Source organism: Dicentrarchus labrax, unplaced genomic scaffold, assembly GCF_905237075.1.
Source record: "Dicentrarchus labrax unplaced genomic scaffold, dlabrax2021, whole genome shotgun sequence".
Taxonomy (NCBI): domain Eukaryota; kingdom Metazoa; phylum Chordata; class Actinopteri; family Moronidae; genus Dicentrarchus; species Dicentrarchus labrax.
Genome location: NW_026136715.1, coordinates 23,589,261 through 23,711,886, shown reverse-complemented (window position 1 = coordinate 23,711,886; position 122,626 = coordinate 23,589,261). Strand labels below are relative to the sequence as shown.

At 39.2% G+C, this 122,626-nt stretch overlaps 2 protein-coding genes across 3 annotated transcripts; both read left to right on the top strand.

The window, feature by feature from the left end:
- Positions 1–1,519: 1,519 nt before the first annotated feature.
- On the top strand, positions 1,520–12,921 carry LOC127378036 (protein-glutamine gamma-glutamyltransferase 5-like). Of its 2 annotated transcripts, none has more exons than XM_051426523.1 (15): positions 1,520–1,621; positions 2,477–2,671; positions 3,560–3,796; positions 3,895–4,013; positions 4,098–4,226; positions 4,430–4,607; positions 5,180–5,315; positions 5,574–5,677; positions 5,900–6,052; positions 6,320–6,349; positions 7,016–7,072; positions 8,283–8,495; positions 8,738–8,898; positions 9,589–9,728; positions 11,745–12,921. In XM_051426523.1, exons 1-15 carry the CDS (start codon positions 1,585–1,587, stop codon positions 11,899–11,901), a joined length of 2,046 nt encoding a protein of 681 aa, XP_051282483.1. In that variant the 5' UTR covers positions 1,520–1,584; the 3' UTR covers positions 11,902–12,921. The 2 variants fall into 2 exon arrangements, with proteins under 2 accessions (XP_051282483.1, XP_051282482.1); XM_051426522.1 differs by having other exon boundaries at positions 5,900–6,166.
- A 52,347-nt stretch (positions 12,922–65,268) lies between these two features.
- Positions 65,269–122,148, top strand: ctnnbl1 (catenin, beta like 1). The gene is made up of 17 exons (XM_051426546.1): positions 65,269–65,441; positions 66,502–66,744; positions 69,380–69,486; positions 69,857–69,993; positions 70,651–70,751; positions 73,155–73,248; positions 78,157–78,248; positions 79,048–79,120; positions 80,558–80,616; positions 81,198–81,346; positions 84,768–84,770; positions 87,672–87,850; positions 96,984–97,081; positions 97,968–98,048; positions 112,892–113,029; positions 113,456–113,528; positions 121,336–122,148. Exons 1-17 carry the CDS (start codon positions 65,412–65,414, stop codon positions 121,422–121,424), a joined length of 1,746 nt encoding a protein of 581 aa, XP_051282506.1. The 5' UTR covers positions 65,269–65,411; the 3' UTR covers positions 121,425–122,148.
- The last annotated feature ends 478 nt before the right edge of the window (positions 122,149–122,626 follow it).

Sequence of the window (122,626 nt, the reverse complement as noted above, 5' to 3'; positions counted from 1 at the left end):
GGTTTGCAGTGTAAATGTGTAAACATTTTTCAGTTCATGTTCAAGTTATTTGCATACAAACCACCAGGAATCTATACAATTAAAATCTTAAAATGTCAACTTGAAACACTACAAATCCATAATGAATTAACAGAATAAGCATTATGCATACTGTGCAGTGGTGAAGGATTCAGATTTTTTACTTAAGTAAAAGTCCTGCATCGAAAATGTAACTTAAGTGAAAGAATGTAAGTATAATCAGGAAAACATTCTTAAAGTATATTAAATTATTATTACTCATACATTTGTTGTTGATTGAGGTGGAGCTTCTTTCTTGCTTTGTATGGGACTGCAGCTAATGATTATTTTCATTATGGAATATCTAATATAATAATATTTAATTTGTAACAAAACAAATATTTTACAAGATGTTTTGTCACTGGTCACACCTTCACTAATCACAGTTCTAGAGAAAGGTGCACACACCTTTGTTGTGATGCATCACTCAAAGCAACACAATATCACAATATGTATGAGTGCCATGAATTCTGTGTCACTGTGAGAAAATGAGTGACATTATGAAACTCGTTGTCATAAGTCTTGTGTAATGGTGCTAAACATGTACTGCATTAAAGCATTTAGGCTTTAACACATAATGTAGAATTGTATAAATGTTGTTATTTGAGTTTGTACAGTAAACAATTGCTTAGGTAAAAAGTACTCTCCAGAGAAAGGTGTGTGCCCATTTCATCACATCATTTCACTGTTACCTCATAGACAGTAAATGTGAAAACTTGGATTAATCAGAACCAGATCAGATGGATGGCAACACAGCAAATGAAGATTGTAAACATTATGCCTGCTTAAAGGTACAGTGTGTAACATTTTAGAGGATCTACATTCATAGGTAGGTTTTCATTAGTGTACAATCACCTGATAATAAAAATGTTTTTGTTACCTTAAAATGAGCCGTTTTTACCTACATAGGGAGCAGGTCCTCTTCCATGCAGGCCACTTTGTTGAACTGCCGTGTTTCTACAGTAGCCCAGAATGGACAAACCAAATACTGGCTCTAAACAGGGCCTTTCATCTACCATAGTTTCTCTTTCACGCTTTGACTCAATGGGTTTCAGTTGGTTGCAATCTGCAGTCTCACTGCTAGAATTTCAATTATATTCTCAGGTTGGCTTTGTAAAACATAACACAAAAAAATACAATACATAACAGTGTGTGCCAAAATAAAATAAAATAAATAATTAAGATAAAATAAATCACAAAGATACATGGAAAATATTGTTGTATTGTGTAAATTCACAGAAAAGCCTGAGTGTTTTAGAAGGAATTTAAAAGTTGAAACAGATTTATCTTGCCTACAGATGAATAATTGTCTCCTGGCTAACATTTATCACTGTGCACTCTCCTTGCTAGATAAACCAATAAATAAATAAAGGTTACAATTGGTGAGTTTGCCACTATTGACCACTGGGAGCAGAAAGTAGAATAAAAAGGGGGAAACAAAGAGGTAGAGTGAGATGTTTATCAGTGGGAAGGTGGAGCCTGCTTGTCATTCCTTAAGTCGCTTGTAACTCATCTGTCTGTCAGACCATGGACTGCTTTCAACAGACAATACACTTCAACTGTGGTGAGTTCACTCTGCGAGTCATGCTTAACTTAAAGCTTTCTCTTCTCCAGAGAAAGGTGTGTGCATGCTTTTGTGTTTACTTTTAGTATTGATGATTTCTTGATATTTTACATGTTCAGTCACTAATTTCTGGCTTGACGAGAAATTCTAACAAACTTTTAACCTATTCCAGATCAGATGAATCAGATGCAAGTATTATTTCAACATAAATTAAGTAGATAGCGTTAAAATGATTGCCTCTCTATCTGGATATTCTACTGAAGAATATATATATATTTCTTTTACTGTTTTGTTGAAACAGGTGTGTGTGTGTGTGTGTGTGTGTGTGTGTGTGTGTGTGTGTGTGTGTGTGTGTGTGTGTGTGTGTGTGTGTGTGTGAAGTAGTTCTATCACTGAGGTGCTAACATATTCACAAAGACAGACTGTACAGCTATGAATTTAAATGACATGGTTGCAAAGCAGGCAATGTAACAGAATGTGTCTGTGTGTGTGTGTGTGTGTGTGTGTGTGTGTGTGTGTGGATAGTAAAGGTATGTGACAGTGAGGCAGTACACTTTTTCAACTTGTGAACAACAATGTGAAAAGAAACAATTCAGCATAGTTAATAACTGTTACTTAGTTAGGTATGTTTCCTGGACTAAATATTCTATGGTATTTTGGTCTTTTGCAGTGAGAAATTCTATGATTCAACCAACACACACAGTGTCAAAATGGCCTTCATCTCCAAAACTCCCCTCTCCCCTGTTTCTCCTTACCCCTGCCTCTCTCCTTCCTTCACCATGGCCTTGTGTTATTTCCCCTCCAGTCTTGAGATCAATGTGGTTTTCACAGTACATACATCATCTGTTTTCCTAGGTGGTGAAAACGGCCTCTGCCAACTGAAGTTGGTCAACTTTGAGGCCGAAGAAAACCACACTTCCCATGAGACACTGGGGCTCAGCAAAAAGCACCTGGTGGTGCGACGAGGGAAACCATTCAGTGTCACTCTGCTGTTTTACAACAACTGGTGGAATGGTTACACTGAGAACCTGGTCCTGGAGGTTTCGCTAGGTATGGAAGATAGGATTCAGTCTGCTCACAGTTAATGCAAGACAGTGTAATTTATGAAAGAAAAAATAACAAAACTACATAAGCAATAAAAATCGAAAGCCTTACTTGGTCTGGTAGTAGCTTAGTTGCAAATCTTATTATGTATGGATATTACTGTATTACTGATATTAGAGTCTATTTGCTGACTATGACTCTTCTTTTACGTGCTTTTACTAGTTCAACATGGTAAAACTGGTAAATTTGCTTTTAAATAAGATGAGAAAATCAAGATCCATATCACGTTTGTCCATTGAAGATCCAGTGTGTATTTAATAGGATTGCTATTATTATTATTATTATTAACAATATTTGCAGAAATGGAAAATATAATATGCATAACTATGTTTTCATTAGTGTATAATCACCTGAAAATACTAGGGAGTTGCAATCTACAACCACACCACTAGATGCCACTAAATCATACACACCTGGACCTTTAAGTATGGAGCTGGAGCCATGATGTGGTTTACCCAGCTTCCCTGGCTCTTTCTAAAGTGAAAAGAAACACCTACCGATATTGTGTCAGATAGCTGTTTTTCCCTGCTTCCAATCTTTTATGCTGTTAGGCTAACTGTCCCCTGATGCCAGCTCTCTCTCAGCACACATACAGAAGAGTGGTATCAATCTATTTATCTCACATAAAAGAAGAGGGAAAGTAAAGGACAATACAGATACAGACAGGAGGGATTAAGAAATAAAGACTGAACTGACATATTAAGACAACATGGAAGAGAAAAGACAAGCAGGGCAGAAGAGGACTGGATAAAGGACAGGGAAGAAAAGACAGGATAGAATTAAAGAACATTTCCAGAAAACTTCTTTAAACTGCTGTTTTCTTCCCCCATACAGGCAATATGTCAGAGAAGATGCCAGTTCAGTTCTGTGACAAGCCATCCGACCCCCATTGCTGGTCAGCCAAAGTGTATCCACGCGACATGCATACCCAGTCAGTCACCATCAACATCTGCTCCCCTGTTCTATCTTCGGTGGGAGTGTATTGCCTCTGGGTCCACATACAGACTGCACAGAACAGACGGACGTACGCACTGGGAGATTTTGTGCTGCTCTGCAACCCTTGGCACAAAGGTGGGTCCATGTAGTAATGCTCCTTCCTGCTACTGGCTACTGCTTTTGCTGTTATCTTGTTATAGAAGTCATTCTACACCGCTGCCATTGCTTTTCAGATGATCCAGTGTACATACCGCTGGACGCCCATATAGAAGAGTACATCAAGAGTGACTATGGGTTGGTGTACATGGGCACCCCTCTAAACATTAGCGGGAAGCCCTGGTCGTTTGGTCAGGTATGTGACACTCAACAACATGCAACTGTCGTGAAACGATCATGTGTAATCACAGCCTTATTTGAAAATTTTTTTTGTGTTCAGTATGAGCCTGGGGTCCTAGAGGCATGTCTGAAGCTCCTGCAGGTCAGCCCAGAGCACCTCAGTGACAAACAGAATGACTACATTCAACGGGCAAACCCTGTCTACCTCAGCAGAGTGATCTGTGCTATGGTGAGAGACAACACTCACGAATACCGTATGGACGTGCGATAAATATGCAGAAACATACACATGCATTCCCCCTCATGACAAATCTGTTACTAATATATAGTATTATTATTAATAACATGGTGGGAATTTATCGAACAATTTCCTCTGCAACTTCACAGCAAAAGGTCAGTAACGTTTCTCTGTTTTCTCTCCTCCTGTCCAAGGTGAACTCTAATGATGACCTGGGTATTTTGGAGGGGAAGTGGCATGGGAACTACAAAGGTGGTATCAAACCTACAGACTGGAGTGGCAGCGCTGACATCCTTCACCGCTGGGTCTCGTCCAACTGCAAGCCGGTGCGCTATGGGCAGTGCTGGGTCTATGCATCTGTCCTCTGCACAGGTACTTCGAATGACTGGAACACAAGAATGTATTTATGCCAAAGTCAAGGGTGACATTTTTGAAGGACCAGTGAGTAGGATTTAGTGACATCTAGTGGTGTAGTTGTAGATTGCAAGTCCCTCTCTTCACACTGCCCTTCCAAGCACAATGGAGAAACTACGGTGGCTGCAAAACACGAAATGCGATGGTTAAATGTTGAATGTGAATATTTTATTCCCCACCTCCCTGTGTAATATTAATCTCATCCGTTTATGTTTGCTGACTTTGTTTGAATAATCTTGCTGACGGATTTATACCGTGTGTCACTACTAGCATATATTTTCTTTGTGAACAGTCATACAGACTGTTTTTGTGGCAAAAACTAATAAACCAAAACTAACTGCGCCAAATACCATTAGTTTGGTTTAGGATTTTTTTGTATTTTTGGTAAACTGACCTTTAAAATATCATCTTCATCACTATACTTAATTTGAGTTTTTTATGTTTTTATGAAGCATGCTTCTCAGGCCTAAACTTGTCATTACAGATTATTTCAAAAGTGTCATTGTGACTGACTATTCTTTTTTTTCCAGTGATGAGAGTGCTGGGGATTCCCTCTAGGGTGGTGACAGTTTTCAACGCAGCACATGACGGTGATGGCTCCGTGAAAATCGAAGAAATTTACTCGAGCACAGGGGAAAAGCTCAACCTTTCAAAGGACAGCATTTGGTTGGTGTCTCTTGCTCTTGTTTGGCTATCAGGATGATTTGACAGAATTTTTCTGTCTGCTTTACCATTAAGATAATTGTTGTTTTACATGAACTTATGAGTCCGGAGAGATTTCTGTGGGGTTGATGTCAACATATTTTTACCTGTGTGTGTCTGTCTTGCAAGTGCATTTGCCTGTGATCACGTACTGTATATGCATAGTAATTTTTTGAGACTGTGTATATGTGTGTGCATCAATACCTGTGTGTTCTCCTGCAGGAACTTCCATGTGTGGGTGGAGTGCTGGATGAGGAGGCCAGACCTGGGTCCAGGGTTTGATGGCTGGCAGGTAGTGGACCCGACCCCTCAAGAGAAGAGTGCAGGTGAGTCTCTGCCCCAAGTGGGTTTCAAAATGCTGCAGTAATTTATGCAAATTTCAATTTTCCAAACTTCATAAATGTAATTGTTTCAAATTTGGACAGAAAAACTGAATGTCACATGAGAGCCTCCTTCTTCAGCAAATGTAACAGAAAGAAAATAATGGATAATGTCACTCATTTGTGAAGGATAACTGTATGTAATAACAAACACATCATTCTCTGCAGGGAAATTCTGCTGTGGCCCTTGTCCAGTAGTTGCCATCCAGCAACGTTGCCTCCATGTCCCTTATGACTCCTCGTTTGTCTATGCCTCGGTGGATGCTGACATTATACGGCTGATTGTGCACGATGGACTGGTGGTGCAGAGGGTGGTAGACACTGAGTCGGTGGGACAGCTGATCTACACCAAGGGCATTGGCTCAGACAGACCAAATAATCTGACCCAGACGTATAAGAGCAAGACAAGTCAGACAGGGTCCTGTTTGTGGACAGGTCAGATACAATATTGTTTAAAAACCAGCACATTTGTGTAATGACCAGAGTCAGCTTTATGCAAATGCAATATGTATAGAAGTAGGCTGTTTTCTGTCTTTGTTTTCTACTTTAGTGATCAAGTTTTTGTCCCCATCTTCTGTCTTTTTTCAGAGGAGAAACAAGCAGTCTCAGCAAGTAAAGGTCAGTGGTTGTGTGACATAAAAACATACAGAACATAATCCACATGCAAATACTTTAAATTATTTTGAAACCCTGTGGGTCGCCAGAACTTCTGTGGAAACGTTTTTGTATGAGTTGGTCCCCATCACTCAGACATCAACTTGAACCACTCCTATATTTGACTGGACATGCACCTGTCCCGGTCTATTGCTTCCTCCTTAATTATCCACAGACCAGTTACTGAATAATTAATAGAGCATTTACATTAATAAAACAGCATGTCTTACTCCATTTTATGTGTATGAAACCTGATTTTTGGAATGAGCTCACAACATGTAGTCTGTCTAAGCCCAATGTTTGTTTTGTACCAAATTGGACATTTTATGTAACACTTTATTTGGATAGTCCGCTTACAGTTTATAGAGTATTTGTAACAATTGCTTTGTCTGTAGATGTTTAACAGATTATTACATATACCATACCCTAACCAATATGATTTTTGTTCCTACACCTAACCAAGCCTTTATTTGTGAAACAGCTCAATTGTTGAGTCTCAAATAATAGGCTGTTGAAATGTCAATTGTAAGCGGAACCAAATTATGCACTTTTCTTCTTCATTAAGTGTTGAACAATTTACTGTTTGATCCTGTTGCTTCTTTCATGACAAATTCTCTCCCACGTTTGCAGCATTGCTTACTTCCACACCTTTTGCTCTGCAGTCCAGTCCTCTGACACATAGAGCAGGTAAGCTTTTATTCTACTCATACTGTTACAAAATATTTCAAGTCACTGTATTTTCACAGTGCCACATGGTATATGTAGGTGTTTTCCACTGAAAAGTACTATCACTGTCACAGTTAAAGGCTCAGCTCCCGCTGCCGCCATATCTAATAAAAAAGGTATATGCTAATATATCAGGAACTTTGATTAAAGCATTCTACACTACAGTATACAACGATCCGCCATAGCATTGACACCATTGGCTGATGAAGTGAATAACTGGTTATCATGGCACCTGTCAGTGGGTGGGATATATTAGGCAGCAAGTGAACACTCACATCACAACGTCCACAAAGAAGCAGGAAAAATGGGCAGCATGAGGATTTATCCACAGTTCCCCATATAATAAACTCTGAACACTTTATTTTATATATTGACATTTCTGTCATTTCTGAATCATTATTATTTTGCATCAGCACTGACAGGTAGACTTCTATCAGAGCTTTAGCGAAGTTTATCATTTTTAGAATTCAGGTCTTTTCAGTTAAAGTTGAATTTTATTAGTCCAACCAAAGCAAGTTGTTTCAAGCCACAACTTTCCAATGTGTGGAAGTCCGGATGCATGATTGTACTGATTGTTAGGACCAGGAAAAATATAGCTTTATTGTAATAATTTAGTTGCAATTACTTTCTCTTTTTGTTTATTGTGTTTAGTTTTACCAACCAAAAATACTGAGCATCTTAATGTTCTCTAGCTTTAAATATGGTATTTTTATATGGTATATTTAATACTGAGATACAATGCAAGATTTGTTCCCTCACTGAAAAGTGAAAAGTACATTTTGACATTTTGATTTGATTCTTTTGCTTTTGCTTTTGCTTTACAATACTGTCCTTCATTTATTCTTCTATATCTGGTACTCTTGGAGGTGTAACAGGTGTGGCCTGCTGCTTCACAGCTTCACAGCTGTGGCTCTTAGCTGTTTGCACTTCACATTAACAACGCTTTCCAATTAAATTTCAAACTGGAATGGTTGTCTACAAACTTTTGGCCATGTTTGATTAAATACAAGAACTAACATGTTCAAGGACTTAAACTGCCATGTAAACATACACAGTTCACACCAACAGCTGAAGTTTATCTTTCGCCTGTAACAAATGCAACGTTTTCTTCATCACTTTATCCAGTAGTTATTGTCAACAATGTGTACAGTCCTCTCCTTTTCATCTCCAGAAAAAATGTTACCCGGTTTGGAGGTGTCCCTACACACAGAGAAGATACCATCAGTGGGTGACAACATCATCATGTGTGTGACGGTCACAAACTGTTCAAACACTGACAGGATCCTGATGGAGCACGTCAACGCTCAGCTGAAGGAGTACAACTGCAGCCCCCAGGAGAGCTTCTGGAGAACAAAGAAAGAAGTTCACATACAGCAGGGTAAAGGTGAGGAGTATGATTCACAGTGACTATTAATATGTACAGTTTCTCTTGCACTATTGGTGCAATACCTTATTTAGTAGTATTTAATTTTTTATTGCAATGTACTGTATTGGCCTGGTCACAATGTATATTAGTGTTTGTTCTGTAGAGGTTTCATTTATCAAACACTAAGGATTATTTGCAACTTCTATTTGAATATCTATATTTGAATATTAATTTTTCCACATCCTTTACATTCTGTGCAGTTTTGACACTCCACCACACCATCTCTCCCTCTGAGTATGAGTCGTACCTGGGAGCTGATGACATTGTGAACGTGGCAGTGGTGATAGAGGACTTGAGGACCAAAGAAAGATTCCTTGCTGCACAGGAGTTCAGCATAAGCTCACCACCGATATCCATAGAGGTATAGCCGCATCCAGCATCTTAACTCTTCAACTCATCAATAAATTATGTAGCATTGTCTTCTTTTCTTTTTCTTCTTCATCTTTGTTCACTTTCTGGTCTCTTTCATGGTGATTTTTTTTTTTGCTGCTGAGCTGATATGCCCATTTTGAGCAGACCATAGAAGTCCAGACTTCAGATGCTTGATAAGCAAAGATTGTCACATTATGTCACACCATATGTTGATATCTACTGCCCAGCCTACTAATGTTGGTGAAGCTAACAGACTTGAGGTATCTGCATACATAAATACATGTGCATTTTTATGGTAAATCATTTATATAGTACACTTAAATAAAAGCGGATCCAAGCAACTCTCTTGTGGAACACCACAATATATTTTTTTGCTGTCAGAAAAGGTTCCATTGAAAAATACTTGGTGTGTTCTGCCAAATAGGTAACTCTTCATCCAAACAGCAGCTATAGGTGAAAAAACTGATAATTTAATTAGAATACTATAGTCATTAACATCAAGTGCTGCATTAAAACCCAACAGCCCTATGTAGTCTTCTGTCATCCAAAACAATAGGTTTTCTATGAGCTTGGAGAATGAACGCTTCTACCTTCTCTTCCGTCAACAGTAATCTCTGAAAAAGTAATCTGTGCTGATTTGAAACAATTACTCACAATACCTCCATACATTTTTCCACAGATTGAAGGAGGGGACAGCATCCAGATGAAGGAGGAGCACACAGTGCACGTGTCCTTCATCAACACATTTAGCACAGCTCTGAATGGAGCTATGCTGACTGTAGAGGGGTTTGGCTTGTTACAAGACAAACAGAATGTCAGGTGAGTCTGTTTACAGTTGGAATTCAAAACATACAATAAATCATCATTCTCAAGTGATATTTCTGTTTGATGCCTGGATGTCACTACAAAAATTATCAGTCCCTCGGCCACATTCCATGTACATCTTCCTCTATGTTTGAGCCAGAGAGAAAAAATAGTGTGTGTGTGTGTGTGTGTGTGAGGAATGTGGTCTGGGAATGCTGTCAGGTATGTTTTTACAGCAGCATGAAACATAATGTTGTTACATTCAAATGTGGTCAAGTTACCACAGGTTTGTTACATATTCATGCAATGATCCCTCTTCTTTTTCTCTAATTTCCCCCAAACTAATAGCAAACTTTAATGATAGAAAAACAAAAAGCCTAAAATAAATAAATAAAACCCTATAATATAATAAAAGAGATTAAATTTAAATTTAAATGGCAACACAGTTCTGATTCATCTTTTGTTTTGCTGCCCTAGGCTGTGACATGCTTTTATTTGTTTTAATATTCAGTCTTAACCAATCAATGGGTAAACAGGTTCAATCTCCTTTACAGTATATATGTGTATACATATACATACTCCTTACTAAACCTAAGGAGAGTTGAAAGAGACATGCATTTTCTGTCTGTATCAGACGAGAATTATCTCATGGTCAAAATGATCAGCACTCATTCTAAGTTTAATTTAAGGAAGGATATCTTAAGTTTAGCTGTGTAATGTAATTTAAAGAAAATTAAAGAAATTAAATTAACCTTCCAACAAACTTTGAAGGCTGAGTTTTAATTATTTGGTTGCAATCTGCACTAAATCCTACCAACTGGTCGTTTAAATATTCCTGTTAAATTTAAAACAAAGCTAATCTAATAGACTCGACAAGAATGTCTTCTAATCTAATTGTGTTCATTGTCAAAGTTAGAAAATGTCATTTTTTCCCAACAAGTAAATATTGATTTGTTTTGGTCTGAGAGTGTGTTAGGTTCCTGATACTGTAGTCTTATTTTGGTAAAAAACTTGGTTCCTCCGTCTTTAAAAAGGCTGCAGTATAGAAGGAAGTGTTGGCTCAACCTCTTAAAACTAGACATTCTAGTTTTTCTGGGTTCTGATTCATCTGTGTTGACCAGTCTCAATGTGCAGACTCAGGCTCATTTATGTGTTTTGTGTCTGCTAATCTGTATCTCAGTATTGTCTGTTCAGCGCTAAATGGCATTAAAGCTTTATTTAAATGAGCCAAAAAACAACTCCTAACTAAACCTAAGGAGAGTTGAGAGAGCACTTTCTGTTTGTATCAGACAAGAACCACCTCATGGTCAAAGAATGATAAGCACTCGTTTTGCAGTGTAGTATCACTACAGTTTTCAGTATATGTCAACTATGTTCCATATTTGCATTATGTTGTTGGTTCCCTGTTGTTAAGAATTAATCCTCCACTCTTCCTCTGCTTCTTTTATGGCTTTAACTGAACAACCTTGGTCCATAAAAGTTTGAAAATGTTTAAATTTGTCTTTTTGCGGTTTGGTCCTATTTTACTCTTATTTCAGTCTCCTGGAGCCATGGTGGGTTTTTATTGGCACAGACAATGAAGCAAAAGTTCACCTCAGAGAGGAATAAGCTATGTAATTAGAGATAGAGATTTAGCAGAAACATCTAGTTAAGAGGTAATGCATCACCATGCTAAATACTGGAACAATTAAACTGCTTTGGCGTTGGCTTTTTTGGCAGTGGAGAAAGGGCAGAATGTGAGTTCTGGGAGCCAGAAAAATCTCTGTACCTGGCGATGATTTGTCGAATAATTGGTGGTATTAATCAACACTCACAACATACTCACACACACACATAGATATATAATGATGAGTTTGTGCTGTAGAACATCAAATATCTTCCTAATTGCCCCTTTTAGTCATCATCCAATAATATTACAAGCTATTACAGGCAATGGATCTCCAGACTGTTTCAGACTGCTCTGGAGTTATTCTGTGTGTCTTTGTGAGAGCTAAAATTTGAAAGAATTCAGTTCTTTCCTCTCTTTCCCAGACTGGATTTCCTGCAGCCAGGCGACAAAATAGAGAAGAAGGTGTCCATCATGGCCACTTCACCTGGCACTAAACTGCTGAAGGCCACTTTCTCGCACAGCAACAGCCCCAGCATTGTTTCCAGGAGCTTCCACAAAGTCTCTGTCATCACCAAATGACACTGAAGAGTCCGTCCTCCCAAAATCAACAGAAACAACTTTAACCCTTTAAGTGGTGTTAGCATGCATTCATTTTTTTTTGCACTTAGACATACAAAACAGAAATTATTTTCTTCTTTTATTCTCACAATATTGTATTTTGAGTATATACATTATGCACACAGAATCTTGAATTCTCTAAAATTCTAATAATTGAGAATGAAAACTGTCAGAAATCCACTTTGTTTGTGCGACCTCATGTGATCTATGATCAAAATGTTATCATAATGATCAGTCTTATCTTCTTATTCTTGCCAGTCAAGATTCTCACCATCCATTGGCCCATATTGTTTCATAGAATGCTTAGTCAGAAGCATCTGCCTGTCCTGTCAACACCCTCCGACGTGCCCGGTTGCTTTTGACTTCCAGCCAAAGATCAGTGGTCTGACATCTGTGATCTTGCTTTACAAGTCAAAGTTTCAGGAGTCAAGCCAGAGAAGTGTGTGTGCTGCACAATATACAAGAACTCCAGATTCATTCCTGATTAACTTTGAGAGAAAGATTTTAAAAAGAATGTTCAAAACTGAAGCAATAAAGGCAGACTTATTCTGACCTGGTAAGAATTGATTCAAAAACCCTGGATCCTATATTTCCCATAATGTAGCGCCATGGCATCTTTTGTTGCACCCTGTAGTAAATGACTGGTCTTTCAAACTCTGTGCCCCCAGTTTGCAACATAGACTTTCTGCTCAAATATTTTAGCATTTGAGGAACTGTCTTTATAAAGCTTCTCCTAAGTCACAGACAATATTATACAACTGTTTCACAGGCACCACGTGATTTGTAAATCGATTTTATCATGTAAAATTGGTGGATTTCCTCTTTACAGCTCAAGCTGGACTGTGTTGCATTGCTGTAATGCAGCAACACCACTAGGTGGCAGCATTGGAGTATCCACCTGTATGTCTGTGTGTGACGTCTTCTCTGAAAATCACTTTAATTACTGAGACCAAGAAAATAAAAACACATTTTTATACTTCAGTATTTCTTCTGTGGTTCTTTTCATCACTTTTCATTTGGCACTGCCTGTGTCATGTGACCATAATGTGGAAACTAGAGGTTTAGTCTCAGCCCCTATAAAAGAGTTAAGCTTTTCCTCCCATGCAGTGGCAAATTAAGTGTACATGTATTCCTTCTGACCTGTTTTTAACTGCATCTGCTGTCAGAGAAACTAGGATACTGAGGGGATAAAGTGAAATAATAAATAAAAAATAGCATATAAATTTAGTTTATTTACTCAAGAATTGTGCACAGTACCACATTCTCTTATACTAAGAATCAGTGGCTTTATGCATTATTTATGTCAAGATACAGATCTCCTGTGATTTGTCAAATGAGCACAATGTCTTGAATGAATTAAGCGTAAATACAAAGGTTTTATTAATTTCTAGTGTCAGGACTTATTAACATGAGTTCTTCTGACTTGAAATGATGAGTTGAATAAATGTACTGATGAAAGTTTAGTAAACTCATCATATTAAGAAGATTGCATGATCAACGTATTAGCACAAGGCCCGGCATGTGTCATTGAGACCTGTTTTGTATATATATTATATTTTTATGTGGCGTAAACTTTGTGTGTCTGTAACACGTGTTGAGATAAGTCATGTTATTACTTCTGATAATATTGAAAACAATAAAGCTTAGTAACAGATTCAGTCCCTATCCTGCACCAGTATAACTTTCCGAAGTCACTGAGAGCAGCCTCTCCAGTTGTATTTGTAACCCTTTGTGTCATATGAAGGACTGACTCTTCAAATAGATAAAAACATTTTCAAATCTGACACCAATAGTTGCCATTGCCTTCCAAAACTGCTACAAATCACAGTCAATAAATGTGTTTTATGATGTGATGATGCAGTGGTTAAGGTTCAGTTAGGTTTAGATTTAAAAATGACTTGGTTATGATTATGGAAACAACATAGTTTGGATTGAAATTATTACTTCGTCAATATTAAGCAGCTTCACCTTCATGGTTGCAATAATAAACATGTGGTTAAGGTTCAGGGATGATTGTGGTCATGAATAATAGAAACCAACCTCGACTGTCGGTACTGTCGATAGGAAAAAGAAAACAGCGGTCTCCTGTGTTAAAGTTCAACATTTTGGGCTAGTTACTCTTTTTTACCTATTACTCATAAATTGGTAATTGTACCCCTTCTCTCTCAGACCTATGACGATTAAAATCAGTTTTGTTTGTTAAAATCAAAGTAATGGGAATATGTCCAGCCGCTGAGTGTAAATGTTTCCATCATCCAAGCTAGTTTCCTCCACGATTACGAAAATTAATCCAAGTATGTGATTGGATCATTGGATTTCAAATCAGTGGGGGGGGGTCATCGACATCCATTACTGGAATTGTTATCTCAAGTTCAGCTAACTTAAATCTCTTGGTTTCACATTTTCAACAACTCATGAGATGACTGAACAAATTAAGTTCAGTTAACTCACATTGTTGACCAGTTGTTGTTTTAAGTTGAAACCAGCTTAAAATGTTTCATAGTGATGGAGCATGTTTTCTAATATGAGGGAACTTTCATTTCTATTGTAACATTTTCCATACTCCACAATTCTCCAGCGCAGAGGACAAACCAACAGAGGCTGAAAAGACATTTTGGAGACACACTGAAAGAGAAGCCACTTTACTGTAAGAGGCCAAGTCATTCCTTCCCCTGTTCAGAAACAGGCCCATCAGATACCTTGTAAAAGTATACTGAGTGAGCTCGGACAAGGCCACTTAACTGCACCTCCTGCACTTTTCCCCGTCAATATAATGGGCTTATAAATGGAATAATATAGAAGATCTGAAGTCTGTGTTTGGGCATTTAATTTCAGGTTGCTCTGAGAGGTTCAGAGATACTTTACGCTGAGATACTTTGAGTCTGTATGTATGTAACTTATAGACAAGGATTGTTTTCACCTAAAGGATTCCAGGCTGACGTGTGTACCAAACAGCTTGTGATCTCACCTCTGTGTCAGGGAGATTGAGGCTGAGGCGTTGGCAGACGGAGACGATAATCAGACTCCACGCTCGCTGATTTTCAGACAAATTAAACGTCAGGGGAAAGCAGGGAGCGGGACCACTGGGCTGCTTTGAAAAGCTGAGGCTATCATAAATTATTAATGGCTCCCCGTCACGGCCTCCCTCTCTTCATCCCTCGCTCTTTTCAACCATCCTGTTCTTCATCCATCTCTCCCTTTTGGCTCTTCAAATGTTGATCACACTTCATACTTTCTTCTCCTCCCTCACTCTCCCTTTGTTCCTTTTTTTATATTTCTCCTTCCTACCTCCTCTGTGCCAGTCACCTCCTCTTTTCATCCCTCTTTCCTTCCTCTTTTGTCTTCAGTTCATATCTGTCTTTCCTCCCTCTGTTCTCCCCCTCCTCCCTGCCTCCTTTTTGACTTCACTGAGTTTCATTCCTCCCATCCAGCTGCTCTTGATTACCTCTTCCCTCCTTAATCTTGATCACCTTTTCCTCTTCTGCATATCCCTCCTTCCTTTGCTTTCCTTCCCTCTCTTCATTTGTTCCTCCTTCTCTTTAACCCTTATTTCCTCCTCTTTCCTCTTTGTTTTCCCCCATGACCTTCTCTCCCTTCTTCTCTCTTCAAGCCCCCATCTCTTGTCCTCTTCTGGTTTTATTTATCATGGCTGACTTATTCTCTTCCCTCTTCTATTTGTCTTCTCTTTTACTCACATTTGGAACATAAAGACTGGCCACCACACACTTGTGTCACCAAAGAATTGCTGCAATGGTTAAATTAGCTGGCAAACCTGCTCATATGTTGTGCTCAGTGGTGGAAGGTCTAAAAGTAGCAATACTACAGTGTAGAAAGACAAATAAAAGTCCTGCTATATAGAGAGCTATATATAGAATATATATATATATATATATATATATATATATATGACACACTAATCTCTCTTTGTGATACAGGCCCCAGATGACAGTGAGGTAGTGATTCTGCTGTTTTAAACTTAGCTAATCAGTTGGTTATTTTAACTTAATGATTTTATATTTATATTATACTTCTCTCTGTAGGCAGGGAGCTCTGCAGGAGCTGCCATTTTGTTTCCCTTTAATTTCTGCTGTTTCCTTTGTGTTAGAAATGGAAAGTTAGGTTTAGCATAGTAGCTTTCTAGTTTATGAGTTGCCCAGTTTATTGGGGTTTTATTTCTAGTCAGTGCTTGTTAGTTTGTTATGTTCGCCTGAGCTTCTATATACTATATATCTGGCAATAAAAGACTGAGAAATCAGACAAACTTTTCTTGACAATAGGGTGCTAACCTAAGAAAAAAACACAGGCTGCTCTTATGTCATTTCATCAAAAGAAAATCCCATAATGATTCCTAATGGTGTACAAGTACTAAAAGCTTAGTGCTAATGTTGTATTCATTTTCAGGTGAGTGACTTGAAATTAATATTAAACCATACAGTAATGAATCATGCAGGAAAAAAAAAAAAAATAAATAAATAAAAATCAGTCCTCTGTGCCACCCCAGTGTGAAAACTGGTCTGGCTGCCGCTGTGTGGATTGTTTGGCTCCACCTCTGTTTTTGCATCAATCACTTTTTGTCTTTGTCCTCTCCCTGCCCTTCAGTGCATTTGTCCCACCCCTTTTCCGATCTTTTCCCCCCTACATCTCCATTAATTTCCCTTAACATTTGAAATGCCAACAAAATGACATTTTCTTGTGTCATCGCCTCTGAACGTCAGACTGAAGATGTAGCTGTCCAAAAACTATCCATCACGTAATTTATTCTCATCAGTTATTTGATAACAAGAGAAATACCTTTAAGGTTTAACATTTGGATTCAGTGCTTTTTAGTTCCTTGATTCACCACAGTAGTTAAAACTGATCCCGATGCGGGTACAGGTATAACAAACCCAAAGCTTTACAATGAGCAGAACAGCACAGTGTCATTCATCAAGTCACATCATTACTGAGGAAATAAGCATTATAATAAAATGTTGATGCTCTCAACGCTGCTAATCCACTCGTCTCTCTGTTTCGAAACCTGAGAAGCAGAAGTTTGTAAACTTCCCGCTGCCAGTCGACAAGAGAGGGAGCAGTGAGGGAGCAGATTGATAGATAGGCATTTGATGGATTCCACTGAACAGATGGAACAGCTGCAAGGCCCTGAAGTGGCCGTCCATCCTCAAACTCGTGTGAGCAAGCTGAGACAGGATTTGTAATGGGCCTATTCACCAGATTTAGAGCTAGAGCTTCAACCCATGATGTTAAAAAAACAAACAGAAATACCCCAAACAGATTCATTCAATCTCTACAAGGAAAAAATGGACTCATCAAAATGTTGCTTTTAAGTACAGGCCTCCATATTACAGCAGATAAAAGATGAGAAACCTAGTGAAAATGCTATTGCATAGGCAAGGAGATCATTTATCACAGTATTGTGATGGTCTATAACTGCTTGTAACGCTCTTTGTCTTGTGCTTTCATTCACACACACACACACACACACACACGCAAACACACAAGCATGCACCTCGACCAGCAACCCCGGCGAGCTGCAATAAAGGCGGCACTGATAATTATGATAATGAATCTAGCTTCTGTCTGCCATCTATTGTCACCTGGTAATGAGTTTGTCCCGAAGGTCACTGCTGTAATAGCTCATTAGCAACGCTGGCTAATGCTGCTCTGTGATGTAGCCCACAATTGCTGGAGGTGCATTGGTCAGCCAGGCTATTTGTTTGCTGTAGTGGCTGAATTGCTGCTTGACTTGCCTGTCTTTCACTATTGATCAGTGTGGGTTTCATTACCGCTGAGGGACAATGTGGCTGTGCGTGTTTGTGTGTATGAGTGCCTTTGTGTTCTTCCATTTATTGTACCTGTGCATCAATCTATTCATGTGTGTTTGGCAGTATATTCAGGTGTCTGAATATCTTATTGGCCCCTTTTCTACATCCTGTGTGTATGTTCATGTGTGCATAAGCAAGAATGTGTGAGTGTGTGTGTGTGTACGCAAAATTACACAAAACAAAATGTGTCAGAAAACACACATTTCAGTAAATAACCCATTTTAGAACACTGCATTTCACAAAACAACACACATTACTGGGCAAAATGTTTCAGAAAACAGTGTTTTTAAGAAAACACAGCATTTCAGAAAACCAAGGTTTAGAAAATACTTACAATATTTAACTACTTTTTTTTTTAGGTCACAACATTTAAGAAAACAACATTTCAGAAAACATGTTTCAGAAGACACTACATTTTCAACAATAATACAGAAACATTTAATATCTGTAATGCTGTTGTGTTTTACACTTCAGGGCCACCGTAAATTTGGCCTAATTCCTCTGTCCTCTAAGTGTGTATGTTCATGAGTGCATGAGCAGGGAAGTGTGTGAGTGTTCTAATATGACCAATACCCACCAATACCAGCACTGCCTCATTAGCTCAGTGCAGATGGATGTCCCCAGTCACTGTATTTTCCCGTAGACAAACTCTTGCTCTTGCTGCCGATGGGGCAGCCTAATATAAATGAATTGGCCCCAGCAGGTTCTTGCACAGGCACTTGGCAGCCCACCAGTAACACATTTTCTCTCTAATGCGGGCCTTATTTTTCAGCCTGGGACCCATATGACAAATTCTTCCTCATTTTGGGACCAAGGCTCATGAAAAAATATTGATAATTTTACCATAGAAACATAGGTCATTTTGAGTCTGCTCATATTTTATATACAGTGAACGGAAAATGGGGAGTTCAACGAAATCTTTTAAAATGTAATAAAATGTTGACAATATATTTATCAATATAATCCTGTCAGGTATGGTTATAGTTCTAGCCCTGAAATGAATCACAGACTTACTGTTGCTGGATGTCTGCAGGAAAAATACAATTCTAATTTAGTGACTGAGTGTTTAGAGTTAGAGAGTACAGTGTGTATTATTAAGCACTGTGTAACTTATCATTTAGGGAGGATTATTCTATATTACCTGACATAACAAAACTGTTCATGTGTCAGTCATTCAAAATTAGTTTATTCATTAATACATTAATCGAAGAGAGAAAGAAGACAAAGAGTCTAGCAGCTTTGTAAGGCTGTACTTAGGCACAGTGGTGCTTTGAGCTAAATGCTAACATCAGCAAGACAGTTATGTTGACCGTGTTTATCATGCTAGAATTCTAACATTTACTAATTAGCGCTAAGCACAAAGAACTGTACAGCTGGTGGGGAATATCATTTGTTTTGCAAGTATTTAATCATGAACCAATACTTGCAAAAATATAGTGAACACAAATTTTGACGACATTTTTTCTTCAGTTTTCAATGAAAAAATTCCACAGCAGCAAATTTGTCATTCCCTACTGTGTTCTGGTGCATGTGTCGGTCATCAGATGTCTGCTCAAACCTCTTGAGACTTATAGATCTAATGGCTCCTTTTCTCACAGAGATACAGCTGACCAATGAATGCACGTCCTCACATTGCTTTTAAAGGTCCAGTATGAATATAATATTCATATGTATATTTTCATTAGTGTATATTCACCTGAAAGTAAGAATTATTTTCGTAGAATGAGTTTGTGTTATCTACAGAGGGAGCGGGTCCTCTTATATAGAGGTTGTGGCAAGGGGGTTGTAATCTACAACTACACCACTAGATGCCATTAAATTCTACACATTGGTCTTTTAAGTGCTCAACATAAAATCTGAAGTAAAAAAACTTCATAGTGCCCATAAAAGTCAAGGAAATTGGATTGCAGTCAGCCATTTTGCAACCAGAATATGTGTGATAGTTTAATGATTCAGTCAGCCATTTTGGCTGCTGGAGACATGACTTAATCAGTCAATTAGAGCGGTGGTTGATTAATATGACCGGACTGGGAGCAACCTCAGCCAAGAGAGAAATGGGCCGGTGAATGAATAATCACCACCGGAGTGCTGGAGCGAAGCTGCGTGAGTCATAATCATCAAAGATTAAAGGGGAAATAAACTCAAATTTTAAATATGGCCCTGGCTCTCAGCTTCTGAGGATGATGATCCATGGGCAATTTTTCTGAATGAGTGGAGAAGGAAAAAAGTTCAAAGACAGTTATTTGCCAATTGAACAATAACGACACCTCTGGGGGCTATAAGGAACAGGAAGTAATGAATAAAAACGTACTGGCTGTAATTCTTCACACTCTTGCACAGTACTTCACTTTCAAAAGGCTGAGTAGCCCATAGATGCAAGAAAACTGAATCGTATGTTTGAATAATCAATATTTTATGAGGTACAGAGTAATTTTCATTTTCTTTCAGCTCCTCTTTGGTCATCTTTGAACCAGGATATATCATCATTGAGCTGCTGCTTTGGAAGGTGCTATTAGACTATCAAAACTGATCGATTACTATGGCTGCCTCCGAGGCAGCAATGCTGAAAATTCAATACCTAAAATGTAATACCGGAACTTTAGTCCCAACTTTTATACCTTTCAAACAGTAAGTTATTGCATATAGCGCTGAAATTGCATCCATTGCTCCTGTGTGTGAGCTGGTGTCATATAAGGACGAGTGCTAAAAGAATTATTTCAGACTACCGTCTCTGCTCTAATAATGTTAACCAGTAGGACTGAGCATCAAACCATGCTGTTTATATTACGCAGTCATACTGATGCTATTTGTTTAGCCATACAGCATGTAATACACTGTGTCCAACAACAGAAAATATGCTTTCTGACAGGTTAAAAGGGTAAACACACCTACTTACACCTTACTCAATGTGTAAGGTTTTTCGGTTCCAGTTGAATTAAAACAACTACAGGGGCACCACATAAGAACTGGTCTTGATGATAAAATCGGGTGTTTTTAAGATAAATATTTTTAAAGAGTCATTCATAATAATAAGCTGATCAGTGTTATGATACTGTTGCTGAGTGAAATTGCTTAAACGAGGCCACACCAGCCGTCTGACAGATAACTCCCAACCACTTTGTCTGTTAGAAGTTGGCGAAGTAGTCGTGTCTCAGAGTGGGCTTCTCGCAATGCGAGGTCACTGAAATAATGCTTCAATTGTGTCTCGAAATGTCCTGGAGGTATTAGATTATAAAGTTTGAGCTATGTGTATTTTAACCTTGAAAAAGAAGTGAAAAATTGACAACTTTATGAAGTTGTCATTTTACAAAAACGGATATTTAAGTGGACAAATGGCCTTGTCCCACACATAATAAATATGTATATAAATATAATTTATAAAGTGAAAAATATAGTGACAAAAGAGCTGTGCAGCCCAAGCAGAACAGCTGTTTGCTATACACACAGTCTGCTATGTGTGTTCTGTTGTATTTTATCATAAATCTGTTTAATCCGATTGTTTGTTTAGTTGTTGTAACCTAAATTTAAAACCTTAACCAAAGATGGTGGCTGCAAATTAGCTTCAGCCTGACACCCTGTACATCTATGCATTACATCTTCTTGGTTTATAGTTTAACACATTCATTCATTCAGTTCGTGATGTTTATCTTTAGCTGTGTGCTTGTAAAGAATGCTTGTTTTTACATCTCCCTTACTCTGTTGTTGTACCTGTTTAGGTGGCACAATTTATATCTTCAATCTGAGCAGAGGACACAGAAAACACCTGTGTGGTTGAGCAGTATTGTATATTTTTATGATTTTGTAGAAAAGTCATCTTGGCTTGGAAGTCTAGTTCCTGTGAATGGCTGCACAGAGCACCTTTTTCACCTAATCGCTCATTTTTTGCTATATTATATATATTAAGATTAAGGATAGTTCCTGCAGAATGGTTCCTGTTTTGGTGTAATAAAAGTCACTCTGGTACCTTTTATTCTCATATGCTTTATTTGTCTCTCTAATTTATCTACTATGAATTATACCAGGACCCATTAATGCCCACGTAAAGGCCACAGTAAGTAAATCACATGATCAAATGAAATACTATTCCCTTCCAGGGGAGGATTGGTGAGAATTTCCAAGAAAAACGAGGATCCTCCAAGACACTGAGTGCTCACAAGAACAGAAAAAATTAATAAATAGTCAGAGAAAACAGCGAGCTTTTTTCGGCACGGCAGCCACATTCCCAGAGGAAAAAGTCATGTATGCCGAACAATAATAAGCAGCGGATAATTCCACCATGAAGGAAAATAAGTGTAAAAAGTGTTTTCATCACAGAGCCTTGGAACAACTCCAACCTCATCAGAGGGGCAAATTTATTTCAGAGTCAGAAATGCATTGGCTTTAATTTCACGCTGCACGCATTTCGATACCAGCAAGAGGGTGGAAAAAGAGAGGCAAACGGAGAGAGACAAAGAGGAAGAGAGAGAAAATATGAAGTTTAATTTTCTGCCAAAAGTCACCATACCAAAGAGAATTAAAGTCGATACACTTACAAACAAAGGAGGAAGAGAGGTAAAAATAAGATAAAGGGAGGTTATATTGAAGTTATGTAAATTCAGGGGCGGTAATTGGAATTTTGTTTTGGAAATAATTGAATTCATTCAGTGTTTGATGTTTGTCTTTGTGCAACTGATCGTCAAGAGTGCTGCAAATTCCTTCATTTTATTTCTGGGAGCAGAGTGAAAGAAAGGTTGTGTTCATGCTGTTGTTGTAGTGAAGTCTCCTTGTGTGATGGATGTTGGCAGTGAATGAGGGGAGAGACATAACAACATATCTGTGGTTGCAAATGTAGACCCACCTAGAGCCGAAGGATCTGTCCTAGGTTTCTGCCTTTTAACAGGCAGTTTTTCCTTGCCCCGTCGCCAAGTGCTTGCTCATGGTGGTACTGTTGGGTCTCTGTAATTAATGTTATAAAGAGTTCGGTCTAGATCTGCTCTGTTTGAAAAGTGTCTTGAGATAACTTCTGTTATGAATTGGCGCTATACAAATAAAATTGAATCGAATTGAATTGAATTGAATGATTATTGCTGGTTATTATTCATCATTCATTGTCGTCATCATCTAATTACTATTATTATTAGTGTCTTTCACTCTTTAATCCTAATATTCTCGTAACAGCGGTTGATTCAAACGTGCATTAACTCACATTTTCTTACTTGTGTTCAGCTCAGCTACTGACTGATGTTAGAGCTCACAATTTCCCTCCAGTCTCTCCAGTTCCTCCCATCACGTATGTGTATGAAGCAGAGATGAGATAAGAGACATTTTTGCTAAGTTTTTGAACATTTTTAACTCATGGGCATTGTTGCAATTGTGCCACCTCTAAAATTTCCCTCTGAACACTGCACAGCTGGTATTCCTTTACTTCCCCTTACATTTACATGTATAAAGTGCGCCGTGTTAATAGAGGCAGATATCTTTTTCACTTCAGTGGTGAAAATTGACTGTTTCTGAATGTATAAGTTTCTCTTTTGACAGCAGCTTTGTGTTCTAGCATCAGCTCGTTTATCATGTGGGTTGAGCTGTTGATACATAATGTCATCATTTACCAGCTCAGCTCACCCACTGTTGACAAACATAGAGGTATGAGAAGTATTAGGATGGATGAGGCAGAAGATGCCATATACTGTATGCCTGTGTGTGTGTGTGTGTGTGTGTGTGTGTGTGTGTGTGTGTGTGTGTGTGTGTGTGTGTGTGTGTGTGTGTGTGTGTGTGTGTGTGTGTGAATGGGATAAATTGGAACAAAGCTGTTGGGTGACTGTTGGCTGGTTTTACATAATTTATTCCAGGTTTTTATTTGAGCTTTTGGAAAGACACCTTATATATTCCTATTCATTTATGTCATTCATAGTTATATATATATATATATATATATATATATACACATATATATATAATTAGATAAATCAAACAACAGCTGTCTCTTTTGCACTTGTTCTTTCATTCATTTTGTCTTTGTCAAGCTGAATCAACACAAGAAACACTCGGGAAAACAATAATTTGGTCAATATTTCCCCAAATAAAAGTGACTAAATATATCATCAGTGGTTCAGCATCTGTCTAACTATTCTTTCTCTATTCCCTAACATTCATAGTTTGCCATTGGAAAGCCCTTGGTACACCAGAACTCTCTTCAGATCTATCATTCTCTCTGCCTCAGTCTGCATTCAGCAGCCTCCTGCCTGCTTTACTGTACCTGCCAAGAGCTGCTTCTATTTATGGAGTTGAGAAACTGCTACAGGGACCTTATGACACAACATGCATGATAGTACAACACAAACTACCACACAATAGCACTGTATTCATGTCTTTATGTGAATCCTGCACTTATGAGAAACACAAACGGGTCCTAATTAGGCACCATAAGATATTCCACCAAAATTCATGACGGTATGTTTTTGAAAGATCTTTTGAGACCAAATATTCATGTAATCCTCTGATCAGCCCTTGACCTCATCTGTTTTTATCTGAGTCTAGAGAGAGCCAATAAGCTTTTAAGTGCTCTAAAGATGATGACTGTACAGGTAGCTTGTTCCGCGGTAATGGCTGAGTCACCACTCTGCTGCTCTGTGTGGGAGATACATGTACAAGGCAGACGTAAGCAGGCTGCAGAGGGCATGGCTCTACACAAACACACACACAGCAACAACACAATGAGCAAGGCCAAATGTAGCAGTTGTCTGTTGATTTCCTTGAGCCACTAAGGAAGCTTGACCCTGACAGGACGTTCATGGTCAAGGTGTGGCAGCCTTTTCAAAGCACTTTGAGTGGTCGGAAGACTAGAAAGTGCCATCCATTTAAAATGCTGTTTTATTTTTGTTAGCAAACTTCGGCATGGCTCTAGTGATGGTAATGTTGGTAGGTCCGCCACTTTGAAACAGACTCTCAACAAATACTGAATTAATTGCCATGAATTTGGTACAGATATTCATGAATTGTGAGGAACATACAGGAGGGTATCATACTGTACCATGCATAAATATTTGTTTAAAGTTTGTTTTGCTGTACGTAAATGCCTTTGTTACAGTTTAAAGAGGTTTAAAATGATGCCATTATGGTTTTATTCACATTACGTGTACTCACATTCACTGACTTCCTTCCTCACTCTTTCCCGTGTTTCCTCTGGAAGTTATAGCAACTAGATGTATTGCAAATGCTGGAATTTGTTGGATCCCAACATTTGGGATAATGTAAGTACACAACTCAGCAGAATATAGGTCTAGTGTTTTTTTCTATTATTTTAATGTGGAAATGTTACATATATGTTTAAAAGAAGCTAAATCTGCTGTTTTTTCTTATGTACACACAGTGTGATTGGTAAACCATTGCTCATCCACCTTGTGACAATTTTGTAGAAGAGCTAAGCTAAATACAAGCTAAATAAAAGAGAGCCTTTGGTTACACATTGTACGCAGCTTTAACATGCTGTATCCTTTAAATAAATCTGAAGACACTGATGCCAGTGCTGCAGAATAAAGTTTAATCGTCTGAAGGGGGAACTTCATGATTAACTCAAATGCTCTGATGACATTTGATTTGATTTTTCAGTACTTTAAAGAACTTTCTAACTTGCTGTTCATCAAAAATGATGCAATGATCTGTAAGGCAATATCAAAGCAGCAAAAATACATGATTGGCCTGTTAACTTTGCAGCTACATTTCCATCTGGGCCTTCAGCACTGTCCACAGTCAGCCAGAACAAAGTGAGCACATCCGTTTGAATGCAGCTTATAGTACAGGCGCACACACACAAACACACACACACACACACACACACACACACACACACACACACACACACACACACACACATACATGCTTGGGTATCCAACCTGACACATAAAGGAGGAAATTGTAGACATAACATAATGTGCATCTATCTTCACCACATGCTCATTTTGAAAATTTAATATGTGATACAAACTGTGTGATGACACGAGGACAATGATGGATGACTTTATAAACCAAGTCCAGCATGAAGAAACATGTTCTACATGCGCAAGTGAGAAAGCAATTACAGCAGAGATAATTCTCATATATACACAAATGTCAACTCACTCCTCTCTGTCTTCTTCATCCAACATCCTCTGTCTGTCTCCGTTCTCCTCGCCACCAGTCACTTTTTTTTCAGCTAGTGGAGCTGCACTGTATGTACGTATGTATTTGACATAATCAGTCAGCAGGCTGGAAATTAGATACATCTTTTTACGACAAGGAAACTCAGGCATTGACTTTATATTAAAGGGTTAGTTCAGACTTTTTGAAGTGGGGTTGTATGAGGTACTTATCCATAATCAGTATATTACCTAAATGGCAGTTTATATACATACTCTTTAACTGATCTTTCAGGCGTGCTTTTTTTAAGTGGTTAAATTCTGTTTTGCTGCCTGGCCCATCCACAGCCGTGTGTTGTTAGTTTCAGTGCTGGTCCTCCTGTCTGCTTCTCCAAACTGGGGGCATGCTGACTGCCATCTACTGTGGGTAATACACTGGCTATGGACAAGTATCTCATACACCACACTTCAAAAAACCCAAACTGACCCTGCAAGTGTTCAAAATCAACAAACAAAGCACTTAATCATTGCAAGCCACCACAAATTTGAGCATTTTAACTATCAATGGATCTTGTAGCTGGAGGAGGTCGTACCACTGGCAGACAAGCAGTGTTTTGTATTCACTGTGTTATAGATTTTCTCTGAATATTACCTAGAGTAGACAGAAGGGTGTTTTTCAATCAAAGAAAGTGGTTGGTCGAAACCCATCTGTTAATATTCTTAACCACCTTTCTTCAGTGCACAGTTTGATTTTGAAGAGGCAGGCATTTTTCTTTGGTTTGCGGTAGCTGTTTTTCATTCTGATTGCACAATAGGGTGGAAGACATCATCAGTTACTTTGATGATAATAATCTAGCACCTTGCTCTTGTTAGAGATTTGTCTGAAGTTAGTAATTTTACTTCAGCTTAGAGCCAAGCTTTTTTGATGGTGTCTTCTTATGGGCAAAAAGCAATGAAGGCCTTTTCAGTGTCTTTCAGAATTTGAAGACTAAAATCTTGCATTCTTCCAAATTAAAGATCCCCACTGAACATATATTGCGACACATACAAATAGTCTGCTTGGCACAATAATGTGTATCTGATGTGATTTTTCAAGAAAATGTTCATGTCAAAATCCTTAAAAATGGCATCTACTCCTTCTACCTGGGGGGGACACAAGATGTCTCCTACTTCACTGTAAAGTCCATCCTCAGTGTATGTGCACTGGTGGCTTCAAGTTTCTAAATCACACTTGTTTAAGTTGCATACTGGACCAAGATTGGCTCCCAGATGCCACAAATCATGCTTGTAGGCCCCGCCCCTTAAAATCTGATTTTCAATGAGCACAGAGAAACTTTCCACTTTCAGCAGATGAATGTGAAAACATCCTTCTAGTGTCAAACTCTGCACAGACAGCATTCTGCACAGTAAGGATCAAACATCCAACTGGAGGGATCTTGAACAGGAATCAGGGGAAGAATGTCCAGAAATGTACTGCTGTACCTTATAGGTAGATGTGTCAGTTTGAAGTCTACCCACACAGATGTTTTCAGGTGTGTCCCTCAGTCTCCTATCAGTTTTGTTGCACCCATTATGTTGGTGACATGATGTAACTCAGTATAGGTACACCCAACTTCAACCTGAGCAAAGGTCTAAATGGCCAGAGTAATTGAAAACACCTTTGTGGGTGTGCAGGGCCTTCAAATACTTTTTTGCATTGACTACGGTATTTTATTTATTTGTCAGAGTGCAGTGAGTTCTGGACTTTTTGAATGGTAAATGAAGAAATAAATACATGGTCCTCTAAAAAGGAACAATATTGAAGGATGCAAGCACATCTCAATGATATATGCCTTTCTTTCTTGTACTCTTCACTTCTTACTACTTTTGTCCCTCCTCTCCTTTTTTCTTCCTCACGGTGCAGGATTCAGTACAGCAGCAGTATGTACACACCCCAAATGTCATGTTTACAAACACACACACACACACACAACGCATGGATACTGCAACCATGTACACCTACGTAGACAAAAAGGCACATATCATGCGTGCACACCTCACACTACTACAGAAACAACAAGAAGCACTTGTACACACTCTGCAGAAGACTGGGTTGCTATAGTAACATCAGTAGAGAGATACATAGAGCATCTTGTTTGGTCACTGCCCTTTTGAAATGATCATCCCCTGAGGCCCTTTTCTGAGGAGATGAGTGTGCAGACTAAAGATATGGACTATAAGGGGTCCTCCATCCTGCTTCTATAACAAAGATTTACAGATATTTCTGTCCCTGGATCTGAGTGTGCTTTTAAATGGCACTATTGTTAGCAATCAGATGTTGATTTATCTTACCCCTCATACATTTATTTCAAAAATAAATATTTTATACATTAAAATTTTTGATTCATATTTAAAGATTGATGGATTAAGATGGACAATTTGCAGTATGTATTTGTAAGTGATTATCAGTGATGGTTTTACATTATCTTAAACAATAATTTGCATCATCTGCTATTGGGGCAACAGTAGCTCAGTGTGTAGGGACTTGGCTTGGGAACCGGAGGGTTGCTGGTTCATGTCCCACAGACCACAAAAATATGGAGTGTGGACTGGACTAGCTGGAGAGGCGCCAGTTTCACCTCCTGTACACTGCCGAGGTGTCCATGAGCAAGGCAACCCAAGCCGGCTCATGGGGGCGCTGGTAACGTGGCAGCCCCATCACTCCACCATCTCTCTCCTTGTTTGCATGTCCAAAAGTGCATGAAAGTGTGTATTTCAGCCTGTGTATGTGTGTGTATAAAAAGAGTGAAAAGAACAATTTCCCCTAGGGGATTAATAAAGTATATCATCTTCTTCTTCTTCTTCTTCTAGCAACAGCAGATGAATGACAAAAAAAGCTGAGAGTAAAAGCTTTTTATTTTGAAAAAGTCAACTGCTTTCATACATTTCAAGATTAAGTCTAGGCAACTGTATATAACAATAACAATAATTATTGTTTTTATTATTTTTAATTATAATAATTATTATTATAATCATAATTATTATTTATTAATGATGTGCAAGAATTTATTTTTTGAATTGATAAGGCTGTCATAGGTCTCCTCTGTCCTCTGTCTCTATAATAATGGTGGTGAGTACAGCATTTTGCAAAACACAGTACTAGAGCCTGCACCACAGCAGAAATCACAAGGTTGCAACTGAAGTCTGGCATGACAACAAAGCAGCCCAATATCCCTTTAAACTACATCCATACTCAACAATTTCTCACTTCTCAATTTATGTTGTGGAGGAATGAATAAAGGCAGAAAGTGTGGAGGTCTTGATGGTGATGGATGCGGGCGTAGACAGGAGAGAGAAGACAGGAGTTTGTGTCCAGTCACAGACTTGCATTTAATGTTTGCTGTTATATTAATCATACCTGCATCTTTCCCTCACCCATCATATCTTAACCAGGGTTTATTTGCCTTAGCCATGATTGCTCCCTAGCCCTAGCCTGTGCTAATATATAAGAAGAAAGAATCTTAAAAACATTGGAATTGGCCATAAAATAACCCCCCGTTGTTACTGAATGTACAGGAACAAGGGGTTTTGCTGAACTGTGCAATGCTGTTCTTCTTGTTTGGCGATAGGGGTCGCATCAATGACAGAAACACTGTCCCTGATCCAGATCGAGACTCTCCCATGTCCTTGCTCCTGGAGAACATTTTATACTCATCTACAATAGCATCACCATGAACACACATAAAAAGTTTTTTGATGGGCTTCCTGGAGAAAATGACAAAGACACACATACAGAGAGCACAATCACCACCTTCTATTAAGAAATGAAGTCCAGCTGCACCTCGGCCTGTATTACTCCGAAGGTCAGCTGTTTGGGTCACAAAGTTGCAAGATCAGACTGAAACAGACTTACTGTTTCTAAAATTTCAAAGATGGTGCGTGCTAGTGTTTTTCTGGGCTGTGCCCCTCTAACTGTGACCGAAACAGCAGCTCTGTGGCGTAATACAGGGAGTGCAGCACAGTTGGGCTTATGCGTAGTAATATGGAAGTTGTACGGTTTGTGCCAAAGAAAAAGGCGGTCTGACAGCAAGGTAAAGCGTTGAATATATTCTTAAAATAGAGTACGCTTAAATTGTGGCCTTTTTCTGCAACCCTCATCCACAGTAGTACATAGCTGTACTACCATTTACAGGAGGTAATACGCTGACTATGGATAAGTACCTCTTACAACCCCACTTCAAAATACCCAAACCCCAAACTGGAACACGAGCAATTCCAAATTCATTACACCTGGAGAAAGAAAGTGTGCATATACAACTCTGTGAAGTAAAAAGAAGTTGGTCTGCAAAATCTTTCTGACATATGAACAGATTAAGTGATAATTTTGTTATGCATATACACAATATACAGTCCCTGTTTGTTGGACAACAGCGATGTAGCTTTTAGGAATTACACAAAACATTACTTAGGTTGTAAAAGGATGGATATTTTCTTTTAATGCACCCTTCTGACAGAGGAGAAGACAAATGTGAAGACAAATGAGATTTCGAAGCACTGAAAACATGAATTGTGCATAAGGCGGTACAACTCAATATTAAGAAGGTGTTGCTGTGACACTGTGCACTCGCTGTATAGCTAGAAGGTCTATATGAATGGAGGCTGTGTGGGTGGTGATGCATTGTGGTCGATAGGATTCACACCGGGCCTTCAATATCACAGCATCACACAGTCTCCTCAGCTCAAAGCTCCATCTTAACAGAGGTAATCATTTATCCTCTGTGGATCCACTGAAACGCCCCACACACACACACACACACACACACACACACACACACACACACACACACACACACACACACACACACACACACACACACATATTAGTCAATTCTCGCTCCCTCTGCTGACACCATCACAGATAGAGTGATGAAATGATTTTCTCCTCCAGTGCTTTTCAATTCACATTAGGGGGAATATTGTGCTCCCCTTTTAAAACGACCGCAGGTAAATCAAACTATATTGGGTCTACTGAAACCCAACCCTTGTCTCTTTATCAGTGTGATCTAGAGAGGGCTATATATGTGATTGCATATCTAGCTTTTTTAAAGTAGAAAGTAATTTTTATTATATAGTGTAAGTGCAATGGGATTTTTATGTGAATCCTAAATTATAATCATTTTGCAAGCTTTACCTCTCTTTCTTTTGGTCTTTATGGAACAATAAGAGAAACGCTTTAGAATATGACTGTGAATGTGGCTGAGAGTCAAACTAATATAAAGTCTTACTGGATGCCGGATATAAAGAAAGAAATCTGCAGCCAGCCATGCTGATTTTCTTTCTATGCTCAGGCCTGGAACTAGTAGACTTCGTTAGGAACAACTTACATAAACCCCCAACAAGAAACACATAAACACACTCTAAGAAAACAGAGATTTCTGTTAAAACTGGCTGCAGAGACGCTGATGAACAAACAGTTCTCTGAACAAGAACAAAGCACCACAAAGCAAATCAAGACTCGATGCCAGCGTAATGACATCTGGGAATTAAATCACTGTAGAGAGCTGCAGTCAGGTATTACCATTCCAACTCCAAGAAAAAAACACCAACAAACTCTGCAATTCAAATTGACGGCACAGAGTCAAAACATTCCTTCTTTTTCTCTTTCTCTTCCTACCTGGCAGAGGACTGATGTCCTGACAGCTGTTTTTGGTTCTAACACTAGCCAGCAATTTGTTTTACTGGCTCAGTATTCTAAATGCAGTTGACATACATACATCTTTCTTTACCTCCTGCAGAAGGCAGCCTTAAGTAACCTGCTAAAGCAGACAGCAAATAGTGTTTACCTACTGTTTAAATGATGACAAATATTACTCAAGCAGTGTCTTGGAGGAAGTGGCAACATTTGTTGGTATGATATGATTGCAAGCCAGTCTTCGCTCAGTAGAGACTGAGGACTTTCTCTCAGCTTTCATTGGTGAAACTGGATGGAAACATTTGGTTGCAGAAGTCATGCGTTTGTAAACACTGTCGTACCATATAATGTTGCTCGAGATATCCATTTTCAATGTTTTAAAAGGCTCTCTCCCTGTTAAAAAGTGATTTGCTGATTGCACCCTAACAGAAAGTGCTCATTTCATGCTGCCAGTTACACACATCTCGACTCGAATGAATCAACAGTACTCAGTAATATAGACCTAATATTATATGAATAAGCATCACAAAGACATAACTATAAGGAGTCAGATCTTGTGCAACCACCACCAAATGCATACACTCTGGCTAACAGGAAGCAGACGTAAGGTCGATGTAGTCATCAGGTTTTGACATGGAAGAATGTGTGGAATGAAAAAGACGATATCTCTGGTTCTGCATCCATTTGATGCATTTTTAAACTGTTGATTGTGAAATTGACAGTGTTATACCAGCGACATGGTTGATCAGTGGAGTACTCCTTTAAATGAAATGAACTATTTTTGCATTTGAACACACTTTTGTATTCTATGTTCAAAAGCAGTAATTGATTTGTCATTAAAAAAGTGTCAAACAAATATTGATGTATCAGTCCTCTAATTCTCCCATGACACTGTATGAATATTAATGAACCCCAAATTTGAGAGACCCTCTATTAGCTGCAAAATTGATGCATTAAATGTATGTGTTCAAGCCATTTATATATGAATTCTCAGAGGCAACGTGTCACTGCAGAGCTTTGTCAACACTGTGTCAAACCGACCTGTCCAAAGGCCAACCACAGTGGTCCTATAACTTCCCCATGATGTCAGCTCAGGAATCGTTGACTTTATTTCTCCTTTATTTCAAACTTTTGCTAGTTCATTCACCTTGGTTGGAAGGTGAGGTAGTGACAGAGTTCTTGTTTAACATTACAGCACCTGAAGAAGAACAGGATGTAGTAGCTGCTGCATCACAGCTACACACCAGATACAGAACATACATGACAGTCAGTGATTATCGCTGGAAGAGAGCCGCGCTTCAAAACCAAGAACCTGATTATGGAAATCTGTTTAATAATAGGCCTATATCAACAACTGTGGAGAGTTTCACCCCAAACTTCAACATGTTTGCCTTTTTTTATCTAGGCTACATCGCTTGAGCAGCTTATAAAAGAGAAGAATTTTCAGCTAATACGATCAAATCATACTGAGGTGATTATTTGGATTGATTTATCTGTCATAACAGAAGACAGCTTCCCTCTCCCTCAGCCTCCCTTTCACCACACAAACAGGGACTGATAGGAATGATGGGAGTAGCGGGCCCAGTGTAATTACCCATAGTTCTCTGTGGGACATCTGTTCGTCTGATAAGACTTGGGTTCATCTATCTCTCTTAAAAATCAGTTGGCTTTGAGAAATTGTCGTGGACCCCTGGCATGAAAGGACCTGGTCTGGTCTGTGGGGTGAGGTTTGTGTACGAATGTGTGTGTGTATGTGTGTGTCTGTGTGTCTCTGTGTGTGTGTGTGGGGGGGGGACAGGCTTTGCAGTTTCAGTTCCCAGAAACGGAGAACCCTCAATCATACAACTACAGCTCTTTCTCTGTCATACACTCTATCATTCACTTGTGTGTGTCATGTAACAGTGTACAAATCCCGCCATAGGAATGTTTGACCAAAAATCAGTCAGGAGTGCTGTTATAAAGCCTTCTAACAGCCAGGATATAAATATTTTTACTTTCATGTGTCTAAAACACTGGTTCATTTGTAACTGGCCATAGAAGCGTTTCAGTCGGGTTAAAATGTTTCATTAAGGTTAGCAGACCTTCATTGTTACAGTAATAGCCATGTGGTTAAGGTTAGGGAACAAACATGGTCATGGTTAGAAGAAACCAACATCAACTGTCCAACGTTTTGTTTGAGTTTCGAAGCTCAAATAAACCCTGTGATTTCCCCCCCCAGGATGGCGAAGTCATGACCCACCATACTCTACCTTTGATTGGCTTACCATGACATTCTTACCCTAACCAATCTTACTCCTCATGCATAAACCTAAACTACAAAACCAATTAAGGCAACGAGTACTAGCCAATCAGAGTCAGGGGTAATATATCAACGTTGTGCTCACAGCTTGTTTTGCTATATGTCTAAAAAGAAAATCAATGAAATCTGCTTAAATAAAACTGAAAATACACAGTAAATAAAAAAATAATAATCTTAATATCTAAATAAATGTATTCTATACTACATCTGCGAGCTGAGATTTGAGTTACAGTAATAGCCACTGAAGGAGGCCTGAATGAAGCTCTGTATCTCTGTTTGTTTTAAATATAGGCACCAAGCTCCTCATCAAAAGGCTTGTTCAGGGCAAATCCAGCGCTGCAGTTGCCTGTCTGAGGGCCTGCTGTGTGAGGGGATCAACGTGCTTTGGATTCTTAATTTTCCTCAAAGTTATGCAAACAACCTGAGTCTGTATGAACGTACAGACAACAAAGAGCTCTGAGACTTCAGAGAAATGACACACAATCACATTTCCGCTTCTCATATCAGCACCACCGAAAAGTTAAACAAAGCCATTTGGATAATTTGCTTATGTACTTATTGCATTGAAATTAGTCTGAAATTAGGCTTTCCTCTGATGTAAAATGTATAGAGTATGTATCCATAGCAGCATGAAGAGGAAATAACTAAATATGCTGCAGCATTACGAGCAGCAGCTCTTATTGTGGTGGTTGTCAGAGTTCATGTAGGAAAGATACATTTAGAGAGATGCATCTGCCATGTAATGACTCTGTTAAGCATTTTCAAAACAAACTAATTCATAGCAATGCATCTGTTTTACATCCAGGCCAGAGAGCTGTGAGGCATTAAGGCAGGGAGCCAGAGAATAAAGAAAAACAGCGTACAGAAAAGACAGGCAAGTTAAGAGAAAGAGAGATTGCCACCTTCAATTCTCTGCCCAGGGATAAAGAGATCGCTACCCTCCATTTCACAAGTCTGTCCCTGATGAGCTGGTTTAGTCGGTTCTGCTTAGAGGTGGGCCAGCCACAATTACTGGCAATCCACTTAACTTGTGACAGCTTCCCTAAACGTGATAAATTACACTTGCGGGGTAGAAATAACATTCTAAACTTTTGTTTGATGAATTTGGTCTCTGTTTTGTTCCAAAACTTTGCAAGGTAATGAGCGAAGTCCCACAACTCCCGAGGTTTTAATTGGTGTGTTTCATCATGATTGCTTTTTCTGAGGGGCGTAAGAAAGTCTTATTGACACTGAATAATTTCTATCTATCTATCTATCTATCTATCTATCTATCTATCTATCTATCTATCTATCTATCTATCTATCTATCTATCTATCTATCTATCTATCTATCTATCTATCGAGACTAAATATCCGAAAAAGTGACATACAGTATTAACTATTGTTGTTAAATTGTGTTTCAAGTATTTTTATGTTACCTATTATAATCAAATCCAAGAATGCTAAGTTAATATCTGTGCCATTGTGGGAGCATAATCAAGTTGTGTTTGACAATTTTCTGGGGTCAGAAAATGCATGTCTACAGTTTGAGTTGGGTGCCTGCCTGCTGGATGTCACAGTGACAATTAACCCATAAGAACCCATGGTGACACGTGTGACACAAACACTTTAAATATCCTTGAATCTTCCATATACAGTTTTATACTTGACCTTAACTCATTAAGTCCCTAAGTGACGTATACAAAACATCCTGGTGTGGTCGTCATATGACAGTCATGTGACTGTGACAGGAAGTGTCCTCTCCAAAATGTGGGTGTGAATGGTAAACAGAAATGAAGGTAGCTAAATTCAACAAGCTTGTTTTTTGTTACTAAGGTAAGTTTAAACCCATTTAACAATTCTAATACCTTATTAGTGTGTCCTGTATTGCATTTAACCTGTTCCAACCATATTTCCTGAACAAAATAATATAAAACAAGTTACGAAAATATCGCTGTGATGTATACGTCAAATCAGGCTTTTAACCATAAAGTCGTCATGGAAAACCTGATGTGACGCCTGTGTCACAATAACAAAAAAGGTAATAGGCCACTCAATTAATTTCACTGTATGTTATATCCTCAATTTGTGACAAAAATCATCCTCCCAGTTCTGTATTATTTAGTTTTGGAATCATGTTTTTGCCATTATGTTGGAAGAAAATCTTGAGTTCGCCCACTAGGGTACAATGGGGGTGTGAAGTGACTGTGACAAAACACTTGTGTTGTTTCCTTTCTTTATTTCTTATTTTGGTCTCCAAACATTCAATGACTTCTTGACTTCTTTACAATTCCAAATAAAATGCATAAATCATGCCCAAAACACACAACATGAAATTCCACTCAGTAATTTCTCAGAGGTTCAAATTCTTCTGAAGCCAGCCAGTGGAAGGTCAACAGCAGGACCATCACTCCCACAACTCCCTTGACTGGCTTTGAATGCCAATGCCATCGCCACAGTGAAACACTGGGAAACATCAGAAAAAAGGCTTGTCTTTACGACTTATTTATGCAGCAGCAGTGGATTTCTCTCTCCTCTCTTTTCCTTAAGACTTCATCAATACAAGTGTACATTCATAACCAGCAATGGATTTGAAATGTGGATTTGAAATCTAGATTAGGGTGACGAGATGTCACTTGTGCAAAATGGTTCATGCATCTTGTAAACACAGCCAGGACTCATGACCATACCCTCCCCCAACTCCCCTGTCCCAAGCCTAGATAAAGGCATTATACGCAATGCTGTAATATAGCAAGTCACTATCTTTCATTCTCTGTCTGTCTCTCCACTTTTCTGGGACAATAGATTGGTTTTATTTGTGTTTTCATTCATCCATCCATCTGGCACTGGCACACACAAACACTGCTGATCAGATTTTGATGTCACTGGGGAAATGATGCGTATCACCACTGCTCTCCAATATTTCAAAACTGGGTTATACAAATACAGTAGTTCAACTTTTTGAGCAATGCGCTTACTTGCTTTTTCTTTTCTTTTTCCAAAAGTGAGAGAAGAAGATTCATAGTGATCTCATGTCTGTGCGCTGCATATGGAGCTGAATTGGGAATGTTTAGCCTAGCCTAGCATAAAGACTAGGGAAAAACATCATGGTTATGTCCATGTCCATGTTTAACTCTAATGGCAAATTAATACATTGTATCTCGACTGTGCATGAACAGAAAGGTAGAAATGTGTACATTTGTGACTATAAGGGGAGTATTCTTGACAAAGCTTTAGGTTTCTGTTCACAGTCACTCCACCTGGCTGTTCCCAACCATGTGACTCCGTCTAAAACCATAAATTGTTGTTTGTGTGTTTCCCCATTTCCAGTCTTTATGCTAAGCTAAGCTAAGGATGTCCTGACTTCAGCTCCTTACTTGCAAACGAAGTCTTGAAAACAACACTCAGGGAGACAACACTTGTCACAAATCAGTCTTCTCATCTCACTCTCATAGAAAAACCAAAAACCAAAAACCAAAAAAAATTGTGTTCATTTCTGAGGTACAACATGCTTGCCTTTCCTTTGTTTCTTTGTACGTTTATTTCTGCTTCTGTCTCTCAGACATGCTCTGCTTCTGACTCACACATTCACACACACACACAATTGCTTTCATTCTTCGCCGTCCTTTCTGTTCCTTGCACCCTCCACTGTGTCTCTTGTGCATATCTCCTTTCTGACACACACAGAATCCACTGACATTTTCACCCTTCTTTCTCCCTCCTTCTCACTCTCTCTTTCTCTCTCTCTCCACTTTCACCCAGCCTCTCTCTACCCTCCTCTCCCCCATCTCATTCTAATGCATGGCTGTATATTTGGCCTTTGTAGAGACAGCCGTGCTCCTGGAGGATTCTCCTGGAATCAATTTACCCCGCCTGTGCCAAGCCACTGATCAACAATTTACAGGCCATCAACTGCTGGGGCTGCTGGGAGGCTGTTTAACCGGTATATTAGGTGTCTGACATGACAGAGCATTTACAGCAGGTATAGACCCTTTTGAACACAAAGAGTGCAACATATCAGGAATACCTTTGATATTGGCTTGCACTCTGTTTGCACAATTGCATATCATCTACACCAGTTTTATTTAACCTGCAGACCCTCCCCTGTTTGCCTATACGCTGCCTTTTGGGAGCTGAGTGGATTTAATCGATGAAGGTTTAGAGTGTAACATAAATGTGCTGCAGCAAAGTGTGTTCAGAGTTCTAAGACTGAATCTTGTAATCCAAATATTTTGAGATGTGGCTGATCAGCCACAAGGTTTTTGGTTGCAAGTCTGAATTCTATTAGCAATTTTGAATAGAATTAGTTAAGAATGCATGATGGAGAGGCAGAAAGATCAAGGCAGAATGACACTGTCATTTTGAATAAGAATTTAAAACATACAGCACCTACACCAGCAGCACAATGAACGAAGCGCTAACACATTCATTTGCAGGGAATTGTATTACAGTGTGATCGCAGTGGTGGAGTTGAAGCCTGCATGGATATATTTGCACCAGATCTGCATGTAAGACTAATTCAGCCATGTAAACCCTATTACAGAGCCCTCACATGTCATTGCTTCCTTTTGTTGCGCTGTGCAAAATAACAGTATACAATTTAAAAACCCAGCTCTGAAGTGCTGTATCCATGGAAATTAATTAGATTCATTGGAGGTCTCTCGTTGTCTCCCTGGACCCTCTAAGCGTGCAGACAAAGAAAAAGAGAGTGAGAGGGAGAAAGAGCAAGAAAAAACAAGAGAGGAAGTGCGAGAGACAGTCAGGCAGTTCAAACGACAGACAGGCAGATAGCAACGTAATGGTTGCCATGCGACGGTCATAGAGTGGTGATGGCCGTGGTAATACTACCTGGCGTTCTGTTCAGTGATTTAATCAGCTCGCCCAGCCAGCCATAAATCATCATCAGGCTGAGTTACAAAAGCTTAAAGGAGAAACACCGACAAACACCAGAACTCACGTCACTGATGCTGAAGGAAAAGCTTGTTGCTCTGACTTCTGTGTTTAAGTTTAAATCTTTTTCCGAATGGAACAATTACATGGTCCAGTGTGTGGTGAGTGGTAGTCAGCAAGACTGTGTCTTACTAAAAAACTTGCATGCACAAGTTTTAAGTCCAGCATAGAGACTTAAAATCATCCTTAAGGAAATGTACATTCACTCGGCAAATACTTTCTAATATCACTTCACATCTAAAGGCCACACAGGCAGTTAACCAGCTGGGGTTCGCAACGTTGTTAGCTTTTGCTTTGTCCCACCTGTGATTTTAGCAGAAGCTACATTACTCCATGACACTGTATGTTACTCCATGTCATTGCTGTGAGATTTGAGTTGATTTACTATCCCATGAAAGAGAGATGGCTAATGCTAGATAGACACCCGCCTTTATATCATGCAGGACAAACACTGTGACTAAAGCTCAGTAACCATTGAAATAACATGCAAAAGATAACGTTCTGTGAAAATCAGTGCTAACATTAACCAGGAAGGCTAATTACCTTTAGCTTTTCGAGTAAAATCTAGTTAGCCTAGCTCGCTAGCTTCCACTTTCTAAGTGGGATGCAAACTAAACCGTACATGTGTCCTCCATAGCCCTGTTGGGGACTGGGGACTGCAGTGGATGTCTCCCATCCACATGCATTTAATAGTGAGTGGCAAACTATTCCACAGTTTAGGGCCAACAACAGAAATTACCTGATCACTCTTTTTTTTTAACTGGGAGTGTGGAATGAAGTCATTGGTCAGCAGATCTGAGGGGTCTACTTCCACAGTCCACACCATCAGTCTCCTGCTGTCTGTGGACCAGCTCCTGGCATCTAGTGTCAGGAATTACAGGCTTTGTTCATTTTTGTTAGTTTATGAAAGACTCACTAACACGATGATAGGAACAACACAGGCAATTTGAGCTGTGATCTGTAATTAAAAACCCAACCTAACGGCCATTTTGGCGGATAGCTCACTGGGCAAGAAGATGAGATACATTCCTTTAATGCATCTCTGGGCACTGTTAGCCTGTGCCTGACTCTGCTGTGTGCTTTACTACATCTAACTCCACTTGCCAGAAAATAAGATGTTATAGTAACTAGTAGTAATAGACACTGTCAGGATTTAACATGTTTTTTGTCATTATGATCAGCATCATCCGGTCTTTTGGTGGTGAGTTTTAGAGGGCCACGGTGGACGTGATGCTCTGTCCAGGCTTTTCCACTCTGACAAGTACGGCTGTAGTAGGGATTTTAAAAATACTATTAGTCATGAGTTATGATAAGCCATGAATTTCACAAGCACAAGCCTACCTCTCCTGAGAAATGTTGGTCACATTTTATTGTTTATACTTTTTAGCATTTATAAGCAGTATATAACACTTAATTGAGCAACTTCCACTTATAACCCATATCAACTTCAGCCTTCAATTACAACTTTGAGTTATCCCCACCCATTTAATTATGTTATGTTATAATTATTGATAAATAAACATTTAGAAGAGTCATTATAACTGCTTATATTATAGTGTGTTATACGCTATATAAGTTATACATTATATAATAAGTGTTTGTTTGTTTACTGCTTAAAAAGCTAAATAGGGGAGGTTTAATTAAAAAGTCACAGTTTTTGACAAGCTACCAAAATATTATTATTATTATATATTTTTTTACTATTTTATTTTCCACACATTTTTATTTAACCATTTAAGAATGTGTTCTTCTAAGAGTATATTCAGTTTAGTTTTGTTATGTTGATAATACGTATCTTTTGGATTAGCTTTTCTTTCTTCAATGAAAGTGTACACTGCATTCTCATGTCCTACATCCTGTAATCCTCAATAATATATACCTGACAAAAAAGAATATGTTGTTATTTTCAAACGCTGTTTCAAAGCCTTCTCCACACTTCAGATCACGCCTCTCAATGTAAAGGGGTCCTGTTCAGCCTGGTAGACCTTTTCCTGAACAACCCTGCAATGCCAGAGATCCCGTCAGCCCTGCAGAGAGACTTGAAACCCCTTGACAACTCGCTCAACAGGCAAACAGCATGCAAGCCACCCCTGCCTGTGACACTCATCCACCAGGCCCTCATATTTGGCACTTTACCTCTTGTTGGCCTCTTCAATGCTCATGGGGAAGTGTCTGCTACTGTGTGCTCAAATGCTTTCATATTTAGAAAATTCTACAACAGAAAATCCTGCCTTGTGCATGAGTACAGTCAAGACAAATTGGATTTTAAAGCACATTTCAAGGGCCATTAAAGAATCTATGGCCTTTACTGTATATTGGAAGGAGCTGCACCAACATGCACAAAAGTTTTCTCTGACTGTAACAGCAATTATTGGTTTCTGTGCTGTTTGATTTGGTAATATTGGTGGATTTAGCACCAAGCACAAAGAAATCCTCAACTCTGTCTATAAAGTAGCGCCCTCCAACTCCCCTTTAAGTACAGGGCAGATGGCTCCTGTGTCAAGTAAGCTGTTTCAATAAGACAGCAGCACAGACAAACACACGCATGCACACAAACACACCTGCAGGAAGACTTGAACCGCAGGTCTTATCAGGTTGCCCCAGCTGTGTTGCCAGACGCTGGCCTCCACTCTCCGTCTGTCTGCTGGAGTTAAACTGGGGGTGTTTAAAATTAGATTTAACATCGATCATTTCCCCGCCCTGAATGGGGCCCAATGTCAGGGGCTGGCAGGGGCAATCCCTCACCCACTGTCCGTCTGCCTCACCTTAACACACCATCAGTCAGGCCTGGGAGAGACGGAGAGAGGGACGGAGAGAGAGGCATAACAAGTGAGGGAAGGGGATTGAAGAAGTGGAGAAGGGAGAGAGGTAGGAAGTAAGGGGGGAAAGGAAAGAGGGAGGATGTAAGGGAAAGAGGTGATAGAGATGAAGAGGGTAAGAGGAATTGATAAATGAGGTAGAAAGAAAAGGAAGGAATGATGGAGTGATGGAAGACTAGAGAGGAAGGAAGGAGAGACTAGGAAAGGGAGTTAAATGAAGATGATATTTACAAATAAAGTCTTCAGGGTCTCATTCTACCCACCAGGGGTTCCAAATTTAGCACTCCTTTCCTAAAAAATACCTTCATGCTTAAATAAAAGCATTAAAAAAGCAAGCGTAGAGCACATGTAGGTTCAGACAGAGTTAAAACAGTTACTTTAATATATTACATCATCCCTGCCCCCGAATGTATAGCAGAGATTGGACAGCAGTGATAGTAGACGGCAGGTTCCTACAGTGGTGTCATTTACATGACTTATTTGCATGGTAATTGTATTTTCATGCTACATTTCCCTTTATGCATTGTTACCAGCGAGTAAGAAGAGGAAGGTGATCTGCATATTAACAAGTTACATGGTTTGTAATGGTGGCGCAATGCTGGATAATGGAATAAGTGTGTAATCTAACTGTTCCTGGATTATTGTCCCTGTGGTGTAGCTGTGTTTGAAGAGGACTTTAGTTGAGCAGGAGGGGGAAAAGTGGCTAAAGATGTGTTGAAGTTAATGTTGCCATGACAATTTGAATTCTTTCAGGTACTGATACTTTCTTTCTCTATCTGACAATAATGGAATGTGGCACATGTTCAAGTCTAAACAGCATTCGCTACAGTGTAATGTGAATTCCTTGAACCAAACAAAGATGGCAACCTTAAGTGATAACTGCTTACTTGATGGTTGCCATGTTTTGTTTGGGTCATAGAATAGACACATCTGGAGAAATGAGATAAAATTTTGCTTTACCGTAGTCTAAATGAGAGGGATTTTGAATTAGGGATGTTCTCTTCAAGAATAAAGAAAGGTGTTGGTGTTCAACAGCCTGGCAAATTTACTTCTATTTAAGAAAAAAATAAATGAAGACCATGTACCAAATGTAATCCTCAACCCAACAAGTGTCAGATGTAAAAACAGTCACAAGCTATGGCTATTGGATCACAAGCTAAAACACAACTAATGCTAACTTTACATTTTTACTGGTGTTCAAAACCTCTTACGAGACACATTACTGGTTAGCTAATTATTAGCTGACATGAATCTTACATAGACACATGAAAGGATTTCTTCCTATTCAGAAACAGCAGGTAAACTAATGGCTCCAAAAGCCAAAATGTAAAATGAAACAGAATGATCTCTTGTTACTATAAGTCTGTTGCTCACAAATATGATCAGCAGAGAGTTTACATGGTGTTCAATCATCTGAAAGTTCTTTGATAAGGATAATACACCTAAATTGTACAGCTGTATGTCTTTCGGCCTATTGTTTTGGTTTTACAGACACCAACTTTACTGTTTTGGTTCACTCTCTCATCGCCAACATCATTCACCTTCACCTGATAAACCCACACACTACCTGCGATACCAACTAGCTGGTAGAACTTTTAGCTGTTAGAGTGCCAGCTATTTCCCTTAAGAGTTGGTGGAGAAAAAAAGGGTGAATATTGAATTCACAATCAGCAGGTGGCCAGCAGAGAACCGTTTTATAACATTTGTCAGTCGCCATAAAAACTTTATAAGGTGTTAAATATGTCAGTGTTGTGTTTAGCTTGTTCCCCTGCCCCTGTGCCGCCAAAATTTGATTTGTTATAACAATCAAATCAAGGCTATAGGGTGTTAATAATTGTGTAGAATAATTAAGAACCATCATGAAGTCACAAACAGAGGAGTAAAACAATGTTTTTTGTGCATATAAAATTATTTGGATGTGTACTTTGTACACCTGCCATATACAGCAGCTCAATGATGATTACCTTGAAAGTGGTGACCTCCATTAAGGAAAGCAGAATACACATAAGACATAAAAGCAGACATTGTAGAACAGATAATTAGTCAAAAAGAAAGGGTTTGTATGGAGCCATTTCACACATCTCCACTATATCTACCTCTCTGACCCTTTGCCAGTCATGCACTACATCCTTTTGGGAAACACACAGTAGTCTTTCCAAGCATGACATTCTCTCTGTATTGCCATCCATCCAACACACCCCAGTTATCGCCTTGCAGCTATAATGCCCACTCATTGGACTGTCGCTACTACCATCAGCATCCTTGTTATGTTTGTGAGGCATGGCCTTACCAAGTGTGAGGACCATTGATTTTTATATCCCTGCTCCCGGCAAGGGCTGTAGCATCTTCAGCCTTGCTATCTTGCCAGGACAATATTTTTTGGCAAATAATTAATCCGTTAAGGTCTTATGATAAGCATTATGATAAACAGTTTCCCCTTCATAGAATAAATACCCAACTCTGTTTCTGTTCTGTTCTGTGAATTCCTTAAAGTGGCTTTCTTATTACTGTCTTAATGGTTGTTCAATTAGAGTTTCCATCACCTTGAATTGAAAGTGAATTAGCCCAATGCTGTAGTCTATGAACTGCAGTCAAGTCTTTGTACAAAGGGGCCATTTGGGATGTGAAAATGGGTTTTACCTCAGGGATGAAATCACAGGGCTGTTACAATAATAATAAGAGACTGGACAGCTTTATCCACACAGACTGAACGTTGAGAGACTAATGTATATGTGGACTGCTCTACCAGCCAAGGATTTAGTATCAAGTATAATCCTGGGACCCAGCCCACTGACTTGTGTCCTCTGTAGTGGACATTTGGTTCACATTAATACTCTTTTGAGCTACTCTATCAATCCCAGTGGTACCTTAAAAAGGGACATGCTGGGCTTTATCCTGGTATATCATTTGATAGGCTGAGATGCTGGGAACTTCTTTTTTTTTCAAAATGGACGACATAGGAGCAAGCAAATGTTATGGAAAGAGTTTATCCGCTGCTTTTTTACTATGATAATCATATATGTTCTTGTCTATTAACATGTCGGGAATGATATATTTAGTTCTGAATTATTTTTGTTTTGAAATAATAGCCCTTTTATGAACTGTAGTGGACACCAGGACCATCTTTATGGACTTAAAGACTCCACATTATTGGAGGAGACAGAACTGAGGCGGACAAGATTATTCAGATTTGGACTTGTCAGATGATGACAGAGATGAGGATGAGTTTGAACCTGTGGAAGAAGAAGAAGAAGAAGAAGAAGAAGAAGAAGAAGAAGAAGAAGAAGAAGAAGAAGAAGAAGACTCAGATGAGATGACAGACACAGAGAGGGACAAGCAGGAAAGACATTGTCCTCTGTGGACCAGGAGTAGCACATATGTTTATTCAGTTTCAGTGATTAGACACTGTTGATGTTTATGGCAAAAGAAATACTGCAAATTCTATTTTTTTCAGTAAATGGGTAATTCCATGGAATGTAACACCCACAATGCAGACACACTGGTATCCAATACTGGATTTCCCAAGTGGTGTAATGAAATATATGCAAACTGCCTCAGCAATACAAAGTTTGTGCTTATGAGTATGGTAGGAGAACGTATGAGATGGCTTTGTATTATGGTTTAACCCTCCATGGTACTGTGTTGCCCTCAGACAATGCACCCATTTTTGGCCTGTCAAATCTCCACAATGCATCTTTTTGAATGATACTATACTTTAAAAAAGAGGGAAGACCATTGGGAACCAATAACAATGTTTTTAATTTGTCACATGACTTTCAGGAAGCCATATTGAAACCCTTTTTTGAAGACTTTTTCAAAAGGAAACAGCTTTGCCATTTTGCGCCACAAAAAGGTTCTGAAAACGTAATTTCCTTCTTTTCCATCTGGAAAAAATATATATTCACACTAATAGGTGACTAACCCTTAATTTCTGATAGTTTAATGCAATTTATGTCACGGCTGGTGTTAGGACCGGACCCAGGAGCAGACACCCAGACAGTATGGAAGGTTTAAGGGTCTTTATTCCACACGCACACACACTGGGGGGGATGAGGGGCGGCCACGGCAGGAACAGGCAGGTGAAGGGGCAAGAGAGACCGGAGACACAGAGGCACTGGAGAGCCAACTCTGGGAGCTGAACTGCACGAGAGGCTGGGGAATTGGCAGAGACACTGGAGACACGGAGGCACTGGGGAGCTGAATCTGGAAACAGAAGTGCACGAGAGGATCCCTGGAGCTCAGGAGAGAAAGTGGTCAGACTGGAGAACAGGCACAGGAAAATCACGAGTTAACTTGAAGTAGCAAGCTACACACTGGAAGGAGCCATGAAAGTACCACCAAGTTGGCTGAAACAATCTGGGGATGACTGGGAGGAAGGTTCTTGAAGACTGAGGCATGATGAATGATTGAGAGTAGGTGAGACAGCAGACAGCAGGTGAGGAGAATGGAGGCCGCACCCTCATCAGACACACAGGGAAGGAGGAGGAGCAAAGGGAGCAGGAGGGGAGCAGAGCCATGATCATTATTTGCTAATTAAATAATAGAAACTAGAAATGCAACTGTTTCCCTGAGGCAACAACGTACCATTATGGACTATTGCATATTTTGCCTTGAGGCAACAGTGAACCATTATGGAATCACCATGGCAGCATGAGATTTTGGTAGTGTGTGTTTAGGTATATATAATGTTCAAAAGCATATATATATAATGTTCAAAAGCATCTAATCTTTACAATTTAATTTAGTTTGTTGCAGTAAAGTTCAGAATATTACTATACTCTGTAGGCCACAGTGAACTTTGCCTTATTTAGCCTTATAACTTCGTCTTCTTTGCTTATAATTTCCACACATTTTCCTCCATTTACAGAATTAATTCAGCTTCATTCTTTACCCCTTTAAGGAGGTAGAGGGTAGAAATCGCACTTCAAGTTGAGCATAGTGAAGTTGAATAAGAATGAATTAGTGATGAAGATGCCATCATCACCTGTGCGTCAGGACAACACTGACCATTGACCTATTTGGGTGGAGAAAAAGGGCACGTGCAAATACCCTGGATGTCAGGGTATAGTGGAAGTGCAGTGCACAAAATGTGTCACCTAGCTTTGCTTCACTCCTGAAAAACGGCTTCATGGAGTTCCATAAGCACTGAGCAGCAACACCACAAATGATGGCAACGCATGTCAGGAAAGACACAGGGGACTGATTGGAAACATGCATTGAAATGAAGTAAGGATGATCAAACACTAGAATTTGACACCAGTTTCTTGTTTTGCAAATGATTATGATCTTTGTTTTGATAAGTAGTTGTTTAGTCTATTTTAAGACATAAAGAAATTTTTTCCTAACTGGCATCATGATGCATGCCATAGAGGGTTAATACCAGATTCTGATTAGTCAATCTATGCATTCTATGGTGATTTCTGAAGAACAGGCTGTTGCTATGGATGGATAAAATATTTTTTAAATCAATATTTTGTGTTAAATTACAGCAAGTTTGTCATTGTGGGAAAATAAACCCCTTCAGGGTGATTAAAGACCTGCATCACCCTGTCGTGGTGGACCGATGGTCATTGGTACAAAACCACTGTCACCGTTAAGTTTTTCACACTAAAATGGGCCTGTGGTCCACTACAGTGGACATGCTATACAATTTTAAATACAAACAAGTCTGAAAAAGTCTAAATCGTAAGATGTTTTTTAACCCTAAAATGGTAAGAAATCACAAAAAAGGATAAATTTGATGACACTTATTTTTTTTGTTTCCAGTTAGGATACGTTACAGGAGAGGGAAAAACAATTATGTGAACCTTGGATGAGTATTCAAACTCTTTAGGTTTAATGTGAAAGATGATCTAACATAATCTAATCATAAAATACTTTATTATGATTTGGCAACAATTGTCAATAACTAAAGGAGTGTTTCTATATGTGTCAGCTGTTTCTTCAAAAGTCTATTATGATAATTAGAGACTATACAGGGGAAATGAATCTGCATTTTTATGTACTGGCTACTGTTTTCGTTTAGTGGCGTACAGTTTTCTTTTATTTATATCTATATGTTTATTTCTATAATAATAAATGTGTTGTCCTTGTTTTATGTGTACTACTTTGTAGTCTGAATCTAAGAGTGTCAGTGTATCTTCACCTTAATGGCACAAACACAAAGTACTGCACACAACACACTGTGGTTGGACGTGATACAACTGATGATGTGATTGTGTTTGCAATTATAGTTGTGATTTCTTACAGGAGAAAACGTGTGTGATGATGCCAGCAGGATTCTGAAATACAGAACGGGACAGAAATTAACTGCTTCTCTCCTCTCCCTAAATGTTGTATGTTCCATTTCTGGGCCACTATTGTTGTTTGGTGTATATTTTATTCCCATTAGTTGTGGTGAGAAAATCAGTTTGATTTGATAGGACACACAGAAAGGTAGGATTGCTAGAGAACTTGAGATTGCACGAGATGGAGTTTTCAAGGAAGTTCAAGTATTCATTTCATAGAATATTTACTGCAAGTTTGTGTTCATCCCCCAGAATCAAAGAACAAAGGCTTCTTTCTTGAGTCACTACTTTAAACTGACATTTAACAATCATCATAGAGGAGGTACACGGGCCAATTTTACTGTGGCATCAATGAGCCTGAATGCACCAGTTTCATCGAAATTATTTATTTTTCCACTGTTCAAAAGAATCAAAGGGTTTCTTTAAAATGAATCCAATTTGTGAATATGGCGGCAGCACAGAGAAAACAGTGCAACCTGAAATTCAAACTGTTAGTTGTCAAACTTGCCAAACAAAACTCAGAAGAAGAAGCACAATTAGACAGTATTTCCTATCTCTGCTGAGCAAGATTTTTGTGCTCAAGGAATTAAACCCCTGTCCCAGATAGACGCCTGTCCTCAATAGAGGCAGGGGGAGTTCAGTGATTTAAGTGATTTAACACCTGGGCTATAATTAAAACTTTGACAGTAATATTCGTAGGTATGTTTTCATGAAACAGAAGGTGAAGAGAGTGAGTTGCAATCTGCAAAGAACACTGCAAGACGCCACTTAATTCTCCACACTGGTCCTTTAACATCAGCATGGTAGCCTTGTCATTAAGCCTGTTGATGTTAACACTTAACACTGTGCCTAATCGCAGCCTCGCAGAGCCACTAGCATCAGTCTTGTTACCTAGTCCAAGTCTTGTCTGGAAAAGGTTAAAATGAAAGCTCAATTCTAAAAGAATAAATCAAATGACAAGAATCATGGTACATCATGCACAGCACTGTACGCCAGGAGTACTCTCCTGTTTAGTTATTAGTAAGGAGTATGAGCTGTCTCTTACCATATCTCGCCTTTACTTCCATCCAAACTAAGTTAATGTTCCTGTTTTTTTCCATCACTGTCTTCTTCCCTCTCGACCCCTTTGCGATATCCATCAATCCTTAACTGTTGAGGGACACACTCATTTCACAGGTCAATTAATTTTAATCAGAGTGTGTCAATTTAATCTGAGTTCAAACCGCTAGACGGACACTTTGTGAAAATCTCATTAACCTTCCCATTTCCAATCTGCTCACTTCATCAGCAGGGCAGAGCAGTGACTCAGTCATTTTCAAACCCACGCTTTTTCTGTTAGTAAACAAACTCCTGAATTTGGATAATGTCACGGGAAAAGAGACGCGGGGAAGGGAAAACACACAACATCCTCTCACAGGCAAACTGACACTGACATTGACTTAGTCTCCTCACGTAGGTGTTTTAATAGCAATAACACCGGCAGGAAAATCAATGTGATCCCAAGATAAGGTTAAGGTTAAATGATTGCCATGAAGATAAGGGACGACTGCAGCGGGGAGACAGTAGAATATGTTAAGCACAACAGAAAGGGCATGTAATGTAAGATAATGCAAAAGATGGTGCTGAAGATTAAACTGCAAGAATAAAACAGGAGTGTCTTTGTCAGAGCAACTATGAGTGAAAGCTCTATAGGCTACTGCTCTATATGTCCACACTACAGATAAAAATGTCCTTATTGAGGCGGGGTTTTTTTCTGCTGTTGTTTTCTGATTTCAGCTATATCATCCTGCATCAGACAGATAACTGTTATTAAACCTGAGTCCCTTTGGCAAGAAAAAAAGTTGTGTAGATGCTAACATTCAAACTAAATTATAAGGGATTCTTCTGAGTGTTTGAAACAGAAAAAACAGCAGCTAAGAAGAACAAGAAGAGCCACAGCTGATTCTTTGCCTCAGTGATGAGAAATGCAGTTCCCCTCAGTTCTATGAAACGGTTTCAGCTCTTCGGTAGGGGTTGTCAGAGCAGATCATATCTTTCCATCTTCCTTATTTGCCGCATATTCAGTGGTGCAGTGCAGGATATACATGGGTGTACCTACAAATTTTTCAGTCAGCATTGAGTAAACCCACTTCTAAATTCCCTCTGATTTGTTCTCCAAGCCATTTCTCTCCCCCATGGGATGGCGAAGGTGTCTAATTTTCACGATTTTGTTGTTTGATTATGATTGATTCATAAAAATAAAAAAATAAATAAGTAAAATGCTCATTTATATGATGAATTGTTGAGAAAGAATTTACCAGTCTCACAGCCAGAGGGAAGAAGTCTTGTGGTATGGCAGCAGAAGCTTCTGTATCTCTTCCCAGATGGCAGCAGGGTGAACAGGCTGTGGCAGGGGTGGGTACTGTGTTTTAGTATCCTATATATATGTATATATATATGTATAAATATTCTATTTTATAATGATCCTTACTCCTTGAAGTCAAGCAGCAGAAGTGACAATATGCACCCATTCATTTAAGAGTATTCTTACATGTCACAGTTTATAACACAGGACATTTATCATTTGTTTTAATAGAAATATAAAAAAAATAAGAGTATACCCACTTCTACAGGCACCACTAACCACTACGCTTCATGATGCAACCCACAATGCAAATGAGCTTCTGATTATACTGAATACCAGTCTCTCTTAGTAACTAAATAACGCAAACCAAACTGCAAATGTTGTGCTGACAGCTGTATTTTTAAAATCTAATTATAACCATTTTTTAATATTTAAAACACACAAATTCTCTTTTTTTCTCTATATTTGAGGAAAAAAAAAGCTATATGTAATAACATGGCAATTATAGCAGAGCAGATGTGCATGCATGAATAATTAGCTCTTCATCATTATCAGATTTACAGATGGAACAACACAGACATGTATACAGTTGGTCCAATGTTAGTTATTCACATAATCATATTACAGCTTTCACTTAGTGGTCCATTAAATTTACACCAGACTAGAAAATGAAGCTCTGTGACACTTCTGTTGGTATATGCTGAATCTGCATGCACAGAGATTACATCTCTTCAGTCGAGGTTGCACACACTTCATTAGGCCTGACTCACATTGTCAATATACGGCTTAGTGATTTTTATTCTAGAGGTTTCAATGTGCCTGACAGACCAAATCAAGCGCGCCCGACCACTATGGCCAAGTATTCGTTATTTGGATTCGGGTGTCGTGGAGAGCTGATAAGATGCGAGCTCATTTGCATGAGGGGCCAAGGCACCCTTCAGAAACCACAGAGCCATGCAGGCCAGGCGCTATGGTCATCACTGGCCTTTCATTTCTACGGCTATCCCCTATACTCTCCTATTCTCTTTCCTTCACACACTCTTCACACCGGCTGCAAAAGAATAATGGGCCCGCACTGCAAAAAATGACAAGGTTGGCAAAGAGATTTTATGTGCTATCAAAGCTTATCGGCCTCATTTTAAGATAGTTTCCATCAACTTGCTCTACTGCAGACTGCAGGCATAATGTAAATTGTTTCAGGACATTTGCTTCAAAGAAGAGAAACTGTCTCAGAGTTTCTTGTTTGGAGACTTTATGATTATTCCCCGAGAGAGGTCATTTGAAGTAGAACTAGTGGAATTCAAGCAAATGAGCGGCAGTAAAGCTGCACAAAAATACCCTGAAGTAAGGGTGATAATTCTTGCTGCAAAATATAAGCCCTTGCCGAGCTTGTAATTTTTACAGTGCAGGAATATGAGGACACGGATGCTCACAAACACACACAGGAAGGTCTCTCTCTCCTGCTCTTGCTCTTCCATATAAAGGCACTCTCTGGCCTCTTTAGTATTCCGATGTGGTTCGTGATTCTCTGTCAACATTTGACTTCACAGGCGGTGGGGATCAGACTCATACAGAGAGAGGCCAACTGCCTGTGGCTCGCCACTGCAGAGGACTGTAGGCAGGATTACACGGACACAGGGAGACGGACTGACAGAATGAAACACAGACAGACACCGAATGTCCTTACACCTGGAGTTAAGGGGCATTAAGTAATCTTTGACCTTAAATGATCCGTATTGTCAGCCACTAAAGTAGAAAACTGCAAGAAGTGATGACTTGAACTATAGCGCAAGTTTCTGACCCCGTCTCCTGTTGCCTTGAGCTACGGTGGCCTGTCACAAAACCATAAAGTCAGATTCTCACAAAAAAGACAAATAAGCCCTCTAATTACAGAAAGGCCTTTATCAAAGCCCTGCAGATATATTATGGTCATTCTGTGCTAGGAGGCAGTAACATTTTTACTTAAAGCCCTTTTAACATTCATCTCACACCCAGTTTGCTTCTGGATATGATTCAGCTGGAGTACATTTACGCCTGACATTAAAATGTGACTGCGGTATACACAGTGAAATTGGATTTCTCTTCCCCCCACCTAAATGAAGATTGTGTCCTTTACGTCCTTCAAAAGTGACAGTAAACATCTCATCTTGCTTGTCGTTCACCCACGAGTATTCAATTTTTGATGCATTTTACAATCTGAGCTGGCTGTTGGCAGTTTGATTTGTTTTCTGTCTTTAGTTGGCTTTATGTGGACTGCCGTTGCTTTTCATTAACTGTTTAGCCCACCTCAGGGTGTCTGGGAAGGGGAGGTAACATCCTGCACACACTCACCTTGCTCAGAGAAATACATTTACACATGCTGGTGCAGTGGTGTTCCGATAGCAGTAACACTGATAACCAAATCCTGAATATCTTTACATGCCTACATGCCACTTGTTTATTAATAGTTCAACCCTTTAGCAGAGGGCGAGGGGGACCGAATGGCTATTCGGCTCAGCCACTGAAGTGTCCTGGAGTAAGGCACTTCAGGGTGCCTGGTGCAAATTGTAGTCCCTGTTATGATTATGCCTTCAAGGTGGATTAGAAATAACCAAACATTGTGTTTTTCTAGTGCAAACTCACTTCCCAGCTGTTAGCTCAGTGCTCATGCTGACCTCTCACATCTGTTTACATTCTCCCAACCCACGCTTCTATTAACACATAATACATAGAGAGTAAAGGGCAAAGAACACAGAATTTTGTTGGTCTGTGCCCCCATGGACAAGGTTAACCACTTTTTTTGAGGTTTAGATAGGTTGAGGTAAGGGTTGGGTTTACGCTTAATGTGTTTGATTGGAGTTGTTGTATTCACCACCATTGCCGTCACTGCAGTCAGCTTCTCCTGGTTAGGATTCCTTCAGTGTTCATAGTTTAGGAGGTTTCTATCAGGAGCCAAATGATCTGCAGAGGTCTCCTCCTCTCCCCCCCCAAAAAAACTGTATTTCTCCCACGCTGTTCGTCAGACAAAGGACGTCCCGGAGGGCCTGACAGCTAAGCTTCTGTTTCTCTGATAACGTAAGATCCAGATGTCCCATGACTAAAATCCTTCATCAAATTAAAATATATATTTAAACACAACCAGGATCTAAAAGGCATATCATTAAAAATCAAGTCAGTTTATGACAGCTTCTGGCAGACAGCCACAGCGCTGACGCATAGGCAAAGGGGATATGACGCCATTGATTGGTGACTGGTGAAATGCACTGTTACCTGAATAAAATGACTGACTGACTGAATTCTCTGGGTTTGAATTGGAAACATTTTGGATAATGCAAGTGAACAATTTGAGAAAAGTGTTGGTAAGCAGAGCCAGCCTAGCTGTTTCCCGCTTCCAGTCTTAATGCAAGCTATCCGCCTCTTGTCTCCAGCTTTACATCTAGTGTACAGACATGAGGGTGGTATCAATCTTCTCATCTAACTCTCGACAAGAAAGAGAATAAGCCTATTTTTCAAATCGTCTAACTGTTCCCGTACCCAACTGGGTAAACCACCAAGGATTTATGTCCTCCTAATTGATGAAACCAATTCACGCAACAATTTACAACTGAGCATATTGATGCTCTTGTAGTCCTGCAGGCATCAACTATCAAGCCTCTGTGGATCTCTTTTAGCATTTTTAGGTGGTGTGTTGTGTTGTTTCTCACTCTAAGTTGCTGACTGTGGTACTTGACTGAGCTCTGATACTTCTGAACCTGTCTCATCTTGTATCTAACCTGTACTGGCAGTGGGGAATTCCCAACCAATTTAAACACATTTACAGAAGGACTGGTGTAAATTGTCCTTGGACTCAGTCGGACAGAAAAGTTTCTCTTCACACCCCCTCAAAGTCTGGTTCTGCAGAGATTAATCTTTGTACCTGCAGCGTAGATCTAATGTTGTAGGGCACTAATGTGTATTGCAAAATTTTCTGAACTGCTAATCCTCCTATCAGGTCTCTGTATTGTGGGAATTTGATTATGTATTTGGAACTACAATACAATGTGAGTAAGGGCAAGATAAACGGAATATGAATGGGAAGAAGTGGTGTGCACAACTTTTTGTGTGCACCCTTACAATTGTATATGTATGTGGATTTTCAAGTGTTTGTGTGTTTGCAAATGTCATTAAAGACAAGCAAAGCTTCAGGAACTTGATCCTGTGTGTGAGCGCTAAGAAGGAGCGATGAAGGGATTAATCCAAAGGGATTTCTTCAGTCTTGTGAATAATTCATTAAAAATGTGAGATAAAGACACATTAGATTTTCAAGCATCACTTGTGACGAGCTTAGCTATTAAAGGTTCCCAGTGGAGTTTTTGACCTCTAGTAGTACTTTGGAGATGTTTTTTTTATAAGCGGGCCCCTTTTGTCTGTCTGGTGCACGTGCACATGCAACACACATTCCTTCCAAAGGTGAAACACTATTCCACTGATCAACAGGTGGCGGTAACAGCCAAGCTGCAATGTGCCAGCAAAAGGCAGACTTCAAGCTAGTAAAGATGGATTTGCAAATGTTTTTTGAGAAAGGAAATGCACTTGACCCGTTTTGTAGTGAGTAAGACAGAATGTAAATATAACTTGTTTGTTTACAAGTAAACTCCACAAGTTACCTTTAAGAGCAGCTGCATAAGGACTGCAGGGATTCTGATGAAGTGTGTGTGTGTGTGTGTGTGTGTGTGTGTGTGTGTGTGTGTGTGTGTGTGTGTGTGTGTGTGTGTGTGTGACAAAGAATAAGTTAAATTGTGAGAGTATAGGAGTTTCTATTTTTGATCCATTATCTCTACTTTCTGATCCTGTGCAGGGTCATGGCCAGCTGGATCCCATCTAACACATGGCACACTAGCAGTTGACAACTGTCTCTGTCTGCAGTTTGGTGCTGAGCAGTCGGTTTGTAGAGCTTTTTTGCGGGCCGAGCAGATAAACAGTGAGCTGAAACCGCGTTCACATTGCCATTTGATACATTATTATAATAAAAAAAAGGTTAGCTGCTTTTACGTATTTTAAACTTTATTTTATAACTAGCCTACATACCTCCAAATCTAATGAAATGATCCTGAGCTGTACTTTGTGGTTGTTGGTCATTTGTAAATGTTAGCATGCTAACATGCTAAACTAAGATGGAGAACATGCTAAACCTTATAGCTGCCAAACATCAACATGTTTTTAGAGAAATAGTCCAATATAGTGAATTTTTGTGCTGGAATGAAAATAGAGATTTTCCTTGTGGATTATGGACCGATTTTGAACAGATTTAACTATTCAAAGGTACTCAACAAATTACTTTTGAATGAATATTGTATTGTATAAGTTAAATATTTAACATGTTGAATAATTGAACATACATTGTCAATCAATTCTTGTTGACACTGCTGAGAGCTGCTTCTCTTTACTTGCTCTGTGTCTGCTTGCCACAGTATTGTAAATTGCAGTGCACTCTGCTTTACAGGTGCACAGCATACAATACCCTCGACAGATCCTTAAATCTGATCTTGATTCAGATCAGAGGGGAAAACATAATGACTCCAACCTCCATTTTTGTTTTTTTCTACATGAAGGAATTATATCATTGTCTCAGTCTGCTGTTCACAGTATTCAATTGTGAATTCCTCTTCGTCTTCAAGACTGCATAAAAAATCTTAAGATGCAATTGAAAGAGAAGCTCCCTGAGTTCAGTGGCTCTGTGGCTTCAAATTAGGTTTCCACTTATTATACACAGGGGCGAGCAGATTCATTAATTTAATTAATTTCAATGCCTTCAAGGAGCTGCTAATCCACCTAAAACACTTTCATCAGTATCAGTTTCATTGGAGAGTTTTTTGTATCACATCTTGTTCTAAATTCTGTTTCAGAGACTTTTCCACCCCACCAAGAACAGTGTGTGTGTGTGTGTGTGTGTGTGTGTGTGTGTGTGTGTGTGTGTGTGATGTGTGTGCCTTTTTGGTGTGTGTGCAGGCTGCTCCTATTAGCTACCCCTGGTCCACTATCACCCAAAGGCATGGGCCACCACCACAGCACACTACAGCCATCATATTCATAATGGAGATAAAATTAATTTGCTTTCGCCTCCTCTCTCTATCTCTGCCTGCCACTCTCCACCTCCTCCATCTCTTATTCTTCCTCCCTCCTTCTCTCCCCTCCTACACTGTTCCTACATACATTTATCTCATAAGTCTAGTGTGCATCCTGCCTCTTGCCATTTTCTCTCTCTTTTTTTTTTTCTTTATCTCTCTACTATGTAATAGCAGGCCAGGCAGCTGCCTCCATCCTCCATCTGTGTCAGGTTTATGTACCAGACAATTGAAAGGAACACCGTTTTATTAGACACTTGCTGGTTTGCTTAAAAGCATTTATAGAAAATAGGCTAGAGCTTGTTCTTCTTCTTTTTCCTATCAGGATGCACCATGTTACCATGGAACCATATATTCATTTGGTATAGTTTATTGTTAGTTGCATTGTGTTAGCACTATGCACACAAGTGAATTTTCCTTATGCAACAAATGCAAATGAATTCTTGTTATTGAGCTGCGGTTAACATATTTCATATTCCTCCTATATGAACCTGAGTAAACCCAACTTCTCTGGCTTTCCCACAGCAGGAGGGTCACTGTTAAACTAGGACCTTTCAAAGCTGCGGTAGTGGTAATGTACATCAGTTAAGTGCGTATGCTCTAATCTGCTTTTGCCACACTTAACAGTCAATGAATGGGTTCAGGTTTCACAGCAAACCAAATATTGCAAAATAACAACCACTGTCCACCACCGTCAAAGCATGACATAAATACCTATACGCCTATAGCCTCTAAACTTAGACCTGGTTCACACAACAACACCTGACAGTTGAGTGTAACTGACAATCCACAGACCACAGGTGGTTAATTAAGCCTTTGTTACTACAGTGCATGAGTAGAGCCAAATAAAAGTGATAAATAATAAAATAATAGAAAAGCAGAGGATGAACAAACTAATACTGAAATTGATCAGAAAGCTTAGTAAACAAAATTATAAATGCTAATATTAATTCAATCATTGCATTATTTAAATGTTGATTCAATTAATCACCTGATAAAAGACTAAATGTATGTATTAATCAATTGATCACTGAACTTGTCATATGACTTGGCACGGCAGAGACTCAGAGATGTATATCAGCAGACTTCATTCATTCTTGTATTTTCAAGCTCTGCATAAGGTTGACTAAGGTTTGGACCTCTTACATACCTCTCCGTAGAGCTGTTCCGCTGTCAAATGAGGAAGTAACTCATTTAACAGTAACAGGACCTGCTGCACGAATATCAGTCCCATCCCAGAGACAATGGGAGATGTTAATGCAGCAGTAAACAGCAAACAAATAGTGTGTCAACCCCCCTCCTCTGTTCAGGGAGGGTTGATTCAGTTTGACATAAACAGCCTCTGTAATATGTACATTTTGGTCATCAAAACTGTGTGTTCTGGCTGGTAAATGTGTTTAGCCTTGTCCTCTGATGTGTGTTTTTGAAAGAGCTGCTTGTTTTCCTCAATGTACACATCTGTACACTCCTGGTTGTAATGGATGGCATTCATAATATTACTCCTCTTCTGTTGTAGTATACGGTCCATTGGGTAAACAAAGCACCGTCTCTGAGGGTTATTCAGTTTGAAAAATTCTAGGATACTGTGTTTGGCACAATTCCATCTCAAATCCTAAAAACACATGGGAGGACTATGGCTTCTTTTTGAGTGAAATGAAAAATGTTTGTCCAATTTAGCATTTTGGCTGACTTGTATTCAAATTTAACAAAAGTCTTGAAAAAAAAGCTTTGGGTTTCCTAGACTCAATTTGAGTTTGTTTGAGGTGCTCTCTGGATAAGGATTCATATGGACACAAAAATCTCCCTAGAGGCACTCTCTTTTAAACAATTAAAATGCCTTTATTGTCACAGCATGGTCAAGTTAGACCCAAAAACAAATTCTGACGTGTTTTGGCATCAAGCCTTCGTCAGGGAGTCAAAACTCCCATTTTAATTGTAAAGAATGCCCTGGAGTTTTCTTGTGATTTTTGTGTAAACAAAAGCCTGATTGGGATAACCTCAAGATTTTCCACACAATTCATGTGCCAACCCTTGGATCTGGTGTATAGGATAAAATTTCTGCAAGCTCAGATTACCCATAAATTGTTATGACTGTTCTGGTCTTGGTCTTGGTGGTGATTGGGCATGCAACATATTCAACTTTTGTATTTGTGACTGAAGTTTGCCTCCCATCAAAGAATTGCAGTTAATGTTAACTTTTAAAAAAAAAGACAACAATGGATCATTCTGTGTCATGTGACCTAAATTTTACCATATGGTTTTATTTGCCATAGCCACAATCTTCCCCTAACCTTTAACATAGTGTAGTTGCACAGATATTGTAGAAGGAATTACATTTTAAAATATCGGCTCCAAACGCTAAAAAGTGTCCTAATTGAACCTAATCCAAGATTTTACAGAATCGTCCAATATCCAAGTAATTTTCTGATGATAGCATTGAAGTGGATGATGTGACTCCTAACAGAAGTGACTGTGTTTTATGGCTTTTATGTGCATCTCAGTGAGTTTTTCCTCCCTGAGTGAGGGACACTGCACAGTGAAGAAAAAATAATTTGTTGTAACTTGTCTCCTCCATGGTGAAACTAATGTTAGCATCCACTGGCTTTGTGTGTTTAGTGAAAGCTCCAATTACAGCTGGCTCTGATCTTTACCCATGTGTTGTCAACATACCTCAGCTGGTGGCTTGTGGTTTCCCTCTGGTGAGAATCTACTGCCTATCTTACTTCCTTCATGTATAGATTTAATTGCAATAGGGGATTGTTATGAACCCTCGCAGACAGACAGATGGGCATTCAATAGGTTAGTTCTATTTAAACAAGGCATAAAGAACTATTTGATCACCAAACTATTTGACCACCGCCATTATTATCTTTCCATCCAGTTTCTATACTGGCAGTAAAAAAACTCACTGGAAAGAAGGGAATCTTAGTGACCCATAAGAAAGGTCTCCATCAAAATCAGTACACACCATGTTGGCCCAGGAGAGCTTCCACGCTCCTCAACAGAAGTCAAGTGCCATGTCTGATTTTGATTGTCCTTTCCCTGTCAGAATAAATCATGTTTTTTCACTTTTTCCAACTCAATTGTTTGTCCAATGAGGAGGATGATACAGAGTAGATATCAAGGCTTCTTGCTTGTCCATCCATAGAATACCATTATACTTAATGACCCAAACAACCTGTTACATCTCAAACTGTTGTGGAAATCTAGATAAGTACTTTATCTTGATCTATGCCTTGGTGGGGGGGTGTGGCTTTTTGAGGGGCTCCGCTGATGTGATGCATAACTAAAATCATATCTAAGCTGAGTGAAAATCATTTGATTGCACCACTTGACTTGGCAAGGAGAAATGATAAGGGCAATCGGTCCTCATCATCTCTCTGTCTCTCACACACTTTTAATAATAGCACTGCCACTCTGAATTTTGAGCGCACTTATGTTGGCCTCCGCAGCATGATACAGTCACACTGACCTCATGTGATTTAATGTAATCAGCCCTCACAGCTTGTGTGAAATTGTATTGTTCTGTTTCAGAGGAAATGGGGTATGATTTTGTGGAAATGATCCTACAGCGACGCCCCGGAATAATTCTGCAGGGAAATGATGAGGCGATGTCATTAAGCAGACAGTTGTGTATGAAAAGCTTTCGGCTCCTTCAGGGATTGTGGAATGTGTTAATCATTGTGTAGAACAAAAAGGATTTGTAATAATGGAGGCTTCTAGGCAGCTGCAGCAGGGGAGGCAATTCCGAGTTCGTTGATTTCTAGGTTGCTGGCTTACTGTATTTGACATGTTTATATGAAAATGTAATATAATCTTTTTTTCTGTGTGTATGTGGTCATTCGGTTACCAATTCTTTGATGTGAGTCTGCCACATAAAGTATCTCTTGTAGATCAATTTCTGAATTTGGTATCAATAAAGGAATAGTTCAATATTTTGAAAAATTGACTATCACTTTCCTGCAGCGAGTTTGAAAAGAAGACAGTAGCAGCTTAGCTTAGTTTGGCTTAGCACGAGATATTTAAACTAGATAAATATAGTATATACTTTAATTTATAGTTTTATATATTCTAATATTAATAATATTAGTAATATTTTTATTGTGATATTCTTTGTTCTCTGTTTTTGCACTACTTTGCCCTATTGCTGCTGTTTCAACCTGAATTTCTCCTAAGGGGGATAAATAAAGGACTAGCTTATCTTATCTTAAAGGTAACAAAATCCACAAAAAAACTATAGCATTTAGTGTCTGTTTTGGTTGCTCTTATAAACTGAAATTACTGATCATGAGTAGTAGTTTTTTTATTCCACTACCTAAGAGTGTGTTAAAGAAATGAAAGTGACCTGCAATAAGAAGAAACATGGAATAACATTACAGTTAATTTAAGATATCCTTTATTGATCCCCGTAGGGAGATTCATTCTCTTTGACCCATCATAAGTGAGCAATGGGCAGCCAACGTGTGGTGCCTGAGGACCGACTCTACTCCCACTTCACACAGAAAGGCCCTGCCCAAGCTGGGATTTGAACTTCAAGTTTTAATCCTTAAATTTGGGGGTATTTATATCTGTATTTACACTGAATGTGTATATTAACATTAGTTATTGTCTTTATTTAAATTGCATTATATTTTAGTTATTCTATTTCATTGTACTGTGTTTTGTTAATTATTTTGTTGTTTTTGTAAATTTTATGTTTTAATACACTTTTAAAGGTCCAGTGTGTAACATTTAGGAGGATCTATTGGCACAAATGGAATATAATATTCATAACTATGTTTTCAGTACCGTTATGTTGTTGTTACCTTAGAATGAGCTGTTTTCATCTACAGACACCATGGGGCACCTTCCATTTCTACAATAGCCCAGAAGGGACAAACCAAACCCTGGATGTAGGCAGGGGTGTTCACGTCCTTGGTGCTTGGAAGGGGAGGGTGAGGCAACAGCGTTGCAATCTGCAACTACACAGCTAGAAGCCACGACACACAGGACCTTTAAGCCTTGTGTAAAGCACTCTGAAATGCCTTTGTCTTTGAAAAATGTTACACTGTAAACTTACCTTGTTGCGCTTGGCCTGTTTTACTTGGGTTTTGGTTGACATCACTGATCATTCTAACTTTACAGGCCTTTTTCACAGCACACATGTTGACTTGTAGGAAAAGCATAGATGCTACTGATAATAATAAAGAGTGCTCAGCTCTATTTAAGTGAGGCAGTAAGCTACACCTGTGCTTTTCCTCCTGTGACTGTTTTCGACTGATATACAACTTTTCTTAATTAAACAAAGACATTTCTGCTTTATTTGGATTGCATTTAACCCAACAATTGCTTCAGGAAAAAAAATATTACTTGATGTTTAACTACAGTTGTTGCCTTTCACTATCCAGACATCCACATCACATGGACATGTGGCTCATCGTCATTTTCTTCATGCAGCATACGGTAGCTGGCCGTCCATCTGCTAAACAATTAATTATAAACCTGGTGGTACAAAAAGATCTGTGATTAATACACATCATGTTGTGATAACTCACCATCAAGACTAATGAGTAGCATCGGCACATCATTTTGGAAAAATTGGTCTGATCTGATTTAATTTACCTTATTAAATATATATATGAGTTTCATAAAATGAAGGGTGTTTATACTTTTAACTCGAATTCAGTTGTCAACCTCATAAAAAAAAGAGTTCTCTCCAATCAAGGCTCTGAAGCTGCCTCCCTGTCTCTAGCCTTGGGATTTCCATATAAATTTCTCTTTTCAGCCCTCTTGCTCCCTTTTATTCTCTTTCACCCTGTTTCTCTCTCTTTCCTTTGATCAAGTGCTTTTTCCCTTGTGTTTGCTGGGACGTCAAGCTTGACTGCTTGGCAGTGGCCTTCCTTTTAAATGTTGTTTCTATTGCTCTACTGTCACAGATCACTGACCAGAGACTGGAGTGGCAATGGAGGCTTCTACACCATGCACCACTCATACATTTCCCAATGATGCTCATTGAAAAGGTGATTTTCTGCCTGTCTGGACCAATACAACAGCCTGGCATAAAGCTCTCCTCTTATGAATGCAGCAAAATTGAGCCCTTAAGACCAGGATTTCATGTCTGATGAGGAAAGAGTCATGTCTAATTTCACTTGCATCATTAAGTGGGTTTATTTCAGGATTGGAGAATAAGCTGAAAGGATTCTATTGCAGGAAAAACATATTCTTGTCAGGCCATGTTACTTTGAGAACAAGCTGCTGTATGACAATAGAATTTATTTAAACTGCAGATACATAAACATGAATGAAAATAGATATAAACATGCCTGCATAAAATGTCCATAGGGCCAGTGTGACAGGGGATTTTCTGAAACATGGAATTATAGAGCTGTAAGTATTGACCAGCACAGGGAGTGGACACAATAACATTAAACACCTGAACTAGCTGAACATCCCGACAAACAATGGCCTCAAAAATAACCAAAGCATTCAATCAGCACCTCTCTGACACAATGTCAACAAAAATGGGACATTTTAAACCTCAAACAATAGATCAATTAAGCAATAGCTGGTAACTGTTTTGATTATTGATCAACCTGTTTCATTTATTTATTTATTTTTATGTCCAAATTCTCTGATTTTAGCACCTCAAATGTTAATATGTTCTGGTTTCTGACAGTAAACTGAATGTTTTGGGGTTGTATGGACAAAACAGAGCCCTCTGGAAAACACTAATCAACATTTTTCACCTTTTTCTGACATTTTATGGATCAAACAACTAATCAATTAACTGAGAAAATGCTTGACAGTCAAAATTATTACACAGCTATAATTATATTATATTGTACATTTATTCATTTCCAATGCACAAACCCTTAGGCTTACATGTGTATAAACGTCTCTTCTGACAATATGCTTATAAATTAGGCTAAATGAACATGCATCACATATAGTAGGAATCCCTTTAACAGTCTGAGGACCCCTCTGCCCTGCCTGCTAGTGTCCTGCTCTTTGCGTTTGCTGATCAACCCAGAGGAAGAAGATATACTTTATTAATTAAAGAAGTACCTTTTACAGTGGCCCACTGAGCAAGACAATGTGTAAAGTGCATTCTGGGGTGCCCTTCCAATGGAGAAAACGTGATGCAGTGCCATATAAACTGCCCTACATGCTAGAACTAAGCACCCTACATGGTAACAATTGTGTGTTTCTGATTACAGATGTATAGTAGTTATACTTCTGAGTCACATAATAAAACTGTTTAAATCTTAACCAGAGTTTGGAACTGTTTTACAATATATGCATCATGACTTTAGTGCTAGTGCCCCACCACATGCAGCTGATGTGCCCTTTTTACACTGCCCTTCCAAAAAAAAAGTCACCACCTAGATTTAACTAAACAAATTGGTAGAAGCCTTCCATTGGATAATTACTGCAGTGATCAATATGTTTCAGCTGGCAACAAGTTATTTAACCCTAGCTGAGTAGTGGCTTCTCATTTCGTCGGAAGACATATCCTGTGACCGTGGAAAGGATGTTAATCAGTTTCAGAAGGGTCAAATTATTGACCTGAATCAAGCAAAGAAAACAAATAGGGAGATTGCTGAAACTACTTAAATTGCATTAAGAACTATCCAACACATTATTAAAACCGGGAAGGATAGTTGTGAACCATCCTCTTCGAGGAATAAATGTGGTCGGAAAAAACTCTTAAATGATTGTGATCGGAGACTTGCTACCCCCGTGACCCGATCCCGGAAAAGCGGATGAAGATGAGATGAGATCGGAGATTGCTTAAATGTTTGGTGAAATCATATCGTAAGAAATCAACAGTAGAACTCACAGCTATGTTTAATAGTGAAAGTAAGAGCATTTCCACACACACACAGTGCGAAGGGAACTCAAGGGATTGGGACTAAACAGCCGTGTAGCCATAAGAAAACCACTGATCAGTGAGGCTAATCGGAAAAAAAGGCTTCAATTTGCTCGGGAGCAAAAACATTGGACTTTGGAGCAATGGAAGAAGGTCATGTGGTCTGATGAATCCAGATTTATCCTGTTCCAGAGTGATGGGTGCATCAGGGTAAGAAGAGAGGCGAATGAAGGGATGCACCCATCATGCCGAGTGCCTACCGTACAGGCAGGCACTAGGCAGGCTACCGTACAGTGTTATGCTCTGGGGTTGCTGCAGTTGGTCAGGTCTAGGTTCAGCAACGTTATGTCCCCAAAGCATGAGGTCAGCTGACTACCTGAATATACTGAAAGACCAGGTCTTTCCATCTATGGAGTTTTTCTTCCCTGGTGGCACGAGCGTATTCCAAGATGACAATGACAGGATTCATCGGTCTCACATTGTGAATGAGTGGTTCAGGAAACATGAGACATCCTTTTCACACATGGATTGGCCACCACAGAGTCCAGACCTCCGCCCCATTGAGAATCTTTGGGATGTGCTGGAGAAGACTTTGCGCAGCAGTGCGACTCTCCCATCATCAATACAAGATCTTGGTGGAAAATGAATGCAACTCTGGACGGAAATAAATGTTGTGACATTGTAGAAGCTTATCAAAACGATGATCCAGCGAATGCGTGCTGTACTCAAAGCTAAAGGCGGTCCAACGAAATATTAGTGTGTGACTTTTTTTTTTGCACAGGCAGTGTATTTATTTTTATATTGAATTAACAACATTTTTAATTGTTCATGAAAAACAACAAAACAGAGAAAAAAAACCCAGAACATGTAAAAAAAAAAAAATGTAACACAGGCTTTCATACAACAACATTAAACCTCATGTTCCTCCACTGAGCAGAAACTATTCTATACTGCACATGAATATCAGTTGTCATGGTGATCATCTCTTAATTTAATGGTTTGTTTGTTTCTTTTAAGCTTTACAGAAACAACGTAAGTTACTGGTAGCAGCATTCAAGAGTTGCAGTGTATCACGGGTAACAGTCATACTGTCAATGGTTACAGTCGACGTTTACGACAGCGTCTTACTACGCAGTGAACAAAAACGTTTTACGGCAAGCATGTGTATGTGGAAAGCTTGTTTAGCCGGCGGATAAATAAATGCAAGTGTACGCTTACACTTATTCCCTAAACTTGAACAGAACATTTTTACGTGTACGTTTTTAACCCGGACAAATGGATGTCGGAGAGCTCCTGAGCTATCAGGTAGACATTTTATTCTGCTCATATTAGTGAAGTCTAACCGAGCTAACCTTATCTTATTCATTGGACTGCATGCAGTAGCATCGCTAGCAGTCACTGATGTCCGTTAGCCAGCAAAGCTTGTTTTGGTCTTGTTAGTTACGTTGTTGTGTCTGTCTACGTTTGATAGTTAGCCACCAATGAATTGCATTCAGTTACCATTGTGTAGTGCTGCATGACAGGAGACCAAGCTAACTCTAGTCCTTGTTTATCATTAAATAACGTTAGCAGTTAGCGTGCTAGCTGAGCAGGTCGCTAGCTATGTGGCTGCAGTGAAAGAAGAGGGAACCTAACGTTACTGACACCAACCTACACTAACTACAGCTAGACAGAAGCATTTAGACTAACACTTATGTATTTGAGCATTGGCTCGGCTAACATTGTTTTGTCAAAGACAGCCAAGTCGATTACGTCTCATGTCATGTACTGTATACCAGGGGTCAATGTGAATTCTCGTAATTTAAGCAGTTTTGTTTCTTGTACTAGACGTGCACACTTGAAACCATATGAAGAAATGCAGTTTACCAATCATTAGGATTCATATGCAAATTCGGCACTCAAGTAAACCCCTAAATGACACGTTGTTTCAGTAAAATCTCACCTCTTTACAGTAGTTCAAACTGCGTGTTGCAGCTTGTTGTAAAAGTTGAAATTTCCTCAGAGCAGCTGGTGACATTGGAACAACTGCTGCTGTGGGGAAGATGTAACATTACTTGTGTGAAACAAACATGCAGAACAACAACAAAACTACAAATAAAACAAAATGATTCATGAGGGTCCTGATTCAGTGTTCCCTTACTGAGATTCTGTGGTATTGTTTGCCACATTTTGTCTACTCAGGTACATGGCGATTCATAATTATATTTCACATTGTTATGTGGGATATAATGATGCATTTGCTTATCTCCAATCAGTTCTTTTGCATGAAATGTTAGGCAGAATACCTTTCTACTTTTAGGTTTCACTCTATTTTATGTGAGCTCCAACTTTTAACATCATTTCAACATTTCCTTTCATCTCGCAGCCTGATAGAGGAGCAAAGCGTCCCAGGGAAGAGGATGGAGGAGCAGCGGGAGGAGACGAGGACTCCAGAGGAGGGAAGCAGAAAGGGCTGGCTGCCAGAGAGTTGGCCAGATACCGGGAAGCGGCAGCGGCAGCAGGAGTAGGAATTGAAGTTGGGGGTGACATGAGGGAAACTGAGGAGCTGACTGCAGACAAGAAGAAGATCCTGGAGAAACTGATGGACCAGGATGAAGAGGAACCTGAGGTAGGGGAAATTATTTATATATTTATTACAGAATTGCTACATTTGTTTTTCTGCAAAGTTGTTTATTCAAAAATAATTTTATCTAAAGTCTATAAAAAAAGTCAACATGTGCACACATACTGATTAGTTATCACCCAGATGTCTCAGCAAGATACTTACTGCTGTCTCCCATAATGAAAACAGTTATGCTATTATAACAGGTTTTATTGCAGGCGTTTATTGTTGGCAGGGCTACTTTTCCACACGGTCTTTCAGAACCCTAATCGTAAACGCAAAGCAAATTTTTCACATGGCATAATGACACACAAAGTCAATGCAAATAGACATGAATTTGCATCCACATGAGTTGAAAATGTTTCAGACCGAGCGAAAAACTTTTGTGATGCGAAAGCCTATCAGCGTTGAGACAATCCTTAAGTGACTGAGAATCAGAAATAGGACACAAACTTATTGTTACTGTCTATGGGCACCCAGAGCTCTATGATCTAATGTCTTTACTGCACAGAGAGAGACAGAACAAAAAAGGAGGGGACTTAGAGAAAAGTGAGCAAAACCAAAGGAAAACAAGCTCTGAAAATATATGTCTGTAACGTGACTCCTGCTCCAGTGGCTGTACCATTGGTCTGAACCGTTGACTATATGTGTAGGTCTGAACACACCGTAAGTGTCTATAGCTCAGTGAAAATACAGGATGTGCAGCAACAGTGCCGTCATGTTTCTTTTTTACCAGCTTGGTCGATTATTGGATTTGATAATCAAAGCTTTTCTGATTATCTGTATCGTTATTTCAATGTCCCGCCCACAGCACTATTTGACTGGTTACACCTTCATGAGTAATAGTAAAGTAATAATTTAATATTAAAGATAATGTTAAAAAGTTCTCTTTTTCAGCATGTATTTTAACATATGCTTTAAGTTCTCAGATTTTTCACTTAAATAAAGGTAAACAATCCCACAGTACAAGACTGCTACGTCTACTAGTGAAAGTCCTGTATTCAAAGTAAAAGTACAAAAGTACTAAAAATAAAAGTGCAGATTGGCCCATTTCGAATTGATATATATTATGATTATAATTATTTATGCATTAATGTGTTCATCAATTTAATTGCTTTATACTGCTGCATAGCTTAATCTGTACTTATAAACCATCATTTATTTGATGATTTATATTTTGTATTAATGATGAGAATCTGCAGAGTAACTAGTAAGTAACCAATATATGCAGTGAAGTACAAACTACAATATTTGCCTCTGAAATGTGGTGGAGTAGAAGTATAGAAAATACTCAAGTACAAATATCTAAAAATGTATTGATGCACAGTACTAACTAGGTCAGGGAATATACACTCCACCACTGGTTATTATAATTTTTACTATTCAGATTTTCATTCTTACTACAAATGTATATTGGTGGCTCCAAATATTGGTTATCAGTTTCCTTGATTACTAATAATCGGTATCTGCTTCCACCCAGAAAAAAACAATGTTTGTAGATCCCTAATGTTACTCTTGTTAATCCGCAACACTTTGTTGTACTCTGTATGCCGTAAGCCTCTACAAAGGTGGTTGATACCAGAAGCTTAACTCAGCCTGGCTCACATTTAGATATGAATTCCTTGAGAAAAGAAAACCTTGTTGTGCATACCAGTGTTACGTAGTGCATCTGTTCTTTTTATCTGACGGTGCAGCCTTTTCAAGTATTCACCATGTCAAGAGCCACTCTGAGCAAAGTGCTGCATTGTTCTATAATGTCAGACAATTGTAATTTCCTAACCTGTCATTATCTGTCCAACACTTAAAAGGCTTTTAAGCCAGCAGGAGGTCAGACACTTCGTCTTTCCAGTGAAATGCACATTCCAACTGACTGTACTTCTCTGTAGTGCTGGGCAGTATGATGGTGGTAGTTGTCTAGTATATCACATGTTTTTTTGGTTTCTTTGTTTTTTTTTTCATTATTCTACTGTCAGGAATACATAGAATATAAAAAACATTTTAATGTCATCATGTATATACTGAAGACATTAATTACTATTACTAGCGCCACAAAATGATACAATATATCAGCATGTAAACAGTTTTTATTGTACAAACTGCATGTAGATAAAACTTATGTTGAGCAGAAATGCAAACAACTTTAACATTTTTCAAAGCAAAACATTTTAAAACAGTTGTATTAACAATCTAAACTGACATAAAAAACTCAAAGTATTTAAGTATCCAAAGAGATATTTCTGCTCTGATGTTCTATTGTTTTATGTTTTATCCTGTTAGAGAATTAGTTGTGGCGTATTAATCGTTGTGTTAGCTGTTAGTAAGAAGGGTATGCAGTTAATGGGGCTCCCCTCTCAGTACGAAGAGTTACACTGGTATGGAGGTATTTGAACATTATTTTTATATATATATATATATATATATATATATATATATATATATATATATATATATATATATATATATATATATATATATTTATATTTATTTTCCCAGTGCTACATCTCTGCTCTACTCACATAATTAGGGCGACCCTAGTGCTTCTTTGTTATTACAGCAGTTGTCTCAATAAAAGACTTCTGTTTCTTTCTCTTCCTCTTTCTTTTTACATTTTTCCTCCCTCCCTTATGTATTAATCAAACAGGCAGAACCGGTGGATGAGAGTTCAGTGAAGAAAATGATCCTGACCTTTGAGAAAAGGTCGTACAAAAATCAAGAACTGAGGATTAAGTTTCCGGACAACCCAGAGAAGTAAGCCCATTACTAACTGTTCATGATGTTTTGCTCACTTTCACACTATGTGACTTAAGACAAATTTCATGTGGACTTAACAGAGCATAATACAGTGTTTGTCAAATGCATAAACACATTATACTGTGAGGAATTTAGGGCTACACGATATGGTGAAAGCATCATATTGCCATTATTTGGACATATATTGTGATATCATTCGATGTGTGGTAACGATCATTCTTAAATCTGGAGAACAAGATTTGTATGCCGGGGTATCTTTGCGTACATATAGACAGCAGTCTATAACTAATAACCAAATCCTTCTACTGTACTTTGAAATTAATAGTAACATAGAGTGCTAACAAAAATGTCTTGCTCCTTAAACCAGGTTCATGGAGTCGGAGCTGGATCTGAACGACATTATCCAGGAAATGCATGTGATCGCCACAATGCCAGACCTCTACCACCTGCTGGTGGAGCTTAATGCCGTCCACTCACTGCTGGGCCTCCTCAGTCATGAAAACACTGATATCCTTTCACTTACAGATTGTTTCAGACTGATAGAAAAGATCCATCCATCCTGTATGTAGAGCTTGGTATTTCACATTGGTCTTTGTCAAAAAAACAAAAACAAAATCAAACTACAATAAATAAAAATGTAATATATACAGTTATATATAATTCAAGATAACAGTGTTGGTGAGGTCGGAAGACTACAAGTTTGAAAATGAAAGAAATCTGGAGATGTGGAGTTAGAAAGAAGTGAGCTCATCTTAGCCTGAGTCTAGTGGCTCCTGGCTACATTAGCTGCTACTAGCATAACACACCCGAAACTCTGACAGAAGTGTCAGTGGGCGAGTTGCATTGTGGGTACAGTGGACACCAGGTTTAGAGGCACAGTGTAAAAATAAATATAACAGCACAGGACCAAAATTGAAAGGAAATATAAGCTAGATAGGATTTATACACAACCAGATAATTGCACAGTAAAAGTATAATATAATAATCTTAAAGTGTGTTATGGATAAAATAAGCTATAAAATCAGTTTTGACAAGGAAGATGAAAACCACATCGATTTTGATCCTTTTTTTGTCCTCTGTGGGTCTGACAGTGTTACAGGAGTGCAATGCTAAATCGATGGAGTACTCTTTCAACACATGCTTATTCTCCTTAACCTGAACCACATGTTGCCATAGCAGTGGTAGACCTGCTGCAGGAGCTGACAGATATCGACACACTCCACGAGAGTGAGGAGGGTGCTGAAGTACTCATAGATGCTCTGGTGAGTTCAGGATCTGATTATATTGAAGACGCAGCATTTTGTGGAGTTGATACTTATATTTCTGGGCACTGGCATCCAAAACAGGCCAAGGAGATTGATCAATGGTATTAACAGATCAAAAGCAAGGCTTTGATTGGCTCTCGCTGACATGCAAATAGAGTTATTGTCTATTTGGACTACAAGCTGTTGCCATGGTGATGCTTCAGTCCAGTCTCTGTCTACATTTGATATATTGATTGATGTTGATAGGATATGATTGACAGTAAGATTATATAAAAATAAGAAAAATCTAACATCATGCAAATTGTTTTTTATTGGTGACGTTATTTAACCACACTGTCTTTTAACTTTTTACATATTCTGTAATTTAATTGGGGCACAAATGTCCAACTATGGTTTAATTATTATAAATTTCAGTTGTTTGCTTTATTCTTAGCTATATGCCAGTGTGAGTTGTAAGATTAAATTCACAAATTGACAAGAAGTGGAAAAAAATAATTTCAAAGTGTGATGTCAGCCATATAATTATAGCGTCTCCCCTCACACCCTTTTCCGTTATCTAAAGCTTTTCTTTGTCACCCTCCAGCTGCATCGGTTGGCATCAGTTCTGTGTTTAACATCTTCTCTTTCTGTCTCTCCTTCTCCCCCTCTTTTTTTTGACGTTGCTGTTCATGAACCAGGGCAGATTTTTGATTCCCCATTATGTGTGCTGACATTTAGAGCGACACAGACAAAGGTCAAACTACAATAATGTGCTGATACACCTATAATGGAGGAAAGAACTGCGTGCCCCTGCTCCTTCACGGCCGTCACTATGACACTTCGTCAAAGAATCTGTTGGCTTGCGTGTGTTTTATGCCAGGCTACATCCCAGTGCCATTCATCAGGGATATTGGTGGTTGTTTCTCACTACAATGGATGAGATGTGTTGTCTGATGTCTCAGTCTGACTACACATTTTACTCTTCGATTCAGTGGTTCAGTGGAAGAGGCACACAGTGATAAATATATATATAAAACTGAAACATTATGACTTCTGTGTTATGGGGCTCATTAAACAAATAACCAATTATTGGCTTCTTTCCAGGCCGGGCACAGCATTTTCAGAGTGAGAAAATGTCAACCTTTTAGTGAAGCACTCATGACTGACCAACAGAAAAAAGCAGGCATGGTGTAATCCTGTGTAGTCGTTTAGCTCCAAACCACAGCAGCCTTTCTCATGGTAAAAAAGAACAACTTGGAAGCCCTCACCAGTGCCACACACGCATCCATTGTAATAAGTAATAATTTAATGTATGTAATATATGTAATATAGTAATAATTTAGATGTGGTGATAAAGGCTTTGAGGGTCTGGAATGTTTTGGTTCAGGTACCTTGAAAGTGTTTGATTTTACTCTTTAAAAGTTGTGCGAACCCTTAAATTAATGTCTTACAGGCATATCTCTCTGAGGCATTTTGAGGCACGTCATGAGGTTTTTCTTTCTGTCGCCTAGCTGGCTGCTTATTATCTGACAGAGACAATTGGACAAAGGTCAAAGAACCTTGACAGAAAATGTACAATGTGTGTGTGAATGGGCTTGTGATGTGAGACAGTAGCTCAGGTGGCTTTAAACTCTCTCAGGATAAAGGTATTGTATAAATGCAGTCCATTTACCCTGCAATGGAGCACCCATAAACTACACTCTTCTTTACAGCTACTTCCAAGGGAAACAGTTTGAGAGAAGCAAGGGTTGGTTGAATCCATTTGTCTCTCCTCTTTGCTGTAATGCTTCCAGCTCCTCTGTCCTTGCTGCCAGAAGGCCAGGTGGTATCCTTGATAAGATGAATCAAAATGATCCACGACGGTCTCTGGTGGCTCATAAATCTGTTTCCCCGAGTGTCCATCTTCTTTCATCTGTAATAGTACTTTTATCCAACCAGGCGGCACCCAGCGAGGTCTATTTGGTTATGAGTCTCCGCGATAACACTTGGACATGTTCAGAGAAGCTCAGACAGGAACCAAGTTTCTTTTGCAAAGATTGAAGCTTAAAAGTGAACATTCACGTTGTCATCTCTGCTGCTACTTTTTTCGTCTTCGAGAAGTCAGTTTTCTCCTGAAACATCACATCATGTTGATAAGGATTCAGTTGACAGACTAACAGTGCAGTAGAAAAACTTGAAAGTTGTGAGGTTTTAAAAGTTCTCTGTTCAAAAAGATCATGATGAATTTTTTTTTCAGAGTCATGTTCAGCCCCCTACAGTCATACTTCATATCACACAGTAGTCACGATGAGAAAGTGCAGAAAGGTGCAGTTCATGTCGGAAGCTTAGAGTTATGAATGAAGTGTTTCATCCGTGATGACTTGGATTTGGTAATAATGTGTCAATAACTCTGACTTGACCTTCATCTGTCTGTGTTTGTAGTTGGAGGGTCAGGTGGTGGCCTTGCTGGTGCAGAATATGGAGCGGCTGGATGAGCAGGTGAAGGAAGAGGCTGATGGCAACTATAACACACTTGGTAAGGAGACATTAACCCAACAAACGCCTTAACAGTGATGCTTCAGTCTATGATTACCCAGAAGCAAACTGCCATCAACATAAGCAAAAATTGTGTTTAGTACGGCTGCATAGTAGTTGTTAGTTCAAGCCATCCGTCGACTAGTTATTGCAGGTTTATGATTTTAATTTAACTTTTTCAATATACATACAGCCTCCTGTTAAATACTGGAAACGGAAAAAGCGGTAATGATTCTGAATGTGTTGGAACAACCAGCAAAGAGTTTAGTTACTTTATTTTAACACAGTATAACACTACACAAGTCTTGTTTTTCAAAACACAGAATAAATAACACAAAATCCAGAAAATAAATCTGAATGAAGCAGCTGAAAACTGTTCAAACTTAAACATACTATATTCAAACATTCATCATTGGACTGAATTCTTCACCAGTTAAAACTTCCCACCAAAGCCGGTAAAGCTGGCAACCCAAATGACATCACAAGAAGTATCTCAGTGTTTCTACATACAGCATCATGTTACATTCTAGATGTTCCTCTATTTCTCTTTCATTGCATGGTTGAATTTGAAGTTAGAGTTTATGCAGTTAAATTTTTCGTTGGTGATGTTTTTGGGAACATATACCACATATACCAGACTATAAAAGGAAGATCTTAGGTGCAAAATCACCATCATTGTTAAATCCCTTACAACTAACTCAACTTACGTACTTTATGTTGCAGCAGTAGCTTTTTGTTTCCATGTTGAAGAATTCCACTGATGTTTAACTTTTGGGTTTGATCATGCATGTTGCTAACATCACTGGCATGCTTTACAAACTCACTAAAGCACTAAATTAGCTGATTTAGCTTTGTTGGCCAGGATGCCGATTGATAAACATTAATTGAAAATGAAAGACTTTTCACCAGACTATGTGATATATAACATATATTATGATGTATAATATAATTCTAAATAATTAGTTTATCACACAATAATTGACCCGTGTCACGGAAAACTGGACAGATGTTGTTTATGTCCAATTTACTGAACCTCGTACAGATGCATGAGATGGTGTGAAAATGAGTCTTTAAACAAGTGTGTAAAAAGTGTGTGATTTAATGATGAAACTTTCAACCGCTGTTATAATATCATAGTGTTATATAAATACATATTAGAGAGAACTAATACTATCTATATAAACTGTCACCATGATTAAAATAACCAGTTGATCCCAGCACTCTGAGAGAGAACTGATTAATTAACACCTCCTATGTAAATAGTAGTTGCTGTTTGTCAGACTGCTGCGGAAAATGTGTCACATTTCCTTCCAGCTCTGGTACTTTGTAAAGCTGTATGAGATATTGAAAAATTGGTCAGAAATCAGCTAAAATGCAGGCACAAGTTGATCACAAGACGCAACATGACACATTTCTTACTTTCTGGGGTAGGAGTAGCAGTCGAAGCAAGGTCAATTAACTAATCTGCCCATACATGCATCTCAGCAGAAAACCAAGCTGTTCTTATGAGCACTACAACATCTAGACTGGAAGGTGCTTTCAGTGGCTGCACAGCTTTGTGTGTTCATTTATATTCAAAACATGTGGGACAAATATCTGGGACGGATTTCACCGCACACTCTAGGTGCTGCACAGTATGCTCTACGCTTCTATACTGCACATGATGGAAAAAGACAGCAGCTCAATAATATTTGAATATTCAGAGGAAGAATAATTGATCGCCCTCGTCTTGCTTTGGTACTGAAACATGACAGGCTCTTCCAGAGGGAGGTATGCCTTTAAGGTGTGTATGAGCCAGGGTTAGAGCTTTGAGCAGTGCAGTGACAGGCTGTCCTCCAGGACTTGGGTTTGACGTTACACAGAGGGCACAGACTAACTGTATTTGTATTCTTTAAGCTTTAACAGTACGTCCCCCTGCTGCCAAGTGTCCTCCACTTTTTCAGTGACAGCGAAAAGGAATGCGTCAACCTCTCATTTAAATGTTTCGACAAAGAGGAAACACGTACCAACGTACCACCAGAGTTTTTCTTTTTCTGAGGCGTGAAGTCAGGTTTGAAGTCAGGCTCAAAGTCAGCCATACATGTTATAGAGTGCTTATGGAAAAGACTCGAGAGCATTAAATGTAGACGTGAGGTTTAGGAGAGGGCCATGGGCCAGCAGATAGTTTGAGAAGTCATGGTCTCTGTATTTAGCCTCACATGAATCAGACTTTTCTGCCTCTCAGCTCTTTTTGTGTTGAATGAGCCCACTGAGATGATTTTTTTCTTTGTTGCCAGATTGAGGCCGAGTGTCAGGAGGGCTGTTTAGGTGTGTGTATTTGGCTCCGTGTGCGAGTGTGGGTTATATCAAGGGAGCAGTGCTTGTGCGTCTTCTATTCAAGTTTGTGTGTGTCTGTGTGTGTGTGTGTGTGTGTGTATCAAGGGAGCGCTCCAAGCTTGAATAAGCCTTTTGTCTTCCTTGGCTGCTCTCTGCTCTGAGCCTGCTGTCCTCCAGGATGCTGTCTGTCTGCTCTGTTTGAATCACTGATAAAGGCCGTTCCCCCTCTCTCTCTCTCTCTCTCTCTCTCTCTCAGAACCCTTCCTCTCCATCTCCTCCTCTGCTTCTTTCTCTCAAATTTTTCTATCATCTGCAGCTCCACTCCCCAGATGTTGCTCTTTTGTATTTTATTTGTCTTATTTCTTTTTTTATTCACTCCCAACTCTGTTTTTATGCTCTTGTTAAATTTTCCTCGTTCCCTCAGCTTTCCCATCCCTTGTCTTTGACTTGTCTTCCAACCTCTTTGCCTCCCATCTGCTTTCCCACTCTGCTTATTTGCCTCCCCTCAATCCCCTTAGTTTTTCTTTTTTTCACCCAACAATCTTCTTTCTCTCTCTCTTTCTGTCCCCTTCTGCCACAGTCTGCTGTTATAGAGATATCATGTGGCAGAGGCAGCTTTGATAATATTAGAAGTAGCTGATACAGAGCCCAGACGAACCCTCTATAAAAAGATGACACAGTTCTTCTTCTCCAAAGTGTTTTTGATTAAAGACTATAGTAAGGTGCTAGTATTTACTGAAGCAGACACACCACCAACCTGTCATCTTACTTTCCCCTCTGGATCAATCAGTGCGTCAGTCACGCTGAAAATTCCACAACACAAATCTCCCCAGATTCTACTCTTCCGTCCAACCACCTGTGTTTGAGAGGCGTTTCAGTTGAGCATATCTTGTGTGACAGCCTTAGACATAGTCTCAGTCTGACACATAACCAGTAGTGTGTGATACTTATTTGTATGGATGCACAAATCCAGCTTTTTCTGTCCAATACCTCAACTGAGGGTGTATGCTGATACTGAGCAAGGATCCAATATAAAACAGTGCTCACTCATTCCCAGATACTAGAAACACTGAATTGTCACTTAATAAGATCAGTATCGGTACCAATAATGAACCATTTCTGATGGGTGTGTTTGTTGGGAAATTCTAGGTGTCAGCCATGGCCCACGTGTAAACCTAACATGATGTGGGCCATAGTTTTGTGGACAACCATTTTGAACCCACGAGTTTGGCATTATGGCCAACAGCGTCTTGTTTTTTGGAGCCAATAGTGACCATATTTGGACAACTGGACTAGTGAGTGACATAGTGCAAGGTGCACGGTGCTTGGATTTTGTCTCAGTTTTCAAGCATGAAATAATGGCAGCCTGCCTGATCACAAACTTTCTTGTTTTTTGTACACAAAAATATGTTTCAGAAAACATTTTAGGCAAGAATTAGGCAATGACTTACCAGAATCTTGGTTCATATTGAATCAGCATGAGCTGGACGGACTCTCTGAGAATGACTTGTCAATCATAAGGTAGCCACGCCCTAAAGCATACCCTGCTTTATTGTTTATTTTACTCTAAATGGGACCATATGCTGTATGGAAGAAGACTTGAAACTAGTGATTGAGATCATAAACTTTTTAAAAGTAAACTTTCCATTCAGAATATCATTGGCATCCATTTTGGCGTCTCGCCATCCACTCAAAACGTAACGTCTAGTACTCTTAAACAAGTGTGTGTGGCGTGCCTGTTGTTTTGTTTCCAGTCTAGCTAGATCCGTTGTGGTGTTGTAGTTTTTCTAACATTTCTAGTTGTTGCAACCCTAAATATACATAATAAAGGCTAGATATCTCGTCCGTGCTGCTGGCCAATGGAAGTCGACGTCCGCACCTGGCGGCCATCTTGCCACAGTCAGCTTGCTCACTCCTAACATTGTTTTAATGGTGCATTTACTTTTTAAATAACCATAACTTGCTCAATTTTCTACCGATTTTCAAACGGTTTGGTTTGTTATAAATGTCAGAGATATAGTTATGACACTGCATACTTATGAATAAAAGAGAAATTCAACATGTTCAAGCATCCAGAATTATAGCCACGTTAAAGTTTGTAAGAAACCAAACCATTTGTAAATCCTTCAAGATTTCAGCGAGATAAGAGTATTTGTGTTTGTGCAGATCACTCACCTTACATCAGGTACCACAGAGCCCGCCAGAAAGCTTGCCTGTGACAAAATGGCTGCCGGTGATGACGTTAGAGACTCCGCCGTAAGACATCTAGCCTTTATTATGTATATCTATGGTTGCAACAGCATGTGAAAAAAACTACAAAGTGTGCTAGGCCAAAAAGAACGTTAATCTCGCGATACAAAAATTGACGCCGTTAAAATGGGTTTGCGTTAACACTGTTAATAACGCGTTCAACTGACAGCACTAGTACTTACACATTGGCTTCACTTTTCAGACCCTGAAGCTCTGTCCACAAATTATATACTGACAATAGTGTCAGCAAGTTTTTAGTGACTTGCTCAAGGATACTTTACCAGGGCCAGACACTGAGCTTGAAGGTTGAAATAATATTTTTTTATATTATATCCTTTCTCAGCTATCATAGAAAATATGGCAGAGTTCAGACCGGGCCTGTGCACCGAGGCAGCTCAGCAGGGACTCATGCAGTGGCTGCTCAAGAGAATCAAGGTAAGAATGTGGCAGAGCATAGGTTAATCTTCATTTTAGAGCTGCATCAATTAGTCAATCGGCAATAAATTAATTTAATATTTTGTTTAAATTCGGTTTTAAACTGAAGTTTTGGACTGTTAGACATTTCAAAACATCACATTGAACTGTAGGAAATTGTGATGGGCATATATAGCAAATGATAACAATCCCCAGATAAAATAAATCTAGATTAATCGATTAAGAAAATTGCTAGGTGCAGCGCTAGGTATTTTCTTGATCTTTTTTTGCAAACCTTCTATTCCACAACTAATTATGATTAGTATTAAATCAGGGTGCTCTAAAACAAGTAAATAACAATGTGATGTGCTGAGGTAATTTCACCAGTGCTCAGTTCACCATGACGTGTTTCATTTTATCTTGTGGGCCGTCAGTTTTTTTAATTTATTTTAAGCCTCATTATGACAGTTGCATAGGCTTTTATGGTTCACATTATTGTATTATAACTCCATTTACTGACTTCACAGTTGGGTGATTATTTAAATAATGAAATGTAACTAAAGTGTGTGGAAAATGTCCATATGCTAACAGTTTCTTCTGTTTACAGCTGTAGTAAAGTAGTTTCTTTTATGCTTGTATGCATGCAAATAAATGTATGTTCAGATAAACCGTCATGTATACCATACATAACCATATAATTTACTGGGCAGAATCTCTGCTTTTGCATATTTTGTTGTCGAATACATGGTGATGTTCTAATACTCTGGAGATCAAGATGAGTGGCTAATTTGAATTTGGTCTCTTTCCCTTTTCCTCTCAGGCGAAGATGCCGTTTGATGCTAACAAGCTGTACTGCAGTGAAATCCTGGCTATCTTGCTGCAAAACAACGACAGTAAGAGTATCTCAGTGAATGCTTTCAAATGATGTTAATTCATCTTCCCCATTTCTTTCACCTCGCAGCTTTCTCAAACAGACAAAAACATGCTCTGTCCCCCCTTTTCTTTCCTTCCCTACTTTTTCTTTATCCCTTCTATTCACTTTTCTCCCTCATTTCTTTGTCTTTTCATCCTCTTTTTTTCTACCCATCTTTGGGTTTTCTTGTTCCTTTTTCAGCCTTGCCATTTCCTTCTCTCTCTTAATTTTTGTGTCTTTCCATCTCTCTCTCTGTGTTACCACTCCTGGCATTTATTACTTATGCCCTTATTTTCCATCGTTAACTCTTTTACTTCATGTTACCTTTTATGTTTACATTTGTCTCTTCTCCATCTTTCAATTCCTCTTTCTCCCACTCCCCTCTCCGTCTTCCAGTCTCACTTCTTTTCTCTCTCACCTGTCTATTTGCTGTCTTCTCTCCCCTTTCCCTCTCTCACTAAAACCCTGTAAAGCCTCAGATAGCCACAGGACTATCAAGTCCTTGGACAGCTTCTCATTAATGGTACAAGCCATATTGATATTCAGTGGAAGTCGTGTTTCATTTTACACTCATTCTCCTCTTCTTCACCAGTGCTGACTCCATTAATCCTCTCCTTCCTGCACTTCAAATCCCCCAAAAAATGTAACCGAAAATGTTATTTTTCACATGAATAATGTTGCCTATTAAAATACTGTCAGTGTCTTGAAGTAAGAATAAGGCAAATCATACCACCACTATTAGGAAAATGACAATTTGGGGTAAATCCTTGATGTGTTAATTTGAATGTAATTATCGCTTCCTGCTGTCACATTTGACTTAAAAAGCTACTCTGAAGGGTTTCTATGTAAAAATACTTGCTGCTACGAATGAGAAGAGCATCTCATCCTTACTAATTAAAACCCTGTAGATTTCACATATTTTTCAAATGAAATTCTTCTGTTAGTTATGAACACTTTACTGCCCAGAGAGAGTAACATATGCAAAGCACAACATATTGTTGGTAAACAGGGTTTGTGTTGTGCCACTTCCTGATGTCCATTTACAGGATTTCTGTGTGTTGGGATCCTTAAATTTAAGACGGCCATTTGGGGCCACTGTGAAGCAGAGCTGTATTGTTTGAATATGATATATATTTTTCAGTGCCCTCATTTTCCTCCTCTTAAGGTCCCTCATGGCCAATGTGTTCATCAGTGTTAATGCTAATCAAATGCTTTTGTTGCACCCCCTCCCTCTCTTTGCCTTTTACTCTTTTTGCTTTTCTTCACCTATTCACCTTTTTCTCACACTGCTTTCTGTCCTCCCTCCCATTACCTAAACGTCTGTTTTTTGCAACCATCTCAATTTAATCTCCCTTTTGTCCTGTTACTTCATTTTTATCTCTTAGTCTTCCTCTCTCTTTATTTCTCTCTCCCACAGATACCAGAGAACTATTGGGAGAGATGGATGGCATTGACGTGCTGCTGCAGCAACTATCTGTAAGATTTTTGCTTTTACTCTGTTCTTAGTTTGCTCTACCACCACCCTTGTACTTTACCCATCATCCATTTGAGCCTTGCAGGGGTAAAGCTCAGTAATTTCTCAAACTTGAGCATCTGTGTATACTCTGTGGTGGGTACACACCAAACTCTGTCTAACCCAAGGCCAGTTTTAACCCTATTTTCATCCAACTGATACACTCATCCCTGAATTTTCAGAACGCTCTGAGCATATTCTGCCTTTTTGTCGGCACCAACCAGAGTAGGACTACCAAAATATGTCTTATAACCCACCGAATTAGCTATTAAAGTGTGTCATTGACCAGCATTGTGGTAGTGGCTGTTAGCATCCGGCCACCCTGCCTCTTTCTATTCTCTTAATTATAGTATGAGTCATGTTAGGCTTATTCCATCTCATCTTTAAAGTAGCTCATATTGCCCACATTCCCGAACTCCTCTAAATGATTTCGGAAACTGTGTTTCAATGAATTTCCCTTTAATACAAAAGCGACGTGCTCGTCTGGGTTTCCTTTCTAAATGCTCCCTTCCTCAGTGTTCTCTCCTCCTGCCTCCCCACTCAGGTGTTCAAACGTCACAACCCGTCCACAGCCGAGGAGCAGGAGATGATGGAGAACCTTTTCGATGCTCTGTGTTCCTGCCTCATGCTGCCAGCCAATCGAGACCGCTTCCTCAGAGGGGAAGGGCTTCAGCTAATGAACCTCATGCTCAGGTGAGGCAAACTATAAAAACTACCGGTGGTAAGACTCACTCTTAGGCTATTTAAATGGGCAAGTGAAAACAATTAGTCTTTCTAATTTGTACATAGTCTTCCCCATAGTTTTCTTGTAAACCAAAAAACAATTGTGCATTGTTTACATCTGTGTTTGCTAGCTTGCTGTCTTCTTGCTTGCCTTTTGCTTTGCTTTGTATGTTGGCACCACCAACTGTTGATCAGTGGAATAGGGTGAAACTGGTTTTGTATGTGTCCATGCTCCAAACAGAAAGGGAACCCACTTTTAAGAACACTGCTCCATAGCGCTACTAGTGGTCAAAATCTCCACAGGGCACATTTAAGGTTTTATATAGGTGGTGCACTTTTTCTGTCCAGCTATGCTAACTATTGAAGCTCATGCTGTCAACCCAGTTTGTGTTTTTATTTAATGAAATGCTTTCGTCACTTATACCACCACATACAAAATGTAGTTCAAATGCAAAATGGAAATCAGTTGATGGATTGAGATTAAATACCTTTTCCTTCACCACTCTAAAATAACCAACAAGCACTCAATTATGAACATGACAGAACTTCCTTGTTTGCATTGTTTCAAATATATTTTATGCACTAACATGGTTTTGACAAGCACACAATATGTCTCCTTCTTTGTTTATAACCTTAAAGGCCCAAACACACTGAAACTTGAAAGTATACTTTTTGTTTTAAATGGCTGAAAGCACACCAGAAGCGTTTTGAGGCGCGCTACACTGCCTTGACGTCCCTACTCCGACCTTGTTTCTATTTTGGAGCGTCAAATGAGAACCCAGCGACTGAAACTGTGCCTGCTTGGATAGAACTAAAACTAATAAAAAGCTTGCATGGAGGCTGCAGCACCCCCTAAAACCAGGCATTATAAAAACCATCAATTGATTAAAAAAAAGTTATATTTTTGTCAGACTCGCAACAGAAAGAGAGCGAAAGAGAGCTCAGGTGGACGAGTGAGAGAGAGAGAGGGAGCTTGCGAATATGGTCAGAAGTGTCGACATGATATAAAACCTTTTTTGTGGTCATGAAGCTTAATGTTACTCTAAAATTCTGAGGTTTATCAGTGAAGTGTATGAACTACACTGCAGACTGGAGTCTCTAATAGTGACAAAACAATAGATCCACATTATATACGTTTGTCTCCTCATTGAAATGTCAGTAACCTCAGTGCGCTGCATCATCCTAAACTATGATGAACTAGTCGTGGGTCACATCCAGGCGCTGTCTCTACCTCTTCATCTCGCAGTCTTAATGCATTAGTTCTGTGTCGTCGGCTGCTGTGACTGCTTTGACATAAAGTATGTTGGTGTTAAAATTTTCTGTCTGCTGTAGTGTAAAATGTTCTCTTGTAGATTGTTGTTAATAACTATTACATATAACTTATCCTGGCTGTTCAAATGAATACAAAAAACATATTGCACACCATTTAGTATGACTTTATTGTATAGACTGGCCTCTCCGTAACACAACTGACTAACCTCCAATGTTCCTGTGAGAATATAAGGATTTTTCATCCCCAGAGGACAATATTTTTTTGCAATAAACCTATATAATGATGATAATAATTAATTATTAGATAAATAAACATATATAAATAGCAATCTTTTCCCCGAAATGCTGCTGGTTCTGTGCTTTTGGCATTTCAATTGTGCGTTTGGGCCTTAACAGTTTTTGCTTAACCACTATTTTTGGTGGACAAATTATAGCAGGCTTTGGTTAAGTAAACACTAATAACAATGCTTGAAGGGTCAGACAATTGCAGACTGTTTTGTAAAGCTATCTTTTTTTTTTTTTTTTTGTTCTAAAAGAGAGAATGAACTTTAGCTTAAAAATCTTTAGGAAGCAGGAAACTGTGGGAGAGAATGTCCGTCATACATTTGTTTTGAAAAGTTAAAAAATTTGTGAGCTTGAGGGAAGCTTTGACAACAGAAACTTAGAAGTCAGCTGCCAAAGAGCAACCTTTGTGCTGCAAGCGAAGTTAAACTAAATAACCAAACTGTGTACACCTTGTAGTGGATTATGTAACTGCAGTGGTTGCATCAGTCAAATTCAGTTGAAGCAGGGCAGTTGATTTTAAATTAGACTGTCTCCTCAATGCAGACAGCTGTTTGCTGGTGCGTAAGTATTGATCAAGCTTTGTAATAAGCTAAAAATAGTGATGTTACTGCTCATTAACTCTATAAAGTTTGTCAGAGTCAGATGCAAGAAAATATTTGTTGCAGTTAATAATCAGTGTCACTTAATAGGTTTGTTTTTGCCAAACCCTCACACAATTACCAGAAAAGCAAATGCATTATGTATGAAGTGTGTTCCCAATGTAATATTGGTGTCCTACAACATGAAGTGCTACAGTAAAGCGGAATTTACAACAAATGGGGGAAAAAAATTCTGCAGTGCAATATAAGATATTCTTCAAAGTTGAGTCCATCACAGAACATCTCCTGATATACAATCTGTTCAGAGCCTTTTTCTTCCACTGCTTTCTGAACTGCGAAAATTTGAACACTCATAGCATTACATGGTGTAGTGCTGCACAGAACAGCACGTCTGTCTGCTGTATTGACTGGTGAGACTTCAAGTCCAATCAATCAACAGTTGGTGGAGTGCAGCGAAGGCAGGGATTTGACCTTAAAGAGTCATAAAGACACATTACACGCATTTATGGAACCTTTACAGCTTCTGCACCCCTGCGCTGATAATCACATCACTGGAGATGTAGATTTAAGGTTCAGATCAATATCTCATTAGTGGAATGCAAAAACTCTTTTCTGTTAAGTGAACCACCAGGGACACAGCAAGAAAAAATACAGAAAAGGCGGAGGAGAAAGAGCAGCGCAAGATATGACTTTTAGAAATTAATTGTAAGAATGAAAGATAATTACACTTCTGATACCTTTCATTCTGCCTAATACTCACAGTGCACCGAGAACAGAACATGAACATTGGCGAGCACAAGAGGATTTATACTTGTGTGTTAAACAGCGGCCCTGCTGCAGATCTCTTGAACATAATTCATTTATAGTTCAGTGTTGGATTTCACCTGTTGATACCACTGCCGTGACACTAGGTGGATGTGTCCTACATTATCAGGCCATTTTCATGTATTAGCCTCTAAGATACCACTTTTACATTCTTTCATGCACTTGATACAGAGCGATGATGGGAAAAAGTTTCCCTTTTCTACTAATTCCTGAAAATGAACCTATTACTGTGCTAACAAAGTAGCATAATATAACATGAACATAGTTAGATATTGATGTTCAATGTTGTCTTCACTGTTAACAGTATCCAAGTTGACCAGTGACAGTTGTTTTGCAGTCCCCATGCAGCATATAATTTGCTGCTGTGGTCCTTATGTGTAGTTACACTCTTTAGGAGATGCATCAGCTAGGGAGTAGCTATAAAACTACGCTTTACCTACTGCAGTTGTTTTATCTATTATAATATACTTTAACTCATTCAAGCTAAATACTAGATCATTCAGGTGACCCATTGTGCTGACTATATTTTATTTCTTTTGAATATTTCTTGGAGAAAAAAAAGAATTGTGACTCTTGTCCAGCACATCTGAATTCAAAATACAGTCAAAATGATGAAGAAAGCATAGTATCATCGCTTATGACATAAATGCAAAATACACAAAATACACCCAATACACAAACTATACTAAAAAACACAATAAAATTGAATAAAAATAATTGTAAAAGAAGAAAGAAATAAAAATCTCTTTAAAAGGGAACCCCTCCCAATTTTTTCAAATTACAGTCAGTTTACTCTACATGATCAGTACTACACAGCACGTGGAAACAATTAAGGTCTTCTGTGGCTCTGGAGGGAGATTTCTAAAGTTTGACAAAATAACTCTGATGTCACAGTGATTTCATTTAGACTTCAGATTCTTAACAGAAAGCTTGCATCACAAACTGGAGATGTGGGATTTGGAAGACATGAACGTTTACCAGTCAGAAAAAGATGGTCTGAAACGGGTAGGCAACTGATGACTGCAGAGCCTCAAGCTCTCCAGTGGTTCCCTGTGGCTTTGAGAAAACATTATATGAGAATTATTTCTTTTTAACATTTTCATTGTTGTAGCCCTAAAGTAATTCTTATATTCTCCAACTGTAAGAATGTGTAGCCATTACACACCGAATAAAGAAAATGTTTTAACATTTTTTAACTAAAATGTGCTTTATATGTTACGTCCTGACCTGCCACCTGTACTCTATATTTTGCTGAACCTCAAAAGCAGTGGCTACAAGTCTTGAGTCTCCCTAGCTAGGCTAGCTATGGATTCCAAAGCCCAAAAAATAAAAGAGAATTGGAGAATTGAATAGTGCATGGATGAATGTGTTGGTTTTTGCCACCAATGCTGCTGGTTACCAGTATGCTTGATCTACAGCAGGAAATTAGCATTATAAGCCTCAAATACGTTTTAAGCCTCAAGAAAAACATTGTGATTTTGGAAAAAGATGTCTCTTCTAAGATAGTGAAGGTTGCTGACTCCTCGTGTCAAAGGAGGATGTTATTGAGTTGCATTATGGGAATTAAGGGATCCAGACTTTTTGCAGCTTGGCCCATACTAGAGACTAGAGAGGTTTTTCACCATATCTTTCATTATCAGTTTTAACATTATTAGTTTCATTATAGTCTCAGGAGATCAGCTCTTGTTTTTTAACCAAGACACAAGACACTAAAATAAAAACAAACGCAGAGAGATAAAAAAAAAAAAAATAACTCCACTTACTGAGACACAGTTATTGGTTTTTCCATCAAAACTCAATTTCAATTCCTACCAAGCCTCTTCAGCCTTGTGCTACATACAGATTGCACACCTGGTGTCTTGATGAATTCCTGGCACAACTAAATGTTTGTCAGAGATGAGATTTACTGCAACCATTTTTACACACACGTGTCTAAAAACCAGATACTAGATCATGGTGAATGTAACACCAGTAGTTTAACAAAATATCAAATGAATTCAATATTTTTTAACAGCTCCCCTACCTTTTTAAGGCGAGGTCGAAACATTTCTGATCACGTCTGTGCATGTTTTGGCCAGACTTTGAGTGATTCAGTCTCATCTAGAATTTGAGTCGAATCATAAACCTACTGCTGCTGTCATGCCTGTACCCACTAGACATCGACATGTTGCGTTGACGGCAGCGTAGTTCACGACATCAGGATGTTGAGTTAAGTCAGCTGTCTACCAACTGAATTGCCCAGTTTCCCTTTAGAAAGTACACAGTGTATCGCTCCCCCCTGGCCTCTCCAGCCGTCCATCATATATAATGTGTCTGTCTGGAGAACCAGACTCAACTGCCTGAAATATGTGTCCCTCCTCTGAGATAAACACTGTCATCTGTCATTGGAGGGAATGGAGGAAATGACACGGTGACAGACAGCTACATTTCCTGAGAGGAGGCATGGAGTGGGGGGGAGGTGGAGGGTTGTGGAGAGAGCAGGAAACAGTTGGTCCCTATTATCATGCCAAGCTTTAATGATGGGAAACAGATGAATAGCTACATTACTACTGATTTGTTCGGGAAGACACATTTTGAGGTTTATTGTTTGACTAATTGGTTTGTGACCTTGAGTTTCAATTAACATGGAAACAATTACTCTTTTTTTAAAAACCTCTGATTTAAACTGGCATTTGTTTTTTAGTTTCCATGATTTTGTTAAACATTATTTTCATCATGTCTGGCTCATGATGGGAATAACATAACAAGGTCCAATGTGTAACATTTAGGAGGATATATTGGCAGAAATGGAATATAATATGTATAACTATGTTTTAATTAGTGTACACCTGAAAATAAGAATTACTGTGTTTTTGTTACCTTAGAATGAGTTATATGTTCAGGTCGCCTTCCATTGAGGCTGCCATGTTGAACCGACATGTTTCTACTGTAGGCTAAAACAGACAAGCCAACAACTCTGGCTTAAGATAGGACCTCTTGCGTTTTTGCCCATTTTGCAGCCATGTTTGAAGCAAGTTTGTTGCACTTGTTATTTTAACTTTGAAGGTAAAAAGTCTGGGGTCCATTTATGTCCATGTTTTAGTTGATTTAGTCATTCCCATGAACAATACTGCTAGAAATGAAATAATGAATGCTCAAATAATAATAAGATAGTTATTACCAGTTCACTCACAACACAAAAGGTTTATGGCAGTTATTTTAAGTGTAGACTTGCCTTCTCAGGCCACTTTAGTGGTAATGTGCATGTTCTTTGTATGATTGTATTGGAACAACATTGTCTGACTTAAGCATTGTTTCCTTTCTCTGCTGCAGAGAAAAAAAATGTCTCGAACCAGTGCTCTGAAGGTCCTGGACCATGGGATGATTGGACCAGAGGGAGCAGATAACTGCCATAAGTTTGTGGACATCCTGGGATTGCGAACCATCTTTCCACTTTTCATGAAAACGCCCAAGAAGATGAAGAAAACGGGTGCTTCAGAGAAGGAGCATGAAGGTCAGTCACTAATTGGAACAAAGCAACAGTTGAGATTTCTTCATGAAGGCTGCAATCAGCTGCAAACATGTCACTCTGTTTTGACAAGTAGTTAAAGTTGTTATGAAATATAATATTGCTATATTTTTCAATTCAGTTCCATCAGCAGCAAATCAAATGTTATAATAAACAGATCACTGGGGTAAAAAGATTACCAGTTGCCTGTCTGATAATGACAAATCTGATGAGACACACACACAATTAAAAAATTTCTTTGGAAAATAGTTTTTTTTTTTTACCAGAGTTAAAACACGATTGCTGACAAATTCAAGCTTTGGAAATGGCTGAGAAATGAGTCCTGGAAAATTCTTTTCATGTTCCTCTTTTGCTGAGAACTGTGAAACAGGCTAGGAGCATTTTAAATTGGCAGCATTTGATGTTGTTGGAAAATGCACAAATGCCCCTCAAAGTTTTGAGCTCTTCCACATGCTCACACACACACATGCTTAGCCATGAAGCTTAGCAATATGTATAAGTGACAGGTGACAAGTGTGACTGGAAGGTAGCAGGAACCCCAATAATTCAGTTTATCTATGTGTTAGTATTTATGTTTTGCTCATTCAAGCTTCCGCAAGTTTAGTTGCCCTTTTGTTTCATGTTGTTTTATATAAACGCACACTGTAATTTATATTATTGTGTGTTGTGCACTTTCTTTCTTTCTTTCTTTCTTTCTTTCAATCTCTAAAACCAAATACAGCAGGCAGGATTCTGCGTTTGGGTCCAACTCCAGTTACAGATCAAATCAAATTTTAGACCTATTTATTTAGAGGACTGTCATGAAATTAAGAAACATTTTGTGATACAATTTCTGGGCATTTTTTGTGCAATAGCCATGCAAAGTATTTACATTAAGTCACTATCTCTCTGTATAGTAGTTTTTATTACTAGTGGTGCACCTGATTCAGATTGCCTACCTAAGCACAAGGGAATCTGAAGAAAATGAGGAATGCTTGTAATCTGATTTTTCAACAATAAGGCACAGAAGCGTACTAGTTTATAACAACAAGAGTTGTTTCAAATATAATATAGTTCCACAGATTTGGAACAACTTCCCAGAAAAGTCTGTTCTAAGCCATGCAATTAGTTTGAACTATTTCAAATATTCAGAAAAACACCAATCACATTCATTTAGGTTTCACATAACATGTTCCTTAAACGTTATTATATGAATACGATAATGCCTTAGGTGTTGATAAGTGACAATGTTAGGGCTACTTTTCTACCATCTTTCAAATCTTCCTCATAATTTTTGTTATTTTCCAAGCAAGTAAGTAATTTGCTGTGTGTGCTAATTGAAGTGATTGCATTAATCATGTCGGGATAATTTTTTTTCTTCTCCTGTGTCTAGTTTTGTGCAGCGTGTAGTCACACCCGTTTCCTGCAGACGCACTCAATCCTAATCTGCTCATGTATCACGGTTTGCTGCCTCTTCGGCCTGTCAGTTTACACTATCAATCCAATCTTGATTGATTTTCCTGCCTGCGCTCTCGAACCTCTCTTGTCTCTGAGTGAGAGATAGCAAGTGCAAACAAGAGCCAGAAAGAAGATAGGATGTCCATGTGATACAGGGTGAGAGAATAAAATAGAGAAAAGACTGGAAGACAAAGAGGTAGAAACCCTGTCCATCTCTCGCTCTTTGTTTGATTACCCATGTCCAAAATGTGGAACCCCTCCTCTCTCTCTGCCTGTATTAATTAAGTTTGATTCATCCGGTGGGGCTTCCCAGCCCTGCAGAGAAGAACAAATTGTCTTCCATTGTGTCCAGTCTCACCCAGGGACTGGATGAATTAACCTTTGACCTCCTCGAGCAGCAGGAGGAAGAGTAGGGAAGATAACCCGTCCTAACAGTTAAACCTTTCCCCCCTGTGTGTTGAAGCTCTTGGCAAGGCAGACACACACTTAAAAGACAGGCTTTAACAAGAGATGTGGAAATCCACCCTGAAGGTTTTTTCTCCCTGTGAGATTTTTGTGGTTATAATTGTGGTATACGTGTGTGTGTTTCTCAGCCAAAGATGTATGTAGAGATCCACAGTATGAAGATGACCCTTTAACTCCGAAGCTCTGTTTGTTGATACCTCCAGCTTTAGAACTGTGATCAGAGTGAACCCACTGGTGTAGACAGTTTAGGATACTTTAAAGCCAACTATGTGAACTCGACAAAAAAAACCCTGATCCTTCCACATACTGCATCATTTCAGATTGTTTAAATATGCATAAATATAGACTATAATTAAGGTTGAAGGCGGAATTAAACAGGCGACCATTAATATCCACTAAATACGCTGCACTGTATGTAGAAAATATTACATCATATTTTAACTGCTTTTCCAGTCTTACCAGCAAATATGTCCAAGACACTTTAAGTTTGGAAAAAACACAGTTCACAAGTGTCTGTTGTATTGTAAGAAGTCATGTTGATCTTAATACATCTTCATGGAGTTCATCTAAGACACTCTGCATAATATGTCTCCAAGCCACAAGCCTGTGGAGGTCGGGTAAAGGTTGTATGTTAATGTTTTTTCTTTTACCCCAAAGCCAATGTCAAAACTATCTCAGACTTGTGTTTTGAGACTGAACAACATTCACTTTAAGAGGATATAGAAGATTAAAAATAAAACTGAATAAGTTCCAGTCTCAAGGTTCAGTGAGTTAATGTTGAGTATATGAATGTATTCCAGAGGTCAAGAATAAACCTCCGTGTTTGAGTTTTTGAAATAGTTTCAAAGCATTGGAGCTGCAATTAATGAGTCAGTTAATTGTGTGAGCGAAATAGAATTAATCGGCAAACCTTTTCATAATCGATTAATTGTAAAAATTATTTTTCAAGCAAAAAGACTGAATATTTGATGGTTCCAGCTAAAAAAATGTGAGTATTTGTTGGTCTTTGTTACATTATGGTAAGTTTAATATTTTTGAGCTTCTGACTTATTGTTTTAATAGATTAATCAAGAAAAAAAATTCTCAGATTAATTGATGATGAAAATAAACAGTATGCAGAGCAGTTGTAGAGAATGTATGTCATATCATACAGAAAATAATTATGCAGTATTGTCAGGTATTACAGTAATTCTAACATGCAGCACACATTATGCAAAGCAATACAGTGGGTTATATTAGGACAGTGTGTACTAAACAAGATAGAATTGCAATTATATAGCCAGTGTTATGTAACATTAAAAAAGGGGGAACAAATGACTTTGCTAACTGTGATCAATTTAGACATGTGTGCTTTCATGGTCTACTACAGACCACCCCAGTAATGGCGGTGTTGTAGAGAGCGCAATCATACATCATCTGGCGGATTAGTCTGTATTTAACAATACAAGTTAACAGTTTTAACAAATAATAATGTAAATGTGCATGAGCATTTAGTTTTGAAATGACTTTTCCATAATTAATTCATGTTGTTTTTCTTTGTGATGAGAGTTGGAGCCTGTATAGGATTTCCCATCATGTCTCCATTGATTCGTCTCGTAATGAGATGCCTGTCATAATATAAGGCGTATTGAGTGAACCCTCCCTCTCAGTAAGACTTCTAATTGAAAATGCTGTGAATCAAGTGGTTCTCCAGAATAACACAATAACACTGTAGATTAATTAACTATCAGCCGCCTCAAACAAAAGTAATTAGGAGGTAGGGACTTCTCTGTCCTTCTTTTCTCAGTGCTCTCTCTCACACATTAATTTCCTTGCACTCTCTATCATAAACCTCAGTGCAAAGATTGATCCCCGTGAAATCCTTACTGAAATTGACACAGCCCAAATGACCAAGGATTGCCAGGCCACATTAGCATACAGAACGGCATAATTAATAGAGACATTGTAAGTGGATCGGGAAAAAAAAGAAAAAATTTAGGGGAAAAAAAAAATCCAAACAACAAATTACATTTCTCTCTGCTCATGAATATGCTTGTCACAACGCTGCCGTTCACCTTGTTTTTAGGGTCTCAGTTTATTGGTGTATGTACTCTGTCATTACCAGTGAAATGAGATTGTATGATGGAAATTGGTGGCAGCCGGTTGTTATATTTAGGTGGCTAATGATGCGAGCGAGCGTGAGAGGCAGCAGAAGTAAACAACTAATTTACATGGCGATGCACAATAGTCATAGCTCCGTCTCCGGCTTCAACTCGGAAAAAAGTGTTTCTTTGTGTGCTCGCGTGCATGTGGGTGTTTGTCTGGTGGAGAAGGGAATGAGCGCCCAGGGAGGGAGTAGAGGCCTTTGTAGTTGATATGTTTTGAATGCCACACAAACACCTTCGAGTGTAGCGAATGCCCTTAGCGTGACCCTTATTTTCTAATGACTGCACTAAAATAGGTAATGAGTGAGGCATGCTAGCAGAAAGAGACCTGCATTTGAAAAAATTGTCACACTTTATGGCTCTGTAGTTCTCTTGGAAGTATGTAAGCATGGGGGGACGGGGTGATGGAAAAGCCCATTTGATGGAAATAGGATGCTTTTATTAAAACTAAACCTAAATTACAGCCATTTCATTACAAAGATAAAACATGGAATTTTATCAGCCCATTACATTATCAGCAGTATCTATCCTCTGGTATTAACAAATGGAGATTCATAAAGCATGACTACGTCGCAGAATATATGACACTAGATAAGTGCCTGTAATAGAGAAACTTGGTTATCTGGATTTAGTGATGAAACTTACATCACATATTTCAGTCAAAAGCAGAGAGAATCAAATGGAGTTCTGCTTTGATCGTCCCTTCTCCCAGCACGGAACGCCTTTGGCACAGATTGAGATCAGTAACATTTTACATGATACAAGTTCGATTGTAATCTGTGTTGTCAGAGTCATGCTGTGTAATCCTATTATTAGTGTATTTCAGAGGGAGAGATTTACTGTTAGATCCCTGTGTAAAGACCCATCTAATTAATATCTTCACGTTTGGTCTTTCCTCTGGTGGGGATTGATCGTGTTCCATCTCTGTAAACACATACTAATGAAATATGCTGTGGTATATGTGGTGTATAAGAAAGGTTTTGGTTCAGAACAACTATACAGTTGAGGACAGGATATGTTCAACATTTAGAAGAAATGCATCAGTCAGAAGAAAAGTCCAACTGAAATTGAATTTTTTCTTTTTCTGCTTTGTAAATAATGTGTTCAGTGTTCTTTTGAGAAAAGAATACAGTAGCTTTCCTGCTAAAGTTTACTCCTTATCTAACGAACGAATGACCAAAAAACAATTCAAGTCCACTGCCAATGCCATTTTGTATAACTGCTCAGCTCACATTGAACAACATGTAAACTTACCTGTAAATGGCACTTGGGTCGGGTTTGATGCTGGGGTGGTCCTCACGTCTGCATATGATATGTAGGCTACAGCGCTTGTTTACTCTGTCTCTTCCCTACGGTGTAACACCAGTGTAGGTACCAGCTGTGCTCGGCCTGCTGGATCGGCTCGAGATGCTGCATTAATGTGCATTAATACATTATGATTGGCTTTAATGCCAGATCCTTACATCCTGCTCGATCAGTACTGCACATGTGCAACTCTCAACAGAGATGCGAAGAAAGAGAGATGGCTCACTTTACCTACTTCCATCATCAGCTCTGGAAAAAACAATGCGTTTAATTCAGAATGTTGAGTCAGACTTTTTTGAAATTGTTTTTATCATCTTCTAGATATATAGATATGGTGACTTATGTGTACATCACATCTATAAGCATATGTGTGTGAGACATACATGGACCATACACTACAGCGACAAAAACAGTTTTCAGATAACTTTGCTAATGTTAGCGAAAGGGGTGCCAAGGTGTTGATACATTTTTAACGTTATCGTAACTAGTACTTAAAAGTAAGGAATTTTTACATTTATTAATGCACCGTAACACAACATTCTTTTCAGAGCTCATTATTTAAGTAGCAACCGAGTGAACCATCTCATTTCCTTTTCATCTCTACTGAGAGTTGCACCTACACTGTAAATGTCTAGCCAATCCTAACGCGTTCATGTGTTACAGCACGTGGGACCCCGAGACGGTCTGGCAGGCCGAGCACATCTGGAACCCACACTAGCCTGCACCTACACAATGTACTGCTAATTGTTTATCTTGACTTTCCTGTTCATTCGTACCCTCTGAGAGTTCAGAACCAGAATTCATTCCTGCTGCTTCAGACAGTGAACGCAGTCTCTCTAACCCCTGACAGACTAGCCTGTGGTGCTGGGAGGCTGATTGCTCTCCCCAGGGCACAGTTAGTCCAGGCCCAATCTGTCTCTCTGGGAAATGCCACCTATCTGTTCTCCTCTGTCATTCAGAACGACACTACATGACACTTCCTTCAGCTGTCAATCAATAAATGAATCCAGGCTGCTTAGGGTTATTTGCATGTTAACTTAGTGCTATGGATCTACCTGGGGCAAAGATGAGGCAAACGGTGAGTGATTAGTGGATGAGTAAACGTTGGACATTGTGTTATCTGTATGGAAATATCCCTCTAGCAAAAGTTGACTGAGAGCTCCTTTACTGCTCTAAAGTAGTTCCAGGTGATGGGTGCGTTTAATGCATTTCCTTTTGAGGGTGCCAACTCCAACAACAGTGTTTCATTGTTGGCCATTACGCAGCTCTTTTGGAGCAGTTTCAGTTTATGCAAGTGGATGTTAAAGTCGACTTAAGTTTGTGATGCTGTGGGCCTGCGCAGTAAGCGCTGAGCTTTGTGCTCTTCTTTTAAAAGACGAAACTCTACGGGGTCTCAAAATGCCACCGTCACCTGATGTTGTAGTTTTAGTTTTGTAGTCAGTATAGTTCTGTGCTGTGGTGAACACCATGTAGCTATTGCATTAACCATAAAATACTCTCTTTGTGAATGGTACATTACATTTTGCTTCATGGCCCTGAGGTGTTTTTGTTCACTTTCTCTGCTCGGGTGTTCACAGCTGGTCCAAGTCCTCGAACTCATAAACATTCATTCATATCCAGCTTTTCTTGTACAGCACTTCAAGTTCACCTTCAGTTACCCAGAGCAGTGATTGTCAATCTTTGACGCTACTGTCAGATCATATAAGGCCAACACATATAGTGAGCTCCTGGACTTTACATTAGAGCAATTATTATCTGACAAATAACAGTCCAGAGTCCATTGATGCCAGGGTTCAACGTTAATGTAAATTGCGTTGGTATTTTCCTTGTTTTCTTGTTTGTTCCATGTTTTTGTACTCAACATTCAACTGTACAGCAAAACATGTAAATGGAGTATTGATTGGACACCTTTCTAAAGGCTCTTTTACTTGCCCTCCATCATGTACCCACAATGTAATCCTGCCTCCACACCTTCACAAATCTCAGCGGAGCAGTTGCTGTTTAGTTTTAAACTCTTCGGAGAGAACATTCCACAGCCAGCGATCAATAGCCTCCCCGGCAGGGCGTGGAGGTGGCGACATCAATTACCGCTCGGATCAAGTTGATAAAGTAGCGTCCTTTCGGAAATGGCAGTTAGCCTCCTTGTCATTGTGTACAGGCAATAAGCTCTACATTACAATAAAGGGAACCTTGGAATAAACCTGAGCACACAATCTTAACTACATGTAATACCTGTCATACCAGTCACTTAGTCAGTCCATATTCATGATTTTCAAAGAAACGTAAAGACGGGATTTCACTCTAACAGACACTTTCAAACAGAAATCCCTTAATAGACCCTTCATTTTTCTCTGCAAAACACACAACAAGGAGTTGTTAGTTGATATATTAAGGCCCATTTAAGGTATAATTAAGGGATGTCTTTTGTGTGATTTGGTCAACTTAGGATCTTGTTTTCCAAACTGATTGTTGCTAATTGTATATTAGTCATGTATATTTATTGCTATAGAGACGTACATACATAAGATTTAAAACCAAGTTTTCAGGGGCTTTAATTACATCATTAATAATTGGTATACAATGGAGTTTTAAGGTAAAACATGTATAGATTCAGTTTAATAGTAACAAGGGTAACAGAAGAGAACATAAGAGTTTTAAATCAGCAGGAATTCCATTGACTCCTGTTTGTTTCTTATTGTGTTTCAGTGCATTTTGCTGCCTTTTTGTGCTGCCAGTCACATTGGTACTAATCTGAAAGATTCAGTGTCGACAGGTGTTATAACCTTTAGTTATCTCAGCCTTCAAGTATGGTGAATAAGCATGCTGCGGGTCGTATGGGATTGCAGAAAGGGAGCTGACGGCAAACACAACCCCTTTTAAAAAGCAGAAATGGGATTGATTCCTGTGCTCTTGTTGCTTAGCAACTGCAAAGCCTTGTTGAGAGAGAATATTGACCTCTTGTTGATAAAGCCCAATTACATTTTTTCCCCACTCTGTATATCCAGAGATTTTACAATGTCATATTCTGCTCCCCCTGTGTGTACACTGTATTGTTTATTCAATATCACAGAGAAATATTATACTTGGATTGTCACCTACTGCAGCTTGTGAGTAAGATGCTCTTTGAATGACATCACACACCGTACGTGAATTGGGTTAACAAGGGCACTCAACAGGACTAACTCGTTTTTGTTGCTAATTTAGCCAATTAACATCTTTTTAGACCTCCCTCTTGGTAAATGGCCCCAGAGCTGCCACAGACAAATTTCTATCACCATGAGAAATGTAATTTAGCTACAGCCAAAACTGTTACGCATGTTCCAGCATGCCCTAAAATGAAAATTGATTTCTAAATTTCATTAACATTTTCTCCCTCTTCTTGTTCTCTGCACTCTATGTAAGAGTAACCATGCTTAGCTGGGTGCATGCTGTAATTGCAAATTATCAAGCAGTAATCGATTTGTTCTTTCTGGGGGCTGTGAATGTGGATGTGAATGAGCTTTGCAGTGATCAGTTTTGTGGAGTTTAATGTTTATGTTTTGAGCTGCTGTTATACTCCTCAGTTAAAACTATGAGCTTTTTGATGAATCGCTATCATAGGAAGCTTACACGTGTTTGTCTAAGAGTTAGTGGAAAGCGGTTCTTAAAAATCTGAGTTATTCTGTTAAGACAGGTGTGTATCTTATTTCAATAAACTAACTTAAGATACTGTCTTGGTGATACAGACGAGGAAGCTCTAGCTTTACTTCTCACTTTCTTTTCCTTAGAACACGTCTGCTCCATCATTGCCTCCATGCTGAGAAATCTCAAGTCCCAACAGAGAAGCAGACTCCTCAACAAGTTCACAGAGAATGACTGTGAGAAGGTTCGTTTATTTTCTTCTTGTTGCTGTTTTCCTCTTTTTGATGTTGCATATTTACATGCACTAATCAGCAGCATTTGGATCTAAATGTGTTGACGGTTGTTGGTTTGTTTGTTAACATTGTCAATCAAATCTGATCAGTCCACGCCCACATAATCCATATAAAGCACATGAGCTAAATTTTTCAAGACATTTGGCTGGATAAAATGAGTGATTATCATAAACTGACAATATCTGAGTGTTTATCTCTTCATCGTATTTTTACCACAGGGTGGGGGCAGGTTAAATACATTCAGGTTCACATTCAGGTCACTCAGTCAGGTGTCTGCGCTGCTCTGTACCTGTGCAAGTTCTGCCACGTTACAGAACTTGAGAATGCGATTAAAATATCAAACCTGACACTTTTCTGGAGTTTTTCCCCCTGCTACTCCCACAATGACTTTTGACGTGGACGCTGCATGTCGTGCAAATCAAACGTGGATGTCTTCTCCCCCAAACCACCCCAGTCTCAGAGTCTCATTTCCATCATCCACTTCCTCAGTTATTTGTTCATTTTAGGGGATGTGTAATGCCTATATGGTTATACAATGCATCTTAATCTTAATGATGATGTATTTGCTTGCCTTTGTTTTCTACTTCATAAACCCTCCCTGCAACAATCTAAGAGGTTGACAGCAAACAGTTAAAAAGAATCAATGAATGATTAATGTGAAGAAAATGAATAGTAATGGTATTTTTCCATATTTTTCCTCTGAGTCTCATCTTGTTCTGTCTCTCCTTTGTGCTCTCTCCCTTTCCTCCCTCATATTTCTCTTATTTTCTTGTTGCTTTCTTGTATGCTGCATCTCTCACTTTCTCTCTGTCTGCCTCTGTTTCATTCTCTCTCCAGGTTGATCGACTGATGGAGTTGCATTTTAAGTACCTGGAGGCTGTTCAGCAGGCTGACAAGAGAATCGAAGGAGAGAAACATGTAAGCATCTCTCCTTTTTCCTTCCATCCCTACCTCCCTCCCATCCTCCCATCCTCTCAATCTGTCCCCTCAGTCATCCTGTCTGTGCTGTGTCTTTAACACTGACTTTCTATCAGGCAGCTTGTTGGATGGATTTTGTTCTCATGAAACATTGAATCTTTCTGCTTTTGACAACAAATGAAATGCCATCAATTAGTTGTGAACCTGATCTGAAACTGACCACCACAGGCCCCATAGACCAGGCCTGATCCGTAGAATCATTAATGGTAGTATTAATAATGACAGGCTGTAATGACTGTCATTCCTCATCAGTATCAATCAGTTTCTTCCAAAAAGTCATCCACCATTAAGTTTATGTTCCACTTGAGCGAATTAAGTCAGTGCCTTAATATTACAACAGCTTTTATTCTTAATAAACCTTTCATATTAATGTGTTGTTTAGGCTTGTTGTTGTTGTTGCCGTGCAATGACACGCATCATTAAACATTATACCTTTACCAATCTTTTTGACAAAAAGCCAGTGATTATGAACATAAATAAAATAAAAAAGTTAATTTTCCATTCAGCTGTGATTATTACAGAGTGTATTGTTTAGTCTGACAGACTGTGCATGTGTCAGAGAGGGCTACAGCTCCAGAGACGGGGGATATTTACTGGTGCTAAAAAGCCTAATTGCATATGTGCTTTCACTAAAAACTGCATCAGGGTTTTGCACCCCGTTGAAAATTTCCTGTTCGGTCTCCAGCAATATCTATTTTAGGGCGTTTCTATTTAGAGGAGCAAAATATGTGAGAAGGGAATGGACATTTATAGAAATGTACGCTGCAGCTGATGTATCACTGCTGACTGACCACTGCGGCAGAGGAAATTGTGTCTGAAATTTAATGGTAGGTGTAAAATCTGTTACCACTGTCTGACACACAGGGAGGGTGAAAGGCTACAGCCAGGTCAAAACATTACATTAAGACGCAATACACAGTTCTCAGATCACCACTGCAACACAAGACAAAAGAACAGCAATGCAACACTCTTTTATTAATCACGTGACTTTACCTTTCTGTTTCCCATAGGTCTTTCCTTCCTATATTTTCTGACTTTTAAAGTGTTTTAAGTGGACGCCTTGTCGGTCTACGTGTGCGAGATGTATTGTGCACAAGCTTCTGATGCCCACTGAGCAAGCTAGGTTACCTGCTGGGTGCACAATAATGCCAAGCAAATGAATTCCTAGAGTTTGACAGTTTCTTTTTCACACATAGATATCTTGTTACCTTCAAGCTCCAAGCTCCAAATAGCCTGTAGTTCTACCCTGACACCAACTACATCACTGCGCGTGTCAGATGACAGTGCTCGTGCCAGAAGAAGAAACAGATTTTGCAGCTCTTTCGCAGTCAGTAGTTATAAGTAGGCTGTTATATTTTTTGTGTACAGTACATTTAGTCACAGGAGTTTTAAAAGTTTTACCGTCAGTCTTCCACTGCTATTTCAAACGTATTCAATCACTGATCTTTTTGTTGAACTGACAACATCTGACTATTTAACTAATATTTCCTCACATACAGCTTTCTTGCAGGATGAATGTGCAGTTGCAGTTCCAAAATGTCTTCTCTTTAGCCAATATTCCAAGTTGAGCAGCAGAAAACACTTTCTATGGCACCCTATTACCTTGCAGCACACTGTGTGTTAAAACATTTCAGCATCAGATCTTATTTAGTGGAACTTTATGCAAAAGGAAGGAACTGTGGCCGAGCTCATTAACATCTGTAGTCTCAGTAAATACTCCACTACAGATGTTTTTTATTTTAGGAAAACAAGTTTTAAGAGCTTGTCTTGGGTCTAATCTTTCTTTTAAACCTCAAATCAACCTGCTGAGGTACAAATAGCAGGGACGATAACCTTCCATTCCAATTGTCTACAGACAGAAAAACCATGCTTCTGTGACTCACAGCGCAGTCCCATCACACATTCATGGATTTCTTTATCGCCAACTAGATAAAAAAATTAAATAATTTAAATTGTATTGTAGATGTTCAGATATCCAATGCAGTCCCTGTTATAGAGGGTTAGGGTGTGTGATCAAAATGTTGTCTCTTTTTTGGTAGATAAGATGCGCAGTTCCACACAGTGTCACATCCAAAGCCATGAGGGAAGAGACCAAAAAACCATCACAATCCTGCTGATAACAATATGACAGTTTACAGAGGAATGGAAAAGCTTGATAGCTGTGTGTGAGGGCCCTATTGAGCTGTCTGCGTGTGTGCGTGTGTGCGTGTGTGCGTGTGTGCGTGTGTGCGTGTGTGCGTGTGTGCGTGTGTGTGTGTGTGTGTGTGTGTGTGTCTATGTCAGTGTGTTGAGCCGTGGGCTAGACAGACCGATGGAGGGATACAGATAGAAGATAAGTGGCCAGGCAGGGGATAATGGCTTCAACAGAGAGAGAAAGAGCATCCTGTCCTCAGAAAAGGCTGGAAAAAAGGCAGATCTCAGAATAAGAAGTACAGTTAAAATAAGAGAAGTGGATGGGTAAACAGGGAAAAGGTGCGATATTGAAAGGAAGTGAAGGAATTTGAGTGAAAGAGGACATGATGAGGGGGAGGAGTGTGTGTGAGATTCCTATCTAAAGATGACTGAAGATTAATCTTTCAGACAGACATAGTGGTGGGATCGCCAAGAAAAGGCCAGACAGTTTGACATTTTCTCTCCCTCCCTCGCCTTTTCTCCTTTTCTCTCTCCCTGTCTTCTTCTGTCAATCTCTCGTCTCTTCCTCCGGGATGGCGAAAGTATGACTTTGTGATACCCTGGTGATAAGAAACCTTGTATGCGTGCACCACTATCTTTGAAGCCACGCGGTTAGCCTTCCCCAGTTCAGAGCCATATAGTGAGCCAGGCAGACCCAAGGCAGAAAGTGATAAAATACCTATTTGTGGCACAGCAATACTATTCTGTTTATTATAAGAGCTATTATATTATTAAAAAAGTTATGTTTTAATAAACCTTTTACCTTTTACCCAATACTACCACGCACAGGGCTCTAACACCATGTCGAACTTCCTCAGACTCGGAGTATCATGAAAGTTTTTGGTTGTGAAAGTTGCATAAATAGGAACATGTTATTATATGTATCAATAGAATGGACTGTGACTCTGCCCTGTCATAAAACTAATGCTGATACAATTCACAGCAGAGCATACAACAAAAACCTTAAGAGTTCTCCACTTTAATTTAGCATCGCTCTCCTATGACATTGTTGGACTCAGAATTGATGCAGAACTAGAGATGTTAGGCTAGAAGCTGCTAATGTAGCCTCAAGCAGAGATGAGAAGCGGACTACAGAGACCTGGTGAACTCACTTCTTTCTTTGGGAGTTTGAACTGTTATACAATACAATACAAGCAAATTGAAGACAGGTTGGAATCTAGAAAATCATGATGGATTTGGCACAGTTTATCTAGATGTTTTATGGACTAAACAATTAAAGGATTCATCAAGAAAATAAACGTCAGAGTAACCGATAGCGAGATGCACCCCTGAACTTGTTTCATGGTAACTGGTCTAGATTTTTAGCAATGCCGCATAACTATAGGGAGGATGAGATTCGTCAGTTCACAACTTCGGTACAGATTGAAGTATTACAGAAAAAATAATGGATGTATTGACACTAAAATGATGATCCATCATTTGCTCAAATATTTAATTTGTCTAATACTTCTGTTAATGAGCAAATACATGTTAAAGTGCTGCTCTTTAGTACAAAAACACAAACTACAGTTAATGTTGTGGTAAAGAAAATAACTTTAACATTGCCACTATGAGCACTATCAAAGCACTTCTGTGTCTTTCACAGCTGCTAGCATGCCTGCACAGCCATTACACTCAAATCTCAAACATCTTCTAGGAGAAAACGTATCTTAATAATTGGGCAAATCCTAAAAATAGGCTGGAAAAAACCAACAAACAAACAACAAACCAATTTCTTAATTGTTTAAGGGCGCCTTCATAGGTGAAAAACCTAAGTTAGTATGCAGGGTAATTTCATATTTAAAATAGGATTTAATGCATATTGTTGCATTAGTGAATGCAGAAATATCCTCATGTGAACCTGCTCGTGAAAATGAAAGCAGAATTCATCACTAGAGAATCCATGTCTTATTAACTACTGAACTGAGCTGAAATTAAAGGCAGATGGTGTTTTGCATTGACCTCATTTATAAACTAGTGTTTGTGGATGGATAATGAATACTTTTTATTGTATTGTGTCAGGTATTAATTGATGATGCTGGTGCACATTACCGACTGGGTTTCCCAATAGATTCCCAATGGATTCAGCAAAAGACTGTGGTTTTTGTTCCTACTGGTACAACCCTAATACCAAAAACACCCAGATGATACTGTAAATGTGTGAATCCCAGCTTCCACCAAATGTCACGTTATGTTAAATAAGGTGATAAAGACGGCTACCCAGTTCTGTCCAGCGCCTCAGCTGAATCGGCTGCCGTCAGCAGCGGTGTTTTATCTCTCTCTGCTGTGCCTTTTGGTTTCCCCTAGTTAAGCCTGTTTTTAAGGGGCGGTAAGCAAAATGTTTTTCCTCTGCAACATATTACCCACAGATTTCTCAGGAGGATAGCAAAGAAAAAAGCTGCTGCTGCTCTTTCTCTGCATCTCCAGCCCAGTCCCTTTAATAAGCTGCTTATTTTACTCCAACCTTGGTATCTCTCTCCTCTCCTCTCTTTCTAGCCTTCTGATTCTCTCCTTCTCTCCCTTAAAGCTGCTTTCCCCATCCTGCTATATTTCTCACTTCCTCCCCCCTCTCCTCTGTTTCTTTCATCCCTCTTTTCCTGTCTTTTACTCACCCCCAACATCCATTACTTCTCCTCCCTCCTCTCAAGTGTCTTGTTTTTCTCCCCCTATGTGGTCTCCTTAATTTTCATTTCCTCTCTAGCTTTTCGTTGCATCTTCCCCTCTTCAATTACTTCCTTGCGATCCACTCAGTTTCTTTTGCGAGTCTTTCGGTGTCTTTTCATTCTCCCTTCATCCTCCATTTCTTTCTCAATTCTCTCACATTGTCTCCATCCTTCAATCCTTCTTCCATCCATCACTCCTTCACCGCTTCTCCCTGTTCTTTCTTCCCTCTTCTTTCTCCTATTTCTTCTCTCCCGCGAATGCAACTACTTTCACTTCTCTTTCTCCACCTCTTTTCCTTCCAAACCTTCCCTCTGCTCTCAGCTTGTTGGTAACAGCTCTTGGAGATTGATGAAGCTCAGCAAAACATGGCTGAGCCCGACCTCAATACTGTAAAATGCCTGAATGCACTTTCCTAGCACCTAAGCACCCAGTTGCTCGCTGTGTTTTGTGTGTGTAAGTGTGTGAGTGTGTGTGTGTGTGTGTGTGTGTTTGCTTTACTGGGCTGTAGCAAGAGTGTAGAGCAGAAATGGGCTGGTTTTGCATTGCTGACAGTAGACATTTTCAAAGAAATGTGTGTTAAGTTGGAATTGGTTTTGCACCTGGATGTGATATATTTTGTTTTCTTAAATGTCTTCCAAGAATAAATGCTCTGGCTCTGTGTCTCTCTCTCTCTCTCTCTCTCCCTCCCTCCCCAACCCCTCTCTTTTTTTTCTTTAAAATCAATTTCCCTCATCCTTCATTCCTTCAAACATCACAATTCATTCATGGTTGAGGATGAGGGAGGACAGCACACAGCAGTGCTGAGAAATCTGGTTCCAAAACACAAGCACATTTGCGTTTGGATTGGTTGGTTTCAACTTAAGAGCTTTTTACCCTTTTAAGTCCAGTTGATTTTGCCAGGTTACTGGGGGCTGTTGCTCAGGAGTTAGTTGTCCACTAATCAGAAGGTTTAGTTTGATCAGTTTGATCCCCCGCTCCTCCTGCTTCGTGTCGAAGAGTCCTTGAGCCAGATACTGAACCCCAAATTGCTCCTGATGCTGTGCATCAATGGATGATCGTGTATGAAGGTTAGTTTCTGTTTGTGACTGGTCATCCATCAGTGTATGAATGTGTGTGAATGGGTGAATGTGGCATGTAGTGTAAAATTGAGTCACGACAACTGAATTAATAGTAGTCGTCAACTACTATTTGATAGCATTTTATCTGAATCGAGTATCGAATCTGCTTACTGAATCTGAATTCTGTTTTTAATCTGCTTATAAAAATCTGAATCCATTCAAACCCCCTATTTAATCCATTTTGAAAAAAAAGTAATTATAAATAACAACAACACAAAGCTAAGATGAAATCTGAAGGGTGACACAACAGGACAGCAACCTAAAAATGAGTAATCTGTGTATTTTGCCGATCTAGGTATCACATCTAGATATATGCGTGCAAAATGAGCCAGCCATTTTATCTGTGTTTGAGTGCAGGAAGCAGTGGGACAACAGGATTGGGTGAGTTTTGGACATACACTGTGATCTCTGGTAATTGTCCACCGTTGCTCTACTCATTATGGTGCACTGTGCTTACCGTCAGTTTCTGTTCATTTAGGTCAACAAATAGACGCAGACAGAAATACTCATAATACTCAACCAAAAGAAGCTCTGTGAATTCCCTTGCAGCCCGCCATTCCATAACTGTACTCTCCTTTCTCCTTGTTGGTAACAGCTCTTGGAGACGCCTAGCCTCAGGCTCATGTTTATAGCTTGGCAATAAAAATGACAAATGACAACCTACCACCATGACAATTAGGTCCACCTAACCTCTAACCTAACCTAATGCAGTCTTAAACAACAGCCCTACTATAAACCCTGCCTTCATGAAGGTTATATTGTTTACTAAATGTGTAATGTAAATGTAAATCTCAATATGACACAATTCCACCACAAACTACAGCCTCCAGACAATAAAATTACATCCAACACTTTCAATAAGAACTGAACATGGTAACCTTAATGGTGGTAAGTCGTCTTCACCTTCTTGCCTACTGAGGCCGGACGACCAAAAAACGTGTAAGTAGTTGTAGTGAGTGTTTTACCCCAAACGGCAACAATGTGCCCATTTCACACTCAAAGACAAACTTTAACAAGCAACACATAAGTGAGATTTATGCTGTATTGAATGTGTTTTCAAACAGTATTTTTTCTTTTTACAAGAGCCCCATCTCCAATAAAGAGCATCACAAAGCTGCTTTCCTGAGCCTTTCTGAGTGAACCATCCTGGACTGTCTCCGACACAGTGGATTACAGCGTCCAGAAATGGGGCTTTGACAAGGTATTAATATGACATCTCAGATGATAAGTAACCGATAAAGTGCAAATGAGTTGCTTGGCATTAAACACAAACTGCCCAGCATTTTAACATTTGGACAGAGTTCAGCATAGACTGAATGACATGGTCTTCTTGGTAGTAAGTACCTCCTCCCTCCCGGTAACACTGCTGTTTTGCTTTGCCCCACTTTGTGAACGAACTCTAATTGATGTGCGCCCAAAGCACAGGGCTGTTCTTTTTCTGGGAGATTATCATAACTTGAAATCAGCATGTTGTCTCTTGCTCTCACAAAGTTTCAGTTTTTTCCTCAAAGTTTACCTCATTATCAACCCCTGTATCTCTGTTTTTTAATGAGGATATCTAACCTCTCTCTTTCTGGTGTTTGCTTAAGCCTTATAAAGAGCATTACGTCCTATACGCACGCACGCACGCGCACACACACACACACACACACACACACACACACACACACACACACACACACACACAGTCACAGTGGGTTTTTGCAAAGTGCTGACAAAGAAATCACTTTAATTCTGCATCTAAGCATCCCAGTGGAAAAGAAAGCACAGGAATAACAACCAGCCACACACACACAAACACACACTATCTCATACCAAACCCAATACACATATATTAAGGAACACACAAAGACAAAAGGTTCCTGTACAAAGACACACATTCCTTACATGCATGTCATACACAGGCACAAACACACCTACATGGTTTCCAATATGCACAACACTCGCACTATGCACACAGTCTTCCATATATCGCACACACCCCAGCACACAAACACACACATGATGCAGCTGAGTTACAGTAAAGGGACTGAGACTGAAAATCACTGCTTATTACTTTGTCTGTACTGTAGCCAGGCTGCCAGGCTCCCCTGAGGTTGCAGTAATTGACTTGTCCAATCTCTTCTTTCAGCACGTTATTCTTTTTCCGCTTCTTCTGTACGGTGTTTGCCAGAGGGGCCGAGCTGCCACACAAAAGATATTGCCCGCAATGTCAAAACTCACGAGTGGACAAAACTCTGCCACTGTAATGAATACTGCCAAGCTGCCCATGCTCGGCTCAGGTTTTAATATCCCAAACGTCCACTTCCACTGCTCACAATAATGAATATTTAATGCACTTGTCATGGTTCAAAACCTTCCACTCCCCTTACAGATTCAAAGATATGGTCTGATTCATCATGTGTGTTGAACATCTTTTCTCCATTCCATTACAGTAAGGGTCCCTCGAGGGGACAGCAATTGACTTCTCTTAGACCTTATTTGAACATGTTTTTCTTTCTTTCTTCCCCTTGACGAATAATAAATGACATAGACAATGTTAGTTGATTTACGGTTGGAGCATTTTTAAGGCTTTGGTGAAACTCCTCTGGTTGAATCAAGCTGAGGCATTGCTTTTAGAAATATCTGCTTCTTCGGTTTAAAAAAAAATTAAAGGTGTGTGTAAATACACAACTCAGGTAGGGGCAACCTAGTTCAGGTTTGATTGCAGCAAGTGGCCTTTAGCTTCATGTTACCGCCTCCCTCCTCTCAAGTGTGCTCCTCTGCAGCCCATTCTTACATGTGATACCCTTCTACATTTATCTTTACCAAAGCACAATTACAGCTTCAGGCTCATGGTTATGGTAGCACTGACATTAACAGTTAAGCTACAACGTAAATCTATTATATCGTAAAATTATCCAGGAGATACTTTGGTTTCTGTTATGGTGAACATTGATGATATGTTGAGTGTGAATGTTCCTACTTGGACATTGGGGGAAAAAATGCTTGAAAAAAATGAATGAATAGATAACCCTCTGGGAGCTTTCAAGCACATCTTGCAGTCTTCTTCAGCAGATAGAGTTGTGACCATGAACACCAGCTACCAGATGGGAAGGCGTCACAGTTGTTGACCAGGAGTCGGTAGGCAGCCAGAGAAAGATCAAGGAGGCCAGAGACAGGGGTAACAGAGGCTGGTTAAATGTCAATGGCATAAGAGATGCCAGGAGATGCACGCAGCTCGCTGAAAAGATAGGCGAGACCTCGACTCTATAGTGAAGCATTGCTGCAGACGCTGTCATGCGTCTCACGTGGCAGTGTGAATGCTCTAATTTGTTAACATGGGCGCCAAAATAAAAATCAAGACGTTCTGCCACGCAGACGTGTGTGAAAAAAGCTGCAAAGGAAAAGTCAGGGGATCACCAAAGTGATTTAGATTTACCTCCTCTGGAACACAAGAGTATGCATAAAGTCCCTTGCAGTTCATCTAATAGTTGTTGAGATAATTTAGTCTTAACCAAAGTGGTGGACACCACTGACATGACTAAAAATACAGTGGGTACGGAAAGTATTCAGACCCCTTTAAATTTTTCACTCTTTGTTTCATTGCAGCCATTTGCTAAAATCAAAAAAGTTCATTTTATTTCTCATTAATGTACACTCAGCACCCCATCTTGACAGAAAAATACTGAAATGTAGAAATTTTTGCAAATTTATTAAAAAAGAAAAACTGAAATATCACATGGTAAGAAGTATTCAGACCCTTTGCTCAGTATTGAGTAGAAGCACCCTTTTGAGCTACTACAGCCATGAGTCTTCTTGGGAATGATGCAACAAGTTTTTCACACCTGGATTTGGGGATCCTCTGCCATTCTTCCTTGCAGATCCTCTCCAGTTCTGTCAGGTTGGATGGTGAACGTTGGTGGACAGCCATTTTCAGATCTCTCCAGAGATGCTCAATTGGGTTTAGGTCAGGGCTCTGGCTGGGCCAGTCAAGAATGGTCACAGAGTTGTTCCGAAGCCATTCCTTTGTTATTTTAGCTGTGTGCTTAGGGTTATTGTCTTGTTGGAAGGTGAACGGCCCAGTCTGAGGTCCTGAGCAATCTGGAAGAGGTTTTCTTCCAGGATATCTCTGTACTTGGCCGCATTCATCTTTCCTTCAATTGCAACCAGTCGTCCTGTCCCTGCAGCTGAAAAACATCCCCATAGCCTGATGCTGCCACCACCATGTTTCACTGTTGGGATTGTATTGGGCAGGTGATGAGCAGTGCCTGGTTTTCTCCACACATACCGCTTAGAATTAACGCCAAAAAGTTCAATCTTGGTCTCATCAGACCAGAGAATCTTATTTCTCATAGTCTGGGAGTCCTTCATGTGTTTTATGTGTTTTATGTATGTCTTTCACTGAGGAGAGGCTTCCGTCGGGCCACTCTGCCATCAAGCCCCGACTGGTGGAGGGCTGCAGTGATAGTTGACTTTGTGGAACTTTCTCCCATCTCCCTACTGCATCTCTGGAGCTCAGCCACAGTGATCTTTGGGTTCTTCTTTACCTCTCTCACCAAGGCTCTTCTCCCACGATTGCTCAGTTTGGCTGGACGGCCAGGTCTAGGAAGAGTTCTGGTCGTCCCAAACTTCTTCCATTTAAGGATTATGGAGGCCACTGTGCTCTTAGGAACCTTGAGTGCTGCAGAAATTCTTTTGTAACCTTGCCCAGATCTGTGCCTTGCCACAATTCTGTCTCTGAGCTCCTTGGGCAGTTCCTTCGACCTCATGATTCTCATTTGCTCTGACATGCACTGTGAGCTGTAAGGTCTTATATAGAAAGGTGTGTGCCTTTCCTAATCAAGTCCAATCAGTTTAATTAAACACAGCTAGACTCCAATGAAGGAGCAGGACCATCTTAAGGAGGATCAGAAGAAATGGACAGCATGTGAGTTAAATATGAGTGTCACAGCAAAGGGTCTGAATACTTATGACCATGTGATATTTCAGTTTTTCTTTTTTAATAAATTTGCAAAAAATTCTACATTTCTGTTTTTTTCTGTAAAGATGGGGTGCTGAGTGTACATTAATGAGAAATAAAATGAACTTTTTTGATTTTAGCAAATGGCTGCAATGAAACAAAGAGTGAACATTTTAAAGGGGTCTGAATACTTTCCATACCCACTGTATGTCCAGAATAAATCGTTTCTTTATCTTCACTTCCACCTCTGCAGGGAGCTCATACAGATTTCAAACACAATCAAGCTGAATGCGGGATGCTTTGATTCAAAGATACAATGTACATTTATTTGATTGAGGCAATTCAGGGTCAGTTCTTAAGGTCCCAGTACTTGCCAGTTATTTTGATGAACTGCCTGATGAGCACTTTGAGTCAGTCTAACGCTGCTTGATTCTTGGCCAGTCAACATACCAGAGTGGTCATTATCGTAGAGGTCAGTCTTCCGCCTTTCAGCCCTTCTAGCTCATTCAGATAGTAACAGCAAGGAAAATCTGTTCACTCATGCTTTTGCATGACATTTTCTGTTAGACATTTAGCTTATACAGTTTGTTTCTTTGATCCTGCATTGCTGTTGTCACATGACTCCTCTTGCCTTTCCTTGCCTTGACAAGCCACACTCACACAAAACAGACCCTGAAAAAATGATATATTACATTCTCATGTTTTGTTTAGATTCTGATTCCTGTTCCTCCTCTGTCATTTTGACAACCACATCTTCCTCCTAGGCAGATTCTTTGTGTAGTAAATAAACTAAACAGAGCCTCTGACTGCAGGGTCATGGGGAAAAAAAATATGCCAATTTAATACTTACATCCAGATCTTGACACATAAAAAACATTTTGCATTCAGAATAATATTAGAAGTAAGTAGTGGAAGCTAACAGCAGTGGAGTTTATTTTTTTTTGGGGGGTTACTGATGGTTAACCATATGAATCCAGGTGGAAGCTGTTACTTTCTTATGGTTTCACTAATTAAATCCTCAGTCATGCAGCATATGTGTAGATGAAGTGTGGTAGACTGATTAAACAAGGATTTTTTTAGCCTCTAGATCAGTGCTTCCCAATCTTTTGTTGTCTGTCATACCCAACATCAATGTCAGATGAACCCCCTTCATGGACACCACCCATCGTGTTCCAGGGTGTTCAAGTTTGCATTCAGGTTTAGTACCACTTGAAGTTGTTTCAACTGTTTATGCTTTACTTTTAGCTTATAATCTTTTAGTATTTTATCCATTAATTTGAGGGAATTATAACTAGCTTTTAAATAGCTATTTCAATTAATGAAGTAATTAGTTATCTAATTATTTTAACTTTTTATCCATTACTATTGGCTGATTATTTAAAATGTGCATCCTCTTTTTGCTGAGTACTGTACTTAAACCATTTGTCTGTTTAACAAACTATTTAGACTTAAACTAGTTGCCAAGCATTCTCAGTGGTGATATGGTGTTACAACTGTCTCTGGGAGGTACTGTATGTACAGTGCACTCAGCTTATTGCTGGTAGATTACTGGTTACTGTGACAATACATTTACTAAAGATCAGCATCCCACTGATTTGGATGGTTCTCCTTGTTTTTTTCAAGCTACTTGAGCTACACCACAGTCATTCCACATACTGTACCCCACTACATATCTGCTCCCTGAATCCAGTATACCTTTTGGTTTTGATGATGGGCCTCCATTATCTTCTTTTACCCTGTGTCAAAATTAATCTCTGATTGCTGACACTGTATTTCCACTACTTTGCCAGTACATACATCATCCAAACTGCACATAATTTCATATGGGACCATCCTTCTGCAGCTGATGTCTGTAATGTAAACGTGGATATATAGTAACTTAGTTGTCCAAGGCCTTCCAGGAAGATGCCTCCAGCTGCGCTTTGCTGTGTTGGCCATGAACAGTGATGTGGATGGCAGCAAAAAGACTTGCTTCCTGTGTGAGAAAAAATGCAAACACGGTGAATGTGTTGCACATCTGTGTATGTACATGCTGTTTTTTCACTCCCCTTAAGGTGTCACATGTAGGCTTTGTGTCCTATCTGCCAGCCATTTAGGCCTACATCCTGTGTGTTGTATTTTTGCTGAAGTTGCATTGTGAGTTTTGTGTAACTTTGCCGCAAGCTACTGTATTGGCTCAGAATAATGAGCAGAGTTGTCCTGGAAACTGAGATAATCTTTTTTTCCTACAGGAAAGAGAGGCAACACAGTTTACATTCAAATAGCTTTGTTTCAAGTTTTTTGCATCTTTAATGCGAGCTAGTTGACAGCAACAAGGCCAAGCTTTGGGACTATTTTACAATGCAATAACTCTCCGCTTTGTAATAAAACAGAATTCTGGGCCAGTGTTTTACCCAGAGGACACAGAGGAAACAAATGCCCTACATTCAGTGGCTTTATTAAAGGTTTTTGTTTTAATTATCTGCATTGTTTTGCATCTTTAACAAGCTACCATTGACACTGTACAGTAGAGCTTTCCTCTAAAGTCTGCTCGTCTTTTCTTCTATCAGGATGAAATATTTAAAGCAGGATGACATCCTGCTTTCACAATGCAGTGTCACTTAAATGGATATGTTGTTTTGCATCCCAGCTCAGCAACCTGCAGCTCTATTCTTTTCCGAGAACTGTCCTGTACTGTAGTCCTGGGGAGCTGCCCTTAGATTGAGGCCTGTTAATGAGCTGAACTTCGGCTTTAATTTGGTTTTACAGTGTAATTGATCTTTAAGGACAAGGCCTTTTGAAAGTTTGAATTTTCTCCGAGATTAAATCATTGGGATGTAAATGTCATGTGTGGTACCCTTTAGCTTGACGCCGCAAGCTATTTGTTTTCATTAGCAACGCCTTGAAAAGTTGCCCTTTTTCTTGATTTAGTGTGTCACATACTGTTAAACATTTTGTTTCTTTTTAGTATTGGGCCATCTTTTCTTGCACTGAAACAGATAGAGAGTAAACCTACGTGAGTGCATGAGTCTAATATAGTTGATACTGAAATTTTATAAGGCAGACTTACAGTATATAGGTTAAATATATCATCAAATGCTCGGTTTCTTTCTATGAATTAAACTTACTGACCGAATTATATTGGAAAACGTTAGCTTTAGTCTATGTATGAAATAGTCTATAAAATCCTTTAAATAATTCTATGAAACACTTTTTAAGAGAATTAAGACATGGACTGTTGAAGAAAAGTTACATTTTAATGTTATAAATACTGATGATCACAAGGCGGCAGAGGCAGACTTGAAACATTACATTTTTACTCCCTATTTTTGACCCGTGTTTACCTCACTGCAGTAATTTACGTTATATATGGCCTTAACTTTCTTCCTACTGTCCATACATAGGGGTTAAACTGTATGACAGCAAAACACTTAACACACACTGTCTGGATTTCTCTACCACTCCAGTGGCTTACACTCCAGACTCCCCTCGCCCCCTCAGGTCTGCTTCTTAATCTCTAATGATGATTAATGTGGGTTGGGTGCGTATTGGCAGCACTGTGTTATTGGCATACTGACAGGGTTGTTAAGATGGATAACTATGCAGGAGTGTGTATGTATGTGTGAGAGTGTGAGCGCCAGCAGCGGAGCCCCTTTTTTTTGCAGCCTAGCAGTGAAATCAATTGACTTGTGTGTCTGGTCAATGGAGAAAATAGATTTGTGGAAAAAGCTGAAAAACAACACCCAAATTAAACTTTGTTCTGTGTTTGAATCTGTTTAAAGTGTGTAGACAATAGAAAACCCCCCCATAAACAGTAAATTGTGATTTATTCACCTCATCATGAATAAAAACATGTCTTTTTCTGAATGTTTTGTTTTTAACGTGTGAGTGTGTGTTTGTCTGTGCAGGAGATGGTTCGTCGGGGGGAGATCTTAGATGACAGCATGGAGGATGAGTTCTACCTTCGCCGCCTGGACGCCGGACTATTCGTCCTTCAGTTGATCTGTTACATTATGGTGGAGATCAGCAACTCGGGGATATCACAGGTACACAGGCACACACGCACACAAACAGACACACACACACACACACACACACACACACACACACACACACACACACACACAATAAACTTTGACTAATTATTGTTAGGACATCTGATCAGAGAAGCTATAAAAACAGACAAGGGTCAGATGGTTTTTATGAGTCTGGGTTTCACTGGACTTTTTCAGATTGGACACCACAACACTTTGTACCTGCTGCAGTATATTCTTGAGATATGATCGCAATTTTTGGAGAAATTTGTGAAAACAGTGTGTAAAGCTGTCAATGGACCATAGAACATATGAACATTGATACAAGACATAATTTTGACACCAATGATAAGTATACTGATTTCTTAGCAAAAGGGAATTCTAATTCGAGTTTGAGAACTTGAGTATGTTCCTGATCCTCTTTTCCTCTGCATTTAGCTGCAGCAGAGGGTCCACCAAATTCTCAACCTAAGAGGAGGATCTGTCAAAGTAGTGCGCCACATCATGAGAGGTAAGTAACTTCATTGTCTTTAATACCGCCATTTCTCAAATAAAAGCCAGCACTTGATTATGGCCAGCTTCAGTCACAAACAAATAAAGGCAGTGACGACAAAAAAAGAAAATAAATAAAAATGCATAATAATGGCTCTGTTTCCAAATTCATCCCAATTTACATCATTTGCAAATTTCTTTCACAGTATTAATTCAATATAACAACACAGGCACAAATGTTGCTCTGAGTGTCTCTTTAACGGAAACACTCTTCTCACTCACTGATAAATGAATTCCAATCAATTCTACTTTGGCCTGCTTTCTCTGCAGTAATCAGTTGTTATTGCAACACTTCTTGCAGATGTTTCACAACAAGGGATTATGCTCCCCCACACTCACTACAGGAGGCTTAATGTGAAACATATGGGGGAATGGTGAAGAAATTAACTTAACAACTTACTAAAACATGATGAAAAATATACTTGTATAATTGGGTGAATTAGAAATAAAGTCATGTCTCTGTTAATAGTCTCAAATAAAGGTCTTTTCTTCAGTGCTGGTTTAACCTAATGTCATTTTCGGAAATGACCCAACATGCAGTTACTGTCAAAACATGATAGCACCAATATTTTACTGAATTTTTTCCATCTAAGTGAATAAATGAATGTACAGATTTCTCCTACTTGGTTTGACCCCATTAACAAACCCAAGCCGTAGTATTTGAGTGAAACTATGAATCAGATCTACAGGTTGACCTGGCCTTGGCCTAAAAACACAAATCCCTCACATCTGAGTGAAATAGTATAAAATAAAGTGAATATACTTGTATTTTGACAGCCATAATAACTACAATAGCTGCCCCTACATCTTTAACAATCCATGTAACTTTCAGAGAACAGTTTAATGACACGTTTTTTTAAATCCTGTTTCCGAGTGCATCTCGCCCTGGCAAGGAAGCAACATTCCAGGGGGAAGTATTGGTATAATCACCGGTCTTTGGCTGTGGTTTTTGTTTCATAGCAAGCTCGTGCAGTTCGCCTGCCAACGTGCTTTTGTTGGAATATAATGAAATACAATGAATAATGTCATTCTTCCTTATTCTCTTGAGCAAAGGACCTGAGTAACTGTTGAAACTGTGGTGTCAAAATGCAAATCTCAGTTTAAATTTGGCTAAAATTTAGTAATTTTTCCACATTTCTGTCCAGTGCTTCCCTCCTGAGCATGTATATATTAAATTGAACAGTACTGGTCACACAGCACCATACTTATGGCGGTTAGGAAACTTAATGGAGCAGAGGAACAGCGGAGGATATACGTAGGTAATAACTGACAGTACTGAAGGTCATTACATAGAAAATGCAGATAGAAAACTTCATTTAATTTGAAAGTTACAGCAGCAGTAAAAGCAGAGTAAAATCCAGCATCTGCAATATCCAGGTAGAAATCTATGTGTTTATTGCTTTTTATTAACATTACCTGTGTGCAGATGGTAAAACAATATGCAGAAATGCATCCTGGCGTGCAAATATGCATTGTAATTTAATCATATTGTCATTTTGAGACGAGCAGGGACTGTCTGTCTGTCATTCATTGTTTTTTTACCCTCATCCCAAAGATTTCCTGTCCCGTCGCATTTGTTTTCTGTTTGGTTTTCAAAGACCTGGCAGGTGTGTTATTCTCTTCCCGGTGTGACATCCATCCTTCTTGTATCATTGTCGGGTAAAGCTTGAGGACGAACCTCCGTTCACACACCCTCTGGCTCTCAGTGGCATGTAGCACTGTAGATGGAGCCATCCGTCATGGTGGTGCCAAGCGTGGCAATTCTCCAGTCCACACTCTGTCTGTGTGTGTGTATGGGGGGTGTGTGTGGGGGGGATGTGTGTGTGTGTGTGGGAATGTGTTACCCTCATCTGTATATTTGCATACACGTGAACCTCGCTTTGTTTGTGTGCACATAATGTGTTTGCCTTTACATATTTATTGGTACATACATGTCCTTGCTTGCTTTCATGTCCATATTTTTCACATTTTAACATATCTTTGAGAGAAAGTCTACGCAGTTGCGTACATGTTTAGCTTGCATATTATAGTCACACATGCCCTTGGGTGTATATATTTGAATGCAGCACTTTGTACATAGTAATATGCATGTTGAGTGCACTTGTCCTTGCATGATCTTGGCTGCATGATGGACTTATTTATTTATTTATTTGTCATAAATAGTTTTTGTGTTTATGTATGTATGATTTTTACAGGCCACATTTGTGTGTGCGTGCATCTGCACTGTATAATGCCGTTGTGTGTGCGTGTGGCTCGTAGTGTGTGCCCTCACCCTTTTCCATTAGGCCGCACTGGGGAGCCCTCTCCCATTCCATGTGCCCCACCCGTCCAATGTGAAATTGCAGAAAAAGGTTAAGCACATGCAGAGTGCGTCGCCGGCTCTGCCATCTTGACCTTAATGGCTTTAGCTCACTGAATGAGAAGCAGCTCTGCAGGAAGGAAAGCATAGCACGCTGGAAGGATGAATATTGACTTCACTAATGTTTTGGAAACCTGCTGTGAGGTTTTCTACTCCAGAAAGTTTAGGTAGGTTATGTCACAGGTAGTTAGACTTGGCATAATCATAAAGGAATCTGATTGTAAATGACAACACTGTACCTAGCCTTTTAGATTATGCTAATAGAGCTCTGAGAAGCTACTATATATGACAAGAATAGGAATTCAGGTGATATAAAATGTACTTTCTGGTGGACTTGTTGCAGTCCAGTGCTCTGGGCAACACCTCAAGAACAGTTAGAGGGATCTGTGACAAGCTAGTTTTCTCCTTTGCCTTCAGCCGGAACTGAACTAGTTTGTACGCAATGTTTGTCTGACCTCAATGGAAGGCAAATGTGTTTATAGCTGTTCCAAACGACCAAAGTGAAGAGTCAGCAGACATAGAAAGGGGGGAGACGTGATATCATTTAAATACGGGGATAATGCTGCATTCACATGGATTCAGGCAGGTGGTAGACAGCAAACTGACAACACCTTCTGGACAGCACTGGAAAAACAAATTAATATTCTCATGTAATGACAGGATGAGAAAACAAACTTGACAATATGTTGGTATGGTGCTGTATATTTTAAAAAGAATTTAATACAAAATATTAACTAATATTATTCTGTGTATGACAGTTGTGAATTCCATTGCACAAGATGGCAAAAAGTAAAAATATTTAACTTTGGACGGCAATGTCTACCGTTTCCAGTGCCTGTGTTGTCTGCAGGCCTTGCCTTATTTTAAAGTCCTGCTCTCGTCCACTAAAATGATATCCTGTTTGCCGCCTAAATGGTCCCTTCTGGAAAACATTCTGTGTTGCACTCGGTTGATCACAAGAAAAGCGAGAGCAATAGTTGTGTCTGAGAATGAAAAAAAGAGCTAAAGAGAGAAACCCTGGCTCCTTTCTCACCTCCGCACAGCTGGCCAAGCGGGGTGTGGAGTTGGTGTGAATGTCGGTTAGAAAGTTAAAGAAACTGCAGGGTTTTTTTTTGTTTGCCACACATGCTATACTTTAATGCTGCCGATTTCCTTGAATAACCTTGGAAACAGTTATTTTTTTCCAGTTGGCACACTGAATGTAGCCGTACAATTTAGCTGGTGATTTTTCTCAAGGTGTCCTTTTGACATTTTAGAGATATCATATTTCAGACCTTGCACCTGTTGTTGAATCAAGACTGAAGAGAAGCTTGAGATACATAATATAACTTTGAAAAAGGTTTGATTTGTTTTCTAGATTGTGTCAGTGACGACCTCTGCTACATTTGAAAGCATGGTGGTTCGATTAACACACTACAGGATCATCTGTGCCACTGGATCAGACCAGTTTGAGACTGGTCTAAGAGTGTTCCAAATGAGTCGTGGTGTCCCAGCTGCAGCTGTAATCTCACTGTAAGTCCTACAGCGTGTCCCTATCCTTGGCTGCTGCTGCAGAGACTGCTCCTGGAAATGATTCTCCTTGTACTCATGGCAGATCAGTCCCAGTCACTGACCTGAGTAATGGCAATGCTCGGCACTGTATTGTCCTCTGCCGCGTTGCTGTGGTGACAGAAGGAGAGAGTACCAGCATGCCAAAGAAAAGGTTCTGCAGAGAGTTGAAGAGTCACCAAATCTCTGACCTTTCTGTCTGTGTGGCTGACTGCACCGCCATTTATAGACATGGAGACACACACACACGGGCACAATGACAGCCTGGTGATGAAAGAGGCTGTAGGTTTTCATGTTTTTGTTGAGTTGCTCTGTCCGTGTCCCCGTACCTGCTTTTCTCAGTCAACCTTATAATTCTGCCATTGTTTAGTTCAGTAACATCTCACACATTTGTGGATCAAATTCAGATCTGTGGTGCTGCCATTCAAGGCTACTGTGGAAGCTGCACACATGCAAACCATCAGCCCCATGCCTCCAGAGAGCGGCCCAACAGCGTTTATAACTGTACTCCCAACTTTGTAGTCTTCCTTTGCCCAACTCTCAGAATACCCAATGATGGAGTGACCTCTGTACTCTACTGTTGTCAGAAAACTTGTATCTCAATACTGTTCATGTACTGTCCTTCTGACTCTGCTGCTATCTGTTGTTGTTCTTGACTTTAAGACATACCTGCCTGATTTATTTCTTTAGTCCTTTGTCTCTCACTGGTGGAAAGTAACTAAATACATTTACTCAAGTGCTGTGTTTAAGTGCACTTTAGAGGCATTTGTACTTTAAAAGTTTTTTTAAAGATTAGGTTCCCCAACTTTCTTGGTCTGCACCCCTTTACAAAGAAAACCATGTCTGGTTGTGGCCCTTTTGACGTTTCAGATAAGTTGATAGCAGTTTCACCAAACAGTGATTTATATAATTTCTCGCAAAAAAAGCAAATTGTGTTTCATAACTTAGTTTTTTGGTCTCCATTAATCATCTCAAAACCCTCTGATTTATCTGTTGAGATTTCAAACTGAACAGAACTGTATATAAAGAGGGTCAAACTAACAATACCTCGACCAGCTACATCAGAAAAATGCTTCTTACACCTTGATTTCCTAAATAACAATGTATCAGTCAAGTCAGGGTACAATTTTCCATGAAACCAGCACTTTTACTTTTGGTACTTTGGTGCATTGCTGTCTTGGTACTTTTACTTAAGGAATCGTCTTCCACCACTGCTGTCATGAAACATTAGGGTATCATTGCTTTGAATTCCCAACATTAAACTCTACAAGATTTTGGTTTCATCTAAATGTTGATTTAGGAATGTAATCTTGTTTTCAGCTGAGTACCTTTAAAGGATCATTCTGGTTCAGTATAACGTAGATCTTTGTGGCAGCTCTGGCCATCAAAAGACCAAATAAAGCGATTTAGATAATCAGGTTAAACTGCGAGCTGTTCAGCAGTTGAGCAATTACATTGGTTCGTATAATGTAAGACCCAAACTGATATTATCTATTATTATCTAAGTTAAAGTATGTTTGTGTGTTCTTCCAGCACTCACAAAGACGAGTAGTGTTTTTCTACAATATCTCTGAGGTCCCCCCTGAGTTCCATTATGTCTGTCACTCTCCTTTATTTACTATCTAATAACATAAAATCATCCCTCCCCCCTCAAAAACAAAATCTCCTCAGTGTGTTTGACAGCCATGTTTCGTCCTTCTAAACCCTGCGGGCTCTTGTCAGGAAAGCCCCCTTCATTCTCTTCTCCCAGAGAAAAGTAGTCTTTTTCATCTTTCTGTCTCGACATCCCTGGGTTTAATGTGTAATCCCTGCCTCAGAGGCTGGCTGAGAGACGGAGCGAATGCTCCACTGGGGCTGCGGCAGCTGCAACTTTCTCTTTCTGCACATTAGATTCGAAATCGACCGTTGGACGGTCTAGAAGGCCTTGTGTAGGAGGCAGACGCAAGAAATGAAGAAAACAGTCCAAAGCACAGAAGCACAGGATGAAGTATAAGCACTGCACAGTACACCTGGACTGGTTACTGTTCGCAAACCAGAAGGATTTCAGTTGTCACTGTCATTGAATCTCTCATGATACATAAGCATCTTTTCAAAGGAAAATTCTTGTAATATGACTCTTTGTTATAAAAGGATGGACAGTCTAGACTAAAGTGAAAGTCTATTGAGTAATAGTTCTTTAATGTCTGTCAGCTTTCTCCTAAGAAATGCAAAGAATAGCTTAATTTTGCTGTTATTCATAAGAGAAGTTATTCATAAGTTATTCATTTTGCTGTTATTCATAATACTGTTATTCAGTATTTTAAATGGGCGGGAAAGAGAGATCATAGCTCAAATTTCCCACTGAGGAACCAGACTAGATCAGTAAACTGGTAAAGAGGGCAACTGCCCCGGACCATCATGTGGCAATTAGTTTGTGGTAATTTAATTGTAAATATGTTTGTTGATATTACTGTGACCAAATACATAATTCAGATATGCACAGATAATCCAAACAGATACCTGTCCGTCAGCTTCTTCTCGGAGTCCTAACTAAATCTAAGACATGGACATCATACATATCTTGCTACAACCTTGCTCACATTACAGTTACAGGATCTAAAATGTCCATCGTGGATAGACATCCATCTGTAATCCATTTCCATCCATTTAGAAATCATATTTTAAAAAAGCTCTCCTCCTCTTGTATCATGATCATTATATTCAGACTTGTTCTTCAGTATTAAAATAGCGACACTCATCCTCAATATCTTTTCATCCTTTTTCACCTGATTAGTTTTGTAGTGTGGAATAAAGCCTGACTAGTGTAACTAGTACTGTGCGGATGCAAAGTATCAAATGAGTAAAATATGTCAGTATCCATACTTGTAAATATAGCCACTTGAAATCAACCCATATCAATTGCAGGCTTAAATGAGTCCTGTTAGTCCTGCCAACTTTGAGTTTAAGCACCACCTTCATCCGGTTTAAGCCCCGCCCATTTCATGTACAGATACGAATGCAGATAAGATTTAGTTGGCTGAACAGATACAGATAATGGTGTACTCACTCATCCTTACAAGTTACAGAGCATACAAATGGCCCAAGGGAGCTTTTCAGATTTTTGTCAATAGCTTTTATCAAATGAACTTTATTTTCATCTGGACCTCCTCCCATTTCAAGCACAATCTATCTTTTTCAAATGAGCTATTACAGCCCGCTCTTTGTCAATAGCTTTCTCATTTTTCATCATAGGCTCTTCAGACCAACTTCACATTTATCTTTCCATTATATACACGACTAAAAGAAACAACTTCCAGTTTTATCCAGAAATATATTTTTGTGACATAAACAGATACAGATAATAGCTAAGCGTTAAATACAGTTGCTTTTTAGGGCTACAGGCAAAATATAATGTGACAAAGCTGATTGACTTTTTAATTGAATGTACTTTGAACTATTTAATTTTTCAATTTTTCAATATTTGCTGCTTTCAGCTGTGAGGATCACTGTTTTTCTGTGTGTTATACCATTATACACTGAATGTATTTGGACTTGGGGCATTTTGGTCAGTCTTTATGTTCAGTTGCTCGTCAGATTCTTTTACATAATCGTTCTATGCTCTTAGGAGTGGTTTAAGAACACAAAGGCACTCACCTTTCACTCTCAACATTCCGCTGTTGCACTCTGACTGAATCTTTCATGCAAATTCCTAAACCATGTATTATTTTCGTACTCACATTTATCCTCCGTTGGTGCTTTGGGTTGATTTTGTAAGTTTCAGCCTTCAGGGATCCTTCTATGTAACCTCAAAGGTCAAACAGCCGCCATGCCTGTGCTGTCAAGTCCAACTAATCCTCTGACTTTTCTTTGACTTTCGCAGAGTACGCTGAGAGCATCGGAGACGGGAAGAGTGACGAGTTCAAAGAGGCTGAGCGCAAGAGGATCATGGACCTTGTAGACAACTTCTAATCTCACATTCTATCTTTCTCATACACACACAGACACACACACACACACACACACACAATATGTTCTTACACATGAGAACATTGAAGTCACTGTTCTGATTTGGGGCTCATGGTGTCCGTGAACTTGAGCCAGTAACTAAAAGGCAGTGGTTTGTTTTTCTGAAACATACTGTAACTAAAGTCACTGAGTATGTTTACATGCACAGCAACACTGCAATTACAGTACTAGTTTGCTAAAAGCTTTGTTATTTACTTACTGTCATTGTTCAAAGAAATTCTTCAAATAACCTGCTTCACCTTGCCGCTTTGACCTTTACCTTGCCCGCATCGTTGACATCCAATGTGGGGAAAAAAAGTATTCAATCAACCCTTTCATTAATTAAATCTAATACATCTAAAAATCATCTTTATGTGCCAGAGGATTGGTTTAAATTCAGGGGTTGCTGTGCATGTAAGCCTGCTTACTGTATGAACATTAGGGGTTGAGTTTGGAGGGCAGAAGATTGTAGCTTGTCTGAAACACACAGTGAACCTAAAATGTTCTCAGATCTGCTGTTTATTTTCTGGGCTGCGGTGTTGAGCACTGCGGAATAATTATGGACAGGCTTTGCAGACATCTGCAAACTTAATATCTCTCCCTCGGCTCTCCCACTTTACCTGCTTTGTTTGTTTTGGATTTACGTGTAAAATATTTTCTAATAAAACATTTGGTAATAAAACCCTGATTGCATGTTTGGTTTGTTTGATTAATGTCACGGTTTAGTGTGTGTGATTGGCACGGCTTGTTGATAAGCGTCTCTGCCTACGCTTGGTTACTGTTGCACAGAGGCACAGATGGAGACAGCAAACCTATATCTGCAGCTTCCTTTGCAGAGAGAGAATCCTCACAGAAAGGCAGACCTGCTTCTTCTTTACTCGTCTTAACCCACCCACTGCTGGATCTCCGCAGCCTCCCGGAGCTCTCAGCCCACTGCTGTTTTTCTTTGTGATGCTGTTCATACACATCAGTGTGGAGGTGTATTATGCGAGAGCTGTATACACAAACCTACTGTATTATTCTCCCTGTCTTGTGCACCATACTTGTATTTCTGTTGTCTTTATGTTTGGGGCAAAAAAAAAAAATTCTGAGTGTGTGAGACAGAGGAAAATGAAATAAATTGTCTAAATATACATTATATTATTTGTTTTTATCAGAGTACAGCT

What these genes read in the sequence shown, in the direction of transcription:
- ctnnbl1 (XM_051426546.1), top strand. Translation starts at nt 65,412, where the DNA reads ATGGATGTCGGAGAGCTCCTGAGCTATCAG. An exon ending in CTTGCTGCAAAACAACGACA is followed by an intron (nt 79,121 to 80,557) that starts GTAAGAGTATCT and finishes TCTCTCCCACAG; the next exon opens with ATACCAGAGAACTATTGGGA. An exon ending in GCAACTCGGGGATATCACAG is followed by an intron (nt 113,030 to 113,455) that starts GTACACAGGCAC and finishes CTCTGCATTTAG; the next exon opens with CTGCAGCAGAGGGTCCACCA.
- LOC127378036 (XM_051426522.1), top strand. Translation starts at nt 1,585, where the DNA reads ATGGACTGCTTTCAACAGACAATACACTTCAACTGTG. An exon ending in GACAATACACTTCAACTGTG is followed by an intron (nt 1,622 to 2,476) that starts GTGAGTTCACTC and finishes CTGTTTTCCTAG; the next exon opens with GTGGTGAAAACGGCCTCTGC. An exon ending in TGCATCTGTCCTCTGCACAG is followed by an intron (nt 4,608 to 5,179) that starts GTACTTCGAATG and finishes TTTTTTTTCCAG; the next exon opens with TGATGAGAGTGCTGGGGATT.